The sequence below is a fragment of the Adiantum capillus-veneris genome, chromosome 2 (genome assembly GCF_014529385.1).
Source record: "Adiantum capillus-veneris isolate H3 chromosome 2, ASM1452938v2, whole genome shotgun sequence".
Lineage (NCBI taxonomy): Eukaryota > Viridiplantae > Streptophyta > Polypodiopsida > Polypodiales > Pteridaceae > Adiantum > Adiantum capillus-veneris.
Window position 1 is genome coordinate 26,954,224 of NC_140932.1, and position 144,179 is coordinate 27,098,402.

Consider the following 144,179-nt stretch of genomic DNA (forward strand, 5'->3'; position numbering starts at 1 on the left):
TTCCAAAGGTGCCTGAGTTTTTTGGAGATAGGGTTACAATGACAAGGCGATGCAAGACATTCGGCAATGTTATAGGCGAGGAGGGAAATAGTTCACATAGGCCAGAGTATGTCACTCAAAATGTTGCTCGACAAAGAAAGCCTCAAAAGTTGTCATTTGGAGATGCATCACAAGTAACCCAAGATCACTCTATGGCCGAGGAGAATGGCGGGATGACAATTAGGGCCATCGAGGTTGACATAAATGACACCATGTGGGCAATCCGCAGGTGCAAACCGGGGTCTAAGTTCACTTGCCAAGGAAAAATCAAAGGAGAAAAGTGCAAGAAAAAGGTGAATTTATGTGCAGAGGGAACATCGGCACCAAGTTTTTGGGGGAAACGCAACTGGCAAGGGTGTAACAATGAGACATGGGTATGGTTTTGTAGTGACAATGTCAAACATGTGTCGGATGTATGTCCATATATTGTGATGCGACCTCCAAGACCTCCACTTGAGTGGCCAGCGACATAGGGCACGGACTTAACAGCGCTAGAAGTAAAGTCTTTGCAGCTAGCGGGGTTTCATATCACAACAAAAACTATGGAAGTGCAAGGGCAAAGACGTGCGGGCAGGTATACGACAGGTGTTTCTGAAGAGGCATCAAAAAGGATCGATAGTGCTCTAGGACTAGAATGGTTATCAAACAAGTGGAAATGGTAAAGATCGGTAAGCATGAAGTCTTCATTGCAGAAACACCAAACTCAAAGTTACGTGGTGAGAAATATCGAGTCACAATAGCTAGGAATCCTAGTTGTACTTGCAGAGACTTCTAAAGGAGGTTAGGGGAAGGAATGACCTATGTGGCTTGCAAACACTTGTATTATATCTACTTGAGAGTGTTTGGAATGGACATAAACCACAACATATTCATTCATCAGTCTAGTTTGGCTGATAACAAGCTCAAAACTTTACTGAGTGCAAAAAGACTGTTGTAATAATCTAGCATTTGTTGGGCTATCACATTTACCCTGAGTTGTGCAAATGATGATATTCTTTTGAGTTTTCCACAAAGTGAATTCTATCATTGTTGTCTTTTGATATGCAATTAGGGAATGTGTGATGAGAGAGAGAGAGAGAGAGAGAGAGAGAGAGAGAGAGAGAGAGAGAGAGTAGGGGGAGGGGGGAGAGAGAGACAAGTGAGAGAGAAAGAGAGAGAGAGAGAGAGAGAGAGAGAGGGGGGGGGGGGGGGAGAGAGAGAGAGACAAGTGAGAGAGAAAGAGAGAGAGAGAGAGAGAGAGAGAGAGAGAGAGAGAGAGAGAGAGAGAGAGAGAGGGAGAGAAAGAGAGAGTGTGTGGGGGGGGGAGGGGAAGAGAGAGAGAGAGAGAGAGAGAGAGCAAGAAAGAGAGAAAGACAGGGAGAGTGTGTGTGGGGGGGGGGGGGTAGAGATAGACAAGTGAGAGAGAGAGAGAGAGAGAGAGAGAGAGAGAGAGAGAGTAGGATTTAATGGGGCCCTTAATGGGGGAGAGGAGAGGAGGAACACACACACACAGAGGAAAAGGGAGAGAGGATTGGAGAGACATAGAGACATATATATATATATATATATATATATATATATATATATATATATATATATATATATATATATATATAGAGAGAGAGAGAGAGAGAGAGAGAGAGAGAGAGAGAGAGAGAGTGCGGGGGGGAGGGGGAGAGACAGACAAGTGAGAGAGAGAGAGAGAGAGAGAAGGAGAGAAAGAGAGAGTGTGTGTGGGGGGAGGGGGAGAGAGAGACAAGTGATAGAGAAAGAGAGATAAAATCAGCAAAATAAAGAGAGAGAGATAGGATGAGAGAGAGAGAGAGAGAGAGAGAAAGAGAGAGGAGGTCCTTGAGTAGCCCACTTGAAGGAAGAGTGGGAGGAGAACCGACGGCAATGGGCGGTGGTGGTAGGAGGAGGAGTGGCAAATGGTGGTAGTGAGCTAACACCACCAACCACCGGTGGTGGGCTAGGGTGTTGGCGGTCATTGGTAAGGGCCGGCAATGGGAGGTAGACGTGGTGGGAGAAAAAAAAAGATCGCTCCATAACCACCCCCCCCTGCTCTACTCCATTAGTGGAGTGGACCATGTCAGACATTCCCTTAGTAGTGCGTACCCACCCCATCACTGTCCTGTATAAAGCCAGAATACCCCATATCAGCTCTGTAGGCACACCCATGTCCTGTAGTCTGCGTATAAGTCTGGCTCTTGGCACTGTGTCACAAGCTTTGCGGAAATCCACAAAGCTACAATAGACCCTCTTGCCATGGTGTCTACCCTCCTCAATAATAGCTCTGAGTGTCAGAATCTAGTCAAGAGTGGAAAAACCTCTCCCGAATCCTACTTGCCCTGTGCTCGTAGGCCCTCTCGCTCTGCCCATCTACTCAGCTCTTGCTCAAGAACGAATGCATACATCATAGCTAATGTGTGACCAACCATGATGGTGCGATAATTCCCGGGAATCATGGGATCTCCTGACTTGAAAATAGGCACAATCGTAGAAATACTCCAAGTCTCAAGGAAGCCTTCATACATGGCTTGATTAAACATCATAGTAAGGAGCTCTGCAAGCATATCTCTGGCATGGATGAAGTGCTCTGCTACCATACCATCATTATCATGTGCTCTCCTTGTCTTCATCTTGTCAATGGCTTTCCTTACACTCTCGACAATAAAGAAAGAATATGTCTCTAGGCATGTCTCTAGTGGGTCTAGCAAAGGTGGTTGCCTTGATGATGTATAGAAAGATGTGGAATATTCTCCCCATGTCTCTGTGGAGGTGAATATTGGTGGTGGTGAATGCTTGTGGAATAGCCTCCATGCTTCTCCTGAGTCTTGACTCATAAATAGTCGATACAAATCCCGCTTTAGCTGAGATAGTTAAGCCCTTTTCTTTCGTCGCACTAGGTGGTGAAAGATAATCCGTGATTGTATTTGTGTGGTAATACCCATGAGTGTTGGGGTATAGGCGTCTGTGCCTTGCCCGGCCACCCAGAGTTTGGGCGCCCACTGACTTGTATGCCTTATACATAGCATAAGTGTATAGGGGGCTGCTCACTCTTTTGAGTCTCCCCACCCATATCTGTGTTTCGTGTGTCTCCTTCTCTCGCTCACTCTCCGTCTGTGGTGCTCCCCGATCCCCTTCAATTGGTATCAAAGCGTAGGTGCGGAGGGAGCGCGTGTGTGCACAGTCACGACGATAGTGGAGAGCCAGTTTCATTCCCGAAATCGCGTCCGCGCGCGGGCACTTTCAAGAGTGCAAACAGGGTTTCGACTTCGGCATCGGCAAATTCAGCTTTCCGAGAGCGTTTCCACCAGACGTCCTGGCGATTTACCCCCCTTTCGAAGCCATTCGAGCCATCAGAAACCTCATTCGAGCTACGGTTAAGGAGCTGCATTTTTCAGCCCTCTTTTGGCAGTTTATGCTGCGTTTTTGGACCGAAACGGAGGTTTTTTGGCATAGCTTTCACACCTGGACTCAGATACATGCGATCCAGAAGTCTACCTTGGGGTTTTGGCACGGTCCGGACGCGCTCGTCATATCAGAATTTTAAAATTCTGAACGCTGAATTTTCTGCAACAGCAGTTGTTTATAGTGTGTCGAGGATTCCACACATGGTTTGCTCTCAGATGTGAGAGTGATATTTGCTGCAAGTTTCCTCACAGGTGGGAGGATACGATGTATGCCTTATGTGGTTTGATGCTCAGGGAGACTAATGTGATTGCATTTTGAGCTCGGCAATGTATGCCTCGAGCATGTTTTTTGGCAGTCACAGGTAGAGCAGATATTTGTGTACTAGATTTGCAGGTGTTTGCAATGATGTATGCAAAGTGTGGAGATTGGTGCATGCATTTGGAGTGCGGTTTGATGCGCTTTGGTTGCTCATGGTTTTGAGCGTGCAGGTAGTTTGGTTACTGGTTTTGTGGCCGTTTTACTGACGAAACTCTGGCGAAATTTTCCCAGGAGTTTTATGCGCATCATTTATGCGATCTAGGTAGAGATTGCGGGTTGCGCTCAGCATTTGCGTGCGGTGTTCTCTGCAGGTGGGAGATTTGTGCGTGTGTATGCATCGATACCGCACAGTGTGGGCTTGGTGATTCGCTCACGGTTTGACAGGCGTACAGTTATCTTGGCACACTCACAGGAGTGAGTATTGTGATGTATGCTTGTGTGGCTACGAGCTAGGTAGCCGGATTCGAGCACTAATGGCTTGAGGTTTTTCAGCAGGTTTCAGCTACAGGTTTACAAGTTTACAGGCAGGTTTGAGGGCTTATTTGGGTGCTGAATTTTCAGCCATTGTTTCCTCTTTGCAGGTGTCCATGTATGACTCGGTTGTAGGCTGATTTGGGACACATTTGTGACTTGTTTATGCAGTTGTTTAAGAGCTGAATTTTGGGGCTGATTTGTAACCATATCTTACAGCCATATTTGCATACTTTTGTTGATGCGATTTGAGCCAGTTTAGGGCTGATTTGGTTGACATTTGCTACTCATTGTTGGTTGCTCTTTTGCGAGCATTATGGCTGATTTTTCATTTGACTTCCAGCGTTATGGTCTGACACAGTTTGATGGTGTAGATTTTGTTGCTTGGAAGGAACATATGCTTGTTGCATTGACGGATTTGGGGCAGGATAAACCCTTGCGTGGTTTATCGGCGAAGCCCAATTCTATGCGTGATGATGATTGGCAGGATCTTGATGAGTTAGCCATGTCTACGATTTGTTTGCATCTGGTTGAGTCTATTTACTGGCAGGTCTCGAGGGAGACTACAACTCATGCTTTATGGCAGAGTTTACATGCTATGTACGCGACCTCCATGTCTACAGGGAAGTCTAGTCCCACTTCTATGTCCATGGGAGAGATTGATCCCACACGCAAGTCTCGACGGCATAGAGACTTGACATGTTGGCATTGTGGACATAGAGGGCACATTAGGCGTCGATGTTTCAGGCGTTTGAGACAACGGAGGCGACAGATGCGTGATGCAGATTTGGGCATGACAGATGCTAGTGAGATCAGTACGGTGGTTACTGAGTATGATTGTGACGGCGATGTCACATTTACATCTAGCTTGTCTTCAGACGATCTTATGTCTACGGATTGCATATCGGATTGCACATTGTCTTCACATTGGTTACTAGATTCAGATGCTACTTTCCATGTCACGTTGCATCGTGAGTGGTTTAGCACGTTTTCTAGTGGGAGACTTGGTTGTGTGCACATGGCTGATGGTGTTGTGTATGACATTGAGGGTGCAGGAGACGTATGTTTGTCCTTGCCCATTGGTATGAGATTTACCCTGCGTCATGTGCATTATGTGGCAGATCTGAGACGGGATTTGATCTTAGTCAGACAGTTACGGTATAGTGGATGTCGGTTATCGCTTCTTGAGCGATCTTTTGCGTTGCATTTGGGTTCGCTAGTGATTGCGAGAGGTGCCAGGAGTGGTACAGGTTACCCATTGCATGTGGATCACGAGAGAGACGGTGTTGTCTCTGTGATCATGCAGCCAGGTAGAGAGCGAGAGAGCAGGCGAGTCTCTTTTGCTCATGGGTTGCAGGGTGCTTTGCATGGAGTGCAGAGTAGTGAGCTCGTTGTGCACACAGTTGGGGCACGACTTGAGCAGTCACACAGAGAGGTGACAAAGTCAGACATGCATGCTTTGCTAGTGGCTGAGCAAAGCAGAGAGTCAGTTGTGCGAGATACTTCTATGCAAGATAGACAGGTAGAGCGGTCTTGCTCTAGTGAGTCACGACAGGAGGACATTGTGCAAGAGTCTATGCATACGGAGTTAGAGCATGAGAGCTCTAGTGAGTCACAACAGATTGAGTGGTCATGTTTGCAGTGGATGATTGCAGAGGAGGCTGAGACATCAGCGATTATGCAATCATTCCTTTCTATGCTCGACAGTGAGCATGGGGATATAGTTATGCAGGATATGTCTTCCAGCAGACACCTAGAGCAGCTGGTTTGCTCTGAGGTTGCACGACAGGTTGATGCGTCTTTTGTGGACAGTCAGGAGATGCATATGGATGACACGCCTTGTCAGTCAGAGATGCCTATTGCCAGGGATATATATATTGATGCATGCTCCGTAGAGCTAGCAGGGCCCGCTAGCATTGCATCGGCATTCGGTGGTCTCATGTATGAGATGTTGATCTTGAGACTGGATATCGCAGCTGTAGTGGGAGCATTTGCAGTTGGGGTTGTCAGTCGTTTGTTGACTGATGATGGCATAGTGCACGAGGGAGATATGCAGGTATTGCGTACATACTTGCAGTACGTGTGCGGTACGTCTAGTGGTGTATGGACTTACACGGGAGTAGGACAGCCGGATGCACACGATCACAGCCAGCCAGTGGGCATATGTTGAGAGCGGTTTTCTCTCACCTTTTGTAGTCTTTAGACTAGGTTTCCTTGCTTAAAGGCACAGTCGCCTTTAAGTGGGAGGTTGTTGGGGTATAGGCGTCTGTGCCTTGCCCGGCCGCCCAGAGTCTGGGCGCCCACTGACTTGTATACCTTTTACATAGCATAAGTGTATAGGGGGCTGCTCACTCTTTTGAGTCTCCCCACCCATATCTGTGTGTCGTGTGTCTCCTTCTCTCGCTCACTCTCCGTCTGTGGTGCTCCCCGATCCCCTTCAATGAGCACTTCCCTCTATAATTTGATCCTCGTCTCTCTACACTCCTTAATTGTTCTGTGGCATGCTCCCATATCGTCTCTGTGTAGGCTGGCTATGGGGGTATGCCTCTGATGTTGCATCATGGAGCGTCTCTGTCGGTATCTAAGTGAGTTCAGCTAGTGGCCGTCCCTGCTCCTGAGTGCATAGCTGCCTGTATATCTCATCCATATACACAGAATCTGTCTCCCTCGTGAAGGTATATTGAGTGTGCGTGGGGACTGATCCTAATGGAGCTGTACTGAACTGAAATGTAAGAGTGAAAGACAAGATAGCATGATCAACTGCTACTCCAACTGGCCTAGTGCCCACCATGAAATCCTAAAAGAATGGAATGAGACCTAGCTGGGCCATAACATAATCTATTGTGCTAGCACCATGCCGGTGTGGAAAGCAAGTAAAACCTCCAGCTGTTGAAAATCTTTGTAGGCCATTCAAAATGGCCAATCTATGTGCAATTCCCATATCTATCAAGTATCTGCCATACTCAGTGTATTCCTCATCTTGTGATTGTCTGGATAAGCATCTACTCAGAAGTATCATAAAATATTGTCTGGTGATGGGGGCCAGTCCTAGCATTGAAGTCCCCTAGTATGATAATGTCACCATCTTTGGAAAACTCCCATATGTCATTATCCAAAATAGCAAAGGGGGATTGTCCTCTAGGGAATATATTGATGTACTAGGAGAAAAGTAACAGATGGAAATGTAGAGGTATTTACCCGTCTCTACCTTGAGCCTCACCCACATATGCCTAGCATGTTCATCCTTGTGTGCTATATATATCAAGGGCTACAACTCCTCCCTGAGCCCCGTCCTCGATGCTTCGATCTGGTCTCTTATCTGCAGGTTGTCTCCCATCTATATATGCTCATCTGTGGCATGAATTTCCGAGGGGCTTGATGTGTCTCAAAGTAGAAAATGATGTCTCTCCCTGTGAAGCTATCCTCAAAGGCACCTAGATCAAGATGGAGTGACCCATTATGATTCCAGGTTTCCATCTTTAGTGTGGTCCCATAGGTCTCACACCGTCATGTGGAGCGTCACTCCAATATCACCACACTTCCATCTATGTAAAAAGCAACCTTCTCTTTTTCCCTTGATGCTCTAATTTCTGGCATTACTTTTTGCATATGAGCAATTTGCGAGAGGGTGAGGTCATCTCCAAGAAAGATTCTAGTCTTCTTTAGAATTGAGGTCTCTTCTTCAAGAAGTCCTTCTTCTTCCATGGAGGGGAAGTGGAGGATGAATGCCCTTTCTTTTGAGGTTTCTCCGTTGCTCCCACTTTTCTTATTGCCCACTCTCCAAGCCCTCATATGCATCTGCTTGTTAATCCCCACCAGAGTCATGAGTTCTTTCACCTCTTCATCTACATTATCTTGGTCTCTGAGGCCACATATCCTTACGTGTAAGGCTTGTACATGTCTCCTTTTCTAGTGTCAAGTTAATGATGGTTGGTGTCGGGGTGGGCGTTATTTCCTTGCCCTTTTCTTTCTTGACAATATCGATCCATTTTCTGGCCTTTTCTACTTTTTGTTGGGTCTTTGTGATGACATCTACCCACGAGTTCGTCATTTCTTTTTGTTGCTCCTCACCTTCTTTGATGGCCCACACTTGTTCTTTAATAGTGTTAAGCTCTTCAATTACTGAGGGTTGAAGATCTCCGAGGACATTTTGTGATCGCACCTCTGCAAGCTCTTTCCTGAGTAATCCGATTTCCTCATCTTGGGCCTTCACACGATCCTCAAGTGTATGTATCATGCTTTCCTGCTCCGTCATGCACTCGTAAAGTCCATTAATAGTACCTAGGAGGTGGCGATTGATCTTGTTGATGGACTTGCTCATTTCTTCTTTGCATTTTTGAATGGCATCCCCCATAGGGTCCTCCTTGCCATTTTGTTTCCTCATACCTGAAGGCCGCAAAAAGGGGGAAGGGGGTTCTCTCTCTCTCTCTCTCTCTCTCTCTCTCTCTCTCTCTCTCTCTCTCTCTCTCTCTCTCTCTCTCTCTCTCTCTCTCTCTCTCTCTCTCTCTCTCTCTCTCTATGCTTTAATTTCCTCTATCTACGCTTGGAAAAAAATTCATCTTTCTCTCTCTATGCTAGGGAAATTTTCTCTCTCTATATACTTGAAAACTTTCAGCATTCTCTCTCTGCACAACGGGGTGGGAGCGCGAGGCAGTGGGGGGGTGCAGAGGGGGAGAGCGCGAGGCAGCAGAGCAGCGGGGCACAGGCAGCGGGAGCAGGGCAGACGCAACGGGTGCAGAGGGGGGAGAGCACAAGGCGACAGAGCAAAGGCAACGAGTGTAGAGGGGGAGAGAGCGAGGCAGAAAAGTGGCAGTGGGGAGCAGGACAGCAGAGTGGCAGTGGGGGGAGTGCGACGCAATGGGTGCAGAGAGAGAGAGAGAGAGAGAGAGAGAGAGAGAGAGAGAGAGAGAGAGAGAGAGAGAGAGAGAGAGAGAGAGAGAGAGAGAGAGAGAGAGAGAGAGAGAGAGAGAGAGAGAGAGATTGTATTATCGTCCACGAAGGTCAGATATGACCTATGGGACCAAAAACAAAACATTACAAACGTGAGGGGATTGTGTGATACATCTCAGTTAAGGACTGAGGGTCCAAAAAGAAAGTTAAGATAAGATAAGATGAACAAAATCTATGCAGAAGGAGGTGAGGAGGGAACCGGTTTGGGAGTTCGAAACTCTTGAATAATGGCTCTACCTCCTCGGTAGACTGCCCATTTTCCTGCTATGCGTGCTTCTCGCATCTTCTGTAGTTCTGCCTTCTTTTGTTTGAGTTGGGTGGGTGTGAGATCTTCGGCAAACCAAATTTTTGTGTCTTTGAGAAGCTTTGATTGCTCAAGGAGCTTGACTCGATCCGCTTTGGTCTTGAAGGTAAGAATTGCATGGTTGGTGCGATGCTCGTGAGCGAGAGTGGTGATTGACGCTGGATCCCATTGTATCATGGGGGTTGTTGTTCGGATGCGAGCGAAAGACTCGTGGAACTTGGGGTCCTCCTTTCCTTGCCAATCGCTCGGGAGCCCGCCAATGCGGACATTGAGAGCAATAGCATCTTGTTGTTGTTGTTCGCGTAGCATGGACGCCACCCGATCTTCAACTTTGTGGAAAATGACATCTTGCACTTGAGTTTTTACCTTCTCTGTGAGGATGATATCCGTCTCCGTATTGAGCTGGATTTCCTTTTGTTCCGTCTTTCCCTTGTTGGAGTCCTCCACAATTGTGAGGCGAGACTCGATGGCTGCGAGTCTTTCCTTCAAGGCGTCATTTTCCTTGCGAAGTCTTTCGACTTCATGTTGAAGCCGAGCCAAGCTGTCCACCTTGGGGGGTGTTGCCACGACACCGGCAAATGTGGGCTTCCCGCGAGAAGAGGCCCGAGTGGCCATGGTGGGCACTTGATCAAGAAAGCAAATCACATTAAGGGTTTATACTCAGTTTAAGTAAAAGAAGCCTCTCTGTGAGACCCGATCCTCAATTAAATTAAAAGAAAAGAAGCCTCTCTGTGCTAGCAGGTCGAGACCCGGGTGAGAGGAGGCTGAGATTGGCGGGGCTCAGCTTGGGCAAGTGGTCGGGCCTGTGCAGAGGCCGAAACGGGGCTGAGCTTGGGCGGGTGGTCGGGCGAGTAGGGGAAGAAACTGGCGAGCAGGGTCGAGGCTGCAGAGAGCGAGAGTGTACGCGAGCATAGCAGGGGCAGGGTTACTACTGGAGGTGGGGAGCAGGGCTCTGTGGCCTCCCCTAGGGCTGCCCCCTCACCCAAGGGAGACAGGAGTCATAAGAGGCTAGGGTTCGAGCAGGGAGAGAGAGAGAGAGAGAGAGAGAGAGAGAGAGAGAGAGAGAGAGAGAGAGAGAGAGAGAGAGAGGCAGAGCGGCAGCAGAGTGCAGAGTAGCAGAGCGGCAACAGGGAGCGCGGGAGCGCGAGGCAACGAATGCAAAGAGAGAGAGAGAGAGAGAGAGAGAGATTTTTTCGCTTGCAAGATATTCATCAATCTAAAAATTGAGAGAATGAGATATTCATCAACCACAAATATTGGGAAAAAGTTATGTGTGCGTGTGTCTATGAGAATGTGTATGTGTGTGCGTGAGAGAGACAGAGAGAGAGAGAGAGTGACTGGCACATGTAATACTACCATGCATTCGAGAAAAATAGATTAAGATTTTGTTCTTCCCACTTTTTTTGCCCCTTGCCCAATGACATGCAGCCCCTCCTTCCTTTCCCATTTTAAACTAAGTTAAGGAATCTTACAAGATACTCATGTTCCATGTTTTTTTCAAATTCGTAGTAGGGACATACTCCTTTCAATATATAAATTGAAAGATGACGATCTAGATTTGGTGTTATCATAACACCCTTAAGTAGGATGTGGGTGCTCTATTGGAGCTTGAGCTTGAGCTTGGGTGCAAAGACAATAATAGCAGCAATGATTGATCTTGGGGGACATAGGGGGGATTCTTGAGCAAGGTTTTATCAGCAAGAGATAGTGGCCCGAGCACAAATATAAGGCACGACAACTGAGTAGTTGGATTGTCACCATATAGGGGAGAATTCGTAGCAAGTTTCAACCTATGACGAGATAATCAAGGCTTCTAAAGCCTTGTTGTAAGGCAAAGGGGCTTCAATAGTTCCGAGCAAAGGATTGGGCAACACATATGATGGTTGTTTGTGGAGACGAAGAGGGGGTGTGCAGGCAGGTGGGGGAGTGCAAGATGGTGAAAGGGAGGAGGAGAAGGGAGATCTATGTAGTAATATAACTAATTATTTTCAAGTCTATTGATATTAAAAATCTATTGATATTAAAATCTATTGATATTTCAAGTCTAATGAAATTAAGACCTATTGTTCTTCAAGTCCTCTCAAAATATATTAATATTTCTTTTAGTATAATAATTACCTAGTTTATTTTGCTTAGAGTTAGGTTTGCTCAAAAAAATTGCTCAATGTTTTAAATTGCTTGATCTTGCTCAGTTTCTTCTTTGCACTTAAAAAAGTTCACTCAGTGTATGGGATTCTTCCTCTTTGGTGTATGCATATATCTCGATCATATGACTACTAGTATGACCATGTTTACTATTCCCATCCATGTTTACACTATTCTTGTGCATGTGTAGCATGTGCCCATGGTTTGTCTCCCTTTCGGCATGTTTGATATCACTTCTAATGACACTTTTGCAATTGTGGTGATTTTATTTTTTGGCTTACGTACATGTTTTCATCACATATCTATAGTATGGCCATGTTTTCTATCCCCGACCATATTTACTATGTGCCCACGTGTAGTGTCCCTCACCAACTCTGTATGCACATTTGATACCACTTCTAATGAGCTTTTATCTGAGTACCTTTTGGCATGTGTGCATGTTTTCAAAAAGGTTGTCTTTCATTTCTACATTCACTAAAAATTTCCCATGCTTTAAAGTGTCTTCAATTTGTTTTTTTATATTGAATTGAAAGAAAAAAAGAATTAAAAAAGAAAAAACAACTCCTACTCAGACCGAGCCAAGAGGATCCTAGTACATCCCTAAACTACAACATGCAAAAACCACCTCATAACAGCTTTCCAGTTCATCCATAACCACATCATAAAGACTTTACAAGGACCCACCCTTGAAAATACATAGCAACTATAGTTCTTTGACTCGGCTGCCACGGGCTGCAAGCCCCCTACCTCGCAGGACCAACAACCCGCGAAAAAACCACACCATAAAAAACTAGCATTAAGAGAACTTTGGACTCACTTTTGGGCCTTGTAAGAAGTTCCACATCATCTTAGAGAGAGAGAGAGAGAGAGAGAGAGAGAGAGAGAGAGAAAATAAAAACGTTAGATAGTATATTTTACATGATGCTTTTTTGCACCAACAAACAGCCAAAATGACATTCATTGTTAGGTAGCTGCCATCTTCTTTTCTTGTCCTTTGTTCTCTTGTCAGGAATTTAAATAACCGTATGATTAATGGTTTGGAACACCAATTTACAAGCGTTCCCTCCAAAAACGTAAGTTGTAGAAACTTTATCAACTCTAAACGTGGGACTACAATGATTTCAAATGCGAGCTTCCAAGCCTTCGCTGCCAAAACTTTAGATATTTTGTTAGTCATAGGAATGGACAATACTTCTTTTCTTGATGAAAACATCAACTTGAACTTGGAATCCTCAGCCCCTTCATCTTAAAAACTTACCCAAAGAAAGAACACACATCATCTTCACATTGATGTATTGCAAGAGTATGCACCATTGCGGAAACGTAGGAAGGAGTCTTTCTTATCCCAATGGGAGAAAGAACTTAGAAGGGCAAATAAGGAACATCATTTGGATTTGTGGACCGATGGGTCTATTTACCCAAAGGATCCTACAACAAATGCGCCACCTCCCTTTGTTAGTATCACTAACCTTTACATTTTACAACCGATGGCAAGGATGGGCTACTAGGATACACTGAACATTTGGAAATGCAAGGATCGAATGCAAAAAAGAAAATAAACCTCCTAGCGATGGAGAACATGCAGCTAAAGAAACTTAATGAAGCATACGCTCAAAAGATTTTATCAAACAAAGAGACAATCCAAAACCTTGACAAGAAGATCACAAGTTTGCGTGTGAAAGACACCGTGCTTGGGAGCCTGAAAAGAAAACAAGATCTATGTAACATAGAGAATATGAAGATTGGTAGTGGCGGCCTGAAAGGTAACTTGAAGTTTGGTTCTGCTTTTGTATCATATATATGCTTTACACTTTCTTGTTACTGATCATGATGCATGGTGCTTTCTTTGCAGGACTTTGCTACATCCAAACTTGAACGGAGTAGGTTCCAATGTCGGAGTAGGTTCTAACGCCGGTGTGCATTACACTCATCTAGTTCCAAAACATGCAGTTGAAGAGATGATAACTCAAAAGAAATTTGATAAATTGAAAGGGAGGCTCCTTACCTCCTTGATGAAGGAGAATCAATTGGAGCCAATGAAAGTGCAAGCAATACTTGATGAGAAATGCATCTCGCAGATGGGATACAAGGCTCTTTGCAAAGCATTAGCTAAAAATTCTCAGAATAAATTACAGAGAGGATCATTGCTTCCAAAGCCATCACATGTAAAGGCTACATGTCGACATGTAAACAATGAGGTGTTTGAGAAACTTGGATCACTATCCCATATTGAAGCAACATTCATAGGCAAGGGGGGGAGAGAGGTACATTATAACGAGCATAACAACCGCTTTCTTGATCTTGAAGCATTGCAAAGGTATGCAGTTCACTTCTTTGATATGAGTCGAGAGGAGTGCAATGGGGTTCTCAAGTTTTCTTTGAAGCTCGACGAGTGTGAGGTCCTAAAGAGCATGAAGCTAGAGAGAGTCACCATACCCTCATGAATAGAGCTTTGGATCCATCAATAACCAAAGAGGACCCATGATATTTCAGCCTACAGTCCAAAAATAATATTTTGATGCTAGGTTCATTTGAGGTACACTTGGTTCAATCTATAATAACAAAAATATTGCATGTATGGTTCTTGGCTTTATGTTCCTTTTTTTACATACAGGTTAAGGTTAATAAAGAAAATTTTGAAATCCTCCATTGGGTTTTTAGTCAAGCCCAGATTCCTTCTATCATCAATGACCAAAGAAATGGAGGTGTTCTTTCAGTGGAAGGATTTGGTGACTACAAAGTCAAATGGCACATGGCAAGTGACTTAAAGACTCTTAAGTGCATGTACAACATAACACACGGTGTATCTGTGGCAAATCCATGTTTATAGTGCATGGACGATGCACAATCTCTTGATAGTGTGCAATGGAGTAGAGCTCCCAACAGATATCTTCAAGATAAATCTTTTTGGCCAATACCTGATGTTCATATGTGTAGAGTTCACGTTTGTACACTCCATACACTCTGCAAAATGATTGAAAAGGTGGTTCATTTGTACATATGTTTTGCATGGACCTTAGAGCCAGTAAGTGAATAAAAAGAGTCATCAAAGCATTAGAGGAAGTGCTCTCAGACATTGGTATGCATGGAGGCAATGCCAAAATTGAAGAGAAGATGTCTCAAGGTCGTTACAAGGTACCAAGGAAAGCATTGATAGGCGGCGTGAAGGCTAGAAGGTTTCTTATATTAGCTCATGCATAATATCCGTGAGAAGAATGTAGTGAATGTTGTCGGCCATAGCAAAAGTGGGAGTGCAATTCAGAGGCAAAGAACTTCCTCATCTGGGCTTTCTTGCTTGCTTCCAAGTGCTACATTCGCAAGAGAAGCAAGAGTGAAGCCTGCATCAAATGTCTCCTTCAATACCTCTACACGCTCTTCTTCTGGGTCAAACTGGAACTCCACGTCCTCTACGTCCTCCTCCTATGCCAATGGGAAACTACCAAAATTTGACGACTGGGAAGTCTCTGTCTCACCATCCGTCAATAGATACAAGTAACACACAAACCTGTGGTTGAATTCCACTAAGCGACACTTTTTAGAGTGCCTAGGACATCTTTCTTTGACAAGTAGTGCATTTAAGGGACACTTTTCCAAACATCAATTCAACTTTCTTGCAGCACGCTTCTCAGGGTCAAGATCGGTTGGGTGCACAAATTGCTTGCCATCAATTGTCAGGGAGCTATCACAATATGACTGCTTCATATTGTTGCAAATGTGTTTGTAGGTACTCCATAAGCAATCAACAATCCATTGGATACAAAAATCTGCATTAAACATTACTGATAGCTTTGGTGCACGGTCATGAGCACGGGCGCTATATAGGAACGTGAGCAATTTTTCTTCACATGTATCCTCCTCTGCATTGTTCGTATCTAGTACTATGTTCCACATGTCTGAAAGAAACAGCAAGACAAAGCTACTATTATATAATGAATGTTACCAACATGATCATCTCGGTACTATTCATGTTGTACTCACGCCCATTTGGGGTCAGAACCAAGCAAATAGAGAGCTTGAAGGATTCTTCAAGCCCTTCTTTGCTTGGTTCCGACCCAAGAGAATGTATTAGTACAATTCACTATATATCTGCATCCATTCAGCATAGTGGGTCAAAACCAAGCGAGGGACGTTGGGCAATTATTAAGGCCCCTATTTGCCTGGTTCTGACCCGTGCATTGAGAGGCTTGGTCAGAACCATGCAAGAGGCTTAGTTATTCATTCAATACTCTAAAGGTCTTTATTTGCTTGGTTATGACTCGCTTGTTTAAAAAGTAGAGCCAATGACGGTAAAAGTTAGAACCAAGCAAGTAAGGGCGTGGAGAATCCCCCAAGGCCATATTCGCTTGGTTCTAACCAACGTGATTGTCTCGATACTATCCACACTGTACCCACGCATATCTGGGGTCAAAGCCAAGCAAAGAGAGGGCTTGAAGGGTTTGTCATGCCCTTCTTTTCTTGGTTCTAATCCAAGAGAATATATTAGTACAATTCATGGTATATCCACGTCACAGAGGGTCAAAACCAAGCAAAGGGGGCCCTGGTTAAGGCCCCTATTTACCTGGTTTTGACCCTTGCATTGAGAGGCCTGGTCAGAACCATGAAAGAGGCTTAGTTATTCATTTAATACTCTATCTGGGAATAGTTGGCTTAGTTATCAATAACTGATAATGAAGCCTCGTGTGACCATAGCCTATCTAAGCCCACTCACTCATGATGCCCAAACAAAGCATTAAATGAGCAACCATATCCTTGCACGGTCAGACAAGGGGTCATTATTCCACTATGATTTGAACCTCACAACTATGCATGGAGAATCTCAACCCATTGTTACGATTTGTAACTACACAGATTTTGGCATCACGTGACCATAAACAAAATTACCGTGCTCCGATCTTAACAACTACTCTCCCCTTGTGCCCTAACCCCATGAACAAAGGTACACACAGACGTGAAACACATAATCGATGAGAGCTAGTGGGGAAAGAGAGAGAGAGAGAGAGAGAGAGAGAGAGAGAGAGAACCTTTCTCTGCAATCTCCAATGTCATCGAGGTGGATGGGGATGCGGCAGGTAACAACAGATGCAAAGCTTTGGAGGTCGATGAGAGCACAATCGCAATAGGTGGCTCAAAGCAAGATCGCAGAAAGCCAAAGGTAAGGGTGATGGCAATGTGGCAGTAGCAAACTCAAAACTTTGGAGGTTGCTGAGAGCAAGATTGAGAGAGGTGGTTGAGAGCAAGATTGTAAAAACGGCAAGGCCAATTTGTTTCTCCTATTTGGAGATGGTGATGCCGACCCCGACCCCGACAACGATCGGTGTCTAACACCTAATGATAACTTCAAACGGACATGTGGGTTAGACTCACACAAGGACAACCTGTATAAATGCAATAAACGGACTTAAATTCTCATGTAGTACGGTCCACCAAATGCCATGAAAATAGAAATGACGCTCATTAAGGAGGCGCATGGTCCAAAGTTTAGAGGTAGGTAACCCCACCTTTGAGTGTCAGCCTGCTCCCTGCTCGCATTTTAACTCTACCCCCGCCCTGGCTGAGCCTTCGTGTAGTGTGCAAACAGTAAAAGGACAAGTACTCCCGCCCACTTGCCGCATCCTCTTCTGTCTCAATTTTTTGACGCAGATCTATCTCTACACAGTGCTCATGTACCCTATCATTCTTTTCTACATTTCAAATTTGAAAGGTTGGTACCAAGCGAATAGGGGCAGTAGAACTATGTTTCGGGCTCTGATTTGCTTGGTACTGACCATATTTCTTGTAGTTGTGTTTTTGTTACGCTCTTTGTAGATCTTTTATTCTTTTTTACAGTTCAAATTTGCAAGGTCAGTACCAAGCGAATAGGGGCGTCATTACTATATTTGGTGCTCTGGTTTCCTTGATACTGACCATATTATTTGCAACTTTGTTTGATGTGTGGATTCCCTTATGTGAAAGTAACATTCTCTCACATACTGTGGTTGTTTCTTCGTTATGATGTTTGTAGAGATGGTTCATGGAAAGGCCACACCTAGAAGGGCGACAAGTGAGTCCTTGCATGCTCAAGCAAGAAGATGACGATACAAGGTGCATAGATGTGTCCTACAGGAGCAGCATAGGATCAAAATGTTGAGGATCGAGGCTATGGCGGGTGATGCCGGAGGCAATCCATGGCGAGATGATGAGCAGCAAAAAAACACGAGAGAGAGAGAGAGAGAGAGAGAGAGAGAGAGAGAGAGAGAGAAATCGATACAAAGAGGAGTAAAAAGAACACGCTATATTCTCTATATTTTGATTGTAAAACCTTACATTGTATATAAAGCCATTAAAGGCCATGCAAATTGGACTTCTAACTGAATCTCTACTGCATGCCTATAAGAGGCTTTTCCCACGGGCTAAACGACAAGGGCTTGAACCCAACAATCCCCCCCTCAAGCCCGAACTAGACAGACCACTCTCATGATACCTCAGTTTTTGGTATACTCGTCAACCGTGCGTTTTAGGTTCTCTCACAACCAAGGATTTCTGGTGTATCCATAACCTGGTGATATGATAGTAAAACCCCCCCTTGAACAGATAGGGTGTAGGTCAAAAAATTAGCTATCAATAGATGGAGTTTTTGGTTCACAGCCAAACCTTGGTTTTAAGGTGTACCCAATAACCTCATGAGAAGCGGTAAAAAATAGGCTGAGAACTAACAAAAATTGGGAGGTCTTACCATTTATGGATGGCATGTCTATATCCCGTACAAATTTTGATATGATGATAACTCACAAGCATGACAATAACTGACAATGTAAAAGAAAGAGCTTTGAGTGGAGATTTTATGAAAAAACAAGAGTATAACACTGAATTGGTAAACTAAGTTGTGAAAACTTGTACTGCAACCTCGAAGCAGATTCCATGTGTTGCACCTGTTGATATGCTGAGTGCTTTGAAGAAAATCTTCATGGTCTGCATCACTTGCCGCATTGCTAGCTGTATCCAAACCACTAAACTGGTATACTTGGCATACTCATTTGAGAGAAGTGCTCCATGTAAATTAAGATGCTAAAATGTTGTAGGAACGTGCATACTGGCTTGCCTTGCCATATGATGGCCATTCAAAATGCTCGATGGAACTCGTTTTGCCGATAGCCACTCTCTTTTGACCGATACGCCCGGACTGCGGCTATGGGGTGTGAATCCCTCAGGTTTAAGGGGATACTTGAAACTGGTCACCTTTTATAAGGTGTGAACACAAAATTTTAAAAAAAGCTTTCTGTGTAGCAGATGCCGACAGTGCAGATGGCGTTTTGTTCTTCAGTAGTGCATCCAGAGGCCGAACCAGTAGGGGTTGTAGTGTCGATAACGCAACAGACTTCTAGGGCAATGTTGTTCATGCAATTTCTGTGCAATTTGTTGGAATTAGGGTTGCAGAGAAACACACACAGCTTGGAGAATACGAAGGAAGCTCAAGGCACTCAATAGAGAGCGTGTTACTTAGTGTGCAATGGAAAGATAGATAGCCCTAGAGTGATGGGCGTATATACAATGCACGGGGGCAAAAACCTCCTAAAGAGGGAAAAAATGCCCCGGCGGTCCTAGTGTGTTCACACACATCACTACCACATGTATATGGTAACAAATCCCCCCTTGAGTGCGGTCAACGAGAGCTGGCACATGAGTAAAGGGAAGTGCCATGCCCTGAGGACATGATCAGTCCACAAAGGGGAGTAAGCCCAAAGCTTTGCGGAAAGCTTCAAGCTTCTCACGAGATAATGCCTTTGTGAAAAGATCTGCAAGTTGTCCTGTGTTGGCACATAAGCCAAGCTGATCTCTCCTGCTGAGAGCCTCTCCCTGACATAGTGGTAATGCACCTCAATGTGCTTTGTGCAAGCATGAGAAACTCAGTTCCTCGCAACTGCCAATGCGCTCTGATTGTGAGTGTAGATAGTGTTGGTAGTGTCCTGTCCAACACCCAAATAAGCCATAAGGCGTCTAAGCCATACACACTCAACCGTAGCTGTGAAGACTGCCCTGTACTCAGCCTCACAACTGGAAGTGGCCACAGTAGGTTGCTTCTTGCTCAACCATGATATACATGAACTGCCAAGCATGAAACAAAAACCACTTGTGTACACTCGTGTGTCAAAACAACCAGCCCAATCTGAGTCCGAAAAAGCATGTAAGTCTGGCAGCAATGATCCCCCCTTGGGATGAAACAAGCCAAGATGTAAAGTGCCACTAAGGTAGCGGAAAATCCTCTTGACAGCCTGCGAATGCTTAGACCCTGGGCTATGCATAAATCTACTGACCTGTGAGACTGCAAACTGAATATCTGGCCTCGTGTTGCATACATAAATGAGGCAGCCAACAGCAGTTTGGTAAAGAGTGACATCAGCAGGATCGCCAGCATCATGTAGACTCAACTTCAAACCTGTTTCCATGGGAGTGGCAATAGGTTTGCAATCCTCAAAACCAAACTTACATAGCAATGTCTCTATGTAACTTTTCTGACACGAGGCAATACCACCATCACACTGCTTAAAGTGTATACCCAAGTAATGATGCAACAGTCCCAAATCTTTCATCTTGAAGGTAGCATTCAAATCAGCCTTAAATTCAGCAATATGTCTCTCATTTGGTCCATTGATGATCAGCAAATCATCAACATAAAGAACCACAATGAGAAGTACATCACCCTCACGCTTTACATACAATGTGATTTTTGTTGGACTGTTACGAAAGCCTCGTTTAACCAAATGAGTGTCAGCTTTCTCATACCAAGCACGAGGATATTGCTTCAACCCATACAAAGCCTTCTTACATCTGCACACTTTGTCCTCTTGTCCTTTTATGACAAAACCGTGAGGTTGCGTTACATAAACTTCCTCAAATATGTCACCATTCAAGAAAGAAGTAACAATGTCTGATTGATGTACATCCCAACCAAAATGAGCTGCCAATGCACATAGAAAATGCACAGTAGTCATACGACAAGTGGGAGCAAAAGTCTCTTCATAATCTATGCCTTTTTGCTGTGCATAACCCTTTGCAACAAGTCGAGCCTTATGGCGATCGATCTCACCATCCGTCTTGCGTTTCAACTTGTAAACCCACTTCATACTAATGGCCTTTTGCCAGGAGGCAAATCACATAAAGCCCATGTGTCATTTTCTATAAGTAAATCATATTCTAATTGCATGGCAGCCATCCAATTTTATGAATTCTGTGCTTCATCAAAAGACAGAGCTCCTCAACATCCTGTAAACTAGACACAGCCAAAGCATAACAATCTGATGCATAAGATGCATGGCGAGAGCCTGAGCGAGTACGACTAGACAAAGGTGCATCCAATTTACTGTCACGCAAAGTGTGCACCAGCCATTTTGGCATACCTCTAGCCTGTTCATTTTCAGCCCTTTCGTCATCAAGTACATCATGTACATCTCCATCAGTAATAGGCTGATCTAAAACATTTTCAGAAACCCCCATAGGCTGTACATTTGCCTCATTGGAACTTACATTCATATTTCCACCACTGAAAAGAGGCAACAAAGTGTCATAAATGTCCTGTGAGCTTACATTACTGTCTCTAGTACATGACAACAAGGGCTGAACAGAATCTTCCACAAACACTACATCCTGAGAAACCAGAATACGTTTTGTTTGCGGATGATACAACCTGTAACCTTTGCTTTCAGCACTATAACCAACAAAAATACATTTGACAGCCTTACCATCCAATTTTCTACGCTGCACTTGTGGCACCAAAGCATATGCCAAATAGCATAAACACGCATGTGCTCAATAGAAGGCTTTCTATCATGCCATGCTTCATATGGAGTAATAGACTGCAGAGCTTTCGTAGGACACCTATTAAGTACATAAGTGGCACACATAATGGCCACAAGGCAAAAAGAATGCAGCAAAGCTTGACTTTTGACCATACATCGAGCCATTTCCGTCAGTGACCTATTTTTCCTCTCATCAACACCATTTTGCTGAGGTGTATAAGGCACTGTACATTGGTGTTTTATCCCACGACTAGCCAGAAATGCATTAAATTCATGAGACATATACTCCCCCCCTCGATCGCAACAGAGGGTGCCCATAGTACATTTCGAGACATTTTCAGCCATAGCCAGAAAATGTTTGAAGCACATAAAAACTTCGAACTTCGCTTTAAGTGGAAATACCCATGCATGCCTGGATTAATCATCAATGAAAGTCACGAAGTACAGGTAATTGCCCAAGGACGGAGTTTGCATGGGCCCACAAACATCACTATGCACAAGCTGCAACCTGCATGTGGCCTGAACTGAACCATCCTTTGGAAATTTAGAACGCTGCATCTTACCCAAAATACAGCCTTCACAAACATGTTTGACAGGTGCTTCAAGAGGCGGCAAAGAAGCAACCATATCAGATTTCTACAAACGCAGCAAGCTGGCAAAACTCAGATGACCAAAACGTGCATGCCAAAGTTTTGCATCTTAATAGCCCTTGAATCTACAACAGTATTTGCAAAATTTTGTCCACACTTGTCATACAAAGTGAGCTTATACAGCCCACGGCACAAAAGGCCAGATGCAACAATTTCATCACCAAAACTGATATTATGAACTGTACATCTGTCATCCACAAATTTGACTACAAGTCCAAGTCTAGCAAGTGCGGATACAGACAAGAGATTCTTCTTGATCCCAAGTACATAAAGTGCATCAACAAGTGTGAAAGAACTGCCATTAGCAACAGTAAGCACAATCTTTCCAACTCCCTGAACTGGATAAGAGGCATTGTTGGCACAAGTGACTGAATTCCCATGAGGGACAGACTTGAGAGAGGTAAACAATTCACGATGTGAGGTAATGTGCTTTGTAGCACCACTGTCGAAGTACCACACATGTGAATCTGCAGCAACTGACAAGCATCCATCATGGACAGCAGGATTGTAAGTGCACTCTGCGCTAAAAGCCCATTCTGCATCAACATCAGCATTACAGTCTCCTTTCATAGAAGACTCAACAATGGCTGCATTTGTAGTGGAACCAGCATTTGTAGTGGAACCACCCTCTTTCTTCTTAGCCTCTTTGGCCTTCAACTTAGGACACAACTTGATCCAGTGATCCTTAGCTTTACAATAATGGCATCGCATCCTCTTTTTGCCCTTATCACCAGAATTTCCAGACGATTTTCTGCCAACAGAAGCATTAGGAACAAAATTTTTGCCACTCGCAGCAGAACCATAAGAAGTGGCTGCATTACTGTTACCACCCTTTCTTTGAGAAGCAATAAAAGTCTGTTCAACTGCATGCTGCCTAGTCCTATTTTTTCTAGAAAGTGACTCTTGCAACAGCAATGTGTATAATGCATCAAACTTGACAACTTCAGGATTTCCTTGGGTCATCAGTCTCCAAGTACTAGCAAAAGTCTGGTAGGAAGCTGGTAAGGCATCAAGAATAGTCTGCACAAGGGAACTGTCTGAAATGACTTCACCTACAGAAATAAGTTGCTCATTGATATCCTTGACACTAGCAAGGAAAGTGTCCATGTCATCTTCCTCATGGATAATCTTTGACTCCACCTCTTTACACAGCAAAGCAATTTTAGCCTCATTGCGGCTTGCATAAAGACCTGCTAGAATATCCCAAGCCTGTTGTGCAAATTTTGCTGAACGGATGTGAAGAACAATGGTGCGCTTCATAGACAACACAATCAATGCATGAGCCTACGCATCCTTTACATCCCAACGAGCTTGTTCTACAGTAGGCAAAACAACTCTAACAGCAGCAATCCTTGCAGCAAGACCCGCAACATCGCCTACATCAATGCCCTGCACAATGTTCCAAACGCCCTTTGACACAAGAACATGTTGCATCATATAAGCCCACATAGGGTAGTTGTCCCCATCGAACCTGTCCTCAACAACAAACATCCTGAACACATCTGTGTTGTTGTTGTCACCCATGGTAAATGCTGCACCTGATGTAAAAACTGCCCGAAAATAGGAGAAATGAAGCGGTAACAACACACGCTATATAGCACAAACCGTAGAAGACTTTAAGGCACCTGTTATGCAGAAAACGGCACTGATAGAAATTTTGCACAAAATGATGAAATAGCCTATGCAGTATTGCCTGTAGTGGAAACGGAGGCCGAAATGAGCCCAAATCAAAAATCTGAGCAGACCAAGCTCTTCGAGCTTACCCAAAACATTTGTTGACCTGCGAACGCTCGCCATAGCTCACTGTAATCGGAGAAAGTGAGCAGGCGTGTACTGGAGCAGCTAGTGACTAAGCCCAGGAGGACGCAACCTGCTTTGAAACCAATTGTTGGAATTAGGGTTGCAGAGAAACACGCACAGCTTGGAGAAGACGAAGGAAGCTCAAGGCACACAATAGAGAGTGTATTACTTAGTGTGCAATGGAAAGATAGATAGCCCAAGAGTGATGGGCGTATATACAATGCTCGGGGGAAAAAACCTCTTAAAGAGGGAAAAAATGCCCCAGCGTTCCTAGTGTGTTCACACACATCACTACCACATGTATATGGTAACACAATTTGATGCAAGTCGACAGCCTTCTTTCGCCTGTGTAAGGGGTAGTACCCGTGTCAAGGCTAGGGACTTGCTACGCGCCGTGTGCGAGCCACAAAGGCTCCTAGCACACAGTCATAAAACAGACAAGCTCACAAGGAAGAACGGTGTGTCACTCACCTTCCTGCGTAGTTGCGAATGAAGGATTCCCGCGCCGCGAAGAAGAGGGAGACGCCGCTACGCCGCGCTCAACCGCCTCGCCGTCGTCGTGCCTCCGCAACGCTCGATCGCACACACACTCTCACTCTCTCTCTCTCTCTCTCTCTCTCTCTCTCTCTCTCTCTCTCTCTCTCTCTCTCTCTCACACACACACACACACACACACACACACACACATGCACACACACAAGGAGATGGTGAAGGAGAAGGTGGAGATGGAGCAAGAGCAGCTTCTATTGCACAATGAGAGAATGACTCAATTTTAGGTTTAATTGGCTTTTATGTGAGCTCACCCCATTCACACTTGGGCGCCCATGCTTAGCCAACTAACCCTAGCATGTTCGTGTTAGAGTGCGCCTCTCATCGGCGATCACTCTGCCTTTCCCTATTGGACCGACAAGCCCGGTGCCTAACTCTACTTAAATAAATAATACGGTTACGGTGTCCGTCGTAGGCGATAGGGTGCCCGTGAGCCACGAGGGTTAACATTGCCCCCCTTCCTGATGTAGATTCCGTCCTCGGAAGCTATTGAGTTGAAGCTTGGTATGTCCATGTTGTAGAGCATCTAGATTTGAATCTGCAAGGCAAAGTCACTGTTTTAGCAAGCGGAATTATATTGCCATAAATCATGAGGGGAATGTAAAGTACATGTGGAAATGAGTAAATGCAAGATTTATGAAATGTTAGACTGCCATTAAGGACAAATAAATTGCACTTTAAGTAAATTAATTAATCAAGAGTTTTGAGTTTATGGGTGAGTCTATCAATTAGTTAGCTATGACTAAGGTTAAAACAACTACTTTAGTACTAGCTAAGCTAAGAAGATTATCTAAATGCAAGATTCCCTAATTATGCTTTTCAGCTTTGATTAGCCAACTCGCTCTCACAACTGCAAACAAAAGCTTGAAATGTTAACTGTAAGTTCAATGGAAGTCTTTTAATTTTCTTTATTTATTTTATTTTATTTTTTTAATACTTTTTTACTTTGGGTCACAATCATGTGACGTGTGTGCTTATTTTGTATGTCGGGGGTTTTTTGCTTCTCAAGGAAAAGCGCCCACGTTGGGAACCTCTAGGGCTCTAGTACCATAGACAATACATGTGAGTGAAGTACCAATTCAAGCCAGGATTTCTCTTCCAGCGTAAGATTTTTCATTTGTGGCACTTATGGTTTTTTTTTTTTAACTTCCATTTCCTTGGTATTCGCACTAGTGTTTTTTGTTGTTTAAGTGAGCAAGCTTTCTCTGCCTAAAACATTCCTAAGGTCTCAAATACTCGGATAATTTTATTAGCTAGGCCTAGTGGTCAAGTAAATGAGTTAACCTAAAGTCACGGTCTCCTAATCTCCAGGCTCATCCATAAGATTAAACTGGAGTTCAATCAACTTAAGCAAAGACAAATTTATTCATCTATAATGGCAGATAACAATCATAACTATTGCACTCAAACAAAGCATGAAAAATCATTATTAGCAATTACACATATCCACCAACATGAATCATGGAAAGTAGTACACCTGGAGGTATGGAGTGGCTCATTTCGTTGAAGCAGATGTCCTCAACCATGTGGATGGAGATCCATATAAGTCCTACCTAACACATCCAAAAACAGACACTATACCTCTAGGAGGCATGTCAGTGTGAAAAATTAAAACTCCTAAAAAACAAACTCAAAACACAATCTAGACCCCTAACCTACCTATCTGTCACCCCTTTTAGAATCAAGGAAAGAGGATATTATATAAACCGGGTGGCCACCCTAAGGCTAGGCCTCTATCCTCATCATCTAGATAAATAAAATCGTTGTCCGTGAGGCCATAGTCTTCCTCGGTCTCTATTAGTTCCTCTTCATCATCCTCTTGTGCAAGCATGCTAATCAAGAACCTCGCGATGCGTGGATACTCATCTTGTGCAAAAGAATAAGCATGTGCCACTGGAGACACATTCGCTACTGGGTAGGGATCACTAGTTAGCCATAGACGTATCAGCCATTCTAACTCCTCAAAATTTCTCTCACATGCAAGGCTCTCTATCAAATCCCATTCGCAAGAAATTATAGGGTAGCATACGTAGAACACTTGAGGAAAAGACAAAGGGTACCTTTCATCAAAAATAGAAGTGCATGCCTCTGGTGAAGTAGCCATTTCTGACAATACAGATAGATTTGGTTAGGCCTTTAAAACATAAGAGTTGTTTTTGTGTGTTGCTTGAATTGACACGGTGAATTTGGACTTATATGTAAGATCTGATTGGGTGCTCTCTCGTTGCTAGTCGCTCTTGCTCTTTACTATTTTTGTTTCTTGTGAGTATAAGGCTATATATATACATTCCCTAAGATTGGAATTGAGAGGTCAGGGAGGAAGGTTGAGAGGGGAGCGAGTGAATGATTGATGTTAGCAAACACTCCCCCCTTCCTTGGGTAGATCATACCTTTTGGAATGAGGTCGTCACCTTTTGAAACCAATTGTTCCAAGTTGTTATGGGTGAAGGTTTTAACCAATAGTTTTCGACCGCCCTATGCGTTTCATCTAGTTGCAAGGGTGGTAAGGTACTCTCCCATGATTTTATTTGCAACATTGTTGTAGGTGGTGAACTTACCCCGGGAGGTGCAAACTCTTTCGTGCTTGTATGGATATGTACAGTGGTAGGTGGAGGTTGTGTCGAAGCTTCTATTTGCGTATAGGAACTACATGAAGAGCAAGAAGCTTCATTTGATTTCCCTGTTCCTGAGCTAGGTGGAACAAATCGTTCTTTCTTTGGTACCCAAACTAGCTCTAGAGCGGGTGTGTAACATTCCATGATTTTTTCCTTTCCGCAATTTTCAATTTGTTTTGGAGCCACAGGATTGGGTTTACATGGGCCAGGTGACAGGTAAGAGTACACTTTACGTTTGGGCACCCAGATTTGATCATTTCCTTCATAGTATCCTTGGGCTTCCAATAGTCGTTTAGGAATCCAACGCAACGTTTCTTTACATTTCTTGGAGTGAGTGGGACGGTTCTTACGAGGTTTCCGTTTTTTTGCATCAACCATGCTCACTACAGAAGTTTTAGGGACCCACTTGTATGTTTTCTCTGTTATATTAGGATGGTTCTTGTGTGTCTCAAGCTTTCTTTCAACTACATCAGTTGAAGCTCTAGAGAGTTGGGCTATGGGGACGTATGGTTCAACCTCCTGGACATGCAATGTCTTGGGTTTTATTTCCTTAGGCAATATCTCAGGGACTATGGCTTGAGTGGTAGGGCTAAGAGTTGGTTTTTGCGTTGTAACACCCCCAGTCCCCCAATCAATAGTGCATTTGGTGGCTATCATCCACGTGCGGCCTAGGTTTATATTACCCTCCATAGTTCCAGTAGGCATGACCAAAAAGTCTTGAGCTACAATTCCATTGTCATAACTGACAGAAGTGTGCCAGATTCCAAAAACCGTAGTTTTTTTCTTGTTGACACCCTTGACTTGGATAATACTCTTAGATAGAGGTGGCTTCCCTAACTGACACCACACCCCATAGGATAGCAGATTATATTTAGCACCCGTGTCCAATAAGGCGTTATATAGCACTTTTCCATAGGCACTATTTAACTCAATAGGGTATCGTAGAGGTGTGTCAGAGTCCAACCCATCCTCTTCGATTTCCACGTGGAATGTATTTGTGACTCCAATGTTAGCCTCTCGTTTTTGTCTTATACGTTGTTGTCGCTCCTTAGCCTCAGCTTGAGCTTGTATATTGTTTAACTCGGTTTGTGATTTGGTGGCCTTCTTTTGATGAAAGGCTCGTAGTTCTTCTTGGCTTAAAGGATCATAATATCTTTTGAATTTACTCCCATTGAGGAATCCAATGGTTTCAACTCCATCAAGAGTTTCCACACGAAGGGTACCTTGTGGGGTAATTTCACATACTCTATATGGTCCTTTACCAGCATATTTCAACTTTTTCTTCTCTTTACGTACTCCATACATAAGGACTTTATCACCAACTTTGATATCCTTATCCTTCACATGGCGATCAAACCACTTCTTTCTCCTATCCTTTTCTACAAGAGCATTTTGCACAGCCAGCTATCTCTCTTCGTCTAGTTTTTCTAAGATATACAAACGCTCGGTTAAGGGGTTACCATTCCATCCTTCTTGCGAAGCTACCCTAAGACTAGGAATGACAAACTCCCAAGGCATAACCGCTTCTTGGCCGTATACCATTTTGAATGGCGTACAATTAATAGCCACTTTATAAGCAGTACGATAAGCCCATAGAGCAGATGTCAACTTCAAATCCCAATCTGTGCGATGAGCTTCTACCGTCTTGGTTAAAATAGAGATTAGAGTCTTGTTGGTGCTCTCGGTTTGTCCATTAGCTTGCGGGTAATAAGGTGTAGACTTATGGTGGGATATCATAAAGGTCGTGGTAAGCTCTCTTATTACCTCATTTATAAAATGGGTACCATTATCACTAACAATTTCAAAAGGGCAACCAAATCTTGTGATAATGTTCTCAAAAAGAAACTTAGCTGTTGTCCTCGCGTCAGCTTTTTGTGAAGCCTTAGCTTCAGCCCACTTTGTTACATAGTCCGTAGCAACTAGAATATATCGAGATTGAGTGTTGCGAGCTGCGGGACTAATTGGACCTACAAAGTCTAAGCCCCATTTTTCAAATGGTTGGGTTACTTTAATAGGATGTAAGGGCATTCTATCTTTGCGATGTGTGGTCTTGTAACGTTGGCACTCATCACACCCTTTTGTAAAAAGTGATGCATCCTTAAATAAAGTTGGCCACCAATAGCCTGATTGCAGCACCTTTCTAGCAGTCAGGTCTCCTCAAAAATGTCCTCCTGCTATGCCCATATGTGCTTCTTGCAAGATATACAAATATTCATCCTCGCGGGCACAACGCCTAAGAATATCGTCCTTGCCTGGTCTATACAGAGTTCCAGCAATCAAACAATAGGGTTCACATTCTTTTACTAGCCTTCGAGCGATATCCTTACGAAGTTCCTTGGGTGGAAAACCATTAACTAAAAAGTTAACAATGTTCTCACTCCATTCAGGCATAGTCTCAACTATGAATAGGGAAGTATCGGGTAATTCATCATCAACTCCTGTAGGGGCTTCACCATTGGGTATGCGAGACAAATGATCAGCCATGACGTGCCTTTTACCGGGTCTCACTAGAATCGTGAAATCAAACTCCAGAAGAATTAACAACCATCATGTGATTCTTCATGTGGAGCATGGCTTGTTTACCAGATACAGCAACGCTTGATGATCCACATAAAATACAAACTTGTTTGCCAGAAGGTAGTAGCGAAATTTCTTTACTGCATAAACCATTGCCAAACCTTCTCGCTATGTAGTGGTGTAGTTCCTTTCAGCATCGTTCAATTGACGGCTTGCAAAGCTAATGGGATAGTCCAATTTATGTTCTCTTGGTTGAGTGAGAACACACCCAATAGCAAAGTTTGATGCATCAATATGCACATGGAAAATGACATCCCAGTTAGGTGTCCTTAAAATCGGAGCACTTGCTTGTGTTTTCTTCAATTGTTCATAGGCCTGGTCACACTCTTCACTCCATTTAAATTCAATGAGAAGCTTGTACAAAGGACGTGCTATCTCAGCGAAAAATAAAATAAACCGTCGATAATAACCCACGTGTCCCATGAACCTTTGAACTCCCTTGTAATTGGTTGGTGGTGGTAACTCTAGAATCACTTTAATTTTGCTCTCATCGGTTGACATACCATTCTTAAATACTATATGCCCTAAAATAACTCCATGCTTGACCCAAAATTGGCATTTGAACGGGTTCAATGAGATACGATATAACCTACACTTTTCAAACACCTTCCACAAACATGATAGATGTTCTTTCCAAGAAGAGTAAACACAAAGGTCGTCTAAGAAAGCTTCACAAAACTCTCTCAAATATTCTTTAAAAGCAGTGTTTATTAATCGTTGGAAAGTAGCAGGGGCATTTGTTAAGCCAAAAGCCATCACACGAAATGCAAACACGCCAAATTCTGTGATGAAGGTAGTTTTAGCTTGGTCCTCTAGCGCTATCGTGATTTGGTTGTAGCCTGAGTACCCATCTAGAAAGCTATAAGCTTCCTTGCCTGCAACTCTTTCGAGTACATGTTCGGAATATGGTAGGGGGTAATGGTCTCTTCTAGTAGCTGCATTAACTTTTTTGAGGTCCACGCACACCCTGAGTTTCCCATTCTTTTTTGGCACGATAACTATTGGAGACACCCATTCAGAGTGTTCAATAGGATATATGAACCCACATTTGATAAGCTTTTCTAGTTCTTCTTGAATGATCTTTGCGTACTTAGGATTCATCGGGTAGGGTCTTTGTTGTACGGGCTTCGCAGTGCTAATCATAGGGATTGTATGTTGGACCACAGAAGGTGGAACATCTTTCATATCATGGTATGTCCAAGCGAATACGTCCTTGAATTCCTTGAGAAGCTCTTTGAGGACCGCCTCTTCAACTTCTGTGAGGTCTTGGGCAATAAAAACAAGTTTTGATTCTTCACCGGGGTCAGCTAATTCTATTTCTTTAACTATTGCCGGACCATCATAGATTCCGTTATTCCCATCGATAGGTATTCTTTGGGCTTTTGTGTACACAACGTTTGCTTCCCCTGTGGTGTAAGATTTGAAATGTTCTGGTGCAGGATGCAAGTCTGTGGATTCTGGTTGTGCTTTGGTTTGTGCTTCCATTTCTGCTTTCTTGTGTTGTCGAGCTAACTCTTGGTTTTGACGCCTCCTTGCAGTGCGGCTCAACTTTGGCTTGTCTATGATCTCTAATTGGGCTATGTCATGGGGTCGTGGTCTACACCACATAACATTTTGGAGATATTCACCCCAATCATCTACCAATTTTTGATGAGCATCACATGCTCCTATATAACTGAGCCATTCTGCTGAGGATCTCTTCTTTTTTATCCTAGCACGTACATTGGCTCGATATCGACGCCTCTTAAAGTTTTTCTTTTTCTTATTTGAGACCTGATTTTGATTTGCATTTAGATCTGGCTCACTAAAGGAGTCCTCGTTGGTGTCCTCTTCACTCTCGGAGGAGCTATCATCGGTTGATGTGCTCGGTCCTTCCGAATGTTTTGACTCTGAACTTGCTCCACTCTCTAATTCATGAGATTCAGAATCCGTTTCACTCTGGGAGTCAGTGTCCAAGTCGTGTTGGTCAAAGTCTTCTATTGAGCTATCGGTGTCACTGTCAGATTGGTCCACAATTGCCTTGCCCTTAGAAGATGCATGTATGGCACTTATCATGTTCAGAGGTGCAATTTGTGGTACCTCTTCCCCCTCTGGTGTGACCCAAGTGGTTCCTCTATTTCCCCAGGTATCTATGGTTGCAGCTAGGTGTACCCAGTCTACGTTGTCTGACTCCGTCATACCCGGTAACACATCCATGTAAGGAGAATCTTGGCCAATGGCTGTATCCTTCTTACAAGTGTAACAATATTGTAGTGGGGCCAAGTGAACTGTGGTGTCAGAGCGATGATCAATAATGGTTTTACTCCCTAAGGGGTGTACCTTACCAGTCACCAAATCCACTCTAAGGACAGAGTCTTGGAATTGCAAATAGACATGATTTTTAGACCAATCATGAACCATTTGTGCTTCCCTCATGAATGGTCGTCCTAAAATCATTTCATATGACATAAGGTGTTTAGAGAAATCCATTACAATGAACGTATGTCGTACCTTGTGTCCTAGAACTTTGATCTTAAGATCCTTGAGCATCCCCATAGGTTTGGCTATGGTACCATTTGCCATCTTTACCACAATGTTAGTAACACTCAGGCGGGGTTTTCCCATGGATTCCCAACAATCTTTTGTAACGATGCTAACTCCCACACCACCATCAAGAATTCCCTTTATAGTTAATCCCTTGGTAGTGATGGGTAGGGTCGCATTAGACTCATCGCCTTCAAAATACTGCCCTAATTCGTTAATGGGTACCTCGATCACAAACTCGTGTCCATCTAAGTCAAGTGATTGCACATGATTTTCCTCATCAATCATAATCGAGTCAAGCCTATTTGGTTGCGCAAAGTGCGGTAATCCCGTTCGTAGCTCTCCGTTAAGGAATGCTCGAAGTGCAAGGAATAACTCAGGATCTCCATACAGCTTTGCTATGATCATGGTTCGGACCTCAGAAGACATGAAGTCCACTAGTTTGGCAACATTCATTGGCATTTTGCAGGGTGTAGGTCCTTGACTAGGAACTGGTGAGGATGGAATCTCATATTCCTCAATGGGATCAGGTATTCCTTCGTTAAACATCCTTTCCAACAAGAAGGGTGTATGCTCACTTTCTGATGTCCCGTCCTCACTCCCTTCTTGGATGATACTAGATATGGCTAACGGTCTATGGTTCATGTGGGGTGGATGAACTTGCGTGGGAAACACTGTGTCATGAATTTTGACATGCATGGGTTCTGGTTCTCGTTTCCCTTGAGTTTCCTCCACTAAACCTCTTAGATGTTTCACCTGCTCAATCTCGTCTACTGGGTTTGGGTACGTCCCAATCTTCTTTTTACGATTCTTCCCTTTTTGCCCCTGTGGTTTATCTTGGGGGTCTTGGATTGGATTTGGAAACACTTGTGGTGTTTTCAGAGGCTCTTTATGGTTTTCTCTTATTCGGTTTTCATTTGGTTCCATGTTACGGTTTTCTTTGTCGGTCTTTCCCTTTGTGGTATTGGTTCTAGTCTCCATTGTCTCGATTGAATCTGAATCATCCTCGAGGTCATTCATATACACGGGGTCATCTCCTGTTCCTATGTTTGTTTTGGAACTTGGCTTTGAATTCCCCGTATTTTGCGACCTCTTCCTTCGTGTCTTCTTTTTCTTTGCTTGGATAACTGACGCGGTATCTCTCTCTTCGAGGATATGGCCTGGCCCTTGAAGCATGGACCGTGTAATCGCATAAGCAGGTGCGACGGGTGGTATTGGCGATGTCACACTAGCAATTTCGACCAAATTTAGGGGTGTGATTTTAGGCGCATTTGGGTTATAGGGGCATTGGGCAATCAAGTGATCTATGCCACAATGATTACATGTGAGTATTGGCATTGCAGACGTGCTCCCTTGATTCATTTGCATCTTTGCAGCATTCTTTTGCAGCCTAATAGGGCACTCCGCTGCCCGATGTGGTCCACCACACTCGTAGCATTGAAGAGGTGGCCTCCTAGCCTGGGTGTTGATATTTTGACCTCTGGATGCGAGAGCAGCAGCTTGATAAACTGGCTTGACTTGCCCCCAACAATCTTCCATGTAGTATATAGGACACTCTTCCAATGTATCAAGTCCGTAGGCAATACTAGTGTCTATTTCCTCCTCACAGCCATCTGCATAAGCATTAGATGGCTCGCAACCCACTTGGTTCATAGGGGCGACTCTTGGATGCGGGGGCTGCGGTCCTAGCACAACAGGTGGTAGCGGTGTAGCTTGTACAACATTTTGAGATCTAGGGACCATGTGTTGCGGTAGTTGCTCAACAGGTGGAGCAAGCATCAATACAGGAGCTCGAGGCGCATCCGTCCAGGCTACAGATGGTCTATTTGTCATCATACGTTTGATCATTAAACAATCCTTAGCCTGGTGACCATACCTACCACATGCGTTGCAAGTTCCATTAAATTTTACTCTAAACGTAGGGCACTCACTAGTGCTATGTGGACCCAAGCAAATGGAACACCATTGTTGCTCCCTTCTTGGATACATGTGACTATTTTGAGGGGGTCGATTATCCTTAAGAGACTCTTGGATTGCCTTGGTGAGGTCTGTCAAGAATGTCTCAAATACCTTTGGCTCATTGGCAATGGGCTTTGCAGTCATGGGTTCATACTCAATGGCTTGTGAGCTAGTGGATCTCGTGTCAGTAGACACCCTCATGCCTGCTATCATCAAGTTGTCCTCTAATTGGATTGCATTGGCAGTGACATCTTCCCAGGTTGTGATACCTCTAATCACTAGTCCATTATAGATTCCTTCATTCCTCAACCCTCGAATGAATCTATCAAGCAGTTGGTTATTGTTGAAGCGCTCATTTACAGGGCAGCGAGAGTTTAAGTGCTTTAGACGACTAATGAAGTCCCTTACTAACTCTCTTTCCTTACGTTCGGCCTTCTGTAGCTGAGATGCTACACCCCAAAGCACACCTTCTCGTATGTACTCCTTTAGAAACAACCTTCGAAGGGTAGGGTAGATTGTTTTCTCATCCACCCTTAGGGTTCTATACCAATCTCCAGCCTTCCCACTTAATGTCAAGCTTAAGGCATTGCACTTATGTAGTTCGTTGCGTTCCCCTAAGGAATCACATACTTGTTCAAACACTTCAATGTGTTTTCTAGCATCTTCGTCCCCATTGAATTTTTGCGTGAGTTTGGCAATTTGTAATGCCTTACTTCTAGGCTCTCTATCAGATGCATGACGCATATTTTCGGCGATAGATCGACCTATGGTTTGAGCAAACGCTGCCAAGTCACCTATGTGAGGAGGTAGGGCCGGTGGAGGTACTCTTGGAATCATATGTGGGAGAGGGACGGGTACCGGTCTTGGCATATGTGTGGATGATGCAGGATATGGAACATAACCGGGCATAGGTCCACTCGGATAAGGGCTAGGGAGCGGCACTCGAGGAGCATAAACAAGTGGTACAATTGGAGGTGTGGGGGCCATGTGTGCATAAGGGGCTAGAGGCACATACAGTCGAGGCCCCATATTAGGTACTACGACACTAGGTAGTGGCACTGCGCTAACCGTAGATGTCATCGGTACATTCTCTGTCAGGCTTATCCCTGGAGTGAGCACTGTGTTTTCCTTAATAGAGGGTTGAGCCAAGTTAGGGAAGCTAAAGTTGTCGCTCGGAGGCTCAGATTGCATAGAGATCCCAGGTGAAATGACGTAAGATGGGTCCATGGGACTCATTAGAGGAGTCTCCATTTGTGATAGAGTAGGCTGTTGAGCCTTGCTCGTATCCAGAAATCTCATGGGGCCAGTTGAGAGTATATTTACCCCTCGGTTTTGCCTTTCCGATTGAATAATGCCATGGATAACATTACAGATCATTTTCTGTTGATCTTCGATGCTCGTGGCACTAGAGGTGGATTGTACAATCTCTATCCATCCTACATGGTAGGAGTGGCCAGAGTGTAGATCCATCAACACCTCAGTGTGGAGGTCGTATGTCCAATGATCATTAATGAACAATCCTTCTAGAGTCGACGTGTTAACGGTTTCTTGTGAGGTAGAAGCAATGTTGCTCCCCGTGGTTTTACTTGTCACCAACGGTACTCTAGAGGGAACTTCTGAAGGAGGCAGCTCAACAGGGCCTTCTTGGTAAGAAGTTGGCAGGATATCCACATGGACACTCTTTGGGGGTGTGGGGTCCACGTGCGATGTGAAAGGAGAGTCCACTTTCCCACCCCCTTCGTGTGCTTCATTTGCATCAGGTTCCGAGCGAGTAGCTCTACCTAATGTTTCCATGAAACGGCTAAACATACCAGTACTAGGCTGTGGAGCTTCGGGAGGTGCATGGCCTTCTCTCTCAGTGTTTTGGGTAGGGTATGCTTCCATGATTTCTGAGTCGGAGGAGGAATCACTAGCGGTTATTTTAGGGTCTTGGGTGGTGCTACCTTGTGTCCCCGCTGAGGGTCTAGAGCCTATCGTGGATGGGTAATGGGTGTACGTATGAACAGAGGCACCCTCAATATGCTCGTGTTCTAGCACCCGCCCAGAGCGTAAGTGCATGTGCTTTTGATACCCTAAGGTGTCAAAAAGCTGCTCTAGGAGGCCTTGTGACTAGTTTTTTGCATGTTTTTTGTTTGTTTTTTTGCTAGATTTTTTAGAGCCTGTCGTGGAATGGGCTGTGTGATAGCTCGAAACGAGCGTATCACTAGGAGGGATGCGCTGTGCTTTACAGCCCACCGTTTGGTTCTACTTTGCTCCAGAAAAGCCCGAAACAGTCTTTTCCTAGCTGGGGAACTAGGCTCCAAATAGCAAGTCTAAGGGTGCAAGTGGGAAGATAAGGGAGGAGAGTGGAGGACTTGTCCCACATGCTCTCATTACCTCTTGAGGGGGTAGGGTATATATATAAGAGTGAGTCTAGTATATATAATAAGACCGAGGACTGAGGACTGAGGCTTGGGCTTGGGCTTGGGCTTGGGGAACCGATCCCAATCTAACTTTTATACAAACCAACCCGGCCGTTTTTATAACTCACGTTTTTTATTTTCGAAAATCTAACCTCCCCTCACTCACGTTTTTTATTTTTCGATTTTTTTTTAAAAGATTTTTTTAATATTATTATTATTATTTTTTAATTTTTTTGGATATTATTTGGTACGCGTTTTGGTGCGCGTTGACCTCACCTAACTATTTACTGTCCCACCTACCTACTGACCTGCTAATCAGTGGTTCATCTAATTACTAACCTGCTTAATTAACTAACTATGCGCCTAACTGTGCACAAACCAGAAAATGCAAAAAATTGAAACTTGACAGAACTGTGCAGTGCAAACCAGAAAATGCAAAAAACGCAGAAACGCAAGAAATGCTAACTGTGTAAGCTGAAATCTGAGCTTAATAGAACTAGCAAAACAGAGCTTAACAGAACACAGAAAACTTGAATGCAGTCAACAACATTCTGTCTTTCTCTACTGTTTTTGCATAACAACAATAATCAAACTTAAGCCACGCCTTTCCTACATAAAAAATAGCTTCAATACAATTTACAGGTCACCATTGGAGCTTCACGCGCAGCAGCTCCCCGGCAGCGGCGCCAAAAAATGTCAAGGCTAGGGACTTGCTACGCGCAGTGTGCGAGCCACAAAGGCTCCTAGCACACAGTCATACAACAGACAAGCTCACAAAGAAGAACGGTGTGTCACTCACCTTCCTGCATAGTTGCGAATGAAGGATTCCCGCGCCGCGAAGAACAGGGAGACACCGCTACGCCGCGCTCAACCGCCTCGCCGCCGTCGTGCCGTCGTGCCGCCGCAACGCTCGATCGCACACACACTCTCACTCTCTCTCTCTCTCTCTCTCTCTCTCTCTCTCTCTCTCTCTCTCTCTCTCTCTCTCTCTCTCTCTCTCACACGCACACACACAAGGAGATGGTGAAGGAGAAGGTGGAGATGGAGCAAGAGCAGCTTCTATTGCACAATGAGAGAATGACTCAATTTTAGGTTTAATTGGCTTTTATGTGAGCTCACCCCATTCACACTTGGGCGCCCATGCTTAGCCAACTAACCCTAGAATGTTCGTGTTAGAGTGCGCCTCTCATCGGCGATCACTCTACCTTTCCCTATTGGACCGACAAGCCCGGTGCCTGACTCTACTTAAATAAATAATACGGTTACGGTGTCCGTCGTAGGCGATAGGGTGTCCGTGAGCCACGAGGGTTAACAACCCGCGTGCTGATTCGACTCAAGCCGAGGCTGGGTTGCCAAAGTTCTGATACCATCTGTTGAGGATCGAGGCTATGGCGGGTGATGCCGGAGGCAATCCATGGCGAGATGATGAGCAGCAGAAAAGCACGAGAGAGAGAGAGAGAGAGAGAGAGAGAGAGAGAGAGAGAGAGAGAAATCGATACACAGAGGAGTAAAAAGAACACGCTATATTCTCTATATTTTGATTGTAAAACCTTACATTGTATATAAAGCCATTAAAGGCCATGCAAATTGGACTTGTAACTGAATCTCTACTGCATGCCTATAAGAGGCTTTTCCCACGGGCTGACCGACAAGGGCTTGAACCCAACACAAAAGGCACTTGCAACCGGCCATTTCAAGGCTTCCCTTCCAACGAGTGGTGCGAGAGATATGTGAGAATTGAAGAGTGGGTATCGATGGGCCAGCAGTGCACTTCTTTGCTTGCAGGAGATTGTAAAGGATTACCTCGTTGAGTTATTTAGTGATGGCTACATCCTGGCGGCCCATGTGCATCATTTCACAATTATGCCCAGGGATTTTGAAACCCTCCACAGGATGCATTTTTGCTACATTGGGCTGCTTCAGTTGGTGCCAATCTGGGACAACAGGACAATAGATATTCTTAACATCCCCCTCCATCCTCATGCACGACAGGCAAAGCCTTCAAGGGTTGAGAGCAACAAATGCACAGGATTACGAGTCAAGAGGGAGGATCCTGAACATGCCACGGAGGAGCCCGTACAAGTAGAAACAGGTCCCACCAGGGAGGAGCAACCCGATTTAGAGCGTGAGCCAACGCGAGAGAAACCTGCAAAGGTAGAAGCAAAGCCCACCAAGGAGGAAAGAGAGGATCCCACAACCCTACATCTAGAGTCCACCAGGGAGAAGCCCACCAATTCAGACCCTAAGCTAGTAAGAGCGGAGCCCCGTGAGGTAGGACCAAAGTCTGCTCAAGAAAAGCAAGAGGTAGGTACCTCTTTGCAAGGGCCAGCCAACGTAGAGAAACGAAAAGCTAGTGAAGATCAAGAACGTGTGCAAGAAGACTGGCATATTGTAGAGCAGATCAATGAACGAAGAGGAACTACAAATGCTTGTCAATTCAACACCTCTTTGAGCACATATTCCTCTGCCCGGATGATCAAAGGCGGCCTCCGTTTTCAACCTCGATCGACAAGATTTTCTTTGCATGCACGATATCTTGAACGCCAATGCAACGGATGCAATCATCCATGCTGCTATGTGGTAAGGATAAGGTTCATTATGTGACGTTGTCAGGGTCGATACCAAGCAAATAGGGACCCTTAAATATTTACAAGGTTGCTATTCGCTCGGTGTTGACCTTAGTTTGGGGTCAGTACCAAACAAATAGAGAGACTTGGAAATCTTTAAGGCCACTAATCGCTTGGTATTGACCCACGTCAGAACCAAGCGATAAGGGACTTACATGACCATTTCAAGATACGTATTCACTTTGTTTCGACCTATCTCTATATATCCAGTAAACATTCTAAAGGCTAGTTCTTTTTCATGTCAAGCATGCTATCTTGCTTCTGCCTACGAATGTGCATGACAAAATCTATGTAATAGATCCGCTTATATCGCCTATACCTCAAAACAATGGAATGTCATTTTAGACATTGTTGGGCTGGTTCAATAGAGTAAACTAGAATCTAGTGCGCTTTCTCATCACTGCATACAATCAAAGGTGAGTTTTGTGTCGTTATGCAAAGCTATGTTGGATTTAGGGTCTTACTATTTCTCATCGTTGATAGTTTTGATGTTTTCTTTTTGTGTAGTGAACATTGGAATCTGGTTTTATTCGACATTGAAGCAAAGGTCATCTACTACCAAAACTCTGGACAAAGCACGGGATTCCATGGATGTGTAAAGGTGTAAGGCTTACCTTTGTGCTTTGCATGTAGTGTTTGTTTCCACTGCCCTACTGAGCAAGTGCCTATGTATGTAGTTCTGCAAGACAATTTGTTTGCTGTGTGGAGCACATTTTGTTAGAACATGATCTAGGTGCTGCCACTGAGCATCGATGGGTGAGTGTGCCCACTCAGACTGATGATTTCAGTTGTGGCTAGGAGGATGTGTACGAATGCTATGCTCCTTCTAAGCCAAATTCTGGATGTACCAATGTAAGTACGCATGTTGTTTTAGTGCTTGTATCGTTGCAATGCCTTTATGAAAAGAAGTTACATCTTTACTTACTTTCTTATTATCACACATCTATAGGACCTTGCATTACATGACTACAACCCCTATGAAGTGCGAATTATTTTTGTAATGACCATTCAACATATTATAATTTCGGTGCATAGTCGGCCAAGAGAAGAAATTGCACGAGCTGAGGAGTTTGAACAAGCCCGCATTGATGAAATCAACCAAAGGTACCAACAGACTTAAAAGGAGGTTCGAAACATGCACAAAGTAATAAATCAATATTATGTGGACTCTACAGAAGTAGAGGATTGGGTTACACGTCAATGTCAATGGAGAGAACAGAGTGAAGCTTCATAGGTTTAAGATGCACGGGAAGCCATGGACGAAGCCTAAGCATTCGAGCGACGTGAAAGGGCACCCAAGACCACAGCATCCCCACGAGGGAGAAGTAGCAACAACAACCGGGGAAGAGGGCAAGGGAGCAGTGGTAGAAATAGGGGCAGGGGGCAGGCGAGCAATGGTAGCAACCGTGGCAGGGGAGCAATGGTAGCAACATGGGCAGGGGGCAGTAATCATTGCCCCCTTTGTATAAATTAATGAAAAATTACAATGTATAAAGCATTGAGACAATAGAAAGTTTGCGATTTTGAGACATTGTTTGAACGGCACAAAATGTCTTTGTATTAATCATTTTGGGGTGTACATCTTGGATGACATGGCAATAAAACTCATTGGGTGCACATGGTTTGTGACCTAGCTTCCGGTTCAAGCAATCAAGTGAAGTGTATTTGAGAGGGACTCCTTGCACAATGTTGTTTTCTCCTTGCATCTTGGAATCTGAGAAAAACAAAATGTTAGTATCTATATCTTTAAGGCATTAAAGACAAGTCAAATTTGTGCATTTAGTTAGTACCTTTCTATTCTTGAGATATGCATACACTTTTGGCAGCAGTGCACGTCTTCATATTTAAGATCTACCCTAAGTTGTGCAAGAGTTGTACTTGACATTATGTCCATCACATTAAGTAGGCTCTCACAAAAGTAGATCTCCATTGCTAAAGATTTGTTCTCAGAGTTATACTCTATATCTTGGTCGAGTGGAATAAGCTGCCTACTAAGAAGATGATATCGAAAATAGTAAAATGACACTATGAAATTTTGAGAGCTTATAATGTACTTGCAAATTATGGACTTCTTTTGCAAAATACAGTTTTTGCCCTCTGACTGTTTCCTATCCCAATTATCATCTAAAAAGTCAAAACAACTCTCAGACTTGCAAATGAACATTGTTGTGGTAGTTCTTATTTGCTCATCGAAGAATAAATCTACAAACTCTTCAATAGGCATAAATATAGTGAGCCTAACAATCTTTGTAAAAATTGAGGGACTTCTCTATATCCTGAGACAACCTATTCCTGAAGCTTTCACTAGTTTGGGACACTAGCAAAGACCAATCCTTGCTGTCAAATGATGGAAGTGGCAAATGAGTCACACGACCCCAGGTAGACGATATTCGGGGTTCCAAATATGACATATCATAAAAGAATATTCCATTATTTGGAACTTGCCGATACACTGTGTGCAAGCCACAAATGGCTCCAAGCACGCAACTAGCCTAAACTAGTAAGCTCAAAGATGGTGATGGTGTGTCACTCACCGCTCTACTTGCTATTGTGGAGGATTCCTCGCCGTGAAGAAGAAGGAGCCGCCGCTGCCCGCGCTCAACCGCTTCGCCGTCGCGTGCCGTCATCGCAATGCTCGATCACTCTCTCTCTCTCTCTCTCTCTCTCTCTCTCTCTCTCTCTCTCTCTCTCTCTCTCTCGCATACACACACACACACACACACACACACACAAGGAGATGAAGAAGAAGAAGATGGAGATGGAGCAAGATCACTCTTCAATTGCACAAATGAGAGAATAAGTGAATTTTAGGTTTAATTGACTTTTATATGAGCTCGCCCCATTCACACTTGGGCGCCCATGCTTAGCCAACTAATCCCTTGAATGTTCCAGTTAGAGTGCGCCTCTCATCGGCGATCACTCTTACCCTTTCCCTATTCGACCGACAAGCCCGGTACCTGACTCTACCAAATAAAGAATACAGCGTCCGTCTTAGGTGATAGGAATGTGCGTGAGGGTTAACACACACACACACACACACACACACAGAGAAGGCTCTCAGCAGCAACTCGATCTTCTCCAGAAGCAGCTCGCAGGTTCCTAGAAGCAGCTCGGAGCTTTGTCTGCAGGTTTGTCTCTGGCCACTGTTTGAGAGAGAGAGAGAGAGAGAGAGAGAGAGAGAGAGAGAGAGAGAGAGAGAGAGAGAGAGAGAAGTCTATGAAGCTAGTAGCATCTTTTGACGCTCCCTTGCTGCAAGGATTGTAGCTGTTAGAGTTGTTTTGCCTACGGCAGAACAAGCTCATTGGGATGTTAAGGATGTACAGGCTCATGCATTGATTGCGTTGTCTGTGAAGCGCACCATTGTTCCTCACATCCGTTCAGCAAAATCTGCAAAACATGCTTGGGATATTCTAGCAGGTCTTTATGCAAGCCGCAATGAGGCTAAAATTGCTTTGCTGCGTTGTCGTGATGTGGCACGTACATAGTGGGAACGCATGCTACAAGATCTATCTTGTAATTTTTTAGATACATAATTATATTTCCTATAATGTACATATGCATATTTAAGTATAATAATAAGCCTTCTATCTCATCCTATTATTATTCTCAAGGGTAACCTATTCTTACTTTACCATCATAAAATACTATGGGAAAAGCGTCAATAGCTCCGCCTCTTTAACTTGGGGCAAAAAGCATTGATTCTTTATTTCTACTATCTCATTATCATCTCACACCCTAGCTAGATCCTATATCTAGGGTAAAGTCAAATATATATATATATTCTATGTATTTTTCATATTTTTCTTATATTTCTTTTTAAATAGCTACTAGAGGGGAATCAAATCTTAGTGGGACACTAGGTGGCATGATTTCAAAGATACACTTATTTTAATGCATTATTGCAAGCATGATTACAAAGCTTTGTAAAGGAGCAATGCCATGCTTTCATATGGCATGAGGTGTCCTTTGGAATCAAATGAAAGTCTAGGCTAAGGGGACCACATGAAGACTTTTGCTATCAGAAATGGACCCTATTTTGATGATTTTTTTACACAAGGTTCCAATCCAAATTGGAAAATGGTTTTAAAATGAAAATCGTAGCTAATGAGCTGAAGTTTCTGCCCATATTTTTACTTTTTTATTTGGAGCCACGGTTGAGGAGATATGATGAAAATAATGGACCCCAGTCTGCCCACATCATGCAAGGACAGCTCATTTCCAACTTTTCCAATTTCTGTTCACACTGGCTCCTCTCTTCTTGTGTAAACCCTTGGGGGTTCCCTTCACCTATAAAAGGGGACCTCTTCTTCCTTGAAAAGAACTCAAGCATTCAAGCCATTGATGAGAGGAATTCATGAGGGAGGGAGTAGTAATGCCAAATTGTACTTAGCCATTAGCATAAGCCTAAGCTTACACTTTCTCCTAGAGGAAGACTAGCCATTCTTGCATGCTATCCTTGCAAGATCAACTCTAATCAAAGAAGGTCGTGGACTTGGCGTATCAATCAAAGTTGAATTCTCCCCTCTTCTTCTCTCTCCATCCACATCAATAATGGTGCCGAAGGGTTTGTCAAGCAAGATGTGTTCTACATTGATGTTTTCTTGATTTCTTGTTGTTTTCTTTTTCATCTCTAATCCAATATATATATATATATATATATATATATATATATATATATATATGTATCTAATCTCATCTCCTTAACCAAACCTATCTCTCTCACTCTTAGTAATTCATCCTCTCTACAAATTCTAGGTTCTCTTTGCTACAGGTACATCTCTCCCTGCAGTATCCTTATTGCCTACGAGCAAGAATAGGGCTTGGGAGGGAAACTTCTCATCTCTTCACTTCTCTCATATCTACATTTCTCACATACTATCCTAGATAAATAACCCACATGATGATAATTTCTATCGCTTTCACTCTGTACGATCTATTATGACCCAAGGAAATCCAGAGGTTGTCAAGCTTGATGCATTATGCACATTGCTGTTGCAAGAGTCACTTTCCAGAAAAAACAGAACTAGACAACGTGCAGTTGAACAGGCTTTTATTGCTTCTCAAAGAAAGGGTGGTAACAGCAATGCAGCCACTTCTTATGGTTCTGCTGCGAGTGGCAAAAATTATGTCCCTAATGCTTCTGCTGGCAGAAATTCGTCTGGAAATTCTGGTGATAAGGGCAAAAAGAAGATGCGTTGCCATTATTGTAGCCAATGATCACTTGATCAAGTCGTGTCCTAAGTTGAAGGCCAAAGAGGCTAAGAAGAAAGAGGGTGGTTCCACTGCAAATGCTGGTTCCACTACAAATGCAGCCATTGTTGAGTCTTCTGTGAAAGGAGACTGTGTTGCTGATGTTGATGCAGAATGGGCTTTTAGCGCAGAGTGCACTTACAATCTTGCTATCCATGATGCACGCTTGTCAGTTGCTGCAGATTCACATGTGTGGTATTTAGACAGTGGTGCTACAAAGCACATTACCTCACATCGTGAATTGTTTACCTCTCTCGAGTCTGTCCCTCATGGGAATTCAGTCACTTGTGCCAACAACGCCTCTTATCCAGTTCAGGGAGTTGGAAAGATTGTGCTCACTGCTGCTAATGGTAGTTCCTTCACACTTGTTGATGCACTTTATGTACTTGGGATCAAGAAGAATCTCTTGTCTATATCCACACTTGCTAAACTTGGACTTGTAGTTAAATTTGTGGATGACAGATGTACAGTTCATGATCTCAGTTTTGGTGATGAAATTGTTGCATCTGGCCTTTTGTGCCGTGGGCTGTATAAGCTCACTTTGTATGACAAGTGTGGACAAAATTTTGCAAATGCTATTGCAGATTCAAGGGCTATTTCAGATGCAAAACTTTGGCATGCACGTTTTGGTCATCTGAATTTTGCCAGTTTCCTGCATTTGCAGAAATCTGATATGGTTGCTTCTTTGCCGCCTCTTGAAGCACCTGTCAAACATGTTTGTGAAGGCTGTATTTTGGGTAAGATGCAGCGTTCTAAATTTCCAAAGGATGGTTCAGTTCAGGCCACATGCAGGTTGCAGCTTGTGCATAGTGATGTTTGTGGGCCCATGCAAACTCCGTCCTTGGGCAATTACCTGTACTTCGTGACTTTCATTGATGATTACTCCAGGCATTCATGGGTATTTCCACTTAAAGCGAAGTCCGAAGTTTTTATGTGCTTCAAACATTTTCTGGCTATGGCTGAAAATGTCTCGAAATGTACTATGGGCACCCTCTGTTCCGATCAAGGGGGGGAGTATATCTCTCATGAATTTAATGCATTTCTGGCTAGTCGTGGGATAACATACCAATGTACAGTGCCTTATACACCTCAGCAAAATGGTGTTGCTGAGAGGAAAAACAGGTCACTGACGGAAATGGCACGATGTATGGTCAAAAGTCAAGCTTTGCCGCATTCTTTTTGCCTTGTGGCCATTATGTGTGCCACTTATGTACTTAATAGGTGTCCTACGAAAGCTTTGCAGTCTATTACTCCATATGAAGCATGGCATGATAGAAAGCCTTCTATTGAGCACATGCGTGTTTATGCTATTTGGCATATGCTTTGGTGCCACAAGTGCAGCGTAGAAAATTGGATGGTAAGGCTGTCAAATGTATTTTTGTTGGTTATAGTGCTGAAAGCAAAGGTTACAGGTTGTATCATCCGCAAACAAAACGTATTCTGGTTTCTCAGGATGTAGTGTTTGTGGAAGATTCTGTTCAGCCCTTGTTGTCATGTACTAGAGACAGTAATGTAAGCTCACAGGACATTTATGACACTTTGTTGCCTCTTTTCAGTGGTGGAAATATGAATGTAAGTTCCAATGAGGCAAATGTACAGCCTATGGGGGTTTCTGAAAATGTTTTAGATCAGCCTATTACTGATGCAGATGTACATGATGTACTTGATGATGAAAGGGCTGAAAATGAGCAGGCTAGAGGTATGCCAAAATGGCTGGTGCACACTTTGCATGACAGTAAATTGGATGCACCTTTGTCTAGTCGTACTCGTTCAGGCTCTCGCCATCCATCTTATGCATCAGATTGTTATGCTTTGGCTGTGTCTAGTTTACAGGATGTTGAGGAGCCTCTGTCTTTTGATGAAGCACAGAATTCATAAAATTGGATGGCTGCCATGCAATTAGAATATGATTTACTTATAGAAAATGACACATGGGCTTTATGTGATTTGCCTCCTGGCAAAAAGGCCATTGGTACGAAGTGGGTTTACAAGTTGAAACGCAAGACGAATGGTGAGATCGATCGCCATAAGGCTCGACTTATTGCAAAGGGTTATGCACAACAAAAAGGCATAGATTATGAAGAGACTTTTGCTCCCACTTGTCGTATGACTACTGTGCATTTTCTATGTGCATTGGCAGCTCATTTTGGTTGGGATGTACATCAATCAGACATTGTTACTTCTTTCTTGAATGGTGACATATTTGAGGAAGTTTATGTAACGCAACCTCGCGGTTTTGTCATAAAAGGACAAGAGGACAAAGTGTGCAGATGTAAGAAGGCTTTGTATGGGTTGAAGCAATATCCTCGTGCTTGGTATGAGAAAGCTGACACTCATTTGGTTAAACGAGGCTTTCGTAACAGTCCAACAAAAAGCACATTGTATGTAAAGCGTGAGGGTGATGTACTTCTCATTGTGGTTCTTTATGTTGATGATTTGCTGATCATCACTGGACCAAACGAGAGACATATTGCTGAATTTAAGGCTGATTTGAATGCTACCTTCAAGATGAAAGATTTGGGACTGTTGCATCATTACTTGGGTATACAGTTTAAGCAGTGTGATGGTGGTATCGCCTCGTGTCAGAAAAGTTACATAGAAACATTGCTATGTAAGTTTGGACTTGAGGATTGCAAACCTATTGCCACTCCCATGGAAACAGGTTTGAAGTTGAGTCTACATGATGCTGGCGATCTTGATGATGTCACTCTTTACCAAACTGTTGTTGGCTGCCTCATTTATGTATGCAACATGAGGCCAGATATTCAGTTTGCATTCTCACAGGTTAGCAGATTTATGCATAGCCCAGGGTCTAAGCATTCGCAGGCTGTCAAGAGGGTTTTCCGCTACCTTAGTGGCACTTTACATCTTGTCTTGTTTTATCCCAAGGGGGGATCATTGCCGCCAGACTTACATGCTTTTTCGGACTCAGATTGGGCTGGTTGTTTTGACACGCGAGTGTCCACAAGTGGTTTTTGTTTCATGCTTGGCAGTTCATGTATATCATGGTTGAGCAAGAAGCAACCTACTGTGGCCACTTCCAGTTGTGAGGCTGAGTACAGGGCAGTCTTCACAGCTACGGTTGAGTGCGTATGGCTCAGACGCCTTATGGCTTATTTGGGTGTTGGACAGGACACTACCAACACTATCTACACTGACAGTCAGAGCGCATTGGCAGTTGCGAGGAACCGAGTTTTTCATGCTCGCACAAAGCACATTGAGGTGCATTACCACTATGTCAGGGAGAGTCTCTCAGCAGGAGAGATCAGCTTGGCTTATGTGCCAACACAGGACAACTTGCAGATCTTTTCACAAAGGCATTGTCTCGTGAGAAGCTTGAAGCTTTTCGCAAAGCTTTGGGCTTACTCCCCTTTGTGGATTGATCCTATTCTGAGGGCATGGCACTTCCCTTTACTCATGTGCCAGCTCTCCTTCACCGCACTCAAGGGGGGATTTGTTACCATATACATGTGGTAGTGATGTGTGTGAACACACTAGGACCGCCGGGGCATTTTTTCCCTCTTTAGGAGGTTTTTGCCCCCGTGCATTGTATATACGCCCATCACTCTAGGGCTATCTATCTTTCCATTGCACACTAAGTAACACGCTCTCTATTGAGTGCCTTGAGCTTCCTTCGTATTCTCCAAGCTGTGTGTGTTTCTCTGCAACCCTAATTCCAACACTTATTAGGAGGTTAATTAGCAGCTTCTACTCACATATGATGTCATGTAAGAGAAATCAATCGAGACAAAAGTTAAAAGTACTTGCTCGCGCAGAGCTTTAATGGAACCATCAAACGCGGACCCTACTACCTTCGACTCATCCTCGTATCTATGTTGCTGGGAGTGGCAACACCCATCTATGGTGTTGGAAGTAGCAACGCCCAGCTAGTTGTTGTACTGGCACCTTGTACCTGTTCACATGAAAGCAAAGAGCCATGAAGAAAAGCCTACCTCGTCGACATTGCAAGAGCATTCTTCAATAGCATAGAGTATGAAGGCCAAGCTCCTCCCTATTCATTCCAGCAATAGAAGGTCGACAATGTCAGTGTTGGCCTCATCGACATATTGGAATCGACCTTCTTTTGTAGTGAAGCCTCTGCACATTCCCCGCATAGCAATCATAGCAGCTTTGTGTGCAACAATACCCAATGGCTAGTTAAACAGTATGTCCAGCTTCAACTACCTTACTTAGCTCATTTCTACAGGTGCAACTAGCTATGACCAACATTATGCCGCTCCAAGTGTAGCTCAAGCAGATTCAACAACCTTGTGGCCTCGGCCATCCTTCAATGTTCATGGAAATGATATACAGTAGGTCCCATGCCTAATTCTCAAGATTCACACCGGTTATTTTCTGCGCAGTATGCCCGTGTAGCAGCAAGCTGGACAAAACCAGAAAGGAGTATCGAAGATCTTTCAAACCCTGGTAATATTTCGCAGATCATCAAGCTGGAGAGTACTTTGGATGCTTGCCGATGTGATGAGCACTCCCAAAGCTCAGATATCTCGTGCGATCAACCCAGGGCAGAGGTATGTTCTACTAGTGCTGCTGAAGTAGAAGATATCAGATTTCAATCGATGATCAGTTGGTCTGATCTGTAGTCAAATCACCAAAACTCATTGCCTCTGTTGGCTCGTTGAGCACATTCTTTTGTTGATGCTCTCGGCTTGCAGCAGAGCAGCCAGCGATCTCACTTTTCAACCCATTCTCCGTTGACGAAACGGCTTGTAACTACCTTCGCAATCATCCCATTGTGGTCCGATGCTTTGATAGCCCATTGGGCTTCTCCTCAGCCATTTCCACGCTGACATCGAGTGCTCGATTGCTGTCCATCATCGGCAACGCCAAGATCTACATTTTGAGTCCTTCACTCCTCTCGCATCTGGTGCGCATTTCAGCCATCGGTGGCGATCGGCACCTTGAAAGCATCTGCCATTCCGAAAGATCCTGACATGGTTGAGAGAATACATGATGAGAGTGCTAGTCATGATCTGTTAGAAAAATGTTGTTCTTGGTAAGGCTTTTCTTGATATGTATGCCAAGTGCAAAAGCAGAAAAAGTTTTTAATGAGCTTTTTGTGAGAAATGTCGTCTCTTGGAGTATGTTGATTGTAGGATATGCCTAACATGGTTGTGGCAAGGAAGTGAGGGCTCCTCGCCATACAGAGTCTCTTGGAGTGCTCTTTGAAAATGCAAGGACAACAACTTGTCAGGCTACCGTCTCTGATACATCAGCAGAGGAATTCCGTGAGTATGACCATGTGGATCTTTGCACGCTCGACTTTCGGAGCAGATTTCAGTCGGTATAAAAAGGGACACTCTCCTAGCATTTTTTGCATCAGCATAGCCAGCATTTTTTCACCGGCTTGCTCATGTTGTGCTGGCTACTGCAGATCAGCCATGCTGCTTGGCAATCATAGCATATTAGCCTAGTGTTTTTTCTTCGAATCAGCCTATTCTCTCAGCCTGCAAGCAGATCAACCAGCGATCTCAATATTCAGCCCATTCCCCATCGATGGAACGGCTTGTAACTGCCTTTGCAATCATCCTGTTGCGGTTCGATGCTTTGTTAGCTTGTTGGGCTTCTCCTCAACCATTTCCTCGCCGACATCAGTTGCTCGATTGCTATCCATCATCAAAAACTCCAAGATCTGTATTTTGAGTCCTTCATTCCTCTCGCATCGGGTGCACATTCCAGCCATCGATGGCCATCGGCAATCCCCCATCGAGAAGGATTCAAAGGTGCATCAAATCAGCCCAGGAGGTGCTTCATATCAAAGAGTCCCCACCGCGGTGACATTTCCCATTTGAGTTACTAGAGTTCTCATGATCTACAAATCCTCCCATCATTGCAGCAGAGCGTCACAATTTGCAGCAGCTCGTTGCATGTCATCGCTTGGAATGTGATGAGATTTCCAGCCAGGGGCTATTGAAAGGAGATATCGTGCTTGTTAGTTCTTTGGTCGATATGTATGCCAAATGTGTTGCGCTTGAGAAAGCAAAAAATTTGCTTGAGGAGCTTCTAGCAAAAATTTTGCCTCTTGGAGTGCACTAAATATTGTAATTCAGCTTGTTATTCCACTATTCTTCATGCATCCCATTCAAACCTCTGACAATCCTAAATCTCTCATGTTTCATTGCAAACGGATCAAGAGAAGCTTGGACACATCTCCTCTTCATTTGCAACGGCGACATCTCCTCTTTTGAGCTCGAAAACCCACGGCAGCACAATCCAGCACCAGCTACATGGTTGTTTCAAACGCTTGCGTTGTTCGTTGCTTGGACATGACTAGTAAGTACATATCACAAGGTTCTCATCGCCTTGAATCATACAGTTTGAGTCCGACTTAAGCCTTGAATGGACCATCACCAAAAGCGTAGGATACACCTAGCAGATCAAAAGCGAGATATCGCACTCTGATCAGGAAGAAGGGCAGATTTCTAGCGTGCGCATAATTATGGATTGATATCGTCGATATAGTCTAACAATGAAGTTCAGATGTTGCAACAATATTTAGACCTTTAAGCATATGCTTTGTTTGTGGTGTAGTTTTCATCCAAAGAAGTGTCTCTTTCGATTGTACTCGAGCTCCATATGAGACATCGATTGCAATGTTTGCTAGTAGTCTATTGGTATCCAGCTTAGAGGCTACGCAAATACAAACACAATGGGTGCAATGCTCCGTTTGTAAGAACTCGTGCACGTCACAGATATTGTGTGCCCTTACTTCCAGACTACACAGGAAGAATATTGAACGGAAATCAGCTTCACATATAGCTATTGAGCGTCATTGACATATCTGTCAACGCCATCTCAACAGTGACAACAACTGCACGAGGTACACTAGACAGACGTTCAATATTGGATAGCCCTCTACTATCATGGAGTAAAAAGCATAGAACAACCTTTACAGAGCAAGATCTAGCTACATCACAAGTGGCGGACATACTTGCATTCAATCTCGAGAACAACTTCGTATTACAGAAGTACATGTCGATGGCTGAACGGCCGAATAAGAATGTTGCCCTCTGCATACTAAGTCAAGATAGTGTGAGAAAGATCATTCAACAACAACGAGACAACGCAGCGTTTGCACTGATGACGCAGTGTCACACCTCTCACAGCCAGGGGCCCTGTGCCTTCCCGACTCACCTTTCGAATACAAATCCCCCGACAGCAGCTTGACACAAGTTTGATGTTTGGAGAAGAGCATTCACCACTAGTGATACTTACGAATTTGCTTCCCTACAACTCCGTGGCCGTCAACAATTGCTTGAGAGAAGAGTTACTTTCAAGCCCAACGGCATGCCTGCCCCATCAAGCTCTGCAAACAACATCACAATAGAGACAACAGGGTTTCCATTCTTGTTTCCTTTTGGGAAAGGCCAGTATGCTGGTAAAATCAACTTCGGTATATATGTAAAGATACGTGCATCCACGATGTTCTTTGTTTACACCCTATACAAGCCATACCTGCTCATTATGTTGGCTAACAATACACACATGAGCTTGTTGCAGAAGGACATTGACAACCATAAGAGGGCCAATCGTACAGCAACTGACAAAGATACTATGAGGCATGTGATTTGATACAACACCCCATCCACCATGCGAGGCTCCTGCTCATGGCACCGCAAGAACCTAAAGGACCTGATAGCAATAGTAGACGAATGGGGAATGCCTGATTTCTTCTTGACTTTCACTTCCGATGAGGTCACAGACACAGGATGGCCTGAGATTGACACATCGAGCTAATTGCGCATCAGTTAAATGTCTCCTTCACTTGGACAGACTGCCAAATCTAATGCGCCCTCACCTTCCACTCCAAGTTCCAGATGCTTTTATCCAAATACATACTTGCAAAAGGTGTGTTGGGCCGTGGGCAACACCACTTGGTTAGATATGAGGTTCAAAATAGAGGATCATTGCATGCTCTTGTCATACTATGGATGCATGAAGAAGACAAAGAGCAACTATCTGCTGAAATAGTTGCATACATCCTGATAGAAACTGGCTCTATGGTTTCACCAGAAATAAGCCTACTCCGAGAACTCGTGCTCAGGAAACAACTTCACAAGTGCCATACCAGTTGTTACCATGGTCAAAGAGATGGAGTATGTAAACACGGGTTTTCATTTCATGTGCAGCCAAATCCAAACCCAGTCTTCAACGAACAAAATAACAGATGGCATTACTTCAGGCCCCGACATGAAGACAGAAATGTCGTACCTTACCACCCTACTCTGCTCTTGCTATGGGGTGCACATATGAATATACAACGGGTCACCAATTCATCGTTGTCCTACTACCTCTTGAAGTATGCACTAAAAACTGAACCAATGGGCCATCTCAACACCGCTCAGAAGATGCAGAGTGCTTAGGCCTAGGTGGCCTCGACACTGTGAAATTGAAGCTGATCTCAGCCTCTTTACTGTCGAAACCTATCTTAGCAACAGAAATGGCATTAAATTGCTTGCAAATCCCAATCATTTCAAAAAGTGATAGTGTCCACTATGTTGACTCATCGCCCTCGGCACTACAACAACGAATCATTTCTCACAATAATAATATCGTGTTGCACCCTATTCATCTGTATTGGGCACGACCACAAACTCTGGAGAAGCTTACATTTTATGACTTCCACAAGAATTACATAGTGACGAAGGGAAAAGAAAGGAAAAAAGGTCTTTCAGAGGAGAATACATACGGCCAATCGCTGCAGCAGCAACGTTGACTGGTCCGTTTCACAAACTTTCACCCAGGGCATCATCCGAAGGCTTTCTTTTACAACATGTTGCTAAAGAGCATCACCTTCAGAAATGGCTTTCACCTGAGAACACGTCCACGTCATACTATCATGAGTGCAAACTTAGAAATTTGATACTGACAGATGAGGACCTTGAGATGTACATCACAGAGTACACACAACGAAATATGCTCACGACAGATCAAACACACCAATTTCACAACATGATACTACAGAAGACATCCTCAACAAAGGCTACCTCATTTCAATCTCCAGATGTGCAAACAGACTATGAGCAACAGGACACGTCGTCTCGTATCTCTGCACTTCTAAATGAGCTTCGGAATGTCAAAAACGCGTCGCTGACAATTGAACAAGCAGAGATCTACAAGAAGCTCACAGCAGCAAAGGGTAGACTGCAGGTGATCACAGGCACTCCTGGGAGTGGCAAAAGCTTCCTCATAAGATACATCACAAGCCAACTCATAAAGCAAGGGAAAACTGTCACACTCGCTGCTTCCACCGGTGCAGCAGCCACGAGGTTAAGTAGCATCACAAGTACTGTCCATTACCAATTCAAGATACCAGTGCGCACACAACAATATCCCTTGTCAATCTCCGAAACTGATGACAGATACGTCAGTATTAAAGAAGTAGACGTGATTATCATAGACAAGATTTCTATGTTAACAAAGCAATCTTTCGATCTCATAGTACGACAAATTGTGAATGTTAGCAACGACACACTGCTAGACCCATTCAAAGATAAAAAGGTCTTCTTGTTCGGTTATTTAGCGCAGCTGCCGCCGGTATGCAGGCATCAAAGTGATCAGTGCTACTCGTGCCACATCACAAGCTCCACTTATTGGTCCTCTGCTACTATGTACATTATGTCTTGCTCAGTGCGCCATGCAAAAGATATCTCTTTCATAGAGTTCCTCAATACAATAAGAGTCAGACTCCCCACAAAGAAAGAGATTGACGACGCGCTCGGTGACCGCATCATAAAGCCGGATGAAATAGAATAGCACATGGATAGGAACATGACAATCATTTGCACACACAAGAGTGACGTTTGATATTATAATAACCTTCTCTCGGAACGCTTCCCATCGGCATAGTCACATCATCCAAATCAGCCTCAAGACGAATGCTCACAACGTCCCTGAGCTCCAAGCATGGATTGAAGATCCCGACTTCCACACAATTGACAGAATAGCAGAAGGAGCAAAGGCGTTGATAACAAATAATATAGACTTAACAATTGGAGTAGCCAATGAATCATTATGTCACGTAGACGAAATCCTCCAAGATGAAGATGGCGGCGTCAAATCAATTAAAGTGATGCTGGACACATCCAAACAGGAACTTACACTTCGACGGTCAAAGCATAGCAGGCGGACATTCAATGGGCACTGGTACCATGAGTCCACATTCCCAATAGCTCTCGCCTATGCTATGACTGGACACAAATCCCAAGGCGCAACAATCAACACAAACATCTTGCTCATTGTAAAAGAAGTTTTCACCCCTAGCCTTCTGTACGTGATGCTGTGGCGCATCACTGAGCGAACACAACTACATTTACTGCAACTCCCCACGCCAGAGATGCTCACACCATCTAGATTTTTGACCATCTAAACGTGAAAGTTTCCTTCCCCCTCTTCAGTATCAGTTCCTCTTGATTGAGTCGCCTTGTAACTGCCTTGTATAAAAAACAAATTTTTTTGTTCAACTGCTTATCTTTTCTTCTATCGACTTGTTATGTTCAATATGTTATGTTGCTGAGACATCTTCTCTATCACCTCTGCTCACTCTGATCCACCTTTTGCAAATTTACTTCTCTTCCCTTACTCACTTCATTTATTTGTGTTTAAATGATTACTGTATCTTATCCTTCAGAAATGCTGTAAGAGATCACCAAAACAATCATTTATATGTGCAGGCAACTGAATCAAACAATGGATGACAACATGGTATATTCTGCATGCTTGTTTGATCTTGTATCTGCCTATATATACACATGCGATTCAATCACTCATCTTATTGTGTAGCTCTTCAAGCAATTCACGAACAATGCAAAGGAAACACAACCCATGATACAACCTAAGAGAGTTTACCTCACGACTAAGCAGATGAGATTGGCTAACTTGACAGTCGAGAAACCACATGCGTACATTGAGGGGTTCCTTACTTTTCAAGAGCGTCGCAACTTCTCATGAATAAGTGCGACGCAAGATATAAAGCTCTAAACCAAACGATGGCCACACCAAACACAAACATGATGACAACATGTACTATTAGAAAAGAAAAATTCAATGCCTTCTGTCTGTCATGCTAGCTAGCTTGCTTCTACATCCTGCATTGAAGGTCTTGATATTCAGTATGAGGAAGATGAGAGTATTTTGCGTAATGTTGACGCACAACAAATCCTCGACACAAAAACCGAAGGAATTACATTGTATACAATGGAGCAACTGCGGTTTGGGTACAACATTGATTTGGCCGAACTTTCAAAAGCCACTCAAGAAAACTATGCCGCTATCTTGGAGAATTTCATGACTTCGGTAAACCACACGCATGATGCAACTAATCCACCTATCACAATCCAGAAGGTAGCATGGCACTACAACGAACACAAGGCAGTAAGTTACAGCCAACCAACCTCCACATACGAGCCTGTTGTGCAACCGACCAAGGCAAGTATGGATAGCAAGTATTACTAGCTTCCATTCATTTCTCCCTAGCATCGTCATTTTTTTGCCGACCTTACCAATCTCCATGGACTACAGTTCTAGACACTTATCAACAACCAGAGACAAGCATCGTTGTGCCACCCCAAAAAAAGCAGTGTCGCAGGAAGAATACATAGTCTACAGTATGCGATGCACAAAAAATGATAGGAGATATATCGGAGTTACAAACAACATCCATAGACGCGTTGGCCAACACAAACGCAATCCTTCGAAGAGAATGCGAGCGGACATGCATGCACATAGTCCTCGAGGACAATTTTGAAATTACCACTTTAGTAACTACTACCAATATACATAAAGCTAAAAACTTAGAACATTTCTATATTAAACAACACAAAACAACAACTGCATTATGTTATAACGTTTGTTATGGACATCCACCAAGGTTGAGATTTTTTTTGTTGAAAAAACACAAGAAAATATAGCTGGGAACTTCTACCGTCTTTATTTCATCGTTCTGTTCACTGTCTTCGTCACATAACTTTGATCATTGGCTACAACAATGTCTTTTTGTTTCCATTCAAAATATGAAAGACATAACAACTTATCAACTGCTTCGATTTAAATGCTTTTTCTTTTTCGTTCAGAATGGGTAGGCCAATTCCAACTGATCTGATTGAGCAACACACAGAATTTGAGACTGCAATGTATAAGTTGCAATACTGCCTTTACCTAAATTTGCAAGAGCGGGTGCTCACACACTATATGCATAAATGGAGTGAGTTCATTCCATGGCCAGTTCAACCACCTACCCCATGACATCCACATTACATCACTTGGAATACACCCCGTCGACAAATCACCATCGTCATCGCCGTACTGGCTAGTTGCTCCACAAAACACCATTGTATGCTGTTCGTACAGATTGAGGACGTGTTCGGCCTACTTGAGACTATAGAAATAAATTACTCTAATGTGGTCCCCAACCACCTTCAGTCAGCTAAACAATTCGTTTCACGTTACTTTCCTAACAACCAGTTAACCACACATGCAACTTTGAAGAGCATCTTACCGATATAGCCCTCTGTTTCTGCATCAATAACTCCCATTGATATGTGTTGTTACCTTGCCCTCCTCCTCTTCTCCACAAAAGTTTTGTCCATTGCATAGTAAAGCAGTCATTGCCTGCCACATTTCAAGGTCTTCCCAACTCTCTCTTGCTTGGTTCCGTTCTTAATTCATCAACATTTTTTTTGCATAATCTCTACATGAAATCGTATCAGTGACTTGTACTCACTTAGGGTAACAAGATTTGTGCAAAACGAATAATAAGCGCTCGTTCGCTCTGTGTGTGTGTGTGTGTGTGTGTGTGTCTCTCTCTCTCTCTCTCAGCTTTTATTTCTACGTTCCTCTTTACGGATGTATATTCTTGTTCAGTGCTTCCATGAGAACAAAATAGTAAATACAATCTTGTATGTATGAGTGACTTCTACTCAGCGAGGGCCTCTCTCCAGATATAATCACCTATGTACTCCCAACTGCAATCACCTATGCAACATGGTGAAGGCATGTGGTTCTACGCAAGGTGCTGATATGGGCACAAAATTTCACAAGCTCTCTCTCTAATTGCAATCGCCTTGAAGGCTTGTATCGTTCCACCACTTTGTTATCCAGTTGCAGTCATGCAGGCTAACGAAGCACTTTCGTTTTACTTCGTTAGTAATACATGCACATTTAAAAACCTCACATTTAAGAAGCTGTTGTACTTTGCGTATGCATGCTTCTTGCTTATATGGAACGCGAATGGTTGCGCGGACCTTTTATTGCGCGCTCGCCACATTTGCAATTGAAAACCCTCCGCGTCTCCCACAAACCTTCACGGTCTTGAGTCATGGCACGCAAGATGCTCAACGATGGAGCTGAGGATGGGGAGCTCCACTTCGACTATGATCTCTTCACCATTGGTGCAGGTAGTGGCGGAGTGCGTGCCTCTCGAATGTCTGCAAGTTCTGGTGCAAAGGTACGGAGAGAGAGAGAGAGAGAGAGAGAGAGAGAGAGAGAGAGAGAGAGAGACCGACCTAATTATTGTTTGCACGAGCTGTAACATCATCTGATGAAAGCTTTCCTTACCCTCTCATGCATCATCTCTTTGACTGAGCTCAGAATGGCAGGTGAAGAATTTTTCTGCGAGGGTTGAGGCTAATCTTGCAAGTACTAGTAAAATGCAAGTCATTTGGAGGTACTAACTTCTAGGCAGTAGTAGCTTAGGGGTTATATAATAATGGACAGGGTTCTCATTTGAGCAACTCAGAAGAAGGGACCCTCAGTAGCACCCAAGAAGGTGATTGCCTTAGCATCAGCCAGCTTGTTTTCTCTTGTTTGATGGGCGTTTGTGTGCATCTCCTTCTCTTGTTGTAGTTCTTTGCGCAACCCACACAGATTCGTTGCAGACTATGGCATGCTAACTGGAACATGCTTGACCAATCGAAGTCAACATCCTCATGGAACATTTGCTTGCCTATTCCGAGGATCCTCGTTATGCGAAGTATATACAAATCAAATCGTGATTAGACGATGAGAAGTAATGGTGAAATTTATGTCAAAGAGAAGCCAAAGATTAAGTCTTCTATTAAGAGAAACAACAGATGATGCATTATGCGCCATTATCCAGGGTACCTCGACAGGAATCCAACTTTTTTAGATACGGTGGCCGAAAGTCAGTCTGGTATGACTCCAGGGGGATTCAGTTTGCATGGAGTAGGTGATTTTGTTCCATATAGGACAAGGTTTTGGACCATATGAAGTAGTCTTCTATTAAGAAAAACAACAAATGATGCATTATGCGCCGTTATCCAGGGTACCTCGATAGGAATCCAACTTTTTTAGATATGGTGGCCGTTTGTGAAGGTGTACCCAATCTTCTTAAGATTTCTCAAACTTTGTTGTAAAAAAGCCTGTTTAATCTTTTCCCTCTTGTTGGGTGATAAGAGTGAAGCTACCGGTTTCACCTTCTTCAACACTCCAGCCGAGAGTAAATCACAAATTATCAAAATCTGTAATAAAACTAGTGTTAAACAATTATGAAATCGGCACCAAGAGGTTTACAACATAGTAACAGGGAATGGCCATTTTTAGGTCTCCTTTTCCCGTTCCCCGTTTCCATCCCAATTTCCCGTTCCGAATCCCTGTTCCGTGTTTCAAACGTGAGTATCCTAAACAGGGATTGGCATTTCATGCATGTTGTCGTTCCCTGTTCCTCGTTCCGATTTCCCGCTCCGGGTAATTATGGTTTACAATCCATTTCAAACAATGTTTTTCCAAATAAAATTCAAAAGTCTTTGAATACAAAGCAATTAGAAAATTCATTAAGGTTTTTGTTCGGACATCTGAATTTTGAGAACAATTGGCTTGTCTTTCTGCATCAAAGTGATCGCACGGTTTTGGATCTTGAGTGTCGCATCATTCTTGTCGTGTCAAGGCATGTCCAAGAGAGCATCGCAGCTTCCTAACTTCATGATCTGGAACGGTATCACTTTTTGAGTTTGTTGCGTGGCGAACTCGGCTTCAAGTTCTCCACCCTATGAATCATAGTCGAAATACATCTGCTTGAGCAATTCGGGATAGATGAATTTCTCGGTAGCTTATGAGCCAAAGAAATATCAGGGCTTTCAAGGTCAATGTTGATTTCGCCATAAGCCTTGCACAATTCATTTGAACTTTCAAGATTAATGCCATAAATATCAAGTACAAGTCCAATGGTTGGTCTAGCTCTCTTAGTCGGAGGTGGTTCGGCGGGTCTATTCGCTGTCGGAGCTGGAGGTTGCTTTGAGGATGTTTGGGCTCTCTGAGGACATGAACTGAAAGTATGCCATGTCTGAAAACATTCAAAGCAGAGGTTTTTTTGTAACAGGGTTCCGCGTTGATGCTCTGTTAAACGAGGCCTTTGCGGTTGATTTTCACAATGTAAGGTGCAGCGGATTGAATGTTTGAACTTTGCTCAAGATGAGTGCTCCGAACTGTGCTCAAGGTTCCTTTTGTTCTTATGGAAGGGAGAGCCTTCCGTTCTTAATGAGATAGTGCAATGATCACAACAAAGTGTGCGTGCAAGTGTATGAGACAGAGAGATAGAGAGAGAAGAGAGATACGACACCAAAGACGCTGTAAAACCCTTCTCCGAAGGCCCCACTGTTGTCGGCGAGAGTGGTATACTTATGATTGCACAAACTGGTACAAACTGATTGTATGTGACTGATTCAAGTCTAGGCTATGTCGGCGATGACGACAGGGACGACGAGACCGACCTAAGGGCTGAAATCAGCAATCTTTTATCAGCTGTCCAAAAACGCTATGGGTTGAAATCTGTTGCAAATCCAAAACGCTGGTTTTGGGGCTGCTTTTTGCTGATCTTTGTCGTTGAAAATTTGCAGATCTTAGGGCTGAAATTTGCACTTCTTTAGGGCTGAAACTATCGGCTTTTGTCTGTTGAAAATGACGATCTTATTTGTTGAAAACGCTAGGCTTGAGAATTTGCTGAAAACACTAGGCCTGAAGTTGCCGATGGGTTGCTGATGCAAAACGCTAGGGCAAGGACTGGATGGCAATGACTACTTGCTGGAGAAAACGCCAATGGTGGATGCTGATGAGGAAAACGCTAGATGCTGAGTCCTTCTTGCTTGGAGGGGAGACCACCAAGTTCTTGCTTGAGAAGTTGCTTGCTGAGCTTGGCTCCTGTTGCCTCTTTTGCCAATTAGTGCTAGCCTAGGTTTGCTTATATACAAACTTACTCAATTTGCTCTACCTACTTTCCAACAAAAGTCACTTAAAAATAATAAGTGAAAAATGTCAAAAATAGGGAAAATAGTCTAAATTCACTGGAAAATTCCCTGAAGGATTCTGATGGGAATGCTTATGATCATGCTGTGTGCAACCAGAGGATATGCATCTACACTAAGTGACTGGGCATGCACGGTCTACGAATAGACTCACAAAAGTGCCAGAACACTTCTAAATCTAGATCGATTGGACTGACTGAACCCTTGTCGTGCTGTAGCTTGTCCACGGACACATAGGGTTGGATGTGTCACGTGACATCCCCTCCTTTTCAAAGTGAGGTATTGGTACCGAACTGTATGGCGTCGAGGGCGATCGCCAATAGCATTCGGGATCTTGGAAGGGACTCTTCGTCGGCCCACTCTGATGTGTGGGTCGTGCGGTACTTGAACTTCATAAAGGTCTACAACGCTTGCTTCTTTGGGCTGTGCCGAAAGCGAGACAGTCTTCTGTGGCTCTGTCACGTGACACATCCAGCCCTGTGTGTCTGTGGACAAGCTACAACATAACAGGGTTCAGTCAGTCCAGTCAGTCTAGATTAGAAGTGATTTGGCACTTTTGTGAGTCTATTCGTAGACCGTGCATGCCCAGTCACTTAGTGTAGATGCATATCCTCTGGTCGCACACAACATGATCATTAGCATTCCCATAAGAATCCATCAGAATCAGTCAAGGGAATTTTCCAGTGATTTTAGCCTATTTTACCTATTTTTGACAATTTTCACTTATTAATTTAAGTGACTTTCCAACAAAAGTAGGTAGGGCAATTTGGGTAAGAAAATATATAAGCAAACCAAAGTTAGCACTAAATGGTAGAAGAGGCAGCAGGAGCACCTTGCTCAAGAGGCAGCTTCTCAGCAAGACCCCCCTGGTAGGAGACTTAGCGTTTTCAGCCAAGGACAGCCAACATTTTTCTCCATTGCAGATCAGCCCCAGCGGTTTGCATTGCAGACCAACCCAGCGACAACAAGACACAGCAGAAGCCTAGCGTTTTTGCAGAAGCACAGAATTCAGCCCTAGCGTTTTTGATTTGCAGACCAACCTCAGCGTTTTGCAGATTACCGCGACGGAACCTCAAGCAACACCAGCGTTTTCAGTTTTCAGCCTTCAGACATCACAACCTTCTTGCAGCAGTTCCTCGCCGCACGGTCAGTTTCCGCAAGGTTTATAGTTTCAGCCCGAAAAACGCAGATTTCAGCATTTGCGTTTTCAGCGCGTCATCGTTGCATCGTCATCATCGACATAGAGTCAGAATTCAGCAGATAGAACATTTGCAGATTTCAGCCCATAGCATTTTTGGACAGCAGTAGAAAGATTGCAGATTTCAGCCCTTAGGTCTACTTCGTCATCCTCGTCGTCATCATCGACATAGCCTAGACTTGCATGAGTTTCCATGCATCATCATTGTACCACTTTGTGCAATCATAAGTAGACCACTCTCGCCGATGAGAGTGGGGCCTTCGGAGGAGGGTTTTACAACGTCTCTGGTGTCATATCTCTCTTCTCTCTATCTCTCAGTCTTATACACTTGCACGCACAGTGTCCATTCACTTTGTTTGTGATCATAGCATTCTCTCATTAAGAACGAAAGGCTCTACCTTCCATAAGAACGAAAAGGAACCTTGAGCACAGTTCAAAGCACTCATCTTGATCAAAGCGCAAACATTCATTCCGCTGCACCTAACAGGCTACTTCAATGCTTCAACTTCGTCGAGAGTCATACTTCTTTCTTCTTTAAGAAGAGACGGAGTGCGAAACGGTTCACCATACACGCGCAAACAATGAGATCGAATTTTTCTCTTATGATCTAGAGCAATCAACTTTGGCAATTCACAACGGAAATGCCCATGCTTGGTGCTCATACTTTCATGTGCTCTTTCTACAAATGTGTCATGCCAAGGAAGAGACATGGAATGTGACTTCCCTGAATGCATACTTTTCAGCTTTTCATGAACAATCCGCATACATCCGTGCTCATTCATGAGTGAACGTGCTCAAACGTACAATATGTCATGCCTAGGAAAAGGGATCACATAAAGACGCTGACTAAAATACAGGAAATGATCACGAATGAAACACTCGAACAATGCATGCGTATGAATCATGCGAACACATAATACTTCCTGTATGGGTTCTTTGGACCTAGGCTGCCAAGATCGGTTCTTCCTGAGGGGGTTCTTTGGATCTAGGCTTGAGAGCCAAGATCGATCCTTCGTGATTGATCAAACCTGCAACAAGATTAGCTTCGTTAGAAAAAGCATCGACTAACTCATCATCCTTGTGAACAATCACATCATCTTCATGAAAATCCTCATGCTTGTGAGAAATCACATCTTGATCATGCAAATCATCATGCTTGTCAGTGTCGTCCAAATCATCACGCTCATCATTATCATCCAATTCATCATGCTTATCATTGTCATTTAAATCATCATCATGCAAATCATGTGTGTCATGCTTTGGAGAAGAAGAGACTGAGAGAGTCTCCTTCTCCCGAATCCTTCCAATCTTGTCCTGCATATTAACAATGAGAGAGGGAGAATGAACAACTTCCTTTCCACGAATGACAATGGGAGAGTCACTTTTGGCATAGAGAGTGAAAGTGTTAGCCTCCCAATCAATGAGAGGGTTAAGCTCACGAAACCATCGAATGCCCAAAATCATATCACATCCTGAGAGAGGAGAGACAAAAAATCTTTTACTGAAAGCAGCTTGTTGAATTGTAAACAACACACCAAGACACTCTTGCGTGATGAGAGAGTCCATACCGGGAACAAAGCCAGAGATCTCGAGAGGAGATTTCTGACTAACTTCCAGGCGGGCTCTCTCAACAAGAGAAGGACCTTGGTCAAACAATATGACAAAACGCTGCCTCAACATATGACCATAACATTTAATGAGAGAATCATCAATGGGAGGGTCAAGAGAAACTTGGGGCACACTCGTGTTATCAGTAATTGCATTGACAGAGGAAGTGGGTTCTGTGGATTCTTTAGATTCATTCGCTTCAAGCTTAGGACATGTTTTTTTATGTGACCCTTAATGTGACAATGAAAACAACGATCTTCCTTAGAATAAGTGCTTTGCTCTTCCGACGTGATGTATCCTCCTAAAATTCCTCGTGCTACCTTTTCATCTGGAGTGAGCTTAGGTTTAGCAATTGTGTTAGCCTTACCCTTAGGTTCATCGGAAGAATTCTTTTCAGAGAGACTGTTGGAAGATTCGTTAGAAGAGTTACCATTCTTATCATTCTTACCGTTCTTACCATTCTGAGAAGTCTGCGAGATACTCGTGGAAGTCTTGTTCTCCTTGGGCTTTCCCTTGTTGTGCTTCATCTCCCGTGCGAGAGCAATCGCTACCACCTTGTTGAGATCGATTGGATCGAGCACCTCGACATCGTACTTGATATACTCGTCCAATCCATAAAGGAATGCCTCTTTGCGTTCATCATCCGACTTGCGTAATTGGGTACCTAGCTGCAAAACGCGATTAGAAAAAGACATAATCGGCATACCATTTTGCTTGAGAGCGTGCCAATCGTCCTTCAATCGTGCGAGGTACTGAGGTGGCATAAACCGCGCCTTGAGCTTGTCTTGGAAATTAGCCCAATTGAAGGAAAGGGACGTGAATTCGTTGGCTTCCTCTAGTTGCGCGGCTAACTGTGCCTCTTGCCATGCGTGGTACCAATTGATGGCATCATCAGCAAGGTACATAGCTGCCGTCAAAACCTTGCTATTCCCTGTCTTCTTAGTTGTCGCAAAATAAGCATTAAATTGATGCAACCAAGAATGAATAACCGTAGCATCCATCTTACCATCATACTTAATGAAGGTCAACTTCTTTGTGATTTGATTGTTGGAATCTGCATCGTGGCTTGCGCCTGTTAGGTGCAGCGGAATGAATGTTGTATTTTCTCAAGATTAGTGATCTTTATTGCTCAAGGTTCCTTTTAGTTCTTTAGGGAAAGAGAGAGCTTTCCGTCTTGTAGAGTGCTGTGGTCACGAACAGAGTGAGTGGATTGTGCGTGCAAGTGAACGAGATTGAGAGAAGGAGAGAGAAGAGATACGACACCTGAGAGGTTGTAACTTGTAAAACCCTCCTCCAAAGGCCCCACTCTCGTCGGCGAGAGTGGTCTATTCTTGGATTGCACAAAGGTGTACAATGTGTATGCAATGGACTGATGCAATGGGACTATGCCGACGACGACGACGACGACGACGGTTGAAATCTGAGATCTTCTAATCGCTGAATTTTGGGACTGTTTCGGTGGCTGAAAATGACTTTTGGCTGCGTTTTCTTGGCTGAAAAATGAGGTTTCTTAGGGCTGAAAACTGATGGTCTTTATGGGCTGAATCTGCTACACTTTAGGTGAATATTGCCGGTCTTAATTTGCTGCTGAAATCCAAAAACGCCAGGGGCTGAAATTGGTCCTTTTGTCGCCGGGGTTCTGCAAATGCAAAAACGCTAGGCTGATTTGCTGTGTCGTGATGACGCCGGGGCTGATCTGTTGTGCACAAATTGCCAAGGCTGATCTGATGCAAAAACGCTAGGTCTTCTATGGAGAAAACGCCAGAGTAGTCGCGGGGGTTGGTCTTGCTGAGAAGTTGTCTGTTGAGCAAGGTGCTCCTGCTGCCTCTTCTGCCAGAAAGTGTGAACTTTGGTTTGCTTATATATTAACTTAGCAAAATTGATCTACCTACTTTTGTTGGAAAGTCACTTAAAAATAATAAGTGAAAATCCCAATAAATAGGAAAATAGGCTAAATGCACTGGAAAATTTCCCTAACTGATGCTAATGGATTTTGATGGGAATTCCGATGATCATGCTGTGTGCAACCGGAGGATATGCATCTATGCTAAGTGACTGGGCATGCACGGTCTACGAATAGACTCACAAAAGTGCCAGATCACTGCTAATCAAGACTTGATTGAACTGCTTGAACCCTGCTGTGGTGTAGCTTGTCCACGGACACATAGGGTTGGGATGTGTCACGTGACAGCGCCACTTGAGGTTGAGGAACTCCCACGATCTTTGGCTAGTTCGGACTTTGAGGGAAGTACTTGTCGAACCAATTCTTGAGTGCGGAGGTCTCGTTGAGCCTCATGCTCGACCTCCAAGGCCGCTCTTTGAGCTTCATGCTCGGCCTCCAAGGCCGCTCTTTGAGCTTCGCGTTCCTCCTTTCTTTGCGCTTTTCTTTCGTTTCGTTCATTGCGCTCGCGTTCTAAAGCAATGCGATCTGCTTCTTGTTTTATGGCATTTCTTTCATTTCGTTCTTTGCGCTCGCGTTCCAAAGCAATGCAAGTCGCTTCTTGTTGTGCCAGCGCAATTCGATTCGCTTCTTGTTGTGCCAGTGCTTCGCGAGTCGCTTCTTGTTGTTGGGCCATCATGTCCAACATCGACTTGACCATCGCCTCCATGGAAGTTGGTACAACTCGTGGCGTAGATGGAGAAGGAGGAGGGTTGGAAAAATTTCTTGGTGGGGAGAACTCTTTGTCGCCTCTCTTATGCTCACCACTTGTATGCGAAGTATCCATTCCGCTTCGGGTGATGACCATGCACTATGATCTTTGGTTCTTAAGTCCACGAGGAACTTGGGTTCTTGAGGGTCTTGGGTTCTTGGGTGCTTGAGGGTCTTGAGGTTTTCTTTCGCTTGCAAACCGTGTTTGAGAAGGATCTTCTCTTCACCCGAGTTTTACTCCTTTCTGCGGGTGCACCCCTTGGCGGCCTTGCGCTCACACCAAGGTTGCTTTTTCCCACCTCACGTCGATTGGCCGGCTGCTAAGTGCACGGTCCGCTCTCAATGAGTGAAAAGAGACACAAGGGGAGGTTGGACAAGCCCTTCTTTCTTGGGATTCTTGTCACTCTTCAAAAACACGATCAGGAATCGACACGCCCAAGCGAACTTGGTTGAGCTTGGCTCCCGTTGCCTCTTCTGCCAATTAGTGCTAGCCTAGGTTTGCTTATATACAAACTTACTCAATTTGCCCTACCTACTTTCCAACAAAAGTCACTTAAAAATAATAAGTGAAAAATGTCAAAAATAGGGAAAATAGACTAAATTCATTGGAAGATTCCCCTGAAGGATTTTAATGGATTCTGATGGGAATGCTTATGATCATGCTGTGTGCAACCAGAGGATAAACATCTACACTAAGTGACTGGGCATGCACGGTCTATGAATAGACTCACAAAAGTGCAAGAACACTTCTAAATCTAGATCGATTGGACTAACTAAACCCTTGTCGTGCTGTAGCTTGTCCACGGACACATAGGGTTGGATGTGTGTAAGATGCAGCGGAATGAATGTTGTATTTTCTCAAGATTAGTGATCTATATTTGCTCAAGGTTCCTTTTAGTTCTTAGGGAAGGAGAGAGCCTTCCGTCTTTATGGAGAGTGCTATGATCACGAACAAAGTGAGTGGATATTGTGCGTGCAAGTGTATGAGACTGAGAGAAGGAGAGAAAAGAGATACGACACCCGAGAGGTTGTAAAACCCTCCTCCGAAGGCCCCACTCTCGTCGGCGAGAGTGGTCTACTTTTGATTGCACAAAGGTGTACAATGATGATGAATGGATTGATGCAAACGGGGACTATGCCGATGACGACGATGATGACTTTAGGGCTGAATTCAGTTCTCTTCTATCTGCTGTCCACAAAGGGGTAATGGCTGGGAATCTGGACCGCTTTGGGGGGCTGAAAATGACTGGTTTGCTGCTGTTTTTATGGCTGAAAATCCCTGATTTGTCGAGGGTCATACGGTGATGAAAAACGCTGAGGTTCTGGCACTATCAAGCTGCGTTTTTATGGCTGATGTCGAGGGCTGAAAACGCTGTCTTGCTGCAGGTCTTAGGCTGCGTTTTATGGCTGAAAAACGCCACCTCTTGCAGGTGTTGCTAGCGTTAGTAAAACGCTGAAGCTGGGCTGCCGGTAGTGGATGAAAATGCCAAGAGGGGAGCATCTGCTGGCTATGGCTGTTGAAGGGAAAAACGCCAAGGATGGAGGCTTGTTGGCGATCCCAAAACGCTGGGCTGATGGTGGTGGTCTCACCAAGGCATGCTTGACGAGGTTCTTGTTGAGAGAGGGAGGGAGTACCTGTTGCTTGGAAAGCCTGCTGTGCTCCTTGCTCATCTGCCCAATTGTGCTAACTTGGGTTTGCTTATATATTAACTTACCCAATTTGCCCTACTTAGTTCCCAACAAAAGTCACTTAATAAATAAGTGAAAAATATCAAAAATAGGGAAAAATAGGATAAAGTCACTTGAAAAATCCCCAAACTGACTCTGATGGAATCTGATGGAAATACTTATGCTTATGCGGTGTGCAACCAGAGGATATGCATCTACACTAAGTGACTGGGCATGCACGGTCTACGAATAGACTCACAAAAGTACCAGATCACTACTAATCTAGACTGATTGGACTGACGAGAACCCTGTTATGGTGTAGCTTGTCCACGAACACATAGGGTTGGATGTGTCACGTGACACATTGTCACGTGACACAAGACATATTCAGAGAAGGAATTAGAAGAGGTGGTTGATGCATGGATTGCTCAGCTTTTTGACGCACAGAACAAAGCTAAAAAGCACGGCAAAAAGCAGAAGAAAGGCACTGACTTCCCAGGTTATTTGGGTCGTCGATCGACGTCTGATAAGGCAAAGAAATAGAAGAAGCGTGTTCGATTTGAAGGAGTACCCAGTTTTTCTAGCTCTTCAGGTTTGAGCGAAGAAGACAGAAAAAGCAAAAAGCGAAGCAAGAAACAACGCTTCGGAAAGGGCAAGAAAAAGGCAAAGAAGTCTAAATCTCGCCCAGTGAGTGACAGTTCTACAGAGGACTCGTCTCTAGACGGTTCATACTCTGACGACGACAACTTTTATGCGAACAAGAAGAATTTTCGTAAAGCCAACCAGTATGACTTTCTGGAAGATAAAGGCAAGAAAGTCCGAGAGTTTAAGGAAGGTGGACAATCGATCAAATTTGACACTTTTTCAGGATGTAAGATGCTTCGAAGGCTTTGTCTTTTATACAGCAGTTTGACATCGCTTTCGCGGGAGGACGCTACTCAGAGCACTCCAAGATTCGGAGAGCTGCCTCTTATTTTAAGGGGAATGCTCAAACTTGGTGGTCCATGCTTCTTTTAAACAAGACCGCGTCAGTTAAATGGCTGAAATTTAAGAAGCTTTTTATTTCTTTTTGGCTAACTCAAGAGTATGAACGCGATATACGAGCTGCTTGGAACCATCTTCGGATGACCAAGAGAGATACAGTGGATGCTTATTGCGAGAGAGTCTGGAGCTCTTTTCTACCCGCCTCTTCATTCAAGAAGATCTCGTTCAGAGAACAGATTGAGCGGTTTACCTTGGGTCTACCTACAGAGATCCGAGATCACTGCTTGGAACAGAAGTCAGCTTCTATTCAGGAGTTGATGAGTCATGCGAAGCGGGGTTTTGCCATTCATTCTGGCGGCCTGACCTACCCCACCGATGAGGTCATGACACAACAAGCTGAATAGACTTCAACGAATGAAAGTAGAAAGAGAAAGAGCAACCCAGAAAAGAAGGATGCACGACCCAAGCTTACTCCTTAGGAGAGAGCTCGCTTCATCAGGGAGGGGAAGTGCTTTGGATGCGGGGAACATGGACATATCTCCGCGAAGTGCCCTAAAAAGGCACCGAAAGGACAGAATGACAAGGACAACGAAAGGCCGGAGAGTTCGAGAGCAGTTGAGGAACGTGGAAGAAAGGCAAGATAAAAACAGAACTGGTTCCAGATTGTGTGGGTACTGATCCCAACACCATGGACGAGAGTACAGAATTTTGCCGAGCTTGGGGCAAAGCGAAAGACCAAGAGGCCTTGATCTTCTTTGATGGAGGAGCCGAGGCCAACTTCATTTCACCAGAATTGGCGGCGCGGCTCGAGATCACTCCCGATCAGATGGGACCAATTGCGGAGGCTGTTCTAGTGGCACACGGCAGGGACGTAGCCATTACACCTGTCATTGGCAAACTTCGGTTGCATTGTCAGGGGTATTTGGGGCATGAGGACTTTTTCATAATGCCTTTGGAAGGTTGTGATGTTCTCTTAGGGATTCCCTGGTACCACAAGAACAACTCTGTGGTTGATTATCAGGTGAGGAAAGCGACATTGACTACAGAGAAGGGTAGAACCATTGTACTTGACATTAAACTGAAGGGCGAGTCTGTCCCTATTGTATCGGCTTCGGCCATTTCTAAATTAATGAAATCCAGTCTGTTTGTTTACTCGATCTGTATGAAAGAATTGAGCAATAAGGATAGGACAGGGTTAGGGTTTCCAGAATGCTCTTGGGCAGCCCCGTCATCACTTCGTGATAGTGAAAGTGGGAGAAAGACTAGAGAGTCTCTAGTCAATAGAAAGTTACAAAAATAATGAGAGGTGCAATAAACTTAAGCTACTAAGAAGGGGATAATTCTCAAGCTTAGAGTAAGTCCAACATCGGTCGGTGTCGGATCTCCTCGATATCCTCCATGGTCAAAAACTTGACCAGGCATTGTGACTAGCGCGCCAAAATAATTGGAATCCTTAAGTGTAATCTCCGTCTATGCTGGGATGCCCTCCTTTGTAATTGTGGACGCTTGGATCTCCCTAGCTCCATCGCACGGTCAACCAGTGAGGTGGGATCCGAACTCTGCTGCAAAACTTATCTGTCTAGCTGTCTAGTGGTAATGGCTGAAATAGTCTCTAACCTGCTGTTGAGTTTGTCTCTATGGTCCAGCTAGGCTTGACTACAAAGCCATCTGCCGTGAGTTGGAGAAAATGTTCTCTGTAAAAAGTTATCTTTCTTCATGTCCAACTCCTGAGTAGGCTCTGTCAAAGTCCTGGTGTCCATCTGAATCATGTCCTGGTGGATAAGTCTAGTAATCTCTGTCCGTGTCACAATGAGAGAGGGTGCCTCCAAAGAGTACTGGAAGGGAGGTAGTCTGTCCATGCTAAACCATGTATCTGGAACCAAGAATTTATCTGTCCATACCAACAGGCCATGTCTCCCCGTAAGGCCAACTGCCGGGAAGACTCGAGCTATGAAAGAGACTGATTTAGTAAGTGCCTCAATCACCACCAGAGTGGCAGCTAGCTCTGCTCTAATAAGTTCATGAGGTCTTGAAGCCTTGGAATAATTATTCGGGAAATCAGAGATACCAAGGGCCTCTCTATCCCTTTCCATCCATTAGTGCTGCAAGCTTTGTCGTGACAACCGAGGGGCCTCAAATCTGCACTCCATACATCATATCTGAGATCAGCAAAGTATTAAAAAGCCAAAATTTGGTTCGAGGTTCCTGAAACTGAACCTGTGAACACATCCTCTCAAATCTGTCTAAGGTAGCATAAGCTCTAATCAATCTAGTCTCTGCTGCTTTCCTCAGTGAAAAAACTGGCCCACTAAAAACTACCCCTAGATAAAAGTATATGCATCTGTATACTCTACAATCTCCTGACTGTAGGTAAATGTGCGCGCTCACCTCCCGACCCACTGCGGTGTGGTGTTAAACACCATGACCTTGGTTTTACCAAGGTTGACAAACAATCCACTATCCTCCACAAACACATGTAAGACATCCAAATGGTGCTGCATTCATTCTGGGGAGTCAGAAATCAGCATATAACAAAAGTGGGATCCATGTCTTTGCTAGCTATGCTCCTCTGTCCCCTAGTCTCATAATGTAATCAGAGGCCTCATCTACATACATACCAAACAATGTAGGAGATAGCAAGCATCCTTGCTTCACTCCAATAGTGGAGTGAACCAAGGTAGAAACCTCGCAACTGATCTGTATAAAGCCATAATCCCCCAAATAAGCTCTGTGAGTACCCCCCATGACCTACAGTTGCCGCATCAGTCTAGCTCTATGTACTATATAAAAAGCTTTGTGAAAATCCACAAAGCTTCAATATATCTGTTTCCCATGTGACTTGCCCTTCTCAATGATGGCTCATAGAGTCAGGATGTGATTGTCCTGTTGCTCGTATACCTTGTCTCTCTGCCTATCTGCCCAGCTGGTGCTCGAGAATGGATGCCTATAACTGTGCTAATGCGTGACCGATCATAATAGTACGGTAGTTCCCAGGCTCCATGTTACGAGGACGTGGCAACTGTTAACTATGTCACAAGGACGTGGCAACTGCTGACCGTAGTTGTTGGTTTCTTTCCAATGATTTTTGTTTTATTTTTGAGACCCTCTTTTTGAAGTTGCAAATGGTTGGACATTGTATGGCCAATGTGAATGGTAGTTTCACCCGCAGACGGGAAGTTGGTCGGCACTAGAATTCGTATAGTAAGAGGATGTCTAGGCTCGGTTCCAGATCATGTAGGTCCCCCCGTCGCACTTAGCAAGTTGGTGGATACTAGGAAGTGAACTTAATAAAGGCACAGTGACAAGGTGGGGTCAAATGGAAGCATCTTTTAAAATTTAGGGAACTGCTATTTGGGCCATGAAATCTCGCATTATTAGCTCCGGAATGACAAGAGGAACATTTCATTACTCAACCGCTAAGTCAACTAAGCAACCGGTTGAGATATTTTTAGACCAGAAGGTCCAAAGCGGGGAATTAATGCATGACTGCCACTTGACACATTTTTGGGCATTTTTCCAACTTAAGAGAGAGAGAAGCATTAAAACAAAACGTGGGTTGTATTTTTCAGCCATATGGTAGATTGTTGTAGGTACCAAAGCTACTGTGTGCTTGCCTACCCTCTATGTACAATGAAGTGCAAGAACTGAAGCCTTGCGCATCATTCATTGCGCTCTCTCTCCCCTCCATGCAGTTATGTGATGCCCCACAAGAGGGCTTTTCATTTGACCTCTGTACAATTGTGTGGGTTCATGCGCGATTGCCGAGGCAAGAGCCTCTTGCACATGTACTGGATTAGCTAGTTGCTAATCCCCCGCAGGTACAGGTGAATCGAAGAGGTTTCACGTGAGAAATCTCGTCCGATTAAAAGGGCAAGTAGCCCTACAGGTGCGGGAGCTCGAGGACTTGCTATGGATGCGACCAACTCGCGAAAGGGAGCCCAAAACAAGGAAATACAGCCTACTGTGTATTTTTGCAGGTTTAGGGTTTCGGCCCTAAACGGTCCCTAATACCCCCAGGAGGTCCAGGGGCGCAAGGAGACCGCTGTAGAGGTGATTTGGCACATTTTCAGGGCTGAAAACAGAGAATTCAGCGTGCTGCAGATTCTAGCCAGGTTTTGCAAAGTGTCCGTATGCGTCGGGAAAGTCATCTATTGCATGAGGATACTATCTGTGAAGCGTCCTAGTATAGTTATGTTGCCGAAATCGGGCCAGAACATGTCATTTTCAGCCCGGATTATACGGGACAGCTCGTAGGAAATCACTGGTTTTATTCCCTCTGTTATACAATAAAGAAATACCGAAAAGGGCGCCAGTCTTTGGGGCCAACAGGTGTCGACGTCTGCTTGGTAGTGCTCTAGCTTCCAAGCCGTGTGTGTTTGAGGTATCAATTTCCGTTACGGTTTTCTTTTGCAAAGTTTCTCTGTGTCCTAAAGTCTAAAGTAAAGTTTCGGGTGAAAGCCTACGTCTACCGCCCCACGGGCCGGTTTCACTCCATAGGGTCTCTTGCCTTTACGATAGGCACGATAGTAGATAAACTCTAAGTCTCAGGTAGGTCCTCACACATAGCACGGTTGAACATCATAGCTAGGAGCTTTGCAAGCATATCTTTGGCATGAATAAAATGCTTGGCCAATAATCCCTCATGATCATAAACTCTCCCATGCTTCATCTTGTCGATGGCCTTCCTTACCATCTCCGCTGTATAGAAGGAATGCATGTGGATATGTGTAACAAACTGCTAACGTGTCGAAACCCTAACCCTAAAATCAGAAACCCTAATTTTGCCCAAAACCCTAATCTCGCCCGAAACCCTAATTTTGTTGAAACCCTAACCCTAAAATCAAAAACCCTAACCCTAATCCTAACCTTGATTTGCTGACGTGGCGGACTGACACGTGGCCTGCTGTACGGACACCAACGCGATTTATGAAAAGTTGGCAACTTTTGGCATTGCTTTTTGGACCAGAAGCTTTTGAGTTTAGAAGGCTTTTCACTGTATTGCTTTTTAAGCCAAGGGCCTTTAAATATGAGGTTAAGGCTCATTCTTTGGTATGCTTCGTATTTGAGGTATCTTCGCCCTCCAACCTGGACCTATTAGCGACCCCCACCCTTACTTCATCGCGCATCGGGCACGCTCCCGTCTTCTCCGCTCATGTCTTACAGGGTATAAGCCAATTAAGATCACTTGCAAGAGAAGGATCCAGATTTGTTTCAAGTCACTGTTTTTCTCAAAAGCAGTGCCATGCAGATATTGATATCTACAGCTACCAAGCAGCATACTCCAAGTACTTGGCAAGCTTTCAAGAAAAAAAAAAAAAATTGCCCGAAGTTATATGGTTTCTGACATCTTCCTTCGGAGTGCAACTTCTTGTAGAGTGGGGTATCTGGAAATGCTTGCCATGGAAACCCTAGCAGATTATATCTTGAAATTTCTCGACATCTCTCAGTAGATGTCTCTTCACGAGCAGATGACCTTGGAGCTTTAGTGCGATTGCTATCTTGGGACTACCATCGCCGCCAAAGCAACACTGCTTGTCAAAGAGCTGATGGACCATATTGTGCTCGGCTACAACCTCATGGAAGAAACCTAACCCTAATTTTTGGTGCAGGTTTCAAGATGGAAAGTCAATCAACTTTTCGAGCTTGATTGATGTCAAGATTGCTTTTAAAGTTTGAGTTCTGTTTGATCTTGTTTGGTGATCCTGTTTGGAATTTGTTTGAAATGGATGGTATCTGTTTCGAACCTGTTTTGGTGCCGATTTGAATTGTTTGACTTTGGTTTGATACTGGTTTCAATGATTGGTGATTTTACTCCCAGGTGGAGAAGTGAGAAATATTGTTTTGGTATTGTTTAAACCTTGGAACGATGCAGGCCGATGCTTGGGGAGCGTTTCGTTGTATGTTTGAAAATCCCCGAACGACGCAGGCCAATGCCTGGGGAGCGTTTTGTATGCTTGTAAAATAATTGTTGTTGTGACTCTCGGTCCAGACCTGGATGGTTATGCGGGAGGAGTATTAAGAAGTCTGAGCAGTGGTTACTCTCAGCACCTCCAAATGATGCAAGCTGCGGTCTAGGGGGCGTTTGGTTGTAAAAGGCCTCTCTCTCTCTCTCCCGGCCCAGACCTTTTTAGGTTATGTGGGAGGAGTGATCCGTTGAATATCTCCCGGCCCGGACCTTGTTAGGTTATGCGGGAGGAGTGTTCATCGGCGGCTTTATGTTTCTATGTCTTGTAACATGCATATGTAAGCATTTGTGTTGCATTGTGATGTGCTAACCACTGAATATTCCTAATTGGATGAGATTGCCTGGTATGTGATTTTAATGCATCAAGACACCCGTAGAAGATCAGTACGGTCTGGGTGTGATGGCTAATTTTACTACGCCGGAATATCAAGAGTTCCGATCTGGACGAAAGGAGAAGCTAACTCCTTATCAAAATAGCCGAAAGGAGAAGCTAACTCCTTGATCAAAAGAGCAGAAAGGAGAAGCTAACTCCTTAATAAAAAGAGCAAACTTATTGTCCCTCGGAATGTCCCTCGGAATGACCCTCGGAAATTTTTGAGCTAACTTGAGTTGTTTTGCAGATATGCTGTAATCACGGACGATTACTCTCTTTCAAGAAGGGGAGATGTAACAAAGTGCTGACGTGTCGAAACCCTAATTCTGTTGAAACCCTAACCCTAAAATCAAAAACCCTAATTTTGCTAAAACCTCAACCCTAAAATCAAAAACCCTAATTCTGCCCAAAACCCTAATTTTGCTGAAACCTTAACCCTAAAATAAAAAACCCTAATTTTGTCCGAAACCTTAACCCTAAAATCAGAAACCCTAACCCTAATCCTAACCCTGATTTGTTGACGTGGTGGGTTGACACGTGGCCTGTTGAACGAACACATGCGCGATTTACGAAAAGCTGGCAGATTTTGGCATTGCTTTTTGGACCAAGAGCTTTTGAGTTTTGAAGGCTTTTCACTGTAATTGCTTTTTAGGCAAAGGGCCTTTAAATATGAGGTTAGGGCTCATTCTCTGGCATGCTTCTTGGAGAAGGTGCAGAGTCTCGAGTATCGGCTTGTACTGTGTTGATGCAATATAAAGAAATACCGAAAGGGGCGCCAAGGTTTGGCCAATACTCTCTGTGGTGTAATTCCGCCACTCCGTGTCTCGTGTCGCCTCTCTCTCTCCCAATTCAGTTGTTATTGAAGTGCTAAAAGTCTGTTTCAGTCTATTCTTTTCTATTGGCATGTGGTGCCCGTCTTGTGACAATATGGCTCTGGTGGATCCGTAGAGGTGGTTGCCCCGACATTGTATATAGGGATGCTGCTTATCGGTCCCACACCTTCGGAGAAGTAATAGCTAGAGCGGGAGAGGATTCTTGGAAAGCCGTCAAGCCTCAATCGAATCCTGACGGAAAAATAAATAGTTGGTATAACTCCTGCTCAAGGCCAACCAGAAAGGCCCTCTTCTTCCGACGCATTGAACGCTAAAAGGCAATGCGCGACTGTCCATGAGTGATGACTCCTAGAAAAACCTCTCTTTAGTCGAGCTCTCAAATTTCTACACTCCTCATCATACCAACTAATTTGGGTATAGTTCCAGAACGTTGTCTTTGCTCGGACTGTGTATGTGGATAAGCCTCCCTAGCCGCATCCCGTAGAGTCTTTGTCAGAATATGGGTGAGCTCTTTCAACGATCGTCTTGGATCCTCTGTGCATAGGTGTCTATAAATCCCATCCATGCAAACAGAGTCTATCTACGAAGTGAAAGCATATCTTGTAGGACCTCCTGCTCATGTCCTCTGAGCTGTGGTGAACTGGAAGGAGATGTCCAATGTCAAAAGGGCATGGTCCATTGCTACCTCATTGGGCCGGGGTCCAATTGTGAAGTGCTCAATATGGGAAAGAAAGCTCGCCGTGGCCATAATATAATCCAATGTGCTAGCTCCAAGACGATTTGGGAAGCAAGTAAACCCGGCGGCTGCTCGGAATCTCTGTAAGCCTTTAAGTATGGCTAACCCATGTGCGGCGCCCATATCTAGCAAGTGTCTCCCATACTCTATACATTTTGTGTCTTGTGAGTGTCTATCTAGCCCCATGTCTATGGTGTCCAGCTCTCGACATCTCTTCTGAGGTATCATAGAAGATTGTTTGATGGTTGCTTGTTCGGGCATTGAAGTCCCCCAAGAGAATGATGTCCCCATCCCTAGAGAACTCCCATATGTCATCATCAAGCACAGAGAAAGGAGACTCTCTTCTGGGTGACGTATAGGTTGATGTACTTGGAGCAAAGTAGCATATGGCAATGTAGAGAAATCTGCCCGTGTCAGCCTTCAATCTCACCCATGTGTATCTGTCTTTCCGAACAATATGTACAAGCGATTGGAGATCTTCCCTGAAAAGAACTATTGTCCTCTTCCCACCACGCCAAATCTCTACTCCGATGAGCCGTCTCCCATTTGTATTCAGTCACATGTGGCATCATCTGACCTGGGGCAGCTTGGTGAGTCTGTGAATAGAACACAATATCTTTGTCTCTAAAGCTGTCCTCAAAGGCACCTACATCAAGCTTGAGAGACCCATTGCAGTTCCACATTGCTATTTTAAGTTTAATCCCATAGGTCTCCGATCGTCATGTGGAGCGTCGCTCCATAATTACCACCTTCCCTTCTCTATAGAAAGCTATCTTTCCTTTTTCCCTTGCTGCCCAATCTTTGGCATAACTTGCTGTTTGTGAGCAAGCTGGGATAGATTGAGATCATTGCCAAGGAATATGCCAGTCTTCTTTAATGTGGGCCTTTTCTTCAAAAACTCTTTCTACGACACTTGCTCCTTGATGACTTTGAGCTTTTCGATCACTAAGGGCTGAAATTCTCCTCTTCGAGTTTGCCTCTCGTCTTAACATCAGCCATCTCTTTTTTAAGGGCCGATACCTCCCCTTTGAGCGTGTCGATTTCAGCCCGCATGTCCTCCTCCTCCGCTTTCCATTGTTCCTCTCTTCTATCTTGCTTTTTAGGAAACTTGCCTTTTCCTCCCTCCAATCTTCCATCTCCGCTTTCCACTCCCTCATCTCTTTTTCCATCTTTGTGAGCCGTTTGTGTGTGAGCATGAAAGTCGCCTTTAGCGTCTGGGGGGGTGTTTTTTTGTGGATAGGCCATCATCTTGTGCGATGGTGGGGCGGGGGGCCTTAGTAGTCTCAAAAGAGCGAAAGTCCGCACTGGCTCAGCTGGACCTGGCGACTCAATCAAAACAGCCCCTTTGCAGGCGAGTTGGCAACAACCCCAAGCGGGAATCTACTGCGTATCTGACAAACCTGCTGAATACTCCTTTCTACTCCAAAGACCAGATCAGCCCCAATGTGCAGGCAATACAGCTCAATGCAAAAGTGAGTGAGGGACTAGCATCTTGTTCCCCTAAACTAGCTCTCTCAACTTGCTCACAAGACCTTGTAGTAATAATCCCTAATGTGCGTACACTCCTCTGCCAAATAGTCAAACCACAGCCCACTGCATGCGCTGTGAATCAATGCAAACAAGGGCAAGGGACCCCAACCCTGCTGTGTCCAACCTGCTCATCGAAACTGTTGACCAATGCTTTACTCGTCGCTGCCCCCCTTCTGGGTCAGCTCGTGGCGTGTAGCAGCCCGTGCAAGGTGCAAAAGGAATCAGCCTGCACAGGAGGGAGAGATAAGAAGAAGAAGAAGAAGAGAGTTTTAATGTGGTAGGAAACTGTCCCAAGAGACCTTAAAGATCTAGCCGACGAGGAGTTGAACTCAAGACTTGTTATTCAAGAGGAAGACATGGCATAACCAATCTACCACACTTGGGTGATAGAAAGGTTATACCATTTTCCTCCCTCTCTCTCTCTCTCTCACACACACACACACACACAAAATTGTCATCAGGTGTCGAAGATCATAGCAAGATGCTTATAATACCTTGTTGACCGCGAGTATTTTGGAATCGTAGAGAAGCGAAAGAGTCGAGAGAAATGATGTGCCCACGAACCTATTTATTATAGCAACAGGAGTGAGAGGAGCATCACTCGCTTGTGCGCTATGGCGGCCGTGCGAGAGAGAGAGAGAGAGAGAGAGAGAGAGAGAGAGAGAGAGAGAGAGAGAGAGAGAGAGAGAGAGAGAGAGAGAGAGAGAGAGATTTTGCAAGTTGACGAGTGTTGACTTGCTGCTTGTCACAAACTGCTGACGTGTCAAGCCACTGAAGAATGGAGCCGACTTGCAGACCTCAACCGAGGGGCCTAAACCCTAGAAGAAGAAGCAGAAGCAACAAAAGAAGTTTCACCAACAAGCAAAGTCTTGACGAGTGGCCTATTTTTAAAGAGGAGTTCCCACCAACTTATGAGACCCCGTCCAATGGGGCCCAAGTGACTAGAGATAAATAAAGGAGGACCAACACACACACACACACACACACACATGCGCAGCCAATTGATGGCGTGGCAAGACTGTACGAAAGTCTTGGATCTCGTGTTGACAGTGCTGACGTGGTAGGAGTACGGATTTTCGTAAAACGCGCCGATAGTGCTGACATGGCAACTGTACGAAATTTTGCAAAACGTGTTGGTTGCTTTTGGCCCAGATGCTTTTTGAGTTGATGCTTTTCATAGGCCAAGGGCCTTTAAATATGCGTAGAGGGCTCAGTCTTTGACACGCTTTCGGATGAAGGTGCAGAGCGTGGAGTAGTGGCTTGTATTGAGTTGAAGCAATATAAAGAAATACGGAAAGGGGGAAAAGGGTTTGGGGCCAGTGCGCTCTAGGGGTGGAATTCCGCTGCTCTCCGTCTCATGTGTCGTGCATCTCTCTCCGTTCGGTGTTATTTGAAGTGATGAAAGTTTTTTAGTGTCTTTTTCCGTTTGCACGTGGTGCCCGTCCCTTGTGACACTGCTTTCTGAGTGAACCCTAAAAGCCTACGCGAACCCTAATCGCGTGCAACCCAGTGTGCACGAACCCTCGAAGACCTGCTCATCACTACTTGTTGCTGTTTAGTCTGCGCAAACCCTAGAGGATCTGCACATACCTAGTTGCTGCTGTCCTGCCTGCGCCTACTATATTGCCTGCACACACACACACACACACACACATATATATATATATATATATATATATATATATATATATATATATATATATATATATATAGAGAGAGAGAGAGAGAGAGAGAGAGAGAGAGAGAGAGAGAGAGAGAGAAGCTACCAGGGCAAGCCTTTATAGCTACCACATCAGCAGCCAACAATGCAAAACGTGGATCTGTCCGTATAGTGTGCCGGTAAGTTAGTTCGATTTGTGAACCGTCCGTACAACAGCCACGTCAGTAGGTCTTTACGCAAGGCTTATTTTGAGTGTGTGGGTCCTGCGTTATTTTAATGATCTTACTCCCCATGGGATGTGGTCCCATAAGTTGGTAAAACTTCAACAATTTGCCCATTCGGCGAGGATGTGTTTCTCCTTCTTTGTTGCTTCTAGGTTTTAGGCCCCTCGGGTGAGATCTGCAAGTTGGCTAGGGTTAGGTTTGGAATGCCCTAAACGGCCGGGTCTTCAATGGCTTGACGCATCAATAGTTTGTGATATTAAGCGTGCCATTCATGGCGACTAATCATCATTAGGAAACCCTAATTGCAAGTAGAGTAGATAAAGGACAATTGACATGAGAGTGATAGAATGCAAGATTAACATAGCTTCGTTATTCAAGATGAAAAGGAGTGAATACAAAGGAGGCTTATATATGCTTCAAGAGGTAAGATGTGTGTGCCTCATCAAGTCTAACATAGTCATTATTCCAGATGAAAGAGAGTGAATACAAAGGAGGCTTATATATGCTTCAAGAGGTAAGATGTGTGTGACCTTAGGTGATGTGTGTGGGGACAAGCATCCCTCTAGAAAACTCATGCAAGCTAGGAGATGCTCTCCTTGTATGCATTTCCATCTTTGGCTTGGATTCTTGGACTCATCCACGTGAGCCATGGTACATGACACTATCATATCGTCGTCTTCATAAGTTCACCATCATGTGAAGCTAGTAGGAGTAGCGTCATTGTGAAATGCGTTTCAGTAAGCCTAAGGTGCGGAATGGTTGAAACAGCCGAAACATTTCACCTTGTAGGTGAAACACTCGAAAAAAACTCTCCATAGAAACTTGGCCATAAAAAATTATGTTCTCTCATTTACTGTTAATGGATTATAAGGTTGAAAAATGGAACATAGCATGTGCCTTTTGTCTACTACAAGCAACAATATGTTCAACCTATTGAGAGGTTATCTCGACAAGACCTTGTTGGTCCTCTCTATTTTGCACATCTCACACACCTTCACTATACATAGAGGGTGAATAAGTACTCTCTCTCATTACTTGTAGGCTATGATTAAAATAGATGCTTCTTCTTCCTCTCTCTCTCTCTCTCTCTCTCTCTCTCTCTCTCTCGTGACGTGGAGATCGTATCAAGTTGTAACATTAAGATCTGAATCCTAACACATGTGATGTTTGACAATTCATACAACTAAGTTTCAACACATACACATACATGTATAATGTATAGTGGTGTTTCAGTCAGACGTTTCACTAAGGCCTTCATGGTGGCTGAAACGTTTCGGGGTGAAACACCCTGTTTTGACCATGAAACGCTTCGGGGCTGAAACATCTTGCGGTGATGCTGATTGTAGGAGTACCAACAAGTAGCGTCACCATTGAAAGCTTCATGCACGCAGTAATACAGCCCTTTCTTGTTGCAAACAAAAAGACATAGTCATATTGCACAGCTTACTCTGAATACAAGGACTCCTCAGTCTTAATGTTGGCAAGTTTTGGCATCTATCTTAAGGTATGATTGCTGGAGTGAGACACTCAAGAGTACTGCGTTTAAGTTGTTTAACGAGCTTCATAAGCATAAACAAGATCAGTAAATGTTATTTTGCTGGTTGTTTTTTCCACTGATGTCTTTTCTGCATTTTAGGTGGCTATATGTGAGCTACCATTCCATCCAATAAGCTCAGACCAACTAGGAGGCTGTGGTGGAACGTATGTAAATTTTGAAAACTTGATTTGCTTAATTAGGCTACTTTTCTTGATTTTTTTTCTATCCCGCAGTTGTGTCATCCGAGGCTGTGTCCCCAAGAAAATATTGGTGTATGGAGCATCCTTTCATGGAGAGTTTGAGGTTTGTTTTTTGAACTTATCCATGTCACAGTTTTTATTCTAAAGCTTATGAGTTTGAATGCCTGTCACAGGACTCTAAAAATTTTGGCTGGAATATTAATGGTGACATTACCTTTGACTGGAAGAGGCTTGTTGAAAATAAGGTTTGCATGGATGCTTTAGACTTATGCTATTTAATGTGCTGCATAATAGCCCAACTGGTCTGGTATGATGTGGAAATGCTTGACCGTCGAGGTGATAAATTTGCTTGATTGCAGACAAAGGAGATTGTTCGGTTGAATGGTGTATACAAAAGGATACTTTCAGGTGCAGGTGTTACCATTTTCGAAGGTTTAGGGAAAATTATAGACGCCCATACCGTTGAGGTTCAGCTGACAAGTGGGCAATCAAAGAGATTCACTGCCAGACATATTTTGATTGCAACAGGGAGCCGGGCTGGATTGCTTGACATTCCTGGAAAGGTATCAGATGGCTTCACTCATGCATTGTACTTCAAGCTCGCTACAATAATATGGTCTCTCTCTCTCTCTCTCTCTCTCTCTCTCTCTCTCTCTCTCTCTCTCTGGTCGACTTGCTGTTGCTGCTGCACCTGGGCGTCTTGCTGTTGCTGCTGCACCTGCGCGCCCCTCTGCTGTTGCACCTACATGCCCCCCTGCTGCTGCGCCTGCGCGTTCTCCTGCAGTTGCACCTGCTGCTGCCGAACTGCCCTACTCTGCAGTGCTGTGCTGCTGTTGTTACACCTGCGCGAGCCCGTCAGCTTCATTCCTGACCAGCGCGAGCTGCTGTCACCTGCATGTGAACTCACCTCAGCGCGCGAACTCCTCACTGAAGCAAAACCTGCAAGTTGCTGCCGCGACCTGTTCTTTCACCCAGGGCTGCACTCCACCTGCTTTCTACATTCTCTGGCTGTTGCCGCGAAGCCCTCTACACAGCCCGTCAGATACAAGGTTACTGGTTCTGCAATTTTCTCAAAGGCATAGAATTTCCAGAATTGCCTCTCTCTCAGCAGACAGATTTTCAGCTATATTATGTATGCATAATTGAGGACAACAAATACATTCACATGGTGCAGGTATCGTGAATAAACAAAAATGGGGTTGAGCCTCTGGATATTTGGCAGAGCAGACTGAGTGTCCCGCAGTGAGCTGTGGTAGTGCATATACCCGCATTTGGGTTGTGGTTATTACTTCTCCGCCTGGACTCAACCGAGCCAGAGCGTCGAGCTATACCCGCATTGCCAATGGAGGCCATGAGCGCTTCGCAATGGAGGCCATGAACGTTTCGCCAGTATGTAAGCCCCATACGAAGGCAACCTTTGTGCTTACAAACAAGTGGATAACACAAATGGAAAGGGAGATGAAGGAATGGAAAGCAGAGACGGAGGGATCGTGGAAGAGAAGGCCAACCTTCTTCAAATGTTCCTCAACGAAGGCACACAATGGAAGAAGGAGAAAGAGGACTTGCACGCAGAGCTACAAGCACTTAAGGCGGATTCACAATCACTTAGGGAAGAGGTCACAGCCCTCAAGAGAGAGCTTGCGGATAGAGTAAGCAGTGGACTGGAAGAAGGGGAATTCCAGCCCTCGGTGATAGAGGAGATCAAGGTCATCAAGGAGCAGGTATGGATGATCACAGAGGAGGAGAAACAGAAGGTGGTAAAGACGTCTTCGTGGATGGATGTGATCACGAAGACGCAGAAGAAGGCGAATGAGGGCGAGAAATGGATAGAAGTCGCTAAGAAAGGGGAAGGGAAAGAAACTACATCCGTCCCCACTCCTACAATCATCAACATGGCTCTAGAAGAAGAGCAGCGAAGGAAAACTAGAGTCTTGCATATAAAAGTAACCGGTCTAAAAGACTGAGATGATGTGGAAGGGGAAGTCGAAGAACTTCACATGATGGGTAGTGAGGCTACGCATACAAAGGCATGGAGGGTAGGGAAGAAGACTCAAGGCAATGGGGAGACTTCAAAAGGGAGAGCTTTAATCATCCGTTTCCCATCCATGGAGGCAAAGAAGGACTTCTTGAAGAAGCCCCCTACACTAAAGAAAACAAACATATTCCTTGGAGATGACCTCACTCTTACATAGCTTGCGCATATGGGGGAGGTAATGCCAGAGATTCAAGCGGCAAGGGAGAAGGGAAAGACGGCCTTCTACAAAGATGGCGTGGTGGTGATTGTAGAGTGGCGCTCCACATGACGGTGCGAGACCTATGGGACCACACTCAAAGTTGCCACCTGGAATTGTAATGGATCTATGCGCCTTTATGTGGGTGCTTGTGAGGATAGTTTTACGGGAAGAGACATCGTCTTCTACTCAGAGACACATCAGGCCTCGGGGCAATCTATGCCTCACATTAGTGGATATAGATGGGAGACAGGCTGTAGACAAGAGACGATCAAAGCACAGAGGGCGGGGCTCAGGAGGAGTGGCAGTGTTATTCAGGGAGGAGTTGTAGCCATTGATACATATAGCGTGCAAAGATGAGCAAGCTAGGTACATGTGGGTGAGATTGAGAGCAGAGATAGGCAGATATCTTTACATTGCTATTTGCTACTTCCCCCGAGTACGTCAGTTTATGCACCACCCAGAGGACAGTCCCCCTTCTCCATTTTGGATGATGACATATGGGAGTTCTCTAGAGATGGTGACATCATCATTCTAGGGGATTTCAATGCTAGGACTGCCCATCATTAGACAGTATTTTATGATACTTCAGAGGAGATGCTGAGAGAGTTGGATGTTGCAGAGACGGGCCTATCCAGACTATCATAGGATGGAGAACACACTGAGTATGGACGACACTTGATAGACATGGGGATTGCACATGGATTGGCCATCTTGAATGGCCTACATAGATTTCCCGTTGCGGGGGGTTTTACACGCTTTCCACACAGACATGGAGCCAGCACAGTGGATTATGTCATGGCAGAGCTGAGCCTCATCTCTAGTATCCAGGATCTCACGGTTGGACCCAGACGTGTTGGTGTGGCAGTGGACCATGCTCTTGTGTCGTTGACCATCTCTTTTCAGTTTAGTGTAGCACACAGGCTACGGGCAGCATCCCCTACTCGCTACACCTTCACGTTGGAGACGGACTCTGTATACATAGATGGGATCTACAGATGCTTGTGCACAGAGGAGCCAGGGCGACCTCTGGAAGAGCTTACTACTATATTGACACAGACACTACATGATGCAGCAGCAGAGGCATACCCACATACCCAACCTGAGAACCTGAGCAGAGACGCCGTTCGGGGAGCATGCCCCAGAACAGTTGGTATGATGAGGAATGCCGGGACACTAGAGCTAGTGAAACCGGCCCGTAGGGCGGTAGGCATTGGCTTTCACCCGAAATTCTTTACTTTAAACGCACACACAAAGCACTTTGCAAAGGAAACCTGCAACGGGAATTAACACTTGAATACACACACGGCTCGGAAGCTAGAATGCCCCGAGCAGACGCCAACAACCTGTAGGCCCCAAAATTGACGCCCCTTTCGGTATTTCTTTATACTTTGAGAGGGTAAATTACAAAGTAGAGTCCTGGGAATCCTTTACCTGTATCCAACTAGATATCGACGGTTTTGGCCAAATTTCGGTAGCATTACAGCCCCAAAACTTGCGCGAAACCAATTCCCCTATTGGAGCTCACTTCCACTGGCATAAACCCTCTGATTCCTGCCCAAAAACAGTAAATTCAGCACGCTGTATTTATTGGTTTTTGCCCTGTTTTCAGCCCCAAACAGTCCCCTAACTGTCCTCTGCCAGTGGGGCACTATTCCCAATGGTTTTGGCGTCCGTATGGCTGAAAAACAGTCAACTTACAGCGCATACACAAGGCTGAAAACGCACCTGTACGGTGAGGTTATGACCCTCACCGGTGCCTGCTTTGGAGTAGCAGTTAGCTACCCTTGTTCTTGCTGAAGGAGGCTCTTGCCTCAGCACAAAAGCATGAAACCACACAGCTGTACATCAGTCAAATGAAGAGCCCTCTTGTGGGGCATCACATAACTGCACATAGGGGAGAGAGAGAGCAGTGTGTAGTGTGCAGGGCATCACTCCTAGCACCACCCTGTTCATGGGAGGGAAAGAAAGCACTCCATAGCTCTTAACTTGTGAAGGTTCTCAATGAAGCATCCCCCCAGCATAAATCAAGCGCCCCCTCTACTGCCCTTGACCTGTAATGCATCTGTGAACAAATAGATGCAAAAAGGGGAAGATTTCCATGGCTGCCAAAACTTGCGTATCGCTGAAAGCGCAGCAAAACAGCCTTGTAAACACGCATCTGATGCCTTCCAATGCTGAAAATGAGCTCCTTGGTCCAAGGTGAAGCCATGGGAAGCCAAAAAATGGAGAGAAATGGCTGAAAATCATAGTTAACAGCCTCCAAAACTGCTCCAAAAAAGTCAATTACGAGATGTGTTGTCCCAAGCTTGGTAAATTGGCCAAAAAGTGACACCGGTCATCTGACCATCTATCCTCATTGGAACCACATCCAAAAGTGCAATGTGGCCCAACTGTCGGATACTTTCTGTTGGTGATCCCACCTTGACTTTATGCCTTTATTGAGTTCACTTCCTAGTATCCACCAACTTGTTAAGTGCGACGGGGGGAACTACATGATCTTGAACTGAGCCTAGACATCCTTTTACTTTACGAGTTCTAGTGCCGACCAACTTCCCGTCTGCGGGTGAAACTACCATTCACATTGGCCATACAATGTCCGACCATTTGCAACTTCAAAAAGAGGGTCTCCAAAATAAAACAAAAATCATTGGAAAGGTTAGCAATTGCCACGTCCTCGTGACATACCTCCTCTTGAAATCGCAAACGTCCTCGATTGCATACCATAAATACACGCCATTGATGATCTTGTGTTGTCAGCACTCTTTTATCATCGCAGGTATCCGCAAGAAAGACTGTCAAAACATATGTACAAATGACTTAATGAGATCTTCATACTTTTGTCAAACTGTACACTGCTGTTGCACTGAATCCATGAGTACATTTGATGTGCTAGCTCTATCATTACCCCTCCTATGCACATGTTGGGTTGGGACATAAGTAGGCTGTAACCCAAAGACCTCAAGGTAAAGCTGCAATACGTTTGGTGACTCTGACAGTTCATGCTCTTCCATCCACTTTGCATCCATAGGTGGATAGTTCTTGAACTTCACCACATAGCATCTTGCAACCTGTCCCTTAACTTTTTACCTATGCAAGAGGCTCTTGCCTCTGCAAACGAGCATAATTTCACAACACTGACGTATCACCCACAACCAAGCAAGCTCGAATTTGAAGATGATTTACCAATGCGTCATAGAATCCAAGCAATCCCCTCAGAGAATCGGCAAGGAGCGTGTCACCTGGCAGACCCACATCACTCTCGTAGGAGATCTAGTGGCCAATCTACCACCGTGAGACCTCTCCCTATTTCATCTTGGTTCATACTTGCAAACCCTAAAAACGCAGCAGAAAATCAGCCCTAATTTGACCACTTTTTGGCAGGGCGAACATGCGGATTTTCCTTTCTGTTCTGTGAAGAGAAACCCTCTTCCATAATGCCCTTACATTTGTTGGCCATAGTGTAATCCCACGTTCCTGTACTCTGTGTCTTTACTCAAAACAACCGAGGCTCACTTCTTGAGGAAAAAGTGATTATTGTCCCGGCAATGGAACCTTGAGACCGGCCCATGGTGGGGCGGTAGGCGTTGGCTTTCACCCGAAATTCTTTACTTTACTGTAGACACACAGAGGAACTTCATGAATAAGCCTGTGACTGGAATTCAACACTTCAAGACAAACCACAGCCTGGCAGCTAGAGCGCCACCAAGTAGACAACGACACCCTGTTGGCCCCAAAGATTGGAGCCCCTTTCGGTATTTCTTTATTCTTATTATACTTGAGAAAAACCTGTAAACTTCCACAAGATGTCCCACTTTTATCGGGCTGAAATTCCTATACTCCAACCCGATTTTGGCAACAGAACCACAGTAGAAGTCTCCACGGACAAAATCCCAAGCAAACATTGACTTTCCACGCACTTTAGAGCGCTTTGCAAAACCTGGCGAGAAATTGCAACTCGCTGAATTCTCTGTTTTGCGCTCCAATCCGCGTGCCGATCACTTTTTTGGGTAGCCCTCGAGCTCTCGCACCTGTAGGGTCACTTGCCCTTTGAATTAGACGAGATTCCTCGCGGGAAATCTCTCCAAAATGGTCTGTACAAGCACCCAATGCTTTCCCGAGGCTCCCCCGACAAATAAACTATCCGAACTCTTGCACCTAGCCCTCACCAAGCTGTCCAAACCTGCCCATGGCTGTAATTGTAGGTTTTTGACCCAATTTCGCCAGCATGATGGCGCAAATATCCCTGCAGGTCAAAAGTACACATCAAGGACACTTTCCCTTGCGGTATGGAAGCTTTCCAGTGAGCTGTAGGTCAATTTCAGCGTGCTGTAATTTACTGTTTTGCCACTCTTTGGTGCCTACTAGGTACACACATCACAAGGCCTTTCCGAGGCTCCCCTGACAATTCCTTGCAGTTTAGGTGCGAAACCCTAAACCTGCAGAAAAACACAGCAGGCTGTAATTCCCTGTTTTGGACCGTTTCGAGCGGAGCGAGCATGCCCACGCGTGTCTCAAGTGCTCCCGCACGCAATGGGACAGTTCTCCTGTAAATTGGACGAGTTTTCACGCGAAAAACCTCTCCGTTTTCGCATTCCTTCGCGATGGAACTGTGCGTACTTGAAGGGGATTAGCAATTAGCTAATCCAGTTCCTGTACAGAAGGCTCTTGCCTTGGCAAACGTGCATAAAACCCCAAGAACTGTACATGGTCATCTGAGAAGCCCAACTAGTGGGGCATTACCATATGTGTAAAAAGGAGAGAGAAAGAGACGCGAGAGCAAATCGTCGCGCTACATAGAGCAAGGGAGAAGGCAAACTTTCCATTAAAGCTGTGATCACTTGCACCCACTACTCACACACACTGTAGCAACCACTAATGGGCTGCAATCAGCCCCCTCTTCATGCAAATCTGGCAAAAGCATCAAGAGCTTTAAGTGTCCAGTTTGCCACTTTTTGAGTTAATTTCCTAGTACCCACCAACTTATAAGTGTCGCGAGGGGCCTAAATGACTTTGAACTGAGCCTAGACACCCTTTTACTCTTCGGATATTGCCGATTAGCCTGACCAACTCGTGGTGACCTGTCCTTCCCAACTGGCCGGTGAAACTCTCGAGCATCGGCCCTTTCACACTGGCCACGCAATGTTCGATCATTTGCAACTTCAAAAAGAGGATCCCAAAAATTAAACAAAAATCATCGGAAAGAAATTAACAACTCAAGTTAGCAATTGCCACGTCCTCGTGACAGCTAGACTTCAGAGGGAGGTGCTTTTGGGGGACATCACTCACAGATAGTCACAGATTGACTTCCGATGCCTGGTGCGGCGGAAGAAGAGGGCATTTTTGGCTCGCCTAGAGCAGGATCTATACCAGCTATTCTTGAGTCAGGACTCACGTGAGGCATGGCGGCTCTTTCATGAGCACTCCCCCCCCCTGCCATCACTTCTACAGAGGCCTGGGGCCAGTATGCATCATCTCTGTACACAGTTCCTGAGCAGCCCCCCCTTCCCGACCCCCCCTGATCCATGCCCACACACGTCCTTTTTTCATCGCTGAGATGGTGAGGAAGGCCATTGACAGGATGAGGACTGGGAGAGCATATGATCATGATGGCTTAGTGGTTGAGCATTTCACGCATGCTAGAGATTTACTAGCAGAGCTTCTAGCAGTTATGTTTAACCGTGCCATGTGTGAGGGCTTGCTTGGTACTTGGAGCCTATCTACTATTGTACCTATTTTCAAGGCGGGAGACCCTATGGAGCCTAGGAATTATCACACTATCATGATTGGACACACATTGGCACGGTTGTACGCATCTATTCTTGATTAGCAGCTGAGTAGATGGGCAGAGAGGGAGGGGATACGCGCAGCCGGGCAGGCAGGTTTCAGGAGGGGTTTTTCTACTCTTGACCATATCTTGACACTCAGAGCCATCATTGAGGAGGGCAGATCGCGTGGGAGACGGATCTATTGTAGCTTTGTGGATTTCCGCAAAGCATTTGACACAGTGCCTAGAGCTAGATTGATGTGCAGATTACAGGATATGGGAGTACCCACAGAGCTCATTTGGGGGATCATGGCATTATACAGGTCAGTATTAGGGCATGTACGCACCCTAGAGGGTCTATCCACACCGGTTTACTCCACTATTGGGGTGAAGCAGGGTTGCCCGCTCTCTCCTAATCTATTTGGTATGTATGTGGATTGAGGTTTCTGACTGCATTGAGAGAGATGGTGATAGAGGTGCACAACTGGCAGGGACATGGATTCCACTATTGTTATATGCTGATGATATTGTGTTGATCTGCGACTCTCTGGAGGGGATGCAACGTCACTTGGATGCTTTGCATAGGTTTGCCCAGGAAAGTCGTTTGTTCGTTAACCTTGGTAAAACCAAGGTCATGGTATTTAATACATAGTTACCAGGAACGAGAAACCGGAACGGGAACACGGAACGGAAACGCCGAACAAAATGCCATTCCCTGTTACGGGTACTCACGTTTGAAACACGGAACGGGGATTCGGAACGGGAACTTGGAATGGGAACGGGGAACGGAGACCTGAAAACGGCCATTCCCTGTTACTATGATTTAATACCACCCCACAGTGGATCAGGAGGTCAGCGCCAGCATTCACATACGGCCAGCAGAAGGTGGAGTATACAGATGCTTACACTTACTGTAACAGACTTGGACACTCCAAGTCAAGAATCAACCGCGACAGCACCAAATAACCACTTCAAAACAATTCACAGATCACAATAGATTTGCATTGGCCCGGCGGAGTTCCGTGCCTAGAGATATTGGCCCCAAAGACTGGCACCCCTTTCTGTATTTCTTTTTTTATTAATCAATCATCAAAGTACAAGAGAGCGGTTAGGGTTTCACTCTCAGACTCTGCGTCCAGATGCTCTGAGAAGTGAGGCCCTCACCACTAATTTAAAGGTTACAAGGGATGCCCAAAAGCAGAGCCCCAAAAGCTTGAAAGCAAAAGCATCAGCTCTCTCTCTCTCTCTTAGAGTCTTTTTCTCTTTTTTTATAAAAAAAAAAGCAAAATTCGCGTCGCTCTTCATTTTCCAAAAATAAAATAAAATAATAAAATAATAAAATAAAATAAAATAAATAAATATATATTTTAATATTCCGCCTCCGTGATTTCCGAAAATTAGGGTTTCTGGCAGAAATTAGGGTTTGTAGTAATTTTAGGGTTTTTGGCAGAAATTAGGGTTTCTGCTGTCCGCCACGTCATCACTTTGTGACATACCCCCCTCTTGAAAGCATTGTAATCGACCGCGATTACGCCTGCAAAACCGGCAAAAGCCATAAACCGTCTTAGCAGACACTTACTGTTAGTACCTACGTACTAGAAACACACATCTAGCACATGTACAAAATCGACAGTCACATCACACGGCATCACAAGACATCACAAGACATCACAGGACATCACATGACATTCAACATTCATTCGGATCTTAGACCATGATTTATCGGCAATGTAGCTAGCAATCACATCTAGGTCCAATCGGGACCTCATCGATGTCCGATTGACTAACCCCTATTGCAACCATGTCTATTCGAGATCAATCAGACCAAAATGCTGCAGTCATTTCGTCTATCAGTTCCTGCACTCACAAGAAGTCAAGAACAAATCAGTATCATAATCAGGAATTCCATTTCATAAAGTCATCCAGCAGAATATTGTCAGCTCTCAGTATCCCTGAAGCTCATAGAGACATCAGTGACTTTAGTATCAAAATCGAGGCATTTGTTGACAAAGGAGCGGAGTAACTTTCTTCTTGTGCATCCCACTGCACCAGATCTTCGGCCAAGCTGAGTTTCTGGGTTCCGTTTGGAGTAGAGTATGCTAAACCAAAACATCGAGGTAAAGTTTCACAATCCGAGGAGTATCTGCTAGGTCCTCCTCCTCCATCCACTTCGCATCAAATGCAGGAAAGTTCTTGAACTAAACCAATAACCGCCTTCGGACTTTACCTTTCTTCGTATCGTTATGTGCCAAAATCTGTTCAGGAACAAGGATTTCCTCCTTTTCTTCCACTCGGGTTGCTCATCAGGCTCCCCATCATCAGGCACATCACCCTTAACAGGGTTCAAGAGACTCACATGCAATGCATTATGAATCCTCCAAGTATCTGGCAGTTTCAATCAGAAGGAGACATCATTTATCTTGTCAGTGATCTGGAAAGGTCCGTAGTATCGCATACTAAGCTTTGGAAAAAGCCTCTCCTTTCCCTTTTTCTTTTGTAGGCGTGTCTTCTCAAAAGTAAGAGCACCCAATCATCCTCCTTCAGTTTCAAGTCGCGACGATGGCGATCCGCTGCCTTTTCCTGTCGTTCTTGAGACTCCTGCAAAGTCTCGCGAACCTTGGCAAAAGCCGTATCCAAATCTCGCGAATATTCATCCGCTTCAAATTTCTAATCTTTCGTGCTCAGGAAGGATGGAACCTTCGCAGCACTTTCAACAATCTCACATGGCGTCTTCCCCGTCGAAGAGTGTATCGTGTTATTGTAGGCAAATTCCACCAAAGGTAAGTTCTTTTCCCATTGAGTCTTCTCATCCGAGATACAAGACTTCAATAAATCTAAAATCACTGAATTGGCAATCTCAATTGCCTGTGAGTCTGCAAGTGGAACGATGACGAGAACCGCAACTGCGTGCCAATGTTCTCCCAAATTGCCTTCCAAAACAAACTCATAAATCTGGGGTCTCTGTTGGAGAGAATCGTCTCAGACGTGCCATGTAATCAGAAAATCATCGTGACCATTCTGTGTTCTTGGGAGATCAAAAATGAAATCCATTGCAATACTTTCCCAGGGGTGGGTGGGTATGGGTAAAGGCTGTAACAATCCCTGTGCCTTATGCCTGTCAAACTTGACCTTCTGGCATACCAAGCAACTGTGCACAAACTCTTCCACATCCTTTTTGAGTCTCGGCCCAAAAGAAATATATCTCTACCCCTTTCTTGGTGGGAGCAATGCCGCGGTGACCCGTAAAAGGTGGACAATGGCATTCAGTCATAACCTTTTCCCTCAATGGTTGTGTAACGCACAACATAGTCTTTTTCATCAAGTAGCCTTCCCGAAGGGAGTATCCAGCTACTGTCTCCCCATCCCGTAGCCGTGTGAAAATATCTTCAAAATCTATATCTGTGGCATACTGATCGACCATATCCTCGAAGCTCGTATAATGTATCGCGGAAATAGCAGAACCAACGGTTTCCGAGACAAAGCATCTGCCACCACATTCTTCTGTCCCTGCACATGGACAATCTGGAAGTGAAACTGTGACAAGATGTTCGCCCACCGCATCTGCTTTTCCGAAAGCTGCTTCTGTGACAAGAAGTAGCGCCAACTCTGATTGTCTATAAAGACAGTAAAATCCGCTCCGAGTAGGTAGTGCCGCCACTGAGTAAGAGCATGGATAACCGCCAAAAGTTCTTTCTCATAGATCTGCGTTGTCATCTCCGGCCTAGAGAACAAACGGCTCTCGTAAGCTATGACATGGCCTTCTTGCATCAAGACCGCACCCAGACTACGAACACAAGCATCATAATATACTTCAAATGACTTCTGCAAGTCCGGCAAAGTCAAAATAGGTCCCGTAGTCAATTTCTCTTTCAATGTCTGAAAGGCAGTCACCTCTGTGGGTCCCCACGAAAAAGGTACTCCTTTCTGTGTCAAGGTATGCAAAGGGGAAGCAACCTCTGCAAACTTTCGTATGAACCGCCTGTAGTACGAACACAGTCCTAAGAGGCTTCTAACTTCATGGACATTCCTCAAATCGGGCCAATCACGGATAGTCTCTATCTTGGCCGGGTCCATTTGCACTCCTGCTGCTGACACAATGTGTCCCAAAAAGTGTATCTTTGGTAGGAAAAATTCACTTTTCTTTGCATTAATCACTAACGTGTGATCTCGTAATGCTTGAAAGACTTGAAGCAGATGATCTCTGTGTTCGGCCTCATTCTTGGAGAAAACAATGATGTCGTCAAAGAAAGTGTCAACAAATAGCCTGTACTCTCGAAAAATCCTGTCCATCATCCGGTTAAATGTCGCAGGAGCATTGGTTAAGCCAAAAGGCATCACCAAAAACTCAAATAACCCAAAAGTCATCCGAATAGTTGTCTTGTAGACATCTCTTGGCGCTATCCTGATCTGATGATATCCACTCTTCAAGTCAATCCTGCTAAAGCACGAGGATCCCTGTAACCTGTCAAGTATATCATCGATCCTAGGAATCGGAAATTTGTTCTTGATGGTGATTTCGTTGAGAGTGCTATAATCGATGCACATTCTCCAAGATCGGTCTTTCTTCAAAACCAACAACACTGGAGAGCAATACGGTGAAGTACTAGGCTGGACAAGACCCTTTTCCAAGAGGTCTTTCACTCGGTTCATAATCTTTCCATTCTGTACTCGGTTCACACGATAAGGTGGCCGATTCGGTGGCGTGCTTCCAGGTATCAGATCAATGGTTTGATCTTCAGGCCCTCTGAAAAGCAATCGGCATGAGTGTGGAGAAAAATCTTGGCGTTCTTTTGATCAGGTCAAAACATATTCAACCTTTATCCAGCGTTCAGTTCTCTTGCAAAAGAATGAGTAAGAAACTGAAGTTCATCAAGTACAATCTCTAAGCCCTTCATTTATCAAAGTTGCTTTCTCGGCCCGGTAGTCAACCACAGCGTAGTTCTTGTGGTACCAAGGGATCCTGAGTAGAACGTCACTCGCGTGCCCTGAACACCCCTGTCATTGCAAACAAAGTTTGCCAATGCTCGGTGTAATGGCAACATCCCATCCGGGTGCCAGTCGAACTACCTCCGCCTTTGGCATCAGTCTGTCGGGCGTAATTCCAAATCGAGCCGCCAATTCTAAGTGAAAAGAAGTTGGCCTTGGCTCCTTCAAAAGAGCTTCCCGATCCTTCACTTTGCCCCAAAAGCGGCAAAGTTTGTACTTTCATTCATTAGATTCGGTGCAGGTCCCACGCCATGTGGTACCAGTTCTGCTTTTCTATCTGCCTTTTCTGCCACATTCCTCGGCTGCTCTCGAACTCTCAGACCTGTCGTCGTCTTTATCATTCTGTTCTTTCTGTGCCTTTTTAGGACACTTCGCGGAGATATGTCCACGTTCCCCGCATCCAAAGCACTTCCCCTCTCTGATGAAGCGAGCTCTCTCCTCAGGAGTAAGCTTGGGTCGTGCATCCTTTTTCTCTGGGTTGCTCTTTTTCTTTCTACTTTCATTCCCAGAAGTCTGCTCGGCTCGTTGTGTCATAGCCTCATTTGTGGGGTAGGTCAGATTGCCAGAGTGAATGGCAAAGCCCCGCGTCGCATGACTCATCAACTCCTGAATAGAAGCTGACTTTTGTTCCAAGCAGTGATCTCGGATCTCTGTAGGTAGACCCAAGGTAAACCGCTCAATCTGTTCTCTGAACGAGATCTTCTTGAATGAAGAGGCGGGTAGAAAAGAGCTCCAGAATCTTTCACAATAAGCATGTTCTGTATCGCTCTTGGTCATCCGAAGATGGTTCCAAGCAGCTCGTATATCTCGTTCATATTCTTGCGTCAACCAAGAAGAAATAAAAAGCTTCTTAAATTTCAGCCATTTAACTGGCGTACTCTTGTTAAAAGAAGCGTGGACCACCAAGTACGAGCATTCCCCTTAAGGTAAGAGGTAGCTCTCCGAATCTTGGAGTGCTCTGAATAGCGTCCTCCCGCGAAAGCGATGTCAAACTGCTGTATAAAAGACAAAGCCTTCGAAGCCTCTGAGTATCGTGAAAAGTATCAAACTTGATCGAGTGGCCACCTTCCTTAAACTCTCGGACTTTCTTGCTTTTATCTTCGAGAAAGTCATACTGGTTGGCTTTGGCAAAATTCTTCTTGTTCGCATAAAACTTTCCGTCATTGGAATCTGAGCTGTTTGTAGACGAGTCCTCAGTAGAACTGTCAGTCTCTGGGCGAGATGTAGCCTTCTTTGCCTTTTTCTTGCCCTTTCCGAAGCTTTGTGTCTTGCTTCGCTTTTTGCTTTTTCTGTCTTCTTCGCTCTAATCCGAGGAGCTAGAAGAACTGTCAGAAGAAGAAGAAGAAGAACTGGGTACTCCTTCAAATCGAACACGCTTCTTCCGTTTCTTTGCCTTGTCAAATGTCAATCGACGATCCAAATATCCCGGGAAGTCAGTGCCTTTCTTCTGCTTTTTGCCGTGCTTTTTGTCCTTCTTTTGCACGTCGAAAAGCTGAGCAATCCGTGCATCAACCACGTTCTCTAGTTCCTTCTCCGTATATTTCTTGGAGGGAGAAGATTTCTTGAGAGTGGGTTTCGGGAGTGGTGTTGTGGTTCTCTGCCACTCCATCTGTACCTCTTCCAAAGAGGTCCGGTTCATATATTTTACCATCTTCGGGTCCTTGGCAAAATTGAGCATCATCTTTGTTGCATCGCCGATCAACTGGTGACGCTCCATCTCTTGCCGCTCCGCCTAAGTAGGCCAAGGCGAGCCATACTCTCTACCGGAATCTTCGTTGTGATCCCTGCCCGCATCTCCAGATGCAGAGGGAGTCGACTGATCATTGCCTGAAGCCATAGGTGCCGCGGAATTTTTTTTTTTCGGGGATCGGATTTCCCGTAGAAGAGAAATCGGCGGTGCTCTGATACCACTGTAACAGACTTTGGATACTCCAAGTCAAGAATCAACCGCGACAACACCAAATAACCACTTCAAAACAATTCACAGATCACAATAGATTTGCACTGGCTCGGCGGAGTTCCGTGCCTAGAGATATTGGCCCCAAAGACTGGCGCCCCTTTCGGTATTTCTTTTTGTATTAATCAATCATCAAAGTAGAAGAGAGCGGTTAGGGTTTCACTCTCAGACTCTGCGTCCAGATGCTCTGAGAAGTGAGGTCCTCACCACTAATTTAAAGGTTACAAGGGATGCCCAAAAGCAGAGCCCCAAAAGCTTGAAAGCAAAAGCATCAGTTCTCTCTCTCTCTCTTAGAGAGTCTTTTTCTCTTTTTTTATATAAAAAAAAAAAGCAAAATTCGCGTCGCTCTTCATTTTCCAATATATATATATATATATATATATATATTCCGCCACCGCGATTTCCGGAAATTAGGGTTTTTGGCAGAAATTAGGGTTTGCAAGAATTTTAGGGTTTTTGGCAGAAATTAGGGTTTTTGCTGTCCGCCACGTTATCTCTTTGTGACACTTACCTTGGAGTGGTATTTGATGGGCCAGCATTTTCATTGAGGAGGGCAGTAGAGACTAGATTGATCAGAGCCCATGCAGCATTGGGTAGATTGGAAAGGATGTGTTCACAGGTTCAGTTTCAGGAGCCTCGGACGAAGCTCTGGCTCTTTGACACTTTGGTGGCTTCTGCATTGCTTTATGGAGCTGAGATTCGGGGACCTTCACTGGATCATCATGGGAGGACAGATTGGAGTGATGGATGGGGGGACATGGAGAAGTCTCTGGTCTCTATGATCTCGCGGCTCATTAGAGCCAGGGCTTTAGTACCACGTGCTAATGTACGAGCAGAGCTAGCTGCCTCCCCACTAGTGGTTGAGGCGCTCACCAGATCTGTCTCCTTCATACACCGCATGTGGGAACTTCCCAGAGACAGATATGCACGCCTTGCACTTGAGTCCTGTCGACAATTAGCCATGCAGGGAGATACAGCATGCTGGTATGGGGAGATGACATCATGGTTTCAGGCACATGGGTTCAACATAGACAGATTGCCTCCCTTCGAGTACTCATTGGATGTGCCCTCTGTTGCTAAATTGGCTTTATCTTACAGAAAAATAATTCTAAATGAATTATTGGACTTATAAGTGAGAGGGTTTTCTCGCTTGGAACACCAAGGAAAAATAATTCTAAATGAATTATTGGAATTTTAAGTGAGAGGACTTTTTTCACTGGAGACATCCGAGTACAGAGTATTCCTAGTGCGTCATTCAAAGTAATGACGGGAGCACTGAGAACGGGAATATCTGTAAGGCCACCAGGACCGGGTACTTCTGATGCGTCACATCGGATGGGTGACAGGGAGCATCGGAAAGAAGTATCCAACCATCCGGGAACGGACATCTCTGATGCGTCATAGGATGGGTGACATAGAGCATCGTGAAGGAGATTGTACCGTAAGTTCGGTAGGAAAGGACTAGGTGATGGGTATTCCTGATGCGTCACAAGGTGGGTGACGGGTGCATCGGAAAGGGAATATCCATAATCGGGAGGAAATTCCGAACTGTGTTAGAATTGTGCACAAGGAAAAACAAGCACTTGAATGAAGATGGGTTCATAGGAAACTTTGAGGAAAAACCAGATGCTTTCTGAGAAAGCGGATTGCTTTTCGGGAAAGCAAATGCTTTCCCGCGAGGAAGTTTATGTTTGCATTGCAATTGTGCGTGTGATTGCATCGAGGGACGCTTGGGAAGTGCTGTGAAAGCATTGTTTTTAACTTATAAGGTTTTATTGAGTTTTTGGGCAAGTTCATACTATTTTTAAAATACGCCGGCCGCCCACTTAATAAGTGGGCAGCCCTCTGATAAATAAGGCAACAGATGAGCCAGCGTTTTCTCTCTCTCTTTTTCTGACAGAACAGCGAAAAAATAAATAAATAAATGAAAAAATAAATTTTTGAAAAAAAAAAAAAGCGGCCGCGATCTCTACCGCAGCAGCTATTCGTGCCCGTGGCTAGGAGCTATAAAAGAATCACATGCCCTCACTCAGAGTGGAAGACCAATCTTTGCAAGGTGGAGATGCTGTTGCAGATTTGAGCCATAAAGAAGACGTTGCCGGTGATGCCCATGGCTGCCCCGAGTGTACCGGATGTCGTCAAGACCCAGTGCGCGAGTTCCCTCGCGAAGAAGTGCCTACGGAGCGTGTTTTCATCGCGACAAGCTGCTGTTTTTCTCTGTTTTCAGCCCATAAACGTCGTAGACGGGGCTGATTTACGAGAAGGAACCGGAGAACACACCTCTTTTGTGTGTAGGAATTGGAAGAGAGGATTTTCTATGCAGAGATTCCTTCCGGGGAATTGCTTTTTTTCGAGAACCGAGTTGCGTTTCGAGCGTCGAGACTTTGAAGGTAACGATTTTCATGTTATGATCTCTGAGTATTTGATTGCAGGTGTACTTCCTCTTCGTGAGGGAGTAGGAGCAGAGGAAGGCATGAGCCTCAGCAGGAGAAAGCGCTCTGAGGAACTAGAGCTAGATCAGCCCAAGGGTTTCATACCCAAGTTTGGGAAGCAGATCCACGGATTGAAGAGAGGTAGACTCTCGAGATGTGATCCGGAAGTTGAAATTCCCAAGGAAAGGACTTCGTGTCCAAGAAAGCGGAGTTATTCTGCAGGAACAGGACTCTTGAAACAGAGTTGGAAAAGAGTTGCAGGGATGCCATGCCCTGAGTCTGGAAGGTGTGATCTAGAGGCGAGAACCTTGGTTCTCAAGGATTTGGAATAAGGAACGAAAGTTCCTTGGAATAGGGTTTTGCCCTAGGAATCGGAAGCCGAGACTTTCGGGAACCATCAAGTCTTATTCTAGAACGAACGTGGTAATACGTTCGGTTCAAGTGCTTGTATAGACTTCTCCTCGGTAATAAAGATACTATTACGGGGGGGGACCAGCCCATCCTTTGGTCCCCAGTATTGTATCGATCTTCTCACTCTCTATCTCTCTCTCTCTATCTATTTCTCTCTATATCCTTTGGCTTCAGTACTAAGTGATAAAGTCTATTTATCTGAATGTATTTTATATTGTTATGCGCTCCCGTTTGTGACACCCTCTCTGACTCTTACACAGTCCGAGATCACCAAGGTCATTCGCCAGGACTTGACTCAACTAGACACCAAGAGGACATGGATACAGGTAGCACAGGAGCTGGGCACGAAGATGGCTTTCTACAGAGAGCATCTCCTCCAGCTTACGGAGGATGGTGTTGTGACGAGGCCCAGATACATGGACACCCCACTTGTCTCATGGGATACGATGTGCTATTGGCCAGATACGCACATCCTCACACCAGCTGCGGATTGAGATTGGGAGATACAACGGAGTACCAGCAGAGGCCAAGACATGCCCCCTGTGTGACATCGAGCCTGAGACAGAGTTGCACTACACATGCCACTGCCCCGTCTACTACGAGATACGAGGCCGCTTCCATTGCTTGTTCAGAGAGGGCTTTGGACCATTCTCTAGAGTCATGTGGTACGAGGATCAGAGATGCCTGGGTTTGTTTTTGCTCGAGCTACGCAGACACAGAGAGAGCCTGATGAGAGGAGAGGCTAGCCAGTCTCAGAGACACATCACAGACTTCTTCAGAGCTGCCACTGGACACCCGGAGGAGTTACTACCATAGCAGAGCTCATCGCCTCACATCAGAGGCATACTGATCGACCGAGTGACTGAGCTGGGGAGATCCAGACGCCCACGATTGCGGAGGACTACACAGCATCGACGGAGGCTGCATCAGAGGATTCGGATCACTTTGGCTCGACATGCACGACCCCCAGTCAGACTACTGACCATGGAGGAGATTGATGAGATCCGCCAGCGACCGATGCTGGATTTCCTGCGATCTAGCTATCCCAGCTAGCTGTTTAGCTGCTTAGTTCACACCTATCAGTTCAGAATTCCATAGCATTTTGTCATTTCTGTCATTTTGTCATCTTGTTACTTTGACTTTGTATCAGATCCGCCACATTGTAACTTTCTGGTCTCATAGGTCACTCTGGCCTTTTGAAGACGTTAATATAACATTTCATTTCATCTCTCTCTCTCTCTCTCTCTCTCTCTCTCTCTCTCTCTCCCCCCTTCCGTACACCCCCCGCCATCGAGTCACAATCGACAAAGCCACCGCACTCAGCCGAGCCCGATGACCGCACTCATCAGAGCAACGCCCGAGAGGCCCATACTAATCCTAGCCGGACACCATTGACAGCACCGGACGCATCAGCAGGACAACCATGGCCCACCTTATAGCCGAGCACATTGGGGTGATCTAGAGATCTAAGGAAAGAGAATATCGGATCTCCACCTCTTCTAGAAATTTGGCCCTTTTAGTTTCCAGCTGTCACCTTTATTTAGTTTAGGATGTTTTTTCTGATGAGATGACATCTGACATGGATTTCATTTGGTACTTGTCTCATAGGCCACATTGGCCTTTTGCTCTCTCTGTGCTTGCATGCACGTGCATGTGCACACATGCACACGCATGCGTGCATGCACAATCAAGCAACCATTAGCATCTTCAATTGTTTATGCATCCTTGGGGAGCACTAACAGTAGCAATGTCATTAGCATCTGTTTCAACTGTAAAAGGCTTCTTTGATCTACAGTCTGCAAGATTGATGCAATTGGTACAAGCCGTTTTAGGGACTAGAAAGAATGGTTGAGCTCATTGGAGCATGTGATAACACTAACCGCTCACCTCTTGCTCCGAACACCTACAAGCAAGTGAAAAAATCAGCAACCTTGGCCTAGTCTTTGATGAACTTCAAAAAAAATAAATTCGGTGGAGCCTAAACAGGGTTTCATCTGCAGTATTGTGCGTGGAATAGGCCATTCCAGCACGGTTCAGTGGAATGACATGTCCTATATACAATGGCTCTGTCGAAAACAATTTGCATTTTGAATGCACTCAAGATATGCAAGACGAAATGAAGGTAGTGTGGAAAGCCTTGATCTTCTGACTTTGATTATGACCTAGTGTGAAAATGACCACTTTAGGGCTTGGTCTTTAGACACATGTGACTCAAAAGCTTGATTCGTTTTCATAGATGGAAAAAATTATGAATGTCTCAAGGACGCGTCTTTGTCAGTCTTCCCATACCATACGATAAATACTGTTCCGGCTTTTATGTACTGGTTGTTATTTAGACGCGCAGACAAATACACATACATGCGTATATGCATGCATGCATTTAGAGTTGTGTACATGTGATGAAAACATGCATGCATGTATGTGTGTATAGTATATACATGCATGCATGCATGTATACATGCAGCTACATGTATGCAAGCATGCATAAGTAGACATGTACATCTATTTGTATTCAATACCTAACAATTTTTTTGTACTTGCACAAGTTCATACCGTACTTATCGTCTAGAATGTCTTTAAAGGTGTTTGTTTCTTTTTTTGGGGTTAGCAGCTGATATGCTTTCTCACTTGTTTGGCTAAATTCAGTGCAACTGTCGGACTTCTTTTGTACTTTTGCTGATCACAACCTGATTGGCGCGTACTGCGTGTGTTCCTTTTCAGGAACTAGCTATAACATCTGATGAGGCATTGAGCTTGGATGAATTTCCTCGGCGGTCTGTGATCGTGGGTGGCGGGTATATTCATCACTGCACCATGATATGGATTGTGACACTTTTCTTGGAGTTCAAACAGTCAAATTTTTGTTGCAGATACATTGCTGTCGAATTTGCCGGAATGTACAATGGAATGGGCTCAAAAGTTGATCTATTTTACAGAAAAGAGACACCACTTAGGTAGGCTTCAAGGTTATAAGTTATCGGCGACAGCATTGATGAGGAGTCTATTTTGGCAAATTTCTTAACACTACTGATAATAGGAAGTTCTAAGGGCCTTTGTATACTAGATATTGTCATATAATGGCTCTTTTCCTGCTATATTAGTTAGCGTTCTTATCAACTTTGTCCGGGTACTTGATCATTTGCATAATATGGACTCATGAGCACAGCACTAACCTAAGCAGGAGCTGAGGAATTTTGAATGTCTAGTTGAGGAGGTAGGCTGTGGCCTCCGTTTATGTGGGGTGGTGGTGCTTTATTTAGTTGTATCTTCGCACATAAGTTTTACCAATTTGATTAAATGGTGGCTGCAAGATTTTAACGTGGTGCAACAAGCAGGGGTTTTGATGATGAGATGCGTAGTGCCGTGGCCAAGAATTTGGAAGGCCGGGGTGTCACACTACATCCTAATGCAAACATTATCAAGGTTCTTTGTGTACTTTCATCTTGAATTCTTGTTGTTTTGCTGTGATCCTTTATGTAGCGGCCTGTTGTTAAGGAATTTGATTTTTGTGCTTAGTGAAGCTGCAGCCTGTTGTGCCAGCATGTGCATGTGTTTGTGCCTGTGCATGCATGGATGTCATGGTGTTTGAAAACATAGCCTTTTCACTGGCATCATGAAGTTGAAACTGCTTCATTAATAGATTGAGAAGGTGGAAGGCGGACTCAAGGCTTACTCTGACAAAGGCGATGAGATTGAGACGGATGTTGTGCTACTGGCTGTTGGTATGGAGTTAAATTGCTTTCCTGTGTTGTTGATTATAAGTAAGATGCAGCTGGCCTGTGTTTTCACCTTTTTTGGAAGTTTAGTCCTGACTGTACTCCTATGTTTCATTTTGGCTGAATTTGGCTGTTCGCTTTTCATGCACTGAGTCTGCTTTCTGGATTTTTGCAGGCAGAAAACCAAACACGAAGGCACTCAATTTGGATGCCGTAGGGGTGGAGCTGCTCAAGGGTGCTATTAAGGTTCAGTTTAACTTTGGTAGAACCTCGCTTAAACCATATCTTTTATTGTTAAAGTTTCATGTATTTGCGTTGTATCTATCAGGTCAACGAGTACTCTCAAACGAATGTTCCTAGCATTTGGGCTGTTGGAGATGTAACGAACAGAATAAATCTGACACCAGTGGCATTGATGGAGGGAACATGTCTTGCGGTATGTTTTGTGATCTCCATTAGTGGTCATACACAAGCCAAGTGTACCAGTTTAAATGCTGTATATGTGCTAGTGTTGTTGACCTATATAATGAAGAGCTTGCCTTGGAATATCATGTCTACTAATGCAGAAAACCTTGTTTGGGGGACAAAAAGTGAAGCCAGATTACGAGAACGTCCCCTGTGCTGTTTTCAGGTATGTTTTGTCTTTAAAAAATATATATATATGTATTATGAGCCACTAGTGGCAATTAGTCACATATCTATCGTCGTGTGTCACTGAGCTACACATATATATCATCTTTTCAACTTCTATGTGTATCTGGCATCATGTGGAGGTTTTCTGTCGGCAGAGTTCTTATCTGCTAAGTTGAACATATGAAATCATTACCATCGTGATCAACAAGTGGGATAACAATTTTTCCTTACTCTGGCACACGCTTCAAATCAGAAAATGTTTGGGAGGAAAAAATTGCTGACATATATTACCTTACTGCAGTATTCCTCCTCTCTCTGTAGTGGGACTCTCAGAGCAAGAGGCCATATCACAAGCAAAGAATGATATTCTTGTGTTTACCTCAAGTTTCACACCAATGAAAAACACGATATCAGGGTAATCTTTTGCTCTCAAGGATTTCATCATCAATCGGACGTCTGTAAAATCACTGATTGAGTACATGCTAGATTCTGTTCCATGCCCTTCTCGTGCCTTTTCTTGAACACACGTCATGTTGGTCCACGTAGGCGGCAGGAGAAGACATTAATGAAGCTGATCGTTGATGCGGACACAGATAAAGTATTAGGGGCTTCGATGTGTGGGCCAGATGCCCCTGAGATCATGCAGGTACTTACTACGTTACATCTTCTCAAATTACCTTTACAGATTTTCAGTGGATAAACCTGTGTGACCTCTTTTGTGACAGGGCATAGCTGTCGCTCTCAAGTGTAACGTGACCAAAGCACAACTCGATTCCACAGTATGATTTTTTGTGATTTTTGCTTATAATCGCTCAACTGCGAAACTGAGAACAGGCTTTTCAAGCACATGCAATCAGTTTTCGCATAGTCTGTTCGTAGTATGTAGGTTGGGCTAAAGTTCTTTGGATTGAATTGCAGGTGGGTATTCATCCTTCTGCTGCTGAGGAGTTTGTGACCATGAGAACCGCCAGTAGACGAGTTTCGCCTGATGGGCAAGTCAAGAAGGTCTGACAGAAGCTCTTTGCTGAACGTAACAAGTCTGGGTTGGCAAAAATTATCTTGTTGATGCTGGCTTTGCTCAGCGCCAGTCGGGAGTCGTATAATTTATCTTGCTCAATGGGGATATAGAGAGCTGTCAGCATCGAGATGAGTTCTTTATCTCAAGGCTAAAGCTTTAAGGTGGTAATCTGATATTGATGTATTCATCCAAAGTGGTATCCAGTCGTAGATTCTATTCATTCAACATAGCAATATATACAGTATCAATCTGTCCAGGGCAATCAATTTCTAGCTTAAGTGCAAGTCTTCAATAACGACAATTTCCCGAAGAAAACTGGCATTATTGTAGTGTGGTCCACGAGTGCTTGCATCTTTTTTAGATGATGAGGTTAGTATTAAAAAAAAAGGAAACCTGCATGAAATGGACCTTTGATTGTTTTATGTTTTTTAGGATTTCTTTTCCATCCTAAACGTTTTTTTACAATTACTGAGTTAGTTGAAGTAATGTACAATGTTCCCACTGTTTATATGTAGTGGTAACTTTGAGGGCACTATTGAAGATAAAGAGTTTCCTCTGACCTTGTTAGGTAGGAATCAAGAACACTAGATAAATAAAACTCTCCACTGCCAAAGTCTCACACCCTTCCTTGGTAGGCCTCTATTGTTAGTTGTAAGCCACATGACCCTACTAATACAGCAACAATCTGGAGAGCATGTCATATCTTTTGTTATCTACACAAGTCCCCGAATTAGATGCCGCAAATGTTAGAAACTTCTTTGAGCACGAGATTTTCGAATCGAAACTATAGAGAATAGAGGTGGATAGCATCTTAGTCATGAAATAGATCCATCCTCAGTTTTGTGAAGAAAATGCTGTGTAAAACAAAGTATTCTTTCCAGTTTCCTTGGAGGGCATCAATTTGCACGAGATCTTGTTTGATACTTGTTAATCTTCGGACATGGGAATGTGGGTGGCAGTCTGTCCGTAATAAAGCTAGGCAAGTGAAACCAGGTTGACATCTGTGCATACCGATGACGTGAGAGCTCCCACATGCCATGCATGTAAGATACCAAACTAGTAAGTTTCTCAACCACAATATGTCTCTCTTGATTTCATCGCAACTACCTTATGTGGCATTGCTACCTTGCATTGGATCACCCTCAAGATCATCCAATTGTAATGTAGTGCTTCACAGCAACATTGGTGAGATCTTTCTCTTACATGTTCTCTAAGAAACTCATGAAGAGGTGAATTTTCTTCTATTAATCACTTCTTTTCTTCACATGACTTTGATTTGGTGAAGATACTTGCAATATGCCCTATGAAGATCATCTTTTGTTCGAACATCAATGTCAATGTGCAGAGGAATGACAACTTGGAGCCTCTACATTAGATTTTTGGGCATGTGGACAGGAAAGGGAATTTTTTTAAAGAAGCTTAACAAGTTTTAATTTTTTTAATCGTATTGCTCTCATGGTTCTTCAAGCAATGATCAAGTTTTCGATGTAGGATTTGAAGGTCTTGTTCTGTCAAGTCACATTTGCTTGCATTGAAGGTGTTCAAGATAACCTAGAAATGTGTTTATTTATAATGGAGGTTCCAACAATTTTGTGAGTACAAATATGGTTCAAAGACTTCACATTACAATAACCAAGATACATCTTATTCGTCCATCAAATATACAACCCATGATTCTACCCTCAAGCGTACAACCTTGATTTTTGGATTATGTTTGCTTTAATTGAATAGATTAAGAGGTAATGAGTGGTTAAGAAATAGGTTTTTGACGAGATTTTCTAGCCACAATGTGTTGAGCTTGACAAATTAATGGGAAGCTCTCCCCTCCTTTTCTTGTAGCGTATCCTCCCCTTTAGTTTTTGCCTTGTATATAAAGGGCCAATGTGCCTTGGTCAGCTCATTAATCGACTTCCATGACTAATGATATACTCATTTGATTATTCAGGATCTTGATAGAGAAGATATAAGACACTTTCTTGCTGTAGTGATTATAGAGCTCCATCCATCTAGTATATGTGCTATTATCATTGATGAAATTTGGTAGTTTCTTCAACCATAGCGGACTTTTGGTGAAAAGAGGGAGTATTACTTTAACAAGATTCTTATGAGGAAAAAAATGCTTAGTTGGAGTCTACAACAAGAACTACATAGTTAGCTTGGCATGCAAAATAACATGAAAAGAGAGAGTAACATTGCCAACATTTAAGGACCGGATTTGCTTGGGATCAAAGGACTTTGTATTATAAATTCTCCCATGAGACACTCGTTTTGTCCAAGTTGACCAGTGCCATGGAAACATGAGCATGCGAGTTGTCAAACGCTTGCATTGAGAGGTACAGATGCGGCATGAGCTGGTTCAACGAAATGTCTCTCCCTCTTGTTGCATGCACACATTGCACCAACTCCACAATGCGATCTAGCCTCATAGGAGGCCGCAACTTGTAGGAATCAGTTGACATAGGGCCCGTGTGAGATAGAGTGGAGGAGGGCCAAGGGGAACATGAGTTGCAGCTCGTGCACCCATGTTGAGGGAACCGTGAGCAAGTATGAGGTTGATGGCAAAGCATGTTGCAATATAAAGTGTGATTATAAAGAGGTGCTTATCAATTCACCTGAAACGTATATACAAGATTTTATAGTGTAGCTTGTGCGGAATCTCATGTATAGAGATTTTATAACGTAGCTTGTGTGGAAGAAGATGAGCCAACAGTAGTAGTGATATTAGTAAGAATACTCCCAAAGATCTATCCCCCAAATGTAGAACTCGTAAGGCTAATTTTGTATAAGAAAGGATGTGCTCTTGCCAATAGAAGAGTTGCTAGAATATGACAAAGAAAATGGGGGTGGTCTTGTATGTGGTTGTTTACTGTGATAGTAAGACACTACCCTAGCGATGCCATTAGAAGGCTAAGCCTCGTTTGCTCTGTGTAGGAATAGAATCTTTCTCTTGTCTTGGTGCTTGTTAAGTATGCAATGGCATATTCTCTCTCTCTCTCTCTCTCTCTCTCTCTCTCTCTCTCTCTCTCTCTCTCTTGCCGAGATGGAAGAGTGATGATTTTGGAGTCACTCTACACATGACGGTGGGAGACCTATGGGACCACACTCAAAGTTGCTACCTAGAATTGTAATTGATCTATGCGTCTTGATGTGGGTGTCTTTGAGGAAAGTTTTAGTGGGAGAGATCATTTTCTACTCTGAGACGCATGTGGCCCCTGGGCAGTCTATGCCTTACATTAATGGATATAGATGGGAGACCGCCTGTAGACAGGAGACACAATTAGAGCACAGAGGGCGGGGCTCAGGAGAAGTGGCAATGTTATTCAGGGAGGAGTTGCAGCCATTGATACATATAGCTTGCAGGGATGAGCAAGCTAGGTACATGTGGGTGAGACTGAGAGTAAAGACAGACATATATCTTTACATTGCTATTTGCTACTTCCCCCGAGTATGTCAGTGTATGCACCACCCATAGGACAATCCCCCTTTTCTATTTTGGATGATGACATCTGGGAGTTCTCTAGAGCTGGTGACATCATTTTATGGGACTTCAATGCTAGGACTGCCCATCAGCAGACAATTTTTTATGATACCTTAAAGGAGATGCTGAGTCACTTGGATGTTGCAGAGACGAGCCTATCTAGACTATCACAGGATGGGGAACATACTGAGTATAGACGACACTTGATGGACATGGGGACTACACATGGATTGGTCATCTTGAATGGCCTACAAAGATTTCCTGATGCGGGGGGTTTTACATGCTTTCCACACAGACATGGAGCCAGCACAGTGGATTATGTCATGGCACAACCGAGTCTCATCTCTAGTATCCAGGGTCTCATGGTTGCTGTTGGGGTGGCAGTCGATCATGCTCTTGTGTCGTTGACCATCTCTTTCCAGTTTAGTGTAGCACACAGGCCACAAGCAACAACCCCTACTCGCTACACCTTCACGCGGGACACGGACTGTGTATACATAGATGGGATCTACAGCTGCCTGTGTACAGAGGAGCTAGGGCGACCTCTGGAGGAGCTTACTACTATACTGACATAGACATTACATGATACAATAGCAGGCATACCTACACACTCAGCCTCAGCAGAGACGCCGTTCTGGGAGCATGCCCCAGAATAGCTGGTATGATGAGGAATGTCGCGAGACTAGAGCTAGACTTCAAAGGGAGGTACTTTTGGGGGACATCACTCATAGACAGTCACAGATTGACTTCCGGCACCTAGTGCGGCGTAAGAATAGGGCATTTTTGGCTCGCCTAGAGCAGGACCTATACAAGCTATTCTTGAGTTAGGACTCACGTGAGGCATGGCGGCTCTTTCATGAGCACTCCCCCCCCCACCCCCCCCCCCCCCCCCCCCCCCCCCCCCCCCCCCCTCTGCCATTATCTCTACAGAGCCCTGGGGTGAGTACGCGTCATCGCTGTACACAGTTCCTAGACAGTCGCCCCTTCTCGACCCCCCTGATCCCTGCCCCCACATATGTGCTTTTTTCACCACTGAGATGGTGTGGAAGGGCATCGACAGGATGAGGACTAGGAGAGCATATGATCATGATGGCTTAGTGGTTGAGCACTTCATGCATGCCAGAGCTCTACTAGCAGAGCTTCTATTGGTTATGTTTAACCGTGCCATGTGTGAGGGCTTGCCTGATACTTGGAGCCTATCTACTATTGTACCTATCTTCAAGTCAGGAGACCCTATGGAGCCTGGGAATTATTGCACTATCATGATCAGACACATTGGCACGGTTGTACGCATCCATTCTTGAGCAGCAACTGAGCAGATGGGCAGAGAGAGAGAGGATACGTGCAGCCGGGCAGGCAGGGTTCAGGAGAGGTTTTTCTACTCTTGACCATATCTTGACACTCAAAGACATCATTGAGGAGGGCATATCACATGGGAGACTGATCTATTGTACCTTTGTGGACTTCCACAAAGCATTTGACACAGTACCCATAGCTAGATTGATGCGCAGATTACACGAGTTGGGAGTATCTACAGAGCTTATTTGGGGGGTTATGGCATTATACAAATCAGTAGTGGGGCATGTACGCACCTCAGAGGGCCTATCTACAATGGTTCACTCCACTATTGGAGTGAAGCAGGGTTCCCCGCTCTATCCTACTCTATTTGGTATGTATGTGGATGAGGGTTCTGACTACATTGAGAGCGATGGTGATAGAGGTGCACAGTTGGCAGGGTCATGGATTTCACTATTGTTATATGATGATGATATTGTGTTCATTTCGGACTCTCCGGAGGGGATGCAATGTCACTTGGATGCTTTGCATAGGTTCGCCCATGAAATGGTTTGTCTGTCAACCATGGTAAAACCAAGGTCATGGTATTTAATACCACCCCATAGTGGATCAGGAGGTCAACACCCGCATTCACATATATCCAGGAGATGGTGGAGTATATAGATGCTTACACTTACCTTGGAGTGGTTTTCAGTGGACGAACATTTTCATTGAGGAGAGCGGCAGAGACTAGACTAACCAAAGCCCACACAACATTGGGTAGATTGGAGAGGATGTGGTCACATGTTCAGTTTCAGGAGCCTCGGACGAATCTCTGGCTCTTTGACACTTTGGTGGCTTCTGCATTGCTCTATGGAGCTGAGATTTGGGGACCTTCATTGGACCATCACGGGAGGACAGGTCGCACTGATGGATGGGGGGACATGGAGAAGCCACTAGTCTCTATGATCTCACAACTCATTATAGCCAAGGCTTTAGGACCACGTGCCATTATCGGGGCAGAGCTAGCTGCCTCCCCACTAGTGGTAGAGGCGCTCACCAGCTCTGTCTCCTTCATACACGGCATGCAGGAACTTCCTAGAGACAGATATGCCTGCCTTGCACTTGAGTCCTCTCGACAGTTAGCCATGTAGGGAGATACATCATGCTGGTATGGGGAGATGACATCATGGTTTCAGGCACATTGGTTCAACATAGACATATTTCCCCCCTTCTAGTACTCACTAGATGCACCCTCTCTGACTCTTACACAGTCCGAAATCACCAGGCTCATCCGCCAGGACCTGACTTAGCTAGACACCAGGAGGACATGGATACAACCAGCATAAGAGTTGGGCACGAAGATGGCTTTCTACAGAGATCATCTTCTCCAGCTTATGGAGGACGGTTTTGTGACGGGGCCCAGATACATGGACACCCACTTGTCTCATGGGATACGATGTGCTATTGGACAGATACGCACATCTTCACACCAATTGCGGATCGAGACTAGGAGATATAGTGGAGTACTGGCAGAGGCCAGGACATGCCTCCTGTGTGACATAGAGCCTGAGACAGAGTTGCACTACACTTGCCACTGCCCCGTCTACTACAAGATATGTGGCCGCTTCCATTGCTTGTTCAGAGAGGGCTTCGGACCACTCTCCAGAGTCATGCGATACGAGGATCAGAGATGCTTGGGTCTGTTTTTGCTCGAGTTGCACATATATAGAGAGATCTTGATGAGGGGAGAGGCTAGCCACGACTTAGAGATGGATCACAGACTTCTTTAGAGCAGACATTGGACACACGGATGAGTTACTACCACAGGAGAGCTCGTCGCCTCACACAAGAGGCACACTGATCGACCGAGCGATCGAGCTAGGGAAATATAGATGCCCACGACTGCCGAGGACTACACAGCATTGACGGAGGCTGCATCAGAGGATTCGGATCACTTTGGCTCGACATGCACGACGCTCGATGTTTGGTAAAACTCGTGCTTATTAGCAATGCCTTCTTTTTGCGAGATACTCATCAGCAACAAAGATCTTACATTAAGTAGTAACGAATTTTGGATCTTCCCACTATCACCTCAAAGGGTGTATTTTTTCATAAAAGTATGTACAATGTTATTGTATGCATACTCTACAAGGGGTGGGTACCTCTCCCATTGGGAATGTTGATTTACTTCCAAACATAGGCTTTTTTAGTAGATCAAAGATTGTGGAGTTAGCTATTTCACTTTGTCCATCCATGTGTGGGTAGGAAGCCAAATACAAATTTATCTTAGTACGCACATTCTCCAAGAGACTCGTCCAAAAATTATTGGTCATTCTAGGATCTCTATACAACACTATGGATGTAGGCAATCCGTGGTAGTTGGAAACTTGTGATATGAAGAGGGTTGCCATTTTTTTGTGACTTAATACTTTTTTGACGGCTATAAATAAGCTTATTTACTAAACCTGTTAATTTTTGTCTATATTTCCATATTCCCATGGATAGATTTGGGTAATCCAAAGATAAAATCCATGGATATACTCTCCCATGGGGAACTAGGGATTGGCAATGACTAGAGTAAGCTTGGTTGCTTCCCTCTATCATACTTTGCCTTTTGGTATACCACACATTTTGAAACAGTCTTGTATGTTTGTTTTCATGATAGGCCAATAAAAATACATTTCTACTCTTCGAAGAGGAGCTTGAATCCCTCTATGCCCTACATAAGGAGGAGCATGAGATTCATACATTACTTTCTCATGAAGTGAGTGAGTAACACATAGTCTATTGTTATAGAGAAGGTAACCATCTTGCAAGGTAAATGGTTCTTCTTTCTTCCCTAATGCAATGACGTTAATTATATTTTAAATCTAGATTAATAGCTTACTTATCGATCATAGCAGATAGATCATTTTTACCTGATATTGATACAACATTTACCTTTGGTCCACATGAAAGTGTATTGGCCACTCGATTGTGCTTGCTTGCAATGTGAGCAATATCAAAATTGAATTGCAAAAGAAAATTTGACCACCTCATTTGTTTGTCTAAAAGCTTGGTTTCAATCATAAAGTATTTAAGACTTTGATCATACATTCACAAAATAAATGGAGTTCTTAGATAATACTTCCATGTTTCTAGAGCATGTAAAACATCTAATAGATTTTTTTCATAAACGCACAATATCTTCTCATCGCAATGAAATATCCTACTTTCATATACTATGGCATGGCCTTCTTGAAGCAAAACTGCTCCAAGACAATTACTAGAAGCATCACATTGGACTTCAAAAGGGTTTTTTGAGATGACGATTATCAGAAGCATCACATTGGATTTTAAAGGGTTTTGTGAGATCCGGTTGTTGGGGTAAAGCCCCATGTGGCTAGTTAAGACCCATGTGGCTAGTTAAGCCCCATGTGGCTAGTTAGCCAGGTGCCCGCCCACTATACTTATTCATTATGTACATAATAGAATAAGGGGGCTCACATGTAGAGAGTGAGATTTTGCCCCTGCAAACACAAGGTCTCCTCTTCTTCTCTCTTCTCCATCGCTACACACACTCACACGCTCTCGCTCGTCCACTTCAATTGGTATTAGAGCTTTGGCTTCACGATAGATGGAGTGCTGCAAAGAAGTGAGCTTTCGGCTATGGTGAGCTCGCTTTCGGTGGAAGCTTGAGATCGGTGAGCAATCACTAGATCTGTGCTTACGGAAGCTTGAGAGACATTCCTAAGCTTGAGAGAAGGGTGTATTGCAAGTGTGTATGCTTTTTTGCAGCCATACTTGCAGGAAGAATGTAGATTTTCATTTCCGCAGGTCATTTTTCGGGCTCCGAAACAGTGTTTTTTGCTTAACTTTTGCATATGGACTGCGATTTATGCAAGGTTAGGGTGTAACCTGGGGTTTTGGCATGCTCCGAACGCAATGATGATGTCCATTTGGACTGATTTTGACCTCTGAATTTTCTGCAACAGCAGTTGTTTGTTGTGTGTCGAGGATTCCACACATGGTTTGCTCTTGGATGTGAGAGTGGTAATGGCTGCAAGTTTGCTCACAAGTGATAGAATACGATGTATTCCTTATGTGGTTTGATGCTCAAGGAGTTGAGACTTTGGGATAGCTCATGTATGCTTGAGTGTGGATTTTGCGCATGATTTGCTCATGGTTTTGAGCATGTTTATGGCATGTATGGTTATTATGGTTAGATAGCCAAATACTGCCGAAACTCTGCCGGATTTTTCTTGCGAGTTTATCTGTTTATGCGCATGGTTTGCAATCGTGTTTTGATTGCATTTGGCACTCAGTGCTTGCTTTGCCATAGTGTTTTGGCATCACATTGTGAGAGTGTTTGCTCACCGGATTATGTCATTTGACATACATGTGGTAATCTCTTTAGGAGGGAGATTGTTGATGCTAGTTTCATTGATTATTACATAGTGCTCTTGGATTAGAGCGGGTGTTTTGGCATCATTTGAGCGGTTTTGCTCACTTGTTCGTTACATTGATTGCCACATTTGTTGATACTTCTGGAATTGGAGCTGATCTCTTTAGATAGCTTATTCCAGTGTTAGAGTTTACAGCTACTGGTGATTCATTAGTTCAATCAGTAGAACTAGAGGAAAAGATAGAAACTGAGCTAGAACAGTTACATGAATTGGAATACATCTGCTGAGAAATAGACAAACTGAATGACTGGAATTAGTATTCAGATTCAATTCAGACTCAAATTCAGAAGGAATGGATACAAAGCATATCTGGTTGAAGTATACACGACTACCGTATTAGGAATTACAGAGTAAGAGTACAAGTGGGGATAATGTAGCTTAGGAACAGCTTCAGGACTACAACCACACATTAAGAGTAGGAAGTCAAAAAATAAAACAGCCAAAAGTACAGCCAACCCGATTACAATGCAATAAGTCCTATTTATAGCTTCTTGGAGTTACTGTGGTAACCCCGTCATGGTAATTACTGACTGATCCGTTGCTCGGCTTTCCAGGAGCTGGTTCCCACCTAGTGAAACTGCCTCCGCCAGTGAGACTACCTTTGCCATCTACATCCTTCCCTCCTTTCTTGAATTTTGTTGGTAAGACTCCAAATTTTTTGAAAGAAAAATGGTCCTTTTGAAATATAGCTTTATGTCATATTTCATGCTTTGTTGAGTGCTTGGCACCCCCTAGAGTTGTAATTCCAAGGGTGTCAGCCAAAGAGATGTCCACACCCGGCTGAGAAAATCCACCATCTGATTTTGAAAATATTGAGAAAAATCCACCGTCTGATTCTGCGACGGCTGGAAAATTCCTCCATCGAATACCAGGATGGAACTACCCAGTATCCTTCCACTGAACCCGCTTCCTTTTTGCCCTTAGGTCTTGATGGTGTCTCCGAAGTCCTAGTGCCAGCATTGTCCTTCTGAATGAGTCTGTAAATGGCCTCTTGCTCAAGATGATCCCACCTCTCTGTGGTTATTTTGACTTTATAAGGCATGAGGGGATGATAAGTTTTGGTGTCAGGATCATAAAGCGTGCGTCTGCCTTTTGTGAGACGAGTTCTAGCCAGTTTGTGACAATGAGAGGCTGTATGGATCCATCCTTCTGGAAGAGGCTGATTTGCTTTGATCCGAGCTTCAAAAAGAATCTCAGCCATCTCCTTGTATTGTGGTCCTAGGCCTGGTTTAGCCATAATGTCCTTTTCAGGCACTTAAGAGGACTCAATAGTGAGTTGTAGTAGCTGGTTTGTGATCTGTGAGGCCTCTAATCTAAATTTTCCATTGTCCCATGTAGAGCTTGATCCTCTGTACCTCATCTTTTAACTCTTGGAAATCATTTAGCTGAAGAGCATCATTGAATAGAGTTTGCCAGGTTTTCCATTCCACAGTCGATCGCTCATACCAATCCTGAACATCATCAGTAATCTTGAAGTATGTGAGCCAATCTACTGGTTCTGTATGTTGAGGATAGAGTGCTGGAAAAAATCTTGGCAACTCTGCCTCTCTTGCTGGTAAAGCATATAGGAGAACTAGGGAATCAGATACAAATTCTAAGAAATTAAGGACGGCCTGGTTCCCTTGCTGTATCATCTTTTTGGTTACTTTAACCAGTTGAAACATGTTAAGTATGGAGCCTGATTTACCCTTGTAATTTTCTATGGTAAAAGCGCACATTTGTAAGGCCCCCATTATGAGGAGAAGCCATCGTGCGTGAAGGAAAATCACTCACCGGAAACCAAAATTTTCACGGACAAGAATCAGGGGCATTCATCAGAATATTCTTTTTCGCCGGAATATTATGGCCGGACGGCGGCCGGAAAGTGGTCGGAAAACAACCGGTCGGTTGGCCGGTGGCCGGTAGTCAATGGCCGGTGGCCGAATTCAAAAGCGGACTTGTCTTCTCAAGGGCGGCCACACATGGGAGGATTGGAGGGTCCGATTTGGACTTATTCGCACAAGGGCGGCTACACATAGCTGTCTCTCATAAGTAAGGGCAGCCCTTTTGGCCTATAAAAGGAGGCCATTTCTACACAAATTTCATAGTGTGAAGTTGATGCAACAAGGTGAGTGTGAGGTGGTGAGAGTGAAGCAAGGCGAGAGCTCCATTAAGGGTTTAATCCCTTTGTAAACTACTTCTTGTTTTGAAGTACTAAAGCCATTGAGTGGCTGCTTTCCCGTGGACGTAGCCCACATTGGGTGAACCACGTATATCGTGTGTACTCTCTCTCTCTCTCTACTCTATAATCTCTTGTGTGTGAAATCTATCTCTCTCCTTTAAGTAATCTACTCAAATATCTATTTAGCTACGTCTTATTTCCTAACAAAACAGTCGCCGGAGGGCATTTACCTGTTCTCCCACTGACATTCGAGTTTGAGGTCCCTTGCTGGTGGCAGTATGATCTTCAAGAATAGCTCGCACCCTTCGATCCAGAACTCCCTTAGCAATCTGCATTTGCACTAAGACCTCTTTTAATTGACTCCTGACATTCTTTATGCATCTATATATTGGCTTGTCCCCAACAAGTTCTAATTCCATGGCTAGGGAACGACAATCTGCAGTAGAATGCCATTGCCAATGTGGTTAGCTACTCTCTCTTCAGCAGTCAATATCCATTCAGGCACCCTTTCTAATAGTTGTATGGTACTGGGATGCTCAGGCAGTTGATAGACCTCATGATCATGGAAAGCAGCTGATTTCCAATGCTCAACTATTTCTTTGGTGCCGACATATAGTCGCTGAAATCGCTCCATATCAGAGATAAGATCATCATCCTCCAGATATCGCCTGGTTATAGGAGCCTGCTGATGTCTCAATCTCTTATTCAACGTGATGAGCTGTAATGAATGTTGCTCATCACCTGCTAGACCCTCAGTCACAGCTTTACCTTTCCCTTTAGCATCCCTACTGTGTTGTGACTGGTGTGCCGGTGAATTCCCAGTGTTGCTGGGTTGTTGCTCTCCCAGCTGCTGCAGATTCTCGACTGCTGCCCTTCATGCTGGTCTGTCTGTGACTGATTTCCTCCTGTTGTCCCTGCACCACCAGTACCAGGTTCTGAAGGTGGATATGGAGGAGAGTCATCATCATCATCATTATGCCCTTATTTTGGTTCATCCTCCTTCTCTGCTTCTTCTTCCTCGTTATCGTCATCCTCCTCGATGGTGTTATGCAGTTCCATATAATCAAGGATAGCTTGATTTGCCAGAGCACGTTCTGTTGAGATGGCTTTCAGAGCAGTGTGGGTATTCAGCAAGGAGTTGAAATCACTTGCTTCATTCTCAGCATAGTTTCGAATCTGTTCGCATCCCTTTCACTTCTACCTTTTCTTCCCTCAAAGTCCGTACCTCAGACTCCACCTTGGATAAACTATTTTCTAATTGCTGAATGGTCCTAGCCAACTGAGCTTCAATGATACTGTGGCGCAAGGTCTGGGCGGCCCTCTCCTGCTCCATCTTTTCAATCTGTTGCTCAGCTTCCTTCAGTGTAGTCTTTGCCTTGGTTAATTCATCATCTGATTTTGAAGTATCCAGCATTTCTCCTATGGCATTCACAATAGTGTTCCAAAATGACTGAATTAGTACAGAACATCCATCCTGCACTGTGGCTGGGTCACAGACAGTTGGCTCAGAAACCTTGATTCATGTAAACTTCTTCTAATGTCCTCTAACTCCACAGTGAGTTTCTGAATTCTGTCACAAATTTTGACATGAATTTTCTCTTTCTCATGATCAGAGTTGTCGTCAGAACTTGAAGAACTGTTAGTATCTTCACAATACCATTCCTTTGGTTTAGTGCTTTCAGCTCCTTTAGCAGTTCCCAACTCTTCCATCAACCCTTGTACTACAGCCAACATGGTCTCAGGCATCCCAGGCTTTGACTGATTTGGTTGTGCTGTCTCAAACAACTGGGTAGGTATCTTATGAATGACTCGGACATCAAAACTTTCTGGTTGCTTTGGCAGCTTCTTGGCTAAATCCTTAGTGATTTTCACCGCTAGTTCTCTTTGCTCTTGCCATTCATCAACCACCTTTTCTTTACCCTTGGCCTTCCATACCTCTCTCTGCTGAGCCCATTTGCTACTTTCAGGAGTGACTAGTTTCGCTGGACATTCTGGAATTTCCTCAATCACCACCCCTTTACTTCGTGTAACTGCTCGTACAGGAACCGGTTCTAGAACCTTCACCTCGGTATCCGCAGCCCCAGGTGTTTCTGGACACTGAGTCGCGAAGTGCCCATACTTACCACATGTATAGCAATTCAGGCTTCGATTTTGAAAATTACCATGACCTCGGCCTCGGTTGGTACCCGCTTGGTATCTACCGCGCCCTGCACCAGTACCACTTACACCTGGTTTCTCTTCTTGAAAAGCAATGGTAGTTTCCACTCTTACTGGTTCAGCATTGATGAATGCCACCACTGACAAATCTTTTTCCTTCTTAAAATGATGAATTCAAATACCACAGTTGTTCCATAGATGGCCATAGGCTTTGCAATAAGTACACTGTGGACATTCATTTGAAACATGGTCTTTAGATTTACACTATGAACACCAGGTTTTCATTCTTCTTACCGGCTGTCTGGTGTGGCTAATTTCAGCAATTTGCTAGGCCATCTCTTCAATCTTCCTAGACCAAGATCATTTCTTAATCTTGTCTTTGGTTCTTTCATCTGAGCTACTTTCAGAACTACTGGAGGCTCTACTGGACTCAGAATCTTCAGTAGAAGTACTACTACTACTTGACCTCCTCTTCTAATGACTCTTTTCCTTCTTATCTTGCTGTTCTACCTCCAGGGCCCGCTGCACCAAATTATTGGATTTCTTGGTTGGTGCTGGCACCTCCTGTTCCCTAAGCTTCTTATTGTGAAAACCATTCAAAAACCATGCTCGCAGTCGCTTTTCGGATGGTGGTTCCTGCAGTTGTCTAGTCAGTTCCTTGATTTTCTCAACATAGCTTCTGACTGACAATTTTTCCTGCCTTATCTTATCCAACTCACAAAGTATATCCCCATCCCCTTTGTTTTTTGAATATTCCAGTCGGAAAGCTTTAAGCAGTTTATTATATGATCTGAGTTGACAAGCCGGGTAATGGTAGTACCATTTCCTTGCTACCTCCTTTAATGTTTGCAAAAAGTATTCACCCCAATCATCTTCATCAATATTTCTTAACTCAACATACTGCTCAAAGACTTGGATATGCACATCCTTCTTTCCCCCTTTGAACATGGGAAATGAAATTTTCAGTGAAGATGTGTAATCATGTCTATCAGCCTCATTTCTTCCTCTTCTCACCTTGGAATCCTGACTCCTTTTGGAAGCTTTCTTATAATGGCATGTGTCTGCATCCCAATTAATTTTTGCCTCCATTTCAGTTGTTGTTTCCTCCCTGGCTTTTCTACTGGAAGTATGACGATTCATTTACTTCCTTTGGCTCCTTTGTCTCCCTGTCTCGTCCGACAACTCTTGGCCTTGCGTTCCTCCCTTTCAACCTTGTGTCTTGTGGACTGACTAGAATTTAGAGAGTCATGTGCTGTTACCATATGCATGTGGTAGTGATGTGTGTGAACACACTAGGACCGCCGGGGCATTTTTTCCCTCTTTAGGAGGTTTTTTCCCCCGTGCATTGTATATACGCCCATCACTCTAGGGCTATCCATCTTTCCATTGCACACTAAGTAATACACTCTCTATTGTGTGCCTTGAGCTTCCTTCGTCTTCTCCAAGCTGTGTGTGTTTCTCTGCAACCCTAATTCCAACAATTGGTATCAGAGCAGGTCACGTCCTCCCGGGCTTAGTCGCCAGCTGCTCCAGCACATGCCTATTCACTTTCTCTGATATCAGTGAGCTTTGGCAAGCGTTCGCAGGTTGACCAATATTTTGGGAAGTCTCGTAGAGCTCGGTCTACTCAGAATTTTGATTTGGGCTCATTTCGACCTCCGTTTCCACTACAGACAGTACTGCACAGGCTATTTCGTCATTTTGTGCAGAATTTCTGTCAATGCCGATTTCTGCATAACAGGTGCCTTATAGTCTTCTACGGTTTGTGCTACATAGCACATGTTGTTCCCGCTCCGTTTCTCCTATTTTCGGGCAGTTTTCACATCAGGTGCAGCATTTACGATGGCTGACAACAACAACACAGATGTGTTCAAGATGTTTGCTGCTGACGACAGGTTGGATGGGGACAACTACCCTATGTGGGCTTATATGATGCAACATGTTGTGTCAAAGGGTGTTTGGAACATTGTGCAGGGCATTGATGTACGTCCTCGTTCTGAGGATGTAGGCGATGTTGAGGATGTTGCAGGTCTTGCTGCAAGGATTGCAGCTGTTAGAGTTGTTTTGCCTACGGCAGAACAAGCTCGTTGGGATGTTAAGGATGCACAGGCTCATGCATTGATTGCGTTGTCTGTGAAGCGCACCATTGTTCCTCACATCCGTTCAGCAAAATTTGCAAAACAGGCTTGGGATATTCTAGCAGGTCTTTATGCAAGCCGCAATGAGGCTAAAATTGCTTTGCTGTGTAAAGAGGTGGAGTCGAAGATTATGCATGAGAAAGATGATATGGACACTTTCCTTGCTAGTGTCAAGGATATCAATGAGCAACTTATTTCTGCAGGAGAAGTCATTTCAGACAGTTCCCTTGTGCAGACTGTTCTTGATGCCTTACTAGATTCTTACCAGACTTTTGCTAGTACTTGGAGACTTATGACCCAAGGAAATCCAGAAGTTTTCAAGTTTGATGCATTATGCAAATTGCTATTGCAAGAGTTACTTTCCAGAAAAAACAGGACTGGACAACGTGCAGTTGAATAGGCTTTTATTGCTTCTCAAAGAAAGGGTGGTAACAACAATGCAACCACTTCTTATGGTTCTGTTGCGAGTGGCAAAAATTATGTCCCTAATGCTTCTGCTGGAAGCAATTCGTCTGGAAATTCTGGTGATAAGGGCAAAAAGAAGATGCGTTGCCATTATTGTAAAGCCAATGATCACTTGATCAAGTCGTGTCCTAAGTTGAAGGTCAAAGAGGCTAAGAAGAAAGAGGGTGGTTCCACTGCAAATGCTGGTTCCACTACAAATGCAGCCATTGTTGAGTCTTCTGTGAAAGGAAACTGTGTTGCTGATGTTGATGCAGAATGGGCTTCTAGCGTAGAGTGCACTTACAATCCTGCTGTCCATGATGCATGCTTGTCAGTTGTTGCTGCAGATTCACATGTGTGGTATTTCGACAGTGGTGCTACAAAGCACATTACCTCACATCGTGAATTGTTTACCTCTCTCGAGTCCGTCCCTAATGGGAATTCAGTCACTTGTGCCAACAATGCCTCTTATCCAGTTCAGGGAGTTAGAAAGATTGTGCTCACTGTTGCTAATGGTAGTTCCTTCACACTTGTTGATGCACTTTATGTACTTGGGATCAAGAAGAATCTCTTGTCTGTATCCACACTTGCTAAACTTGGACTTCTAGTCAAATTTGTGGATGACAGATGTACAGTTCATGATCTCAGTTTTGGTGATGAAATTGTTGCATCTGGGCTTTTGTGCCATGGGTTGTATAAGATCACTTTGTATGAAAAGTGTGGACAAAATTTTGCAAATGCTGTTGCAGATTTAAGTGCTATTTTAGATGCAAAACTTTGGCATGCACGTTTTGGTCATCTGAATTTTTCCAGTTTGCTGCGTTTGCAGAAATCTGATATGGTTGCTTCTTTGCCGCCTCTTGAAGCACCTGTCAAACATGTTTGTGAAGGCTGTATTTTGGGTAAGATGCAACATTCTAAATTTCCAAACGATGGTTCAGTTTGGGCCACATGCAGGTTGCAGCTTGTGCATAGTGATGTTTGTGGGCCCATGCAAACTCCGTCCTTGGGCAATTACTTGTACTTCGTGACTTTCATTGATGATTACTCCAGGCATGCATGGGTATTTCCGCTTAAAGCGAAGTCCGAAGTTTTTATGTGCTTCAAACAATTTCTGGCTATGGCTGAAAATGTCTCGAAATGTACTATGGGCACCCTCCGTTCCGATCGAGGGGGGGAGTATATGTCTCATGAATTTAATGCATTTCTAGCTAGTCGTGGGATAAAACACCAATGTACAATGCCTTATACACCTCAGCAAAATGGTGTTGCTGAGAGGAAAAAGGCCATTGGTACGAAGTGGGTTTACAAGTTGAAACGCAAGCCGGATGGTGAGATCGATCGCCATAAGGCTCGACTTGTTGCAAAAGGTTATGCACAGCAAAAAGGCATAGATTATGAAGAGACTTTTGCTCCCACTTATCGTATGATTACTGTACGTTTTCTATGTGCATTGGCAGCTCATTTTAGTTGGGATGTACATCAATCAGACATTGTTACTGCTTTATTGAATGGTGACATATTTGAGAAAGTTTATGTAACATAGCCTCGTGGTTTTGTCATAAAAGGACAAGAGGACAAAGTGTGCAAATGTAACAAGGCTTTGTATGGGTTGAAGCAATCTCCTCGTGCTTGGTATGAGAAAGCTGACACTCATTTGGTCAAACAAGGTTTTCGTAACAGTCCAACAGAAAGCACATCGTATGTAAAGCGTGAGGGTGATGTACTTCTCATTGCGGTTCTTTATGTTGATGATTTGCTGATCACTGGACCAAATGAGAGACATATTGCTGAATTTAAGGCTGATTTGAATGCTACTTTCAAGATGAAAGATTTGGGGCTGTTGCATCATTACGTGGGTATACAATTTAAGCAGTGTGATGGTGGTATTGCTTTGTGTCAGAAAAGTTACATAGAGAGATTGCTATGTAAGTTTGGACTTGAGGATTGCAAACCTATTGCCACTCCCATGGAAACAGGTTTGAAGTTGAGTCTACATGATGCTGGCGATCCTGCTGATGTCACTCTTTACCAAAGTGCTGTTGGCTGCCTCATTTATGTATGCAACACGAGGCCGGATATTCAGTTTGCAGTCTCATAGGTCAACAGATTTATGCATAGCCCAGGGTCTAAGCATTGGCAGGCTGTCAAGAGGATTTTCCGCTACCTTAGTGGCACTTTACACCTTGTCTTGTTTTATCCCAAGGGGGGATCATTACCGCCAGACTTACATGCTTTTTCGGATTAAGATTGGGTTGGTTGTTTTGACACGCGAGTGTCCACAAGTGGTTTTTGTTTCATGCTTGGCAGTTCATGTATATCATGGTTGAGCAAGAAGCAACCTACTATGGCCACTTCGAGTTGTGAGGCTGAGTACAGGGCAGTCTTCACAGCTACGGTTGAGTGTGTATGGCTCAGACGCCTTATGGCTGATTTGGGTGTTGGACATGACACTGCCAACACTATCTACACTGACCGTCAGAGCGCATTGGCATTTGCGAGGAACCCAGTTTTTCATGCTCGCACAAAGCACATTGAGGTGCATTACCACTATGTCAGGGAGAGGCTCTCAGCAGGAGAGATCAGCTTGGCATATGTGCCAACACAGGACAACCTTGCAGATCTTTTTACAAAGGCATTGTCTCGTGAGAAGCTTGAAGCTTTCCGCAAAGCTTTGGGCTTAATCCCCTTTGTGGACTGATCATGTCCTTAGGGCATGGCACTTTCCTTTACTCATGTGCCAGCTCTCGTTCACCGCATCACTCCAGGGGGGATTTGTTACCATATACATGTGGTAGTGATGTGTGTGAACACACTAGGACCGCCGGGGCATTTTTTCCCTCTTTAGGAGGTTTTTCCCCCATGCATTTTATATACGCCCATCACTCTAGGGCTATCCATCTTTCCATTGCACAGTAAGTAGCACACTCTCTATTGTGTGCCTTGAGCTTCCTTCGTCTTCTCCAAGCTGTGTGTGTTTCTCTGCAACCCTAATACCAACATGTGCCTCATCAGCATGACTGTGCTCCTCCTGAGCCTCATTGTCAATTACTTGTTCATCCTTGGGATCAGAGTCTCTTTCTGACTCCTTAGGAATAGGGTCAACACGGTAGGATGGTTTCCGGTCACAACTGGGTTTGGGTGCCATTACTGCAACTGAAACTCAAACTGGGAGAGGAGTTTGCTGGTCACGAGCAATAACTCTAGCCACCGTGATCGCCAAAATGGAATTGGAGCTGATCTCTTTAGATAGCTTATTCCAGTGTTAGAGTTTACAGCTACTGGTGATTCATTAGTTCAATCAGTAGAACTGGAGGAAAAGATAGAAACTGAGCTAGAACAGTTACATGAACTGGAATACATCTGTTGAGAAATAGACAAGCTGAATGACTGGAATTAGTGTTCAGATTTAGTTCAGATTGAGATTCAGAAGGAATGGATACAAAGCATATTTGGCTGAAGTATACTCGACTACTATATTAGGAATTACAGAGTAAGAGCACAAGTGGGGATAATGTAGCTTAGGAATAGTTTTAAGATTACAACCACACACTAAGAGTAGGAAGTCAAAAGATAAAACAACCCAAAAGTACAACCAACCCAATTACAATGTAATGGGTCCTATTTATAGCTTCTTGGAGTTACTATGGTAACCATCATGGTAATTACTGACTGATTGGTTGCTCGGCTTTCCAAGAGTTGATTCCCACCTAGTGAAACTGCCTTCGCCAGTGAGATTGCCTCCGCTATCTACAACTTCTCTTAGACAACTTATGACAGCTTATTTGATAGTAATTGGTGTATGAGTTAGCCAGGATTTGGCTATTGTCAGCTGATCGATTTGTGCTTGGTTTTGTCACAGGTTATTGCCATGGATTTGGCATGTACATCATTGTCAGGGTTTGTGCTTTTTCATACAAATTTTGATGGTTTAAACTTTGAGCATTGGAAAGAAGGTATGCATGATGCATTGACTCAGTTGGGCCAAGTGTTGCCACTACAGGGCATGGATGCTAGGCCAGAGTCTATGACTGACGATGAGTGGGAGGACTTGGATGAGCTTGCACGTTCGACGATCATGTTACACCTTGGTGAGTCTGTCTATCGCATTGGTTTAGATGCATGTACATCTAGAGATTTATGGCAAAGATTGTGCAATGTTTTTTGCACAAATGAGTCTAGAGAGATGCCTACAGTCAAAGGACGATCTTGTAGACATAGAGATGTTGTGTGTTGGCATTGTGGTCATACAGGGCATGTACGTAGGCGTTGTTTTTGGTTGATGAGACAACGCAGGAGACATCACAAGAGGGATGCTATCACTTTGGATGATGTGGGAGCAGATGTAGCGTATGTGGCTGTGCATGACGGAGATGTTGCCTTTGCTTCCATGTGTACTCTTGAATTTCTTATGTCTGTTTTTGATGACACATTTCCTTCACATTGGATACTAGATGTCAGTGCTTGATTTCATGTCACACCGAGTCGTCAGTGATTTAGCACATATGCTAGTTGTATGCTTGGACATGTGTGTCTAGATGATGGTTCAGTGCATGACATAGTTGGTGCAGGAGATGTCAGACTATTGTTGCCGAGTGGTGCATCATATGTGTTGCAAGATGTATGCCATGTGCCAGGTTTGACGCAAACCTTGATCTCTGTGAGTCAGTTATGAGACAACGGATGCCAAGTAGTGTTGGATGAGCATAGTTTTAGATTGCATCGTGGATAGCTAGTCATAGCTAGAGGTGCTAGTGTTGGCACGATTCATGCGATACGAGTACGTCACATACGAGATGGCACAGTCTTCGTGAGTACGCATCCATGCAGAGAGATGAGGCATGTATTCTTTGCGGATAGGTTGCATGATGCTCCAGTTTGTGAGCATGTTGAGCCAGTTTTGCAAAAATTTGTGTAGCAGGGCATGTCATTCATGGATACGATGATGGATATGGATGGCTTGAGTGTTGAGGATTCAGCTGTGATTCTTAGGCTAGAGGCTGATGTGTGTGAGTTAGAGCTAGTCATTGCTCTTGGTGCACAGGGTTCAGGACAGACAGATGCTCTTGGTGCGCATGTGTAAGGGTGTCAGGGTGTCAGGGATCGGAGTTCGGGTGTCAGGGTGATTGCCATGAGTGGAGTTCTGAGCCAGATTTGACTGAGATGGTCAAATTGGCAGAGATTGCGAGAGTTGTATCAACATTCGGGAGTCTCATGTATGAGATACTCATCTCGATACTCAAGATTGCATTTGCAGTAGGTGCAATTGCAGTGGGAGAAGTTAGTCGTGCAGTGACTGACGTTGGCCTTGAGCATAGGGGTACTTTGCAGCATATGGTGAGATACTTGCAGGATGTGTGCGGCTTGGTGAGGAGTATGGTGTCGATCTCTCTATACTTTCTCTACGATTAGAGCTGGATGCACACAGATTCAGTGAGCCAGTGGGCGTTGGCTGAGGTCATACTTGTGATGGCCTTGTACAGGTTTTGTACGGTTCTGTTTTCTCTCTCACGGCCACATTGGCCTTTATGTGGGAGGTTGTTGGGGTAAAGCCCCATGTGGTCGGTTAGGCCAGGTGCCCGCCCACTATACTTATTCATTATGTACATAATAGAATAAGGGGGCTCACATGTAGAGAGTGAGTTTTTGCCCCTGCAAACACAAGGTCTCCTCTTCTCCTCTCTTCTCCATCGCTGCACACACTCACACGCTCCCGCTCGTGCACGTCACCGGCAATATAAGCAGCAATGATTTGAGAGATAAGGTTTTCTTTGAGCATTCCAAAAGCTTCTTGCTCTTTTGTAGTCCATACATAAATATTCTTTTTTGTTAAATCATGTAGTGGGCTTGCTATTAATGATATTTTTTTAATGAAGCACTTATAAAATATGCACACATATCAATACAACTTCGTAATTCATGTAGAGTCCTTGGTTTAGGCCATCTTTTAATTACCTCCAGCTTTATTGGATCTGTATGGTTACCGAATTGAGAGATAATTTGACCCTAATATTGAAGTTTTTAACTCATTTTTCTTTTGATTAATAAAAAGCTTATTATCTCTCAAAGCTACCTAGAGATGTTGCTTTTGCTATTCAAGGGATTTGGAGTAGATTATGTCGTTAAAGAATACTCCAAATCATTTTCTCCATCATGTGATTATAAGTGGCTAGAGCATTTTTCAAACCATAAGGATATTCATAAAGACCAAATGTAGCTCGAAAAGTAGTCTTTTGAATATCTTTATTCTCTATCCTTATTTGATGATAGACACTTTTAAGGTCAATTCTATTGAATTAGGTAGACCCTTGTAACTTATCGAATAGATATTCTTTCCACTATGTGCTATTCAAAGGATTCAGAGTAGTTTATGTCGTTGAAGAATACTCCAAAAAAATTCTCCATCATGCGATTATACGTGGCTAGAGCAATTTTCAAACCATCAAGATATTCATAAAGACCAAATGTAGTTTAAAAAGCCGTTTTTGAAATATCTTCATTGGCTATCCTTATTTGATGATAGACAGTTTTAAGGTCAATTCTACTAAAATAAGTACTGAAGTAGGTAGACCCTGGCAACGTATTGAATAGATCTTCTTTCCACGACATGGGAAATCTATTCCTAATTGTGATTTGATTTAGTGTTCGATACTCTACGAACATGCGATAGGTACCATATTTCTTTTTCACTAATAGAACCGGTCAACAAAATGGAGATGAATTAGGCATTACCATCCCTTTTTCTACCAATTTATTCACTTGCTCATAATCTCCCCTTGTTGAGCATGAGAGATTCCAGAAGGAGGCTTATTAGGAGGTGAATTTCTTGGTAGAGGCTCTATGGCGTGATCATCATATCCTCACTTTGGAGGTAACTCTCCGGGGACTTCATCAATAAAAACATATTAGAATCAATCAGGGAAGTTAGACAACTCTAGCTCCACTTTAATTCCATCATTAATATCTTGTAAAGCATTCATACCATTTACAAACTCTCTAACAAAATTATATAAATGAAAATAGAACTTTTCATTGATTTATCAAAAGCTTGCATATGTACAAGGGATATAGTGTTGCTTGCTTCATTTGCATCTATGTACATATCTTTTTCTCTATGATTGAAAAAGATTCTCCTCCCATGAAATTTCATATTGATAGCCATATGATCAAACCATGGTACCCCTAAGATCACATCTTCATGTTTGAGAGGCAAGATAACAAAGTCTTCTTTATCTACATAGCTTTGCACATGGAGCCTCAACTTCCCAATCAAAGGGGTTATTGGAATTTCTTGCCCTTTGAAAGCTCCATCCACCTTCAAGGTATCACCCATCTCATAAGCATGTACTCCCAACTCGGAAGCTAGCTCAATAAAAATATAAATGTGAGTAGAGCCAGGATTAAAGAGTATGACAACATCATGCTTTCTCCCTTTTCCCAAGAATAAGAGAGTGATGATCCTTTGCAATGGCTATCCTCTTTTGGAGCTTCAGCCATAGAAACTCTGGGTGGTTCATTGTGAGATTTTCTTTGAGGCAAGATCGATAGCCATGTCCCCACACCCCACACTTAAAGCACTTGTTATCTTTGCAAATAACATTCTAGCTCTTCAGGTGAGAGTCTATTTTAACCTTTGTGGACACATTTTTCCTTGGCTTTGTGGTTGTTTTTGGGATTGCCTTTGGAGAATTCTACATAGAATTATTCGTTCCCTTTTGCTCATTTTTGTCTTTCATTTCTATGGGTTTAAGGTTCTTCTTTACCCAATGTTGGAAATTTATTATTGAGACAAATATTGTATGGTGGATAAAATCCAAAACGGGTTTAGGCCTTTGAGAATTGACATAGCTACCAAAGAATCTAACTTGTCTCTAGCCAACTCGTCAACTTCTTTATTATGCTCACAAGGAACATGCTTAAAATGTATGTGCTCAAACTCATGCAAACTCTTCTTGATGCCATAAAACCGTCTCTTTAAGTTGTCTTTCTTTACTTTCCACAAACCAAGCAACTAATTTATGACTAGCAATGCATCCCCTTTGACAATGGCTCTCTTTAATCCAAACTCAACACACTGCTTCAATCCAAGGAAAAGAGTTAGATACTCAGCCTCATTGTTCGTTTCATCTTTATCAAGATAATACAATCTAGAAAATATTACATCACCTTTTGGATTATTATGATAACCTCACCACTTGCCTTTTGAAGAAATTTCCTCCATGCACTATCAAACATCAATATATACGCATTATCAATGTCCACTTCCTCTTCACAATTTTCCTTGTCAACTCTTGGGTAAGATGGTACTTCCCCCTCCATTGTGTACCACTATGTTCACTAGGTGAGCTTCAACAGAATGATCAACTTTCATACTCTTGTAACTTCGTTGTCCACTTTAAGATGCAGTTGCTAGGATTCAAATGTTGTACTACATCCGACAGCAAGAGATTTAATGTTGTGAGCACATAGAACTTTTGTGGCAGTAGATATGTCTTAAACCTGTGACAAGCAAGAGCTAATGCAAATATCTATTGTTCCATTTCCATGTATGAGAAATCACTTACATTCTTTATCTTGCTCTTAAAATAGATTGGCTTGAAGTTTCTACCTTGCTTTTGTAAAAGGGCCAACCCAAAAGCTACTAATCCCACCTAATAGACATAGAAGATGAATTCCAAGTCAGGAGGACTCACTACCAGTAAAGCATACAATACCTCATTAATACCGTCAAAAGCATGTTGCGTCTCTTCATTTCATTCAAACTCTTGAACTCTTTGGCTCAAGTTTTGGAGAGGATACACATACTGACATAGCATCCAAAAAAATTGTGATGTGTACATGAGCTTATGCAAAAATAATGTCAAATACTTTGCGTTATTAGGTGGATCTATCAACAGTAAAGCTTTAACTTTCTCATCAGGGTCAGCCTCTATTCCATTTTGTGAGACCACATGTCCTAGTAAATGAACTCTAGCATGAGAAAACTTACACTTCTGTGGGTTGAGTTGGCCACCCTCTTGTTGAAGTCTTTTGAAACTCAGTCTCAACTTCTCCAAATGTGTGATCCTAAAGCTATAACATCCAATGGAATCCATGAAAACTCAAATGAACTTACCCAAGTAGGGACCAAACACTTTAGTCATCCACCCTTGAAAGGTAGCATACGCTTTAATCAATCCAAAAGGCATTCTCTTGTAGGCAAAACAACCTCAAGGAGTCATGAAGGTAGTCTTCAATTAATCTTCTATTGCTATCAAGATTTGAAAGTAGCCAAAAAAACCATCCATGATTGAGTAGCATTCATGACCTGCAACTTGATTGAGGACCTCATCTTGGAAGGATAGTGGGGATAATGATTCATTTTTATGGTAGCATTCAAAGGTTTGAAATCAATACACCCCCTAAATTTTCCATTCTTCTTGGACACAATAACTACCAGAGAAACCCATTCAGACTCCTCCACTCAAAAGATAAAATCTGGTTCTGAAAGCTTTGTCACCTCTTCACAAAGTGCCTTCTCATGAATGACCCCCTATCTCCTAAGCTTGTGAACATTCGACTTGGCACCTTCTTCTAGGTTGATACCATGCTTGATCCATTTTGCTCCTTGTAGTTCCATATATTAAATGGAAAATATCTTTGGAAATTGTGTAAACATACCTCATACTCTTTCTTCTCTTTTTCCATCATGTCTTCTCCCATCATGCTTCTTACATTCACTTTAATAGGCTCTTCGATTGCTTTTGGGCTCTCTTTCTCTTCCTTGATTTCCACATCATGCAAGGATGCATCCTTTTCAATACTTATCCCAAATAGATCAGGAAACAATTGCATCAAACCTTCATCTACACTCTCTTCTAATGACATAGATGAAGCATCACTGTCATATGAGCCACTTTCTATTGAATTTGTATCTTGTATGTCCACCAAAGGTTGTGTATGGATATCATGTGTCTTCATGTTATAGACTAAAATTCTTCCTCTTTCTTGGTTAGGGACGGTGATCAAGCCCATGCCCCAATCCTTCTTAACACCAAGGGTTATAAGCCATGGACTCCCTAAAATGATCGGGTATGCATTTTCACCCGCTTGCATCACGTAGAAATCTTCCAAGCACTCAATCCCCAAGACTTCTATCTTGACATCTTCAGTTTTTCCAAGACACCTTACCTATATCTAGTTGGCCATCCTCATATAGATAGAACCATTCAATGAGATCTTGATACTTTCTTCCTTCATGATAGCCTCAGTCATGACACATACTTGGGCACCACCATCCACATATTCGTGTACTTTTATCTTTTTTCCAACATAGCTTCAACTATTGGCACCATATCTATAAGGTGACTGACCTTCAAAGATAACACTATGCTTTGATGTTTTTCTCTCTCGGAAGGAAGCCTTGTACTCACACATTTTGTCCAATGCCTCCTCAATTTAATGTTTGAAACCACCAATTGACCAAAAGACATATTAGCTTTTTGATTTTAAATGTCATCAATATATCATAGTCTTCAACATCTTCACCACGAGGGTAGTCCATTGGACCTATTTCTCTTTGTTGCCACCTCTTGTTGCTCTCTGGTTGATCTCTACTTTAGCTTTCCCCCTCTTTGATCTTGTTTCCCTCTCCTCTTCCATCTCTTTCTCCTTATCATGTCTAGCTCTCTTATTGGCCAAAACATCCACATCTTGTTGCTCAAGGGCAATAATATGATTGTTCTACCTTCTCTATTTGTAGGTAACGGTAGAGGTTGTTGTTGTTGTAGTGGTGATTCTAGTGCCTGCTCTTGATGATTTTCCTCTCCTATTCCTTCATCGCATCCATATAAAGGATACATCCCTCCTTTCTTGATTCAAGAAAATCAGGGGCATAGTGACCCTTTTCAACACAATTGTAGCATCTTCCTTGTAGCCTTTGTCCCTTGCCTCTCCTAGATGGCCACTTTTCTCTTTGATTTCTATCCATTATGTTATTCTTCAGCTCTTGCAAGTGACTGGAAAGATTATGCAAAGCCCTTGCTGTAACAAGATCAAGATATTAAACCACCCGCTCCACTCTATCATCCACTACCATGGGAACCATTGGTTGCACCACCATTGGCTCAACATGCGTCATACCTTTCTCCCACCTTTCCCTTTCTCCCACCTTTACCTTTTCCCAACTTTGTTTGATCGTTTTACTCTTGTCTTTCAAAATTTTCACTGCTCTTTCAAACATAGCAGCCTCCTCTTGATCTACCTTCTCCCTTACACTCGGATGCAAACAGTCCATAAATTGACACACTTTGAAGAAATCCCTTGGTGGTACTTGGGATGCCGGCTCTAATTGCACCCAAAGCCCTTTGAAATGTTGCAAAATTTCTTCAAATTTATCTTGGATATCATGTTGCAAACCCCTCAACTTTGTCATTGCTTCTGTCGTTATCAATCTCTTTGATACCTGTCAAAAATGGCTTGCTTCACCTAAACCACCTATAGAAAACCTACTTCCTCCTCCACACAGAGAGGTGAAAGTATTGATATGATCATGCACACACTTATTGAACTTTTACACCCACATCCACTGTTGGTGATGTGGCAAAGAAAACCTTTTCACACCCTTTTGAACCATTTTTTCACCTTTTTAGGACCATTTTTGGCCAATTTTGACACATGACGAGCATTTTTTTTTCAAAAATCCCCACATGGACTCCGATTTCTTCCAAATTTTTTAGTCTTGATCCTTGATACTCAAATTGAATGTCCACATACCAAAATTCCATTTTGACTACTTTTAAGGCGGTTCACGTGTCATTACATATCGGTTGTTGCAAATAGATAGTTACTGTGTCAAACTTTCAGGGCGAGATGAGCATAACCACACATCTTACTTGCATTATGTACATTCTATAAAGCTTAAATACATACCCTAGAACCAAAATAATCCACCTGAAACCACATCTGAGACTCTGACACCCTGTTCAGGTATGTCCATGTGCGTGACTACCGAAACACAAACCTAACTATGTACAATGTGCACATTACCCACCATTTTTGAGCCCAATATCACATTGAGAAACCTTCCAAATTCATGTATTTACACTTATTTGTACATGTGTCCATGCATATACACATTACTCTATACACTTCAAAAGTTGTCTATCAATGTGTTGTTGCATCATAGCATCTTGTTGGACAATGCTTTAATGTACATGTATTTTTAGTGAGATCTTGTTTCAATTTTATGACAAGTGCTCGATAGGATACCTTCTTGTAATCTTATCTCTTGGAATGCACAAATTTGCAAGATATGCATAAGCGAGTCATGCTAAGCAAGCACTGATTTGCTTTGAAGAGATGGAGTTTGAGGGTATCCATCCATATGCATTGACCTTCACATGCATCTTGAAAGGATGTACGATATATTTTACTAGTTAACAAGAGTAAAAAAATCCATGATGAGATTTGAATACAAGGGTTGCTACAAAACAACATTTTCGTAGACAATGCTTTCAAGATGACATGTATGCCAAGTGTAGTCCCATGTTACTCACACGACAAGTGCTCGATGGGATGTCTTCTTGGAATGTCTTCTCTTGGAGTAAAAAAATTTGTAGGATATGCACAAGAAAGTCATGCCAAACAAGCAATAATCTACTTCAAAGAGATGCAGCATGAGGGCATTCTTCTCGCATTCTTCTAGGTGCAGTGACCTTCACATGCATCTTAGAAGCATGCTGAATATATCCTAGAAGCTAAAGGGGATACAAATCCATGTTGAAATTGCATTGTAAGGGTGGATGTAGAATGAAATTGTGCTAGGCAGTGCTCTAATAGACATGTATGCCAAGTGAGATGCTATTTCAAAGGCACGACAAGTGCTTGATGGGCTGCCTTCTTAGCATGTCATTTATTGTAGCGCACTGATATCATTATATGCACACGAAGGTCATGCTAAGAAAGAACTCAACTACTTTGACGAGATGTAGCCCTTCCAAATGCAGTGTCCGTTTTGTTTATGTTGAAAGTATGCTTAATATATTTTAGTAGCTAACAAGAGGAAATAAAACCATGATGAGATTGCAAGGTAGGGGTTGTTGTAGAATGAAATTGTACTATGGGCTGTGCTCTAGTGGAAATCTATGCCAAGTGTGGTTTAGGTTTCAAAGGTGCACAAGGGCTTCCTTAATGAAATGTCATCTCTAAGAGTGCAATGATTGCAGTAAATGCATGCAAGGGTCACACCCAGCAAGCATTGACCAACTATGAAGAGATGTAATAGGAGTGCATCCTTCCAGATGTAGTGACCTTCACATGCATGTTGAGAGCATGTAGCATATACTCTAGTAGCTAACAAGGGGAAGCAAATCCCTAATAAAATTGCAAGGCGGCAAGGATTGTTGAAGAACAACATTTTGTAGTGGGCATGTACGCCAAGTGCTGTCTTGTTTCCACAACATGATAAATGCTCAAATGTCATAGCAAGGGTACTCTCCAAGCTTGCATTATATTATTTTTCACGTTGCAAAAGCACATTTTCTTTGTTATCATTATTCCCTTACATGCGTCCTTATTGGTACAACTAAAGGAGATGCTTGCCTTGGGCAAAAACTGGTTAAGATTGAAGATAATTAGTCTTGACTGCTCTCCCTTCAGGCTAGGGTTTAGAGATGGCGTCTCTGTCTTGATTGTACGTCACAATGGGTAGCTCCAACAATGCCGCATGGGTTGGGGGGCCCATAAGTGGGTTTTCTGGGGGCTCATCAAATTGTCCTAGCAGGGCGCTGAATGTTCTGCAGGTTTAGGGCCTGACAAGCGGGGTTCCTTTGGGATCGAGAGAAGGGAAGCTACGGGGATAGATTTTTTGATTGCTACTACTGCTTGCCTTGGTAGGTAGGGACGACTCAAAAAAAGCCCTTTTTTTGTACCCGAGCAATGCGATTACCCACCCTTCATGCAAGGGCAAATTGTTCACAAGGTACGTTTTTGGAGTATATTTAGGGAAGGAGGTTGGTGTCGTATTCTGTTTGGGGAGGATCTACTGGGGAGCTTGGTCGGCCATGGTGTGGGGGCAAGTGGTCTTTTGATGGTAGCAAAAGTTACTTGGTGGCACCTCCACCCCCGTGGTGGTGGGTTTCTTTGATGGGGTCAGTTCTTTCTGCTGCATCAGCAATAGCATGGTGGATATGCTTGATCTTGGGAATGTGATCTCTACAGAGCGATTGGATGGTGATGGGTTCTTTAGATTCTAGGTGCAGCTATTGGTTCTCTGTTATTCCTTCTTGCAGAAATGAGTTTTATGCTTTCCATTAGGAGAACTTTGAACTCACTTTTGGGCCTTTTAGTAGAGAGTCGCACTCGACCAATGAGGAAGAGGCTAACATTACATTGAAAATCGGCATTTTAGAGAAAAACTTGTTGAGAAAATAAGGAAAAGCAAAATTTTTGTTATACGAATTATACAATGTCACACTTTCAAAGCATAAATGCCGTAAATCGTACTAACTTTGTACCAAAGAATTTCAAAACTTGCATTGAAGGCTCCATCCAGTATCTATGTTCCCACTTAAATGTTACTTTGAGTAACTCTACTTCCCTCTCAAAATTGTCTTCCTTTTTCATATTTTTGTTAACTCTACTGTATGTTCTAGTGCACACCTTGACTACCTCTCGAAGGCCTAGCGCTACAATTGACTCTGTTATCATTTTTAATAGTTATACTATAGATAATCAGTTGTGGATACCATCTAGAATAACTATCGAGAGTTGGGTACTATTGCAGACAAGGAGGCAACACAATAATTTTGTGGAGGTTTTCAAGGGTCAAGTTAAAGAGTTTAAAGTGTGTGCACAAAGAAAGCGGGTGAAAGAGGTCCTCATACAACAAGCTTTCCAACATGTAGACTTAACGTTGTAAACGTCTCCTCCTAGTTTTCCATGGCATCGACCCAACTGTATGGTATTTTGAGCATATATCTCATTCAATGCATGTTTATTTCCAAAGGCTTATGGTTGATATCATATTTGATATGGTGCATATATTTATCAATCGGACATGACGGACGCGAAACCAATTGAGAGCATAGTTGGGATTTTTGATGCTTTCCATGCATTTATTGGTGAAAAAATGTACCAAGGAAGAACACGTGTGACAGACGCGCATATTTTTTGCGCCGTTGCCGGGGAATGCCATACACTAAGCTTGAATGGCACTCTGTGCTTCTTTGTGGTGCAATTTCAATTGTAGGAAAGGTAGAGAAGGAAGGTGTGTGTGTTGAGAAGAAGGAGTTTCTTTTGTTGCTGTGTATTATTTCGTTAATAAGGAATTGAAAGGTACTGTGTTTTCTTTGTTAATAAGGTTTTGAAAGGTACTGCATTTTCTCTGTGATAAGGTGTTAGTATTAAGGTTGTAGATCCATAATGTTAGTTCTGTGTAAAGTACAGTAAGTAGTTCTGTTAGCTAGTGAGTTGCTGTAGTAGTGTGTTAGTGTGTAACAATAGCTGTACTAGTGGTAAGTAGATAGGTTAGGGGTGTGTGTGTGCTCGTGTGCACATCGCGGCCGCGGTGACCTTATCCCAAAAAAATAAAAAATAAAAATAAATAAATAAAGGTAGGACCGGGATCGGGAATATCCCCCAGACCCAAGCCCCGCGCTCAAACTCAGGCCTTAGTCGTCCTTTGAAATTACGTATTTTAGCCTCACACGTAGCTAAAAATTGACATTTTTGAGGACCAACAGAGCTTCAGGTGACCGAACATTGTGCTGTAAAGTACACTGCGACCCTCTGAGTGATACACTCATTTCGGGCTATCACACACTTTAATAAAAAAACCGATCATTAAAAAACATCAAAAAACGATTGAAAACGGATGCCTAAAAAAGTAAGCGGTTAACCTTCGAGGTTATTTGTTGATGCTTGTAGGGTGCCAAAGGCACATGCATCTGTGCTCTCGTCGTGTGCTAAAGACGAAGCAACTAGAGAGAATTTTGACTTACGCGAGTTCTCATTATCTACCTACCTTAGGTTCTGGGCCCTCGGGGGGGACCCAAGGTAGTACAAACCAAGACTGAAACATAGCGGCTAGTGACTCTTCCTCTGACTACGACGTCATGGAGGGTTTCCCAATGCGTAATCCTGATAGCTCAAGCCAAGAGATGCATGCCATGGGCCCACGATCCAGGCCGAGCGTGCTTAGCCGCTTGAAGGAAACATTTAGTAGAGCCACTCGCTCCAAACATGGAGCTAATGATGTAAATGAGGGGGGTGGGGAAGTAAATTCTCCATTCATGACCAACGTAGACCCTATGCGCTTAGAGAGTGTGCACGTGAATACTTCATTCACTGCACCCCCTGACTCTTCAGAGCTATTCCCCTCCGAGGTTATATTACTCAATGGTAAAAGCCTTGCCGAAGTGCAAGAGGTTGAGCGATATATCATTGCGGCGAGGGAAAAGGAAATCGAGAGCTTACGCAAGGCGGAGCAACGAAGAGAGTTAAAATCAAAAGCTTCTATGTCAATATCCTTGCTAGGAGAGCAATCGAGTGCTCTTGAATTAGCGACCAACCCATAGAGAGCCACATTGCATCTAGTTCAAAGGACACGCCTAGCACCTCAAGCTTAGATGGAGTGTTCCTAAATGAGAACTGGGAGTACGAACTACAAACGGAAACTCTAACTGACCTATACACATGTCACACCTATCACGTGGGTTGGTTAGATGTCCTACAATCCACAACGGGTGCTACTAGTGTGGAGGATCAACAACAAAGAGTTTGTGAGGTCATCTATAGGGTTATTGAGCTAGAGAGACATAACAAGGGGATCCACATGCCTTCAATGGGTCTCATGAGATTCTTGGATACAAGGAAGGCTAAACAATCGACCTTATCGCAAATGGAAACTCCCTCGGGTAAGTCCGATGGATCCTCCATATGTTGTTTCGCTAGGGGTCTCAGTGCAATCTGAACCCACAAGTGATAGCTTTACCTTTCCAAGTTTAGCTCATCTTTCCCTTGATGACACCATGGCTACCATGCCTACCCTAATGATGGGCATGCCGAGAAACACGCCATGGACCCTCATTTGTTAGTAAAGCACTGCTACATGGTAGCTCAATGCCTACAACAGTACCTACAAGTGTGTACCAATCATATACACCCATGGATCCTCGTATTCATGTAGTTCCTACCCCTCCCATTGTTTCAACTACCTATGCTCCACAACCACAACATCCAAGCTCTTATTTCCATGGGACCATACCGGCTAGCATTAGCATGTCACATCCGACATTTGCTATGCCTAGGGCCACCCATATGAACTTTGAGCCGCCACATGGCACAACCCCGTACCAAACGTGGAACCCAAGGGCTTCCTATGCGCCAAGCCCAATGCCAATACCTACTCCACATGTAGTTTCTGAGCACCTTCACCCACGGTGCCTGCTCACTTAGGTGACTTGGCAACGTTTGCTCAAGCTATCGGTCCGATCTATTGCTGAGAATATGCGTAACACGCTTGATAGAGAGCCTAGAAGTAAGGTGGTACAAATAGCCAAGCTCACACAAAAATTTAGTGGAGACGAGGACATGAGAAAGCATATCGAAGTCTTTGAACAAATATGCGATTCTCTAGGAGAACACAATGACCTGCATAAGAGTAATGCTTTAAGCCTAACCTTAAGTGGTAAGGTTGGGGATTGGTATAGACCCCTAAGGGTGGAAGAAAAAACGATTTACCCTACTCTAAGGAGATTGTTCTTGAAAGAATACATACGAGAGGGAGTGCTTTGGGGTGTAGCCTCTCAGCTCCAGAAAGCCCAACAAGAGGAAGGAGAGTCAGTGAGAGACTTTATTAGTCGCTTGAATCATTTGAATTCTCAATGTAATCCAAATGAACGCTTCAATAATAATCAATTGCTTGATAGATTCATTAGGGGATTACGACATGAGGATATTGTTAAGTATGGAGCCTGATTTACCCTTGTAATTTTCTATGGTAAAAGCGCATATTTGTAAGGCCCCCATTATGAGGAGAAGCCATTGTGCGTGAAGGAAAATCACTCACCGGAAACCAAAATTTTCACGGGCAAGAATCAGGGGCAACTTTAAAGCCCCCGAGACTTTTTTCGCCGGAATATTCTTTTTCGCCGGAATATTATGGCCGGACGGCGGCCGGAAAGTGGTCGGAAAACAACCGGCCGGTTGGCCGGTGGCTGGTAGTCAATGGCCGATGGCCGGTGGCCGAATTCAATGGCCGGTGGCCGAATTCAAAAGCGGACTTGTCTTCTCAAGGGCGGCCACACATGGGCGGATTGGAGGGTCCGATTTGGACTTATTCGCACAAGGGTGGCTACACATGGCTGCCTCTCATAAGAGAGGGCAGTCCTTTTGGCCTATAAAAGGAGGCCATTTCTACACAAATTTCATAGTGTGAAGTTGATGCAACAAGGTGAGTGTGAGGTGGTGAGAGTGAAGCAAGGCGGGAGCTCCATTAAGGGTATAATCCCTTTGTAAACTACTTCTTCTTTTGAATTACTAAAGCCATTGAGTGGATGCTTTCCCGTGGACGTAGCCCACATTGGGTGAACCACGTATATCGTGTGTACTCTCTCTCTCTCTCTCTCTCTACTCTATAATCTCGTGTATGTAAATCTGTCTCTCTCCATTAAGTAATCTACTCAATTATCTATTTAGCTACGTCTTATTTACTAACAGATATCTACAATGGCCTAGTCATTAGAGGTATCACCACTTAGGAAGCAGTCACCACCAATGCGATCCAATCGGAGGATAATTTAATGATTCAAGGAGAAAGAGTGTCTGTTGAGCCTAAATCTATTAGCTCGCAAGCATCGAGGCATCAACCAATGACCCTAAAGCCTATTGCTAAGGAGCCAAAGATATCTGAGATGACTTTATCAGATCTCACCAAGGCTATTCAAGAGAGTCTTAGAGACAATCGCGCTCCGCAAAACAATCATATGTATCCAAGAAGGGAGCAACAATGGTGCTCAGTATGCTATGGACCGCATAGTACCAGTGAATGCCCTACTTTTAGAGTAAAATTCAATGGGAATTGCAATGCCTGTGGGAGGTATGGTCATCAAGCTAAGGATTGCATAGCATTTAAGTGCGCGATGGCTAATAGACCAACCTTAGCATGGACAAACACACCTCGAGTGCCTGCATTGATGCCGGCCCCACCTCTTGAACAAACGTCACAACACATGGTCCCTAGGGCCCAAAATGTTGTTCAAACAACACCCTTACAACCTCCAGTGCTAGGACCGCAACCACCACATCCAAGAATCACTTCTATGAATCAAGTGGGTTGTGAGTCATCCATTGATTGTTTGGAAGGCTGCGAGGAAGACATAGACCCTAATATTGCCTATGGGATGGATGCGCTTGAAGAAACTCTACAATACTACATGGAAGACTATTAGGGATAAGTCAAAATTGTTTATCAAGTAGCTACTCTTGCGGCAAGAGGCCAAAATATCAATTACACTGCTAAGAGACCACCTCTTCAATGCTATGAGTGTGGAGGTCCACATCGTGTAGCCGAGTGTCCTATTAGGCTACAAAAGAACGCCACACTAATACAAACCAATCAAGCGAGCACGTCTACAATGCCGATACTCATGTGTAATCGATGTGGCATAGATCATTTGATTGCCCAATGTCCAAATAATCCAAATGCACCGAAGATCATGCCATTAAACTTGATTGAGGTTACCGAGGAGCCATCACAAAGTACACTTGTGGTACGAGTAAAGGTACTCACACGATCGATGCTCCAAAAACAAAATAATATTCTTGAGGAAAGAGACACGGCATCGATTGCCCAATCTTAGAGAAAGAAGAAAACACGAAGGAAGAGATCGCAAAAAGCAGCGAAATCAGACCCCAGTTCAAAGACCAACATAGGGACTAGTGACGACCCCGTATATATGAACGATGCTGAAGAGGATTCTGATTCAGGTGAAACCATGGAGACCAAAACGACCAATAAGATAGAAACCAATAAGGAAGATCTTCATGAGCCACAATGCCCAGGATCCAAGAAGAAGATAGGAACTTATCCAAACCCTACAGAGGAGATCGAGCGAGTCAAGCAACTAAGGATTTTGGTAGAAGATACCCAAAGGGATCTAGAACCAGCACCTAGGCAGATCCAGATTACAGACACCGTGTTCCCTATGCAACAACAACCTCACCAAGTTCATAGACCCTTAGCCATACCTAGTGTCATCCAAGAAGAAAGTGACTTAAAGTCATGGGAAAGTGGGCATACTCACTTCTTGATGGAAATAATGTTTATAGAGGGACTACCTGATTCTATCAAAGAAATGGAGATCCCATCTTCCCCACATCAAGGGAACGAAGCCCAAAAGGTGCTATTAAACATTGCCAAATTGATGGATTTCATGTCTTCAGAAGTTAGAACCACTATCATGTCCAAACTATATAAAGACCCCGAGCTAGTCTCAGCTCTTCGAGCCTTTCTCAATGGAGAACTGAAGTTTGGGCTACCACAATTTGCACAGATTGTCATAAAATCTAATAACTAATATCTAACCAACCCAAATGATTCTCTCATATTAAACTGATCAATTAATGTGGGAGAATAAACGGGAACAAGGGTTAAGATATAGACATGTGCTTATAGATCTATCTCAACATGGGGCAAATGGTAAAGGGGCCCAAATGAGAGATGGTCTATCAAAGAGCAAGGCTAACCAATGGAGCATAAGACCTTAGGGTTAGCTTCATTGAAGACCTCCAATAATGTGTGTAAAAGTCCTTTGACCTTAGGTAAGCTAGGGCTGACCTTGAGGCGCGAGAACCCAACCCAGCTTGAGGTGCTTGTCTTGCTTGTCATGCTTGATGACTAAGGTGCTTGATGATTGAGGTGCTTGAGATGCTTGAGGTGATTAATTATTGAGATGTTTGATGTGCTTGACATGCTTGAGATGCTAGGGTTGCACTTAAGGTGAGAACCTAGCCCAAGCTGAAAGTGCTTAACGGCCAAGCTTGTGGTGGGAACTGGGCCTATGTATGAGGGGCTTGAGGTGTCAAAAAGTCAAATATTCAATCCCTACAAGGAGGGGGCGAGCCCTACATGAGGGGGGATGAGAGAGAACACCCACACACTCACACAAGGCATGCATGGTACAAAGAAAGCAAGAGGGACACTTGTCAAGTTCCTCCTCAAGTTGCCCTCATGGTGTGCCTGAAGCCTATTGGTTGGCCACCCAAGGGGGAAGATTTAATTAATTGATTTAGCATTTATCTAGCCCTCTCTCTCAAAGGGGAAAGGGGGACACTTGTCTCAAGGCTACCCTTGCTACTTGTAATGCCTCCTGCTTGTGATTGGCTAGGCCTGGAGGGGTCCAATGAGCTTCAAGCATGAGCTACAAGGGGGGGTCGACCCAAGCAAGCTAGGGGGTTGCTTAGGGGGTATACTCACCCACACACACTCACAAACACTTTCATTGTGTGCTATGCAAAGTGCAAGAGCTCCCTCTCCTTCTCCAAGCAAGTAGAGGTTGAGAGCCTACACCAGCACTCTTGGATATGGAGTGCAAATCCAACCAAGAGCCATGCTTCAATGCTTAAGCTTGCCATCTCCTTCTTCTTCATTACTATGCTATTATATATGCTAGCAACAAGAGTTATGATAAGTGAGGAACTAATTCTTTCTCCTACGAAATGTTTCTTCTTCCTCATCCCTACCCTCATTCCCTGCTAGCTCTCTCCACCTTTGAAGGTGTTTGAGGTCTTGGGACTGAGGCTTGGGATAGTTAAAAAGATTTCTTCAAGTTTATGTTATGTTTGTGATGCATGAAGATTTCCATCTTCATTGCATCACCTAGGTCACACGGAACACAAAGATTGTATTGTAACAAGTCTCTCTTAATGGGAGAAATCATAATACAAATGCCTATTGGAGGGGGGACCGGCTCCACATAAATCTGGTCCTCAACTGTTGTCATGTTCTCTAAATTCTCTCTCTTGCAAAAGTATTGTTCATGCCAAGTTAACTAATTGCTATGATTATGTTTCTATATTCAATTATGTTCACCCGCTATGCTCACAAAGTCATTTATCAAAAGTACTCTCATTAATTTCCACTACTCTCAAATTAAATAGGCCAATTCCATTACACAGATGGATGGAGCTAGGGAGATGCCAATAGAGGAGGAACACTTAGATCCACAACCCAACCTAGATGAGAACCTTGTTATAGAAATACCTGTTAACAAGTTGGGACAATACTTTGAGGGTGATGAATCCAATGTGACCATACCAATAACTACTAAGGGATTAACTGTTAAGGGAATCCTTGATGGTGGCGCTGGGGTTAGCATTGTGACTAAAAATTGCTGGGAAACTATGGGAAGACCTCACCTTGCGACCACAACCATAGTAGTGAAGATGGCCAATGGGTCTATTGTTAAACCTATTGGGATGCCAGAAGATCTCAAGATCAAGGTCTTTAGACATAAAATAAGAATTACCTTTATTGTTATGGATTTCTCCAAGCACACTATGGCACTGGAGATGATCTTAGGACGGCCTTTCATGAGGGAAGCAAAAATGGTGCATGACTGGTCTAAAAACCATGTCTACCTACAGTTCCAAGATTCTGTCATTCGAGTGGATCTTGTAGCTGGTCGAGCACATCCCCTAGGAAACAAGTTTATAATTGATCATAGATCTCGGTCCAATTGCAGTATTGTTACACGTATAAAGCGGACACTGATGTTGGGGAAGATTCTCCTTATATGGATTTACTACCTGGGATGATTGAGTCGGACAATGTGGATTGGGTCCACCTAGCAGCAACCATAGACACTTGGGGAAATAGGGGGAAGACTTGGGTAACACCTGAGGGGGATGAAATGCCCGTACCCTTAAATATGCTACAAGAAATGCATATAGCTTCTGACAAGACTCATCCTAATGTAACGAAGAAAACATACAAGTGGGTCCCTAAAGCTTCTTTAGCGACCATAGCTAGTGCTAAAAAACAGAAGCCTTGTAAGAAACGTCCCACTCGCCCCAAGAAATGTAAAGAAGGGTTATGTTGGATTCCTAAACGACTATTGGAAGCAACTATGAAGGAAATGATTAAATCTGGGTGCCAAA

General features: G+C 43.9%; 1 protein-coding gene and 1 pseudogene across 2 annotated transcripts; both read left to right on the forward strand.

The window, feature by feature from the left end:
- LOC147462546 (uncharacterized) overlaps positions 1–471 on the forward strand; it is a 562-nt pseudogene extending 91 nt beyond the window's left edge.
- A 57,114-nt stretch (positions 472–57,585) lies between these two features.
- On the forward strand, positions 57,586–105,276 carry LOC147462547 (glutathione-disulfide reductase). 2 transcript variants are annotated; one of them, XM_086484336.1, is made up of 17 exons: positions 57,674–57,810; positions 81,398–81,555; positions 81,688–81,752; positions 81,822–81,891; positions 81,962–82,033; positions 82,148–82,351; positions 102,294–102,367; positions 102,443–102,526; positions 102,908–102,995; positions 103,213–103,294; positions 103,464–103,534; positions 103,617–103,724; positions 103,855–103,919; positions 104,223–104,336; positions 104,468–104,567; positions 104,647–104,700; positions 104,840–105,276. In XM_086484336.1, exons 2-17 carry the CDS (start codon positions 81,526–81,528, stop codon positions 104,930–104,932), a joined length of 1,374 nt encoding a protein of 457 aa, XP_086340462.1. In that variant the 5' UTR covers positions 57,674–57,810; positions 81,398–81,525; the 3' UTR covers positions 104,933–105,276. The 2 variants fall into 2 exon arrangements, with proteins under 2 accessions (XP_086340457.1, XP_086340462.1); XM_086484331.1 differs by lacking the exon at positions 81,398–81,555 and having other exon boundaries at positions 57,586–57,810.
- Positions 105,277–144,179: the final 38,903 nt, after the last annotated feature.

Coding starts and splice junctions, on each gene's coding strand:
- LOC147462547 (XM_086484331.1), top strand. CDS start 57,682: ATGGCACGCAAGATGCTCAACGATGGAGCTGAGGATGGGGAGCTCCAC. Junction 102,527..102,907: donor AGAAAAGAGACACCACTTAG/GTAGGCTTCAAG, acceptor TGCAACAAGCAG/GGGTTTTGATGATGAGATGC. Junction 104,337..104,467: donor ATGAAAAACACGATATCAGG/GTAATCTTTTGC, acceptor TGGTCCACGTAG/GCGGCAGGAGAAGACATTAA.